General features: G+C 38.6%; 6 protein-coding genes across 17 annotated transcripts in view; 5 read left to right on the forward strand and 1 right to left on the reverse strand.

Annotated features, from left to right (window-relative positions):
* Window positions 1-20,319: 20,319 nt before the first annotated feature.
* On the forward strand, window positions 20,320-26,335 carry alkbh2 (alkB homolog 2, alpha-ketoglutarate dependent dioxygenase). Of its 4 annotated transcripts, none has more exons than XM_067438362.1 (9): window positions 20,320-20,649; window positions 20,866-21,004; window positions 21,120-21,158; window positions 21,292-21,324; window positions 21,487-21,522; window positions 21,613-23,192; window positions 23,404-23,661; window positions 25,418-25,616; window positions 25,745-26,335. In XM_067438362.1, exons 7-9 carry the CDS (start codon window positions 23,415-23,417, stop codon window positions 26,070-26,072), a joined length of 774 nt encoding a protein of 257 aa, XP_067294463.1. In that variant the 5' UTR covers window positions 20,320-20,649; window positions 20,866-21,004; window positions 21,120-21,158; window positions 21,292-21,324; window positions 21,487-21,522; window positions 21,613-23,192; window positions 23,404-23,414; the 3' UTR covers window positions 26,073-26,335. The 4 variants fall into 4 exon arrangements, with proteins under 4 accessions (XP_067294463.1, XP_067294464.1, XP_067294466.1 ...); XM_067438363.1 differs by having other exon boundaries at window positions 23,407-23,661; XM_067438365.1 differs by having other exon boundaries at window positions 21,613-23,095.
* Window positions 26,336-26,381: 46 nt separating this feature from the next.
* Window positions 26,382-44,527, reverse strand: cfap251 (cilia and flagella associated protein 251). The gene is made up of 25 exons (XM_067438360.1): window positions 44,042-44,527; window positions 43,620-43,760; window positions 43,397-43,506; window positions 42,768-42,876; window positions 42,341-42,421; window positions 42,092-42,169; window positions 41,964-42,008; window positions 41,655-41,857; window positions 41,227-41,415; window positions 40,174-40,424; window positions 39,798-39,949; window positions 39,359-39,532; window positions 39,082-39,266; window positions 35,735-35,849; window positions 35,379-35,542; window positions 34,720-34,810; window positions 34,109-34,252; window positions 33,768-33,996; window positions 33,049-33,129; window positions 32,525-32,609; window positions 30,908-30,989; window positions 29,225-29,321; window positions 28,659-28,829; window positions 28,468-28,562; window positions 26,382-27,758 (listed from the first exon to the last, which is right to left on the reverse strand). Exons 1-25 carry the CDS (start codon window positions 44,291-44,293, stop codon window positions 27,693-27,695), a joined length of 3,390 nt encoding a protein of 1,129 aa, XP_067294461.1. The 5' UTR covers window positions 44,294-44,527; the 3' UTR covers window positions 26,382-27,692.
* A 4,800-nt stretch (window positions 44,528-49,327) lies between these two features.
* atxn2 (ataxin 2) lies at window positions 49,328-72,565 on the forward strand. 7 transcript variants are annotated; one of them, XM_067438366.1, is made up of 24 exons: window positions 49,328-49,363; window positions 49,623-49,682; window positions 49,834-49,905; window positions 50,325-50,475; window positions 53,443-53,457; window positions 56,805-56,929; window positions 57,121-57,212; window positions 57,322-57,510; window positions 58,006-58,172; window positions 58,994-59,209; window positions 60,359-60,541; window positions 60,631-60,810; window positions 60,934-61,041; window positions 63,551-63,621; window positions 63,695-64,035; window positions 64,225-64,291; window positions 64,526-64,666; window positions 65,442-65,459; window positions 67,173-67,245; window positions 67,524-67,717; window positions 69,848-69,974; window positions 70,349-70,719; window positions 70,803-70,977; window positions 71,835-72,565. In XM_067438366.1, the coding sequence occupies exons 2-24, from the start codon at window positions 49,650-49,652 to the stop codon at window positions 71,861-71,863; spliced, it is 3,138 nt and encodes a 1,045-aa protein (XP_067294467.1). In that variant the 5' UTR covers window positions 49,328-49,363; window positions 49,623-49,649; the 3' UTR covers window positions 71,864-72,565. The 7 variants fall into 7 exon arrangements, with proteins under 7 accessions (XP_067294467.1, XP_067294471.1, XP_067294468.1 ...); XM_067438370.1 differs by having other exon boundaries at window positions 69,848-69,950; XM_067438367.1 differs by having other exon boundaries at window positions 67,173-67,239.
* Window positions 72,566-72,762: 197 nt separating this feature from the next.
* Window positions 72,763-82,093, forward strand: riok2 (RIO kinase 2 (yeast)). Its single transcript, XM_067438373.1, has 10 exons — window positions 72,763-72,945; window positions 74,208-74,346; window positions 74,437-74,553; window positions 74,698-74,873; window positions 75,293-75,381; window positions 76,718-76,909; window positions 77,003-77,095; window positions 77,173-77,607; window positions 80,031-80,121; window positions 81,649-82,093. The coding sequence occupies exons 1-10, from the start codon at window positions 72,880-72,882 to the stop codon at window positions 81,808-81,810; spliced, it is 1,560 nt and encodes a 519-aa protein (XP_067294474.1). The 5' UTR covers window positions 72,763-72,879; the 3' UTR covers window positions 81,811-82,093.
* A 133-nt stretch (window positions 82,094-82,226) lies between these two features.
* On the forward strand, window positions 82,227-117,138 carry epg5 (ectopic P-granules autophagy protein 5 homolog (C. elegans)). The gene is made up of 45 exons (XM_067438374.1): window positions 82,227-82,370; window positions 82,975-83,083; window positions 83,189-84,058; window positions 84,422-84,665; window positions 85,025-85,155; window positions 85,453-85,560; window positions 85,729-85,802; window positions 87,092-87,203; window positions 87,456-87,570; window positions 87,922-88,072; window positions 88,277-88,438; window positions 88,654-88,811; window positions 90,787-90,941; window positions 91,050-91,190; window positions 91,425-91,586; window positions 91,844-91,966; window positions 92,297-92,562; window positions 92,705-92,845; window positions 92,999-93,140; window positions 95,937-96,134; window positions 96,245-96,355; window positions 98,475-98,597; window positions 99,051-99,217; window positions 99,933-100,160; window positions 100,413-100,536; window positions 100,864-101,011; window positions 101,321-101,492; window positions 101,569-101,731; window positions 104,179-104,321; window positions 104,395-104,551; window positions 104,665-104,859; window positions 105,360-105,573; window positions 105,996-106,117; window positions 106,249-106,456; window positions 107,012-107,087; window positions 107,174-107,277; window positions 107,389-107,564; window positions 108,623-108,802; window positions 108,882-109,091; window positions 109,185-109,329; window positions 113,027-113,269; window positions 113,511-113,730; window positions 114,903-115,118; window positions 116,000-116,114; window positions 116,401-117,138. Exons 2-45 carry the CDS (start codon window positions 83,030-83,032, stop codon window positions 116,581-116,583), a joined length of 7,650 nt encoding a protein of 2,549 aa, XP_067294475.1. The 5' UTR covers window positions 82,227-82,370; window positions 82,975-83,029; the 3' UTR covers window positions 116,584-117,138.
* An 8,416-nt stretch (window positions 117,139-125,554) lies between these two features.
* Window positions 125,555-144,179, forward strand: part of dnajb5 (DnaJ heat shock protein family (Hsp40) member B5) — a 23,493-nt gene continuing 4,868 nt past the window's right edge. Inside the window, exons 1-3 of one of the 3 annotated variants that reach the window (XM_067438377.1) lie at window positions 125,555-125,607; window positions 127,053-127,316; window positions 133,846-134,483. In XM_067438377.1, coding sequence (XP_067294478.1) covers window positions 127,106-127,316; window positions 133,846-134,483 — 849 coding nt within the window. In that variant the 5' untranslated portion in view covers window positions 125,555-125,607; window positions 127,053-127,105. The other 2 variants (XM_067438378.1, XM_067438376.1) reach the window with 2 other exon arrangements.

A 144,179-nucleotide genomic window follows, 5' to 3' on the forward strand; every position in this document is an offset into this window, starting at 1 on the left:
TTGCCTCCTGCATGGTGCTGCAGCGATCCCCTCCATCTGGTCTTCAGCTGCGCGTATCGTGCCTCGGCGACGTCATCAGGACACTGCCGAATTGGGAAGATGAGGCAAGAGCCATTGGTATCCTTCATGCGGTGGAGCCACTGCAGCGGGGCATGGTCCGAACAGAGGGTAAACTCCCGCCCCAGGAGATAATAGCGGAGGGTGAGAATGGCCCACCTGATCGCCAGTCACTCCTTTTCAATGGTGCTGTACTTAGCCTCTCTCTTTGAGTGCTTGCGGCTAATGTACAGCACCGGCCGCTCCCCCCCCCCTCTATCTCCTGGGACAGGACAGCGCCCAACCCCCTGTCCGACGCGTCAGTCTGCAACAGAAAAGGGAGAGAAAAGTCAGGAGAGTGTAATAGCGGCCCGCCACATAGAGCAGCCTTTACCTGAGTGAAGGCCTGCTGACCGTCCATTGGACCGTATCTGGCACCTCCTTTTTAGTAAGGTCAGTCAGAGGGCTGGTGAGGTCCGAATAATTGGGAATAAACCGTCTGTAATATCCCGCCAGCCCCAAGAACTGCCTTACCTCCTTTTTGGTCTTGGGGCACGGGCAGGTCGCAATCGCAGCGGTCTTATCAATTTGGGGACGCACCTGTCCATGCCCCAAGTGGAAGCCCAGATACCTCACTTCCACACGCCCAATCGCACACTTCTTTGGATTGGCCGTGAGCCCCGCCCTCCTCAGCGATCTCAGGACGGCCCTCAAATGCTGCATATGCCACTGCCAATCATGACTAAAAATAATAATATCATCTAGATAGGCAGCCGCATATGCCACATGGGGCCGGAGAATCCAGTCCATGAGACGCTGATAAGTCGCGGGTGCCCCGAACAATCCAAACGGAAGGGTGACAAATTGGTGTAAACCGAACGGCGTCGTGAAAGCCGTCTTTTCTTTGGACAATGGAGACAAGGGGATCTGCCAATAGCCCTTTGTTAAGTCCAATGTCGAATAAAAACGAGCCGTGCCTAGCCGATCTAACAGCCTGTCAACCCGTGGCATTGGATACGCGTCAAATTTCGACACAGCATTCACCTTGCGATAATCTACGCAGAACCGGACGGAGCCGTCGGTTTTCTGGACTAAAACTATCGGGCTGGCCCAGTCACTGTTAGATTCCTCGATTACTCCCATGTCTAACATTGCGCTCAATTCATCCTGAACCACATTTTTCTTATGTTCAGGTAAGCGATACGGCCGGCTGCGAACTACCACACCCGGCTCGGTCTCAATGTGGTGCTGAATGAGGTTTGTACGGCCCGGTAGAGGCGAGAACACGTCGGCGAAATCCGCCTGTAACATTGTTAAATCAGTGAGTTGGGACGGTGAGAGGTGATCTCCCCCCGGGGCCAGAGCGAAAGATTGTCGTTTGATGTTCGCCTCTGGGCTGAGATCCTCCTCTCCCCCGACCACCGACACCAACATCACTGATTCGGCCTCATTCCATTTTTTGAGGAGATTGAGGTGATATACCTGACGCGCCCCTCCCCTATCGGACTGTATAACCTCATAATCAAGATCCCCGACTTGTCGTGCGACCTCAAACGGCCCCTGCCACTTAGCCATTAATTTAGAGCTAGAGGTTGGGAGTAATACGAGTACTTTCTCTCCCGGTGAAAATTTGCGTAGTCTCGTTCCGCTGTTATACAGCCGGCTCCGGCGGTCCTGGGCTTGTAACAAATTCTCCCTTGATAGCCGCCCCAAAGTGTGGAGTTTTGTTCTCAAGTCCAGCACGTATTGAATTTCGTTTTTGCCTTGAGAAGGTCCCTCCTCCCAAGCCTCTCGCAGGACATCCAGTACCCCTCGGGGCTGGCGTCCATAGAGGAGCTCAAAGGGGGAAAACCCAGTGGAGGCTTGTGGGACCTCCCGCACAGCGAATAAGAGGGGTTCTAACCACTTGTCCCAATTTTTGGCGTCATCCTGTACGAACTTTCGGATCATGGATTTAAGCGTGCGATTAAACCGTTCGACCAGTCCGTCTGTTTGTGGGTGATAGACGATAGTTCGAATCGATTTAACGCCCAATACCCCGTACAGCTCGCGTAACGTACGTGACATAAACGCCGTGCCTTGATCGGTGAGGATTTCTTTCGGAACCCCCACCTGGGAGATAAGACGAAACAGCGTGTCCGCAACACTTTTCGCGGAAATGTTGCGGAGGGCTACTGCCTCCGGATAGCGCGTTGCATAATCCACTATGACTAGTGCAAAGCGGTGTCCATGTGCGTATCGCTCTAATGGCCCGATGAGGTCCATCGCAATTCTCTTGAAGGGGACCTGCATGGAAGGGGGCGCAAAGGCGCTTTTGGGGCGGCCAGTGGATTCACCAACTGACATTCCGGACACGCCGCGCACCACCTGCGCACGTTGTCATGAATGCCTGGCCAGAAAAATCGGGTCATGAGACGATTCAGTGTAGCCGCCTATCCCAAATGTCCCGCCATAGGATTCGTATGAGCCGCGTGGAAAAGCATTTCCCTGCGGCTCTTTGGAACTAATAACTGGGTTGTATCTATTTTTGTCCGAGCGTCTTGGGTCACTCGATACAACCGATCTTTTATAATGGCAAAATACGGATAGGAGAGCGGAAGAGCAGGTCGGAGAGACTGGCCATCGATGGCACGGACCTGCTGAAACGCGTGTTTTAATGTCTCATCCTGGGACTGCTCCAGAGGAAAGTCATCCCGGTCCATGAGAATTAGTCTCTTGATCCCGGTCGGTTCCTCTGAGGCAGCCGCCCGAGGTTGCGGCCATGTTGATGGCCTCGCGAAAGTAAACATACAGCAAGTCGAATGAGGAGAAGCAGAGTTGGGAGAAAGAAAAAACATGTTAAAATCCCGAAAGGGATGTGGAATTTACCGGGATACGTTAAATGGGGAAGGCAGGGACCGCTATAGAGACAAAATCGGAATGTTTTGGATCCACATTAATTTCCAAAGAAAGAGCGGAGCACCGACGACGACGAAAACTTTATTTTGTTGGTCCCCAACAGACATTCTACTGACTATAAGTAACTTTGCAACTACAATTCAACTTATTCTACTAACCCGAACCCCAACACATAACCATAACCTACCAGTCTACTAATACTCTAATTAGTGTTAGTTGACATGCTGTTGAAAACGTACATAGTTAGTAGAATGTTTAAAGTGGACTATCGAAATAAAGTCTAACCGAAACGTATATATTATTATTATTATTATTATTATTATTATTATTATTATTATTATTATATAAAAAAAATTGCACTGCCTCCGTTTTTATTTGTTATTGCAATGTTGTTTACTATATTTATAATTTGCATTTCCTCCATTTTCTGTATTTTGTTGTTATTTTATAGATACCTATTTATTTGCTTATATAGTATTGCAAGAATTTTTTTTAAAGTGTATTTATTATTGTTATATAAAGTGCACTCCGTTATATAAAGTGCAACAACTTGCACTCCGTTTTCTGTGTTCATTTTTTATTTGTAACCTTTTACCTTGAAGCATTCCACATTTCTGTGTTCTCAGGTTGCACTACTTGCAAATAAACACTAAAAAACATCTGATTGTGTGACAATTCTTGCTTTTTGCACATCGTACTGTTATTACTTCTTGTCCATGGTTGCGCCTCCAAGCATGAAAGCAGTGGAAAGTTAATCCATTTTCGACATTTCCCATGGTGATTATGTGTTGCGCTGTTACACCCCAAAATGCAGCAACGGTTTACCATAGTTGAAATAAAGCCAAAATAATAAAATTAAGACACACGACTGAGAGGGAGTACGTCTATAAACAGTGCGCAGTAGTCCGAGTAGCAGTAAAGGATGCCATCAACATGGCCGCCATGCCAAGTAATGACGTCATGACGCCCAAGCCCTATTGAATTGACCAATACTAACCTCTTGATCTCTGGATCATCTGCAGATATCACTGCTATCATTTGGTCCATGTTCTTTGGCCACTTATCTGTGAATTGGTGTAGAAATTTTGGGCCTGAGATCCATGTTTCATTTTGCAAGAAAGTGTTAACCTTCTGCCCTGTTAAAGCACAATCTGCTGGATTAGAGGCAGAATCAATATGGTTCCATTGTTCAATCTTTGACCCTCAATTTCTGTTTGATACGAATTTTCTGAATCTTGTGCTCTCATTTCTGAGATATTTAAGCACAGTTGTGCTGTCTGTCCAGTAGACTGAAGGTTCAAGTTTCAGCTGTAATTCTCTTTGTAACAACAGATCCATCTTTGTGGCAACTGTCGCAGCTGTCAGTTCCATTCGTGGAATGGTAGGCCTTTTTAGAGGAGCAACTCTGGCTTTCCCCATCATCAATGCACAGTGCACCTGACCCTTTTGATTACGTAACAGAAGATAGCTTGCTGTACATATGCATCCTCACTCACATCTGCAAAGTGATGAAGCTGTGCCACTACAGCTTTTCCAAACCCAGCTGGTCTAATGCATCTGCTCACCTTGAAGTCTTCAAGTTGATGAAGTCTATTGAGCCAGTCTGTCAACCTTTGCTTTACTTGCTCTGGAAGATCATCATCCCATTCCATCCATCTTCAGCCTACATAAATCCTGCAGGATTATTTTTGCTGGTAAAACTACAGGTGCAAGAAAGCCCAATGGGTCATGGATAGAACTGACAATCGAGAGCAGCCCTTTTCAAGGGAGTGGACGATCTTTAATGACTTTTTTTAATTTAAATGTGTCTGACACAACATTCCAATGGATGCCCAATGCTCTTTCCATTGGCAGTGTTTCTTGATCTAAGCTTTTCACTCCATCAGCCCGTTCATTCTCAGGGATAGCTGCTAAAACAGCACGACTGTTGCTTGTCCACTTAACCAGACGAAAACCTCCTTTGGAACATATTGCTCGTAAACCATGATACAGCTCTATGGCATGTGTCTTAGTGGCTGTGGACTTTAAACAGTCATCTACATAAAAGTTTCGATGAACCGCATCAACAATGTCAGCACTGAATAATGTGCTATGATCGTCAGCACATTTCCTCAAAGCAAAGCAGGCACAGCTGGGTGAAGAAGTAGCACCAAACAAGTGAATGGCCATTTTGTGTTTCACCAAGTCGCCATTATAATCGCCAACAGGAACCTTAGAAGATCTGAATCCTCTTCATGGATGCGAACCTGGTGAAACATAGCTTCCACATCTGCCATAACAGCAAAACTTTCCTGTCGGAATCTTGCAACAACACCAATGAGATTACTTGTGAGGTTAGGGCCTTGTAGAAGTTGTTGGTTCAATGACACCCCTTGATAAGATGCCCCACAATCGAAAACAACTCTCAGCTTTTGTTTGACGGGATGGTGCACCCCATGATGAGGTATGTACCATATCTTGTCATCTGTTTGCTTGTGATTTTCTTCTATCAGCTTAACAGCATAGTCATTTCGAACGAGGCTGTTCATGAAAGATGTGTACTCAGCGTGAAACTCAGGATTTCTGATTAATTTTCTTTTCAAATTAAGAGCCCGTTGTTCAGCCACCACACGATTATTTGGCATCTGAATATCCTTGTTCTTCAAAGGCAGACACAAGCTGTAATGGCCATTTACACGTTTAGCAGACTCAGACATCATTTTCATAAATTGGTGGTCTTCCTTGGACATTTCCACTTGATCATCCTTTCCTGTTTCAGGAAAATCTTGTTTGAATTGCTGTTGCCACAATTCATCTAACCTGGCTACTGATGCGATTCACAGACACTTGACATTGTTGACTTGTGACATTGTTACTGTTCCTGAGACGTCCATTAACTGTCCAGCCCAACTTGGTTTTTACAGCAAAATGTCCATTTTCTTTACTACTAATAACGTGGCACGGCTCCATGACTTCACGCACATTAGCTCCTATTAGCAATCCGATTTCTGCTTTGATGCTAGGGAGACAAACCTCTTTAAGATGCAGCCATCTTTCCAAATCCTTTTACTGTGAAATGTTGCCCTTGTGAACCGAAATTGTTCTCTTTTTGAAAGCATCAGGAAGTTGAATGAATTCATCACCTTACTAATCTCCAGCCCAGAAACAATGTGAGTTTTGATTTGTTTTTCATCCCCCATTGTTCTCAGAAATATATCGGTCTTTCTTCCATTCACATTTAGTTCAGACATCAAAGCTTCTATATAGAAAGTGTCAGAACTCCCTGGGTCGAGAAAAGCATACGTTTTGACCAGATGAGTACCTTTCGTAGTTTTGACATGTACACGAACAATTGACAAAGTATAGTCATTTTCACAGGAATCTGCGACTCCACTGTTGTCCTTTTCTGCATAGACTAAAGCACTTGTAACAGACTGTCTATCACCGTTATCCATTTTGTCTTCCTGAAGACGTGCAGCTTCCTTTGGTTTCATATGCAGTATGGTTGGATGAGGCAAAGAACATTCACTGCAGCTTAGTCTTTCTTTGCATTGTTTACTCATATGGCAATGCTTCAAACAGCCAAAACAAAACCCCTTGCTTCGCAAAAAAGTCAATTTTCTCCTGATGTGTCTTCTCAAACTTTTACAGAACTCCAGGTTGTGATGCAGTCCTTTACAAAAGAGACATGATTTCTTCTGGGTGGCTGTATGGTTTATGTTGTGATCTCTGAACTGAACGTTTCTCATTTTCAAACCTTCTGTCTTCTGGTACAGAACTAGTCGTGAAGACCATTTTAGTTACAGCCCGTTTGTAAGCACTTGCTTCTGAATGTAACTTAGCTTGTCCTTTAGTTGTTGAACTATCTTTTATGTCTCCAAACACTGGATGAAGAGAAATCTTTGCTTGCTTGTTAATGAAATCAACTAAATCTTTGAACTTCACTCTTTTTTGCTTCTCTTGAATTTCACATGCAACAGCACCATTTTTCTCTTAATTTGTATGGAAGCTTCACCACAATGGTTCTCAAATTTGCTGCATTATCCATCTCTTCCATTTAACTTATATCTGACATAGCATTGCAGCATCCTGACAGAAACAATGAAAAGGAGTGAAGTTCTTCTCCATCTTCAGCTTTGATAGAAAGCCAATATAGAGCTTTGTTCATATAGGCGACTGCAATCTGATACTCATTTCCAAAATGCTCTCTCAGAAGCTGCTTTGCCTTAAGATAGCCTTCAGCTGGGTTCATATGTAGACAGCTACGAATCAGTTCCTTAGGCTTTCCAGTTGTGTACTGTTCCATGAAGTACAAACGGTCCTTGTCATTATCAATACGATCTTCAACTCCATGTTCGAAGGCCCGAATGAACAGCTTATAATCAAGAGGATCTCCTTTGAAAATGGGTATGCCAATTGAAGGAAGCATGGACATTTTTTGATGCATCATTAAGCACTCACTGAGACTGGCTTGCCGTTGCATAATGTATCTACTACGTCTACCTCTCTTCCTGAAGACGGCTCTGTATGAATGGTGTTATTAGTTGACTGTGGCCATAGAGGTTGAAACATATTATCCAGCAGACTTTCCTGTATCGGTTCATCTTCATGAGCCATTATACCTGACTCTAGGTTTATTTCTTTGTGACCTACTGACGAAGACTGATTGCTTTCATATTGCTTAATAACTTGAATCTTTGCATCTGATGCTGCAAGATCAATTTCCAGCTCACATTCCTCTCTTTTTGCCTTTAGTTCAGCTTCTTGTCGTTCAATAGCTTGTTTCTTCTTCATTGCAGCCTTAACAAGTAGTGCAGCTCTTTCAACTTCAGCAGATATACGTGCAGAAGAAGTAGAAGCTGTAGATCTGTTATCTACTGATCCATGTTTCTTACGCTTCTTACTTGAAGTCACTGACACAGATGAAATGCTGTCTTCAGGATTCACTTCTCACACTGTGCTTGCTCGCCATTTTCTGCAACCTGTCTCATCCATTTGTTGACTGTAGTAATGAATCTTTCACATGAGGAGGATCTTGGTTCAAACCATGTATGTTGGTCCTTTGCATAATCTTCATTACGCATAAATTCCTTTGCTTTCTCAGTAATTTTTACTGTCCTTTTAGTACTATTGTAATCCTCTTTTTTTTTCATTATATCATCTTCTTTAAACTCCAGCATCCACAAGTAATTGTCTTGTATTATTTGTTTTTACCTCAGAAATCTTTGCGCTGTTTGACCGCATGTTGATCGTGTAAGTTACATTTGAGGTAATCCTGGAACATCCTTTTCCAACGAAACTCCATCTGTCATTCACTTCAAGATCTATTAATCCTTATAACATCCAAATATCTTCGTGTCAAACACGTCTTTATCCATATGGAGATAGTTTTCTTTACTAATGTATGTGCGCATCCCATTTGTTTCCATTCAACTCGCTCCATGTCCAATAAAAACAATCCACAATCCGTTTCTCCATGAACATCTTCCTTTAATTTTGAAACGTCAATAAATCATGCAAATAGAATAAAAGAAACAAATATGATCTAACATTCTTAGGGTGCTTTCACACCTGCCTCATTTAGTTCGGTTGAATCGCACTAGAGTTCGTTTCCCTCTTTGGTGCGGTTTCCTCTCTCAAGACCCATAAAAGCACTAAAGATGTCGTTACAAAGCCCATCTCACTACAGTGGCTCTGCAATCATTTTATGAAGACACGAGAATAGTTTTTGTGCACAAAAACCCCCGAAATAATGACTTCTAGTGATGACTGATTTCAAAGCACAGCTTCCTGAAGCTTCAGAGCTTCATGAATGAGTGTGATACATGAACTGAATCGATACATGCGTAATAGTGATTTAAAGCTATGAAATTACATTGGTGTCAATGAAGGCCTTTCTGAGCCATCTGGAAAACCCTATAGGGGTCTTTCCTTTCTGGAAAACCCTATAGGTTTTTTTTTTTTTTAAACCTTTATTGTTGGGACCGCTCCGTCAAAAACACACTTCTTGTTGATTTGGTGAAGTCCTGTGACAGCAGTGACCGTGGAGATCCACTATTGCGACATGACTGAAGCGATGTTGTGACACTTCTCGTCATTTCTGCGTTCAAATCGGTTCAAATGCAGCGCTGTCTTCCTGGAATGCTGTGCGGGTGCGTTATTTGACGTCACCCATAGAAATAAAGAAGAGCGTGGCGCATTAGAAATGTTGCACGGACGAGTGGATCTGCAGCTGAGCGAGTGTTTATGGGGCGTGCATTTGCTCTTTCGCTCTAGTCACGCGAGCGAGCATCCTTCCGGGAGAACAGCCTGTACGTCACATACAAGGACCTTCTGCTCTATCGACGTCTAGCCAACCCATACTCGAAAAAAACTCTCCGAAACTTGTGAGAAACCGGAAGGAGTATTTTTGACACAGAAATACTCCATCAAACGTCCAACTTAGAGTTTGAAACTTTGTCTATGTTTAGGATGGGAATCCAAGTCTTTAACAGTGTAAAAAGCTCAGTATGCATGAAACAGCATTTCACCCCCCCTTTAATTCCTCATGTCGTTGGACACCTGTAAGACCTTTTGTTGAAATCCGATGGCTCAGAAAGGCCTTCATTGACACCAATGTAATTTCATAGCTTTAAATCACTATTACGCATGTATCGATTCAGTTCATGTATCACACTCATTCATGAAGCTCTGAAGCTTCAGGAAGCTGTGCTTTGAAATCAGTCATCACTAGAAGTCATTATTTCGGGGGGTTTTGTGCACAAAAACTATTCTCGTGTCTTCATAAAATGATTGTAGAGCCACTGTAGTGAGATGGGCTTTGTAACGACATCTTTAGTGCTTTTATGGGTCTTGAGAGAGGAAATGACATTGGTGTCAATGAAGGCCTTTCTGAGCCATCGGATTTCAACTAACAGAGGTCTCACGAGTGTCGAACGACATGAGGATAAGTGATTGATGACAGAATTTTCATTTTTGGGTGAACTAACCCTTTAAGTAGAGCAGAAACTGATGCAGTGTTCACTGTTCACTGTCTGAGGAGCAGTTCCAGGATTTGTCTCAGGTGTTAAGCTGGAAGAGACTGTTCATCATCATATACATTTATAAACATGAGATACATTTGTATCTTAACATTTTAATTGTATTTAGGATGTTTTATGGTGAAATGTGTTGTCTGGACTACCATTCCTAATTTAATATAACTACTAATGTGATGTCATCTAGTGGTGATTTGATTAATTGTAACACATTTGTAGTTTTGTGTGAAGCAGACTGTTAATCTTCATGCATGTGAAACATGTTTATTGAACAATAAATATAAATGTCTTCTAAAGAAAAGTGTTATGATAGTCATTGATCAAAATGTTTTAAAAGCTTTTTTTTGATTATACATTTTAAATAATGACTACTTAATTTGAGACAACTTAAAATAATTAATTTACTCTATAAATATTACTTTGCTTTAATTAAAATAATTAGTTTATTCCAACATAAAATAATGATTTGTTAGTTTGATCCAATTTAAAATAATTAGTTTGTTCCAACCAAAAATCATTTGTTGGATCAACCTTTTAAAAGTGGTTGCATGGATTTAAACATTTCAAATTCAACTAAATTAAATTATTTACTTGAGTCAATGTAAAATATTTTGTGTGATCAATTACTTCAATTTTTTTGAGTTGATCCAAGGTTTTTTTTTTTCAGTGAAGACAGTGAACAAAGCATATCAAGAACCACAAATAAAGGATTTTTCAGCCTTTGACAGCATGCTAAGGTATGTTCAGACATGCACACATGATCAAACCGATCTGTAAAAATGCAATACTATCACATATAAAAAAAACAGTTCCCTTTCGAAAGGGAACTCGCGCTGCGTCAGCTGACGCTACGGGGAACGCCTTCAGCGTGACAGGTGTCTGAAATCGCTATCAAATCACAATCCTACTGACCGTCGGCAGCTGGTGATGTCATCACCGTGCGACCAGGAAGTATAAAAAGGCACCGTGCCAACATGACAACATCCTTTCGTCTTCAGGGACTGTTTTGTCTGGTTCGCTGGAAAGTCAGAATGAAGTGCACACGCAAAGTGAAGGGAGCGTACAGGAAGTGCGCTGATCCGTGTCCCAGGTTTCTTACGCCTGAGGACACACACACCCTTTGTGTGCTCTGCCTGGGGGAAGAGCACGCGCGGGAGGTTCTCGAGGGGGCCTCCTGCGCGAACTGCGAGCGTTTTCGGTTGAGGACGCTCCGCTCTCGCCTGGCCTTCTTCTCGAGGGAAGAAGAGCCAGCATCTGGGAGCGGTCCCGCTCAAGCTGAGGCTGAGCGGCACCGTCTGTCCTGGGGCTCCCAGATGGACCTGGCTCATCGTCTGGAGAGTACAGTTCTCGCGGATGATCAGCCAGGTCGCGAGAGCAGGCTGACGGAGGTGGAGTCGGATGGAGACTCCTCCTCGTCGTCATCCCATGCTCTTCCGGTCGATCAGAGGATGGCTGTGGATGAGGGGGAAAATGAAGCTGAGGCTGAATCCTCCCAGCCATCCTGCCCCGTGTATGGGGAGCTGTACGATGTGATGGGGCGCGCGGCGCTGAGACTTCAGCTGCCGTGGCAGAGAGCCAGGGGAGAGGCCGCCCGCCCTGACAGATTGGGCGATCGGTTTCTCCCCGATCATAGCCGCCCAGCTCCCGGGAGCCTTCCATTCCTCCCCGACCTTCACGAGCAGGTCGTGGGGGCATGGAAGAAACCCTACTCGGCGCGAATCCATCGGCATCAGCGGTTTAACTTCGCTGATGTCGAGGCTCGAGGGATTGGCCGAGGCAGGGTATGTGTCGATGCCGCCCATCGATGAGACGTTTGCGAACTATCTCGCGTCCGGGCGGCCATCGACACTAAGAGCTCCAGCCCTGCCGTCTAAACCATTAAAGACGACCTCGCGTCTTAACGGCAGGGCATACACGTCGGCGGGTCAGGCGGCGGCGGCCTTGCACACAATGGCAGTGTTGCAGGCCTATCAGGCCGATCTGCTGAGGGACCTCGATCAGGGGGAGGGCCTACCCCCTGATGCGATGGCTGAGTTGCGCCGCACCACGGATCTCTCTCTCCGGGCGGCCAAACACACAGCAGTCGCCATCGGACGGTCGATGGCGGCTATGGTTGCCACGGAGAGGCATCTGTGGCTGAACCTGGCGGACATCGGGGGGAAAGAAAAGGCTTTTCTCCTTGATGCCCCGGTCTCGCCCTCTGAGCTTTTCGGCACCTCCGTCAAGGCGGTGGTGGGAAAGTTCAGAGAGGCGAGGGCGCGCTCAGCGGCATATAGAACGTGTATTCCGCTGAGGTCCGGGGCGGCGCCCAGGCAGGAGGGTGTCCCTGGCCCTTCGAGGTCCGAGGATCATCGATTGGGCCAACGCAGCAACGTAGCCTCTCGGGCGCCCCCTCCGTGGAGGAGTAGGACGCAGAAGAGGCGGGACACCCGCAACAGGAGGAGGGACATCGGAGAGAAGAGCCGCTTCCAGCGCCGGAAGCGGGGTGGTGAGTCTCCGCCCCCGAGGGCGCGGAAGTGATGTAAATGTGTCCCCTCCTTTGTTTTTCTGTTATGTTCTTTTCTCTCCCCGGGCGCGCTTCACACCAGGCCGCGCGGGCCGATGATGAGCGGATGTGAGACTCTGACGGCCTGCCAGGCCGGTGTGTGCTCTGCCCGCACACAGTGCATCGTCTCTGGGAATAGCGGGATTTCGCAGCCGCCTCCAAAATCGGCCTTGTTTGAGAATGAAGCGCCCCACCCTCAGGTTAGTGCGCCGAAGCATGCATGTTACATGAAGCGATGAGGCACTGAAGACAGCGGGTGAGTCCCCTTTTAGGGCAAACATTCTTCTTTTTAATGCCGTATGTTTGGACTCTATGCTTCCCTGAGGGATATTTTGTCTACAAAAGATGAAGAAAAGTGTAACAGTGGGCCTGTAGTTCCCCGGTAAAGGTGGCTAGAACGATGTTTTGTATAAACACAGTGTGTTTATGTAGGCTGTATGTTTGCTAGTGTAGCAACAGTAGTTTATAAGGCTGTTTCTCTTCTGGATATGTGTAATATGAGCAGTTGGGGCCACCGCACATGCCGCGGGCATGTAGCGGCGATATAAACTGACGTATGTTCTCCTGGCGAACGTTTTTAGCTGTAGCCACCTCTGGGTAGCATTGGCACCTCTGCTAGTGAAATATCTAGATGAATTTGTGAGGTTAGGCTAGCGCATGAACTACAGTAAGGTCTGTCCCAGCCCTGTTTAGGGCCGTTGTGTGTGGGATTATCAGACCGATGCTAGTGCATCAAGTTGGCCTAGGCTGTTGATGGGATGACGGTGGCGTCTCGCGGTGGCATATCGCCCTGGCAGTTGCCCCGGGCTCCTGTCGGTAGTCCCGCAGGAGCTTTATATCCCTACCCGGCCTCCCCGCAGTAGGGTCGTCCGGCCAATGCCCACCCCCCCTTCTGCATTTGGGGGTTATTATTAATGCATAAAGGTGTGTAGCAGAATGAATCGCGACTCAGCCAGTGGTCGTGGGGACGGGGTAGGCGTCTCTTCGCGGTGCGCAGTTAGACTGGTTTTGCTAGCCCCGCCCCCCAGAGCTAGTGCGGCCGCCACTTCTGGGCGGCCCCCCCGCTTGGTTCAGGAAATGGCCGGTTATGTGTGTGTGTGTTCAATATCTTTCACTTTTTGCTCTGTGTCTTCTGCTTCACCTTTTAGGCTCGGGTCGAGCTGTACTTCGCAACCATCTGAAAGCATCGGTTGGTAGGATGCTCCCCTGGAGTCGAAACACTGTCACGGCTGATGCCCTTGCGCGGACGGCGGACCGCTGGCCGACCAGACGGCCGCCCTGGAGGCAGGTGGCGTAAGTTGTACTCCCCTCGCTTTAGAGGGTTCAAGGCGCTTTATGCTGAGTGCACTGCTGTGGGCATTGTGTTTTAGGTCCACGCTGGTAGGCGCTGCCTGAGAGACTGCGCCGTCGCAGAAGGCTGCTATGGGCCGCTGGGGCGGACCGACTATAGAAGGCTGGCTGGCGGGAGACGCCAGCCGAGGCACTCCGGGCAGTTAACTCTGGGTCAGGTGGTAGGCCTCAGTAGGCCTCCCTGCGGGTGAGTTCGGACGTCGTGGCCCATGTGAGCGGGGAGGGTCCTCCCCAACGATGTCGGTTGCAGTAGAAACCTCGTCATAAGTAGGCCCCTAACGGCCTCCCTGGGGATGAGTCCCCAGGTAGTGACTGGATACCCAGTCCCCATCAGCCAGCAGACAGCCACTGTCAGTCCGACTTTAAGGGCTCGCTGAGTTTCAGCACGCCTCACATGGCGTCCCCTGAGGGGGTGACCTAGGGTTCCGACCATTGGTTGACAGGATCTAGGCCGCTTGAGGCCGCCTGTAGGGTGAGCCCCGGTTCCCAGGTCTTGCAACAGTGTGCACGGGTGCTAGCCAGGCGGCTAGCATAGTCTGCTATCAGGGACGGGCCGCTTCAGGCCGTCCTATGGTCGTTTCCCGGCCCTGCGGGGTTTCCGGTGGGATTTGCCATCGGATAAGCACCGTATGTCACCAATCTAATAGGGAACTGCCATTCGGCAATAGGCCTCTCCGGGCCGCCCTAAAAAGACCGGACTGTACGTAGGCATCAAACAGGCCTCCCTGGAGGCGAGCCCCAGGAACACAACAGCTCCCAACAGTTTGCACGTTGGCTGACAGGAAGTAGGCCGCTCTAGGCCGCCTGAGGGTGAGCCCCCGAGCTGGGACGCTCGGTAGGCCAGTGTATTATGCTGTCAGGCCTCTTTTGGCCTTTTTGGGAGGGATTCCCGGACCAGGTCTCGGTGACAAGCTAGCTATTAGTATGGGTGGCTTCTGGCGCTATAGCCTCATGAGCCCCCTGAGGAACCAGTAAAGCCACCTGCCTGCAGGCCGCCTGAGGGTGAGCCCCGAGCTGGGACGCTCGTTAGGCCAGTGTATTATGCTGTCAGGCCTCTTTGGGCCTTTTTGGGAGAGGATTCCCGGACCAAGGTCTCGGTGACACGCTAGCCATTAGCGTGGGTGGCTTCTGGCGTTATAGCCTCATGAGCCCCCTGAGGAACCAGGAAAGCCACCTTCCTGCGGCTTTTAACAGCAAACAGCTAACACTAACGGTGCTGGGTGGAGGCGCCCCATGGCCTCCCTGGAGGGGAAACGGTTCCTTGGAACAGGAACGTATAACTGGCTTTGGGCTGACAGCTAGCGGCTGCCCGCCGGTGGGTCCCGGCTTGCGCCGGTATAACTCAAGGGCGGGCTTATGCCCTAGCACAACGAGACTCCGTTTCTGCTGCGCAGTCCCTTCAGGACAGGGACTGGCTAGCCTACAGCATGGGTTACCTACCAAGCTGGCTTAAGAGCTCCCCTCTTTGAGGGTCGTCTGCGAGCTTACGGCCGCTTGAGTCTGATCAGACGGGCAGGCCCCCCTCGGGGCCTCCCGGGTAGATCAGTCCATAGGCCTTTTTTAGGCCTCCTGAGCACCCCTGTAATAAATGTGCTCAGTAGATCCTAGGATCGAGCAGAAGAGACTCCCCTCGATGGCAAGGGTAAGAAGCACTAAGCTGAGTACTGCTCTCCAGGATTCCCGTCTCCGAGTTCCGGTCTGAGGAGGACACTGCCACTTTGCAGTCCCTCAGTCTGGATGCTCATAAGTAGAGCGATGTCCGGAGGCTCTGTTTTGACAGACAGGGTTGGCCAAGCTGGGGTGTCCCACAGAAGTGATGCCAGGTGAGGCCTCCCTGGTGGCATTCGGTGAAGGGTTTCCCGAATTAGTGACGGCTGGTGGCGCCCTCGGGTCCCCTAGCCACATTCCCTTAAGGGACTCCTTCCTTCGAAAGTAGTAGGTCCCAGGCCCTCGAGCAAGCCGAGAGTAGGAAACCTCAGTTAAAACTTGTTTAGGTTCTCTCTTAGGCATATAGCTTGGGCTATGACCGTAGGGAATGATGTCACTGGCAGCCTGTGTGGCTAGAGGGGGAGTGGCTCAGACTTTCCGCGAACACTCGTCCAGGCAGTTCTCACTGCCAGTAAGGGGCGTGCACTCCCCTCAGCATGGCGGCGTGGGTATATCGTTCCCCGTAGCGTCAGCTGACGCAGCGCGAGTTCCCTTTCGAAAGGGAACGTCCCCGGTTACGTATGTAACCTTAGTTCCCTGAGAACAGGGAACGAGACGCTGCGTCACATGGCCATGCTTCAAGGTGTGCCTGCCCACAGTCCCTTCAGACGAAGCGGATGTTGTCATGTTGGCACGGTGCCTTTTTATACTTCCTGGTCGCACGGTGATGACATCACCAGCTGCCGACGGTCAGTAGGATTGTGATTTGATAGCGATTTCAGACACCTGTCACGCTGAAGGCGTTCCCCGTAGCGTCAGCTGACGCAGCGTCTCGTTCCCTGTTCTCAGGGAACTAAGGTTACATACGTAACCGGGGACGTTTTTCATCCATAGTGAAATGAAGGAATAAACGTGCAATGTCTTCCTATACGTGAGCTGGCTCTTCATTAAAAATAAAGTTCATCCATGCATTCATAATATTGGAATGCTTATTAAAGGCCCATCATACCATCATCAGGAGTTTACCATCATAATCTCCTCCATATCGCTTTGAAATGCAGCATTCTGTGAAGAATTCAAATGGGTCGATATGTTTGTCTTCAGCGCGGACTCGTGCATATGATCCGCGCTGCAGACCAGAGCCGTTGGAGTGTGTGCGCTGCTGCGGTGTGTGAAACTAACGTGAAAACAGACTTTATTCGCCTCAAATGAAAGCATATTTACACTGAATCATTTCCTATCACATATATAGTGTGCTATGTGCCTTTCGCCATGTAGAAATTAGTAAATGTGTGTAAACAACTCATGACCGATTTCAGCCGCAGCTTCAGCAGTGTAAGGGGGCGGGCTTTAGATTCAAGAGAGCATTTTGATTGGACAGAAGATTTGACGAGAAAGTGAAGTCTGCGATGATGTCACAAATCTGAGATTCGTTTTAACAGAAGTGGGAGACTGTAAATTTTGAATGCTTATATCTCCTAAATGCACATTTTGTCATAGTTTTGGAACATACCAGCTTATTCATAACTTTAAGGCTAACACAGTCATACTAAAAGCTAAAAAAATTTAAATTTTGATTTCAGTGGACCTTTAAGCTTATGCAGCTTGTTTGCTAAGAAGTTGGATCCGGTTTAGCTCTAGATCTTTGTCATGTCTGTGGCACGAGTCGGTGTGCGGGGCTACAGAATCAGGCATGGTTCTTCTGTTTAGGCGGTGTTTCGATTGACAGCAAATAACGTTACATCTGAGGCATTTAAATACTTAATTTGTCCATTGTTTATTTCTAAAGAAACACAGCAATGTATAAAAGGCTCCATTACCTTGTATCTTACACTATCACCCCGTAAAAGCTATTTTTTTAAAAACAGGCTAACGATTGTATCATAACCAACACGACTCTGTCGCACAGTTGAGAAATTACCGTATAGACAGGAGGAGACGCTCAGAAACAATCTTTTACTGTCTATGAGACAGTCGGGGGGACGTGGAGACATAAAGTCTGATAAAGTCAAGGGGGAAGAATGGGGAGAAGCCCATAGTGAGCCAAAAGCAACGGGACAAAACATTTAAACAACGTGATTCAGATTTCCCTTTCCACAACTACTAGAAGACTTACAACTGTCAGACAGGTTGCTCACCTCACATCTACGTTGTCAAGCTCAGTCTGAGCCTGCGCAGTACGCTCAGCCATCATGAAGCGTACTTCACTTTTCGTCGTTGAAGTCTATGGGGTTGCTGTGTCCATTTTTTTATTGGTCTATGGGTGTTTCGCCACTAGATGAAGTCAGGATGAAGCAAACGATTGTTTTCTGGGCCTAGTGTCTATAAAAGCTTTTCTTTGACTAACTAGGAAGTTTTCAGCTCTGAAATTTACAGGATAATTGTATATTACCATGACCTTACATATATCAAAAACTCAAGGGAAAGTTGATTTCTCAATTCACAACCCATCACCCCTTTAAAGGGATAATTCACCGCGTTTTCATGTTATTCCCTTAACTAAAACGAGTTGATACATACAGTGCCTTGCAAAAAATATCCGGCCCCCTTGAACTTTGCGACCTTTTGCCACATTTCAGGCTTCAAACATAATGATATGAAACTGTATTTTTTTGTGAACAATAAACAACAAGTGGGACACAATCATGAAGTGGAACGAAATTTATTGGATATTTCAAACTTTTTTTAACAAATCAAAAATTAAAAATTCGGCATGCAATATCATTCGCCCCTTTCCTTTCAGTGCAGCAAACTCTCTCCAGAAGTTCAGTGAGGATCTCTGAATGATCCAATGTTGACCTAAATGACTAATGATGATAAATAGAATCCACCTGTGTGTAATCAAGTCTCCGTATAAATGCACCTGCACTGTGATGGTCTCAGAGGACCGTTTAAAGCGCAGAGAGCATCATGAAGAACAAGGAACACACCAGGCAGGTCCGAGATATTGTTGTGGAGTTTAAAGCCGGATTTGGATACAAAAAGATTTCCCAAGCTTTAAACATCCCAAGGAGCACTGTGCAAGCGATAATATTGAAATGGAAAGAGTATCAGACCACTGCAAATCTACCAAGACCTGGCCGTCCCTCTAAACTTTCAGCTGATACAAGGAGAAAACTAATCAGAGATGCAGCCAAGAGACCCATGATCACTCTGGATGAACTGCAGAGATCTACAGCTGAGGTGGGAGACTCTGTCTATAGGACAACAATCAGTCGTATACTGCACAAATCTGGCCTTTATGGAAGAGTGGCAAGAAGAAAAAAAGTGTCATTTAAAGTTTACCACAAGCCACCTGGGAGACACACCAAACATGTGGACGAAGGTGCTCTGGTCAGATGAAACCAAAATTGAACTTTTTGGCAACAATGCAAAACGTTATGTTTGGCGTAAAAGCAACACACCTCATCACCCTGAACACACCATCCCCACTGTCAAACATGGTGGTGGCAGCATAATGGTTTGGGCCTGCTTTTCTTCAGCAGAGACAGGGAAGATGGTTAAAATTGATGGGAAGATGGATGGAGCCAAATACAGGACCATTCTGGAAGAAAAACTGATGGAGTCTGCAAAAGACCTGAGACTGGGACGGAGATTTGTCTTCCAACAAGACAATGATCCAAAACATAAAGCAAAATCTACAATAGAATGGTTCAAAAATAAACATATCCAGGTGTTAGAATGGCCAAGTCAAAGTCCAGACCTGAATCCAATCGAGAATCTGTGGAAAGAACTGAAAACTGCTGTTCACAAACACTCTCCACCCAACCTCACTGAGCTCGAGCTGTTCTGCAGGAGGGATGGGCAAAAATTTCAGTCTCTCGATGTGCAAAACTGATAGAGACATACCCCAAGAGACTTGCTGCGATTACAGCTGTAAAAGGTGGCGCGACAAAGTATTGACTTAAGGGGGCCGAATCATTTTGCACACCCAATTTTTAAGTTTTTGATTTGTTAAAAAGTTTGAAATATCTAATAAATTTCGTTCCACTTCATGATTGTGTCCCACTTGTTGTTGATTCTTCACAAAAAATTACAGTTTAATATTATTATGTTTGAATCCTGAAATGTGGGAAAATGTCGCAAAGTTCAAGGGGGCCGAATATTTTCGCAAGGCACTGTACCTCTCTTGTCTCAGAGCGTGGACTTAATCTTTTGGCTGAAACATCTATCTCACACCTCTCTTTTTCACATGAGTAGATTCCCTCATTTAAAATTATTTACCCCTAAAGAAAGTGAATTAAAGAAAAATAGCTAACTAAAAACTCAAATTAATGAATGAACGAACAAATTAATGAATGTTTCATCCTTTCTCAATGCATTTCCTTAAGCCTTGTAAAAAGCATAATATGGCTATAATTGTGCGTCTTTTAAAATTTGCGTTTAATTCAAAACTATGATGGCAGAAGACACTTGTCCTACATCCTCTTCACCTTCAATGTAAAGCAGAATTAAGAGGTTAAAAAGAGGTCAAAGCAGAGGTTTTCGAGGTTGTCAGCACTTGCTTCTGATGTTTATCTGAAAAAAATATACATCCTTTCTTTCTGTGTTGGACTGTGTGTATATTTATCTGCATGCTTCACCTCTAAACGGTAAGGTTTGTTTTTTATGGGTTTTAATTTGAAAAGTGTAACTGTAGAATTTAAGTAAGCACAAACAATAATTTGTGTCCATTATTAACAGTCATTCTGGAAAGTTACTACATAAACATAACCTAAACAATAATTATAGCCTACTAGAAGCATGTATTTCAAGTTTGCTAACATTTTAAAACAGCAGGAAGCTCAGCGAACATCATCACTGTGCAAAGTTTGATCACCTGTGATGTGCAGACGGAAAGTGGTGAACAGCTTCATTGTTTGTTACTGTGGTTTCTCAGGTTTGAGCAGAGATGTTCTCTCGTTTCTCTGAAACAGCCAACTTCAGGCCAGACTGCACGGCAGAGATGTTGCACCAATGCAACTCTGTCTAATTTTAGAAAACAATTTGAAAAGTGAACTTAAGGGTTAGGAAAACGGAAGAAGACCTCCAAATTTTACGAGACTGGAAAGTACTCCATCTTCCTCAATAATGTGGGTTTGTTCCATTGTGAACTATCTTAAGACTTATAGACTTATAACTATAGCATTAATCACCAGGACACTGGAATTCACACATGTGAGTAAAAAATTGTTTTTCAAGCTATTTTATTCACTAAAATAATGCAGCATGATCAAAAATATATAGTTTTGTATGAGTATATTTGATTGCGTCCCGACATTATTTATTACTTAAAATCATACTTTTTAAATGCTTTAAGACTATTTAAAGTTATACTGTCGGATATATTGTCTGTGTTTTCTTTTTATATGTTACAAATGGTCTGTATGAAAGGCAGAAGAATTTGAACAAGATGAATCAGAAAGCTCAAAGCACACAGTGATGTTCTTTTGGCCCTTCATAGCAGGAGGAGCAACAATTATTATTTTTCTTCTTGTGGTCACGGTGTGTTGCATTGTGCATAAACAAAAAAGTAAGTATCACATAAATTCTGAATAAATTCTAAAAATGCAACGATAACATGCTCAATAAAGTAAATATCTTTACTTATATAAACATATATATTATATAAACATAATATCTTTCAGAAACATCAGATCAACCATTTTATGCAAACAGCCAACAGGGTAAGCGATTCACTTATTTTTTCAGTTTTTGTCTACGCACAGCTATACATGTGACCTGGCATTTTCAGTAACACATGGTCTTCAAGTTCTAAAGGATGTTTCAAACATTGTTTTTCTCTCATTGTGATGATAGTCCGAGATGCCAGCAAAGATCAAACCATCTATGGTGGGTTTAATGAGTATTTCTTGTTTTACACCAATTCTAAAACTAATATTTAATAACATGTACAGAACAAATTATCGTGAAACAATTCTGTCAGTAAAAGGCATGCCCAGTTTTTTTTTATTTATTATCAGAGACATTATATTTATTTAATTTCTGCTGCAGAGAATGATCGAGAGTTCAGAAAAAATACCCCCAAAAGTAAGTAATAAATAATTAAAGAACCTAAATTACTTTTATCATGGAAATATTGACAATAAATTAAATTGTTTGTTTTTCTTTTCTTTTCAGGACGGTTTTCATCACTTTATATCAACAGGCCTGAAAATAAGGTTGCAATTTATGTGAACAGTGCAGCACAAGAAGAGGAGACGTATGCAAACTGCGCTGACAATGATTATGAAAATGTGGAGGAATTTGAGAGGACATGAATGCAGTACATCATTCTTCATTCTGTTTTCTTTTGTGCACACTACCAACTTGGATTTATTATATAAATAATGACATTTCAACATTTCAGGCTTATTCGGGTAAGAAACATAACTGAAAATGGAAAATCAATGAAAGATCTGTTACTATTTAGGGCGTCAAAACCATTGTGGGACAAAGTTATTCGTACTTCAGTGTATTTGACCACATCTTGTATTTATGTAAAATAACAGTCTTCTAAAAAAAAAATATTTTTGAAATTGGCCTCTTTGCAAATTTTGTAAACAGTGCTGAATTGTCATAACAATTTATTATCTGCATGTTACGTTTAATATGTAATTCCAAAGCAGACATAATTCTAAATAAATAAAGATGGGCAATATATCCAAAATTGTACTTTTTTCAGTTTGTTCAATTATGCATTTAATATCACCTTAACTGTATGTATGTAGGGTTACCACCTCTATGGTTACCAAATATACTCTTTATTCTGAACATGGCTGTAAAACAACATCTGGTTGGTATTTCTAAAATGTCTTGTTGGCACATACTTTGACATGGAAGCACATTAATTCACTAGAAGACATTATTCATTATTAATCACATTTAATGTCAAAATTGTAGAAATAAAAAAATGAATGTAAAAAAAATACAATTATACATAAATAAGTTATTTTTGCCTTTTTACATTTCTTTGTATATTTATTTATGTATTTTTGCTTTTTCATTCTTTTTTGTATGTGTTTATTTATTTATAATTGTCAGCTTTGGAATACCATAGGTTTAATAACTAACGAATAATACATTTCTGATTGTAGCCTTCATCACAAATCTATCAATAAATTAAAAATTGTGTATTATTTGGAAAAAACTTCAATTTTGGCCTAATTTTATTGAATTTATTTTTAAGAGCAATATGGGGTTTCTGAAAATATTTCCTATTTCGTAAATATAAATATTTCCTAAATATTTTTATCGTTATACAATTCCCCCCCCCCCAAAAAAAATTCCGTTTAGCCAAAATTCCGTTTAGCCAAAAATTATTTCCGTTCTGTTTTTGTTCAGTATTTCCACTCAGAGACGGTTCTTTTCATGTTTTTTTTTAATCACTGTACTAGGAACTGTGAGGTCGTGGCTAGACCAGATTGGTTTGTACCATAGATTGTAACCAGAGCCGTTGATTGTAACCATTGGAAAATAAAATAGCTGTTTATGACGTGTTGTCGGTGGTGACGCGGTCGTGGACTTCCGGGGGTGTGTCTGGAAGTTAAAATAAAATCGGGACAGAATTTGAATATCAAGCTATGTAATGTGGATGATTTAATAAAACATAAACGCAATCCAGGTAAGACACCCTACTGAATCCTTCCCCAAAGTTACAGTAAGATAATGCACGTGCTGTGCATTAGAAAGACCCGGACTGTGCTGTCGCTTCTTCTCACGTACGTATATCTATAACTTACTAACCACCAAAACATTGTTGACAAATCCCTCCCTTCATGCTTAACTGTCAACCACATTTTGCTTTCAAAATGTGCATGGCATATAGATTATTTTCTTTGATGTGGACCGCACATCTATAACTAATTCATATAAATTGTTGACTTTTAAAAGCGACTTTAAAAATAAAGTATTTTCTGTTTTGTTCTGCAGCAGGTGTTTGAATGGATAAGTTTGTAACTCGCCACCGAAAAAGATCAGTTGTTGAGGCCTCAGATGAATGGAAATCAGAGGAACCGACCAAGAAATGCAAAGAAGATGAGTGTAAGGTGGAAGAGGAGTTTTCTCAGCCTATTCCCTGGCAGAAGTTAGAGGCAGAGGGATTGGATTGTGACTACAGTTTGCTATTTGACAAAGATGAGGCTGATCACCTTTTTAACCAGCTAGAAGAAGAGGTGGTGTATTTTACAGGTATTGAATGTACTTTTGTATTATATACACTACCGTTAAAAAATTAAGTAAAAAAATATTTTTGAAAGAAACGTGCTTAGCAAGGCTGCATTTATTTGATTAAAAAATACAGTAATGTTGTTATTATTACCATTTAAAATAATTTTCTTTCCCATTTGAATATATTTTCAAATTTAATTTATTATTGTGATGGCAAAGCTGGATTTTCAGCATCATTATTTATTATTTGTTATTGATATAAATTTATATATAAAACAGTGTTGCTTAATGTCTTGCTTGTGTTGTTTTTCAGGATTCTTTGATTAATAGAAAATAAGTTGAGGAATCTGTTTAACATCTCTAACCCCTTAGCTCTGAGCTCTTAGCTCTATTTTGGGGATTTCCGCCTGAATTTGGACTACCCAAACGTTAAAGCTTCCAATACCCACATACAGTGGTCTAAATACATAATTTGGTGTCATTTGAAAGGAAACCATTTGAAGTTACATACAACACTGCTAAACGTGATAAACATTTAAGTACGTTATCTGAGCTGTAATGAATCCACTAGATGTGCACTAAGTCTGTATCATGTTGTATACAACATTGATTAAAATGGAGGAATATACAGCTCCAGACAAAATATACTTAAATGTGTATCACTTCTAGCAGTGTTTTGTGAAACTTCCAATTGGTTTCCTGTAAAATGACACCAAAATGATGTGGGTATGGGAAGCTTTTAAATTTGGGTAGGCCAAATCCAGGCGGAAACGTATTTGTGTAAAACAAATACAAAAGTGATGCATATCCCCAGAAAGTAGACATTCTAATCTTTCAAATAGTACCACATATGAAGTATATACTTGATATTATCCCGGACCCATACCCAGGTTCATGGATCCTTACTGAATACAAGTACTAGTTTAAAAAAGTTCTGTACTTAAGAACAGTAGTGTATATTGGCATTAAAGAGACATTTACATTTACATTTAATCATTTAGCAGACGCTTTTATCCAAAGCGACTTACAAAAAAGGGTAGAGCAATAGAAGCAACGAAACAAACAAGGCCAACAACCTGTAAGAGCTGTAAGAAATCTCAATTAATTAGCACAGTACACAATTTTTTTTTTTTTTTTTATAGCCAGCTACAACAAATACTCACGTACGGAAAATACAGAACACTGGATTTTGATAGCTATGATGACAACCCATTAGGACTAAGGCTGATGCCCCAACTGTTGTCGTTAATGCGGATTCAGTGGCCCAATGGGTTGGTTTTGTATGGCATTCTAGCTAAACGCGCAGCAATAGCCATCGACAGCAAAAACTCACGTACGCAAAATACAGAACACTGGATTTTGGTAGCTATGATAACTATGTAACATACCCGCCTGAAGGCACAAATCCGGATGAGAGACGTAGATATGATCAGTAAGTGCTATTCTGTATTGGTCAAGTGCAATAGGAAAAGTGCAATTGGAAAAGAAGTGTCTTAAGATGTTTTTTAAAAATGGCTACAGATTCGGCAGCACGAATTGAGATCGGCAGGTCATTCCACCAGGTGGGAACGGTCCAGGAAAATGTCCACAGGACAAGGAATCATAATACAGGATGTGATATCTAGAGATAAAAAATTTAAACTGCATTATTATATTTGTACCAAATGCTGTGTGTCCTATTAATATAGAAGTCCATCCTGTTGTTTTTTTAGATGGAGATTGTGTAAATGTCCAGTGTTTTAAATGGTTTGTATTTCCATTTTCTCATGTGACAAAGGTGACAAAGCTAAAGTACAAGTGTATGGAAAGTCATACAGTGTACCAAGGAAGCAAGCAACATACGGGGACGAGGGACTGATGTACTCTTTCTCTGGAGTCCATCTCCTGGCTAAACCGTGGACTCCCACTTTGGAACGCATTCGAGATGCTGTTACCAAGGCAACAGGCCATACATTCAACTTTGTTTTGATAAACAGGTAATTCAACTTTGTGCTGTTGACACATATACATCCCTGTCCTACCTATGAGTCTAAAGTGGTGCATTTCTTAACATAGAAGTCAAGTTCTTTCAAAATGAGGAAAGTATGTTTATGGTTTACACCAGGTATAAAGACGGTCATGATCACATTGGAGAGCATCGGGATGATGAACGGGAACTCGATCCTGCCTGTCCTATTGCCTCCGTATCGCTAGGGGCTGCCCGTGACTTCATTTTCCGACATAAGGATGCACGAACTGGTTCTAGCAAACATCAGATTGAGCCCGTGAAGCTGCAGCTGGCTCACGGGAGTCTTCTGCTCATGAACTTTCCCACAAACACATATTGGTATCACAGTCTTCCAGTTAGAAAAAAGGTCAAAACAGCACGCATCAACCTCACTTTCAGACGCATAGTGAAAAACAGACAGAAAACTGGCATTAAAATGGAATGATTGTTTTAACACAAGATGTTAGTGAGCACTTTTCACATTATCACAGAGTTCTGGGCATCTAATCTGCAGTGAACCTTTGCTGTGTTTTAGCACATTCAGACATTCTGAATTGCACTCTACATTATCAGTTTCTTTGAAGTATGTATCACTTTCTGTTAGTTTTCATGTTACAATTTATTAGTCTTTACACTATATCATGTGCAGTAAAATCTGGACTATGATCAAAGAAAATCTAGCTTCAAACTCATCTTTGCTATCCAGTACATATTCAGGATTGGTATTTGGCAACAAAATGAACGGTCAAGAGCATTCAAAGGAAATATTTTCTTTTATTTGTTTTTGTTTTTTTGTTTTTTAGAAAACCAATAAACTACATGTGGAATAAATAGGATAGACATAACCATACTTCTGTACAAGACATTTCTATTATAGACTGGGAAAGAAAAAAACAATATGGTCCCAATGAATACATTTTGCTAAAAGTTTCAAAGATTGAACTACAGAAGGCAATCGTTTGGCGAAATACTGTGGCAAAAACATAAGGGTAGCAAAAACGTAATCGTATAAATATATACATTTTATTTTTCAAGCATACGTAACAGAGTAATTTCGAGAAAGTCATACTTAGTGTTTACATTCCAGCACTGCTGGACTGAGTATGAGGTATTCGCACAGCTGTCTACCCATAACCTGTCTGTGGTACAATCTAACCAATGTCACGTTTTTCCTTGGACGACGACACATGCAGTCAGTACAGTTGCTGCTAAAAGAAACGGTAATTATTTTGTGAATTTGACGTATCAAAATTATGCAATTATTGTATCCCTTGTGTACGTTGGAAGGATGTAGTGCTGTTGAAATGGCAACCAGCATTTCAAAGCTTGGTTTGACTGGAGCATTAGTGAAAATGTACATTTTCGGCTTACCTGGATGTTTAAAAAACAAACAAATGAGAACCAAAATGTGGGCACTTTTGGAAAAGTGTTTAGACAGTCAAAAACAAGACGAGAAAAAAAATCCTCTTCTCAGTAACACAAATGCACTCAACCGAGCAGGGCCTATGCTACAAGCTATGGTCTTCACAGGAGAACATGAATAACTTGTGACTAGTACCATTTGCAGTGTTTTTTTATACTTAGCTACTTGTGGTGAAATCTCTAAACTACAGCAGCAGAAATCTACTTTCACCGTGATTAAAAGAAAAACAGTGTGTTGACCTTCCTGAGTGAACAAGAAAAGGTGATGATACAAATTTTTTAAAAATCACAAATGGCAGTTAATATCAATGCCAATTTAGAAACATTATGGCAGTTCCAGTGCCATTTCAATTGACAATACTGATCTTGGCAAAAGAAACAGCACGTAGTGATTGTAGGGTAGCATGAACTGTTTTAGGATCAGTACAATATCTCACAGCTTGATTCATTACCTTAACTCATTCAAAGATGATCCAGACATGCCCTCTACACTAAAATGATTGCAAAAGACAGCTTTCTGGCTAAAAGTGAATAGATGTAAGTAGGGAAGTGTGTAGAACTGAAGAAAAACCTCCTTTATGTTGTGATGCGTTTCGGGATAAGAGACTGGAATTGCAAATGCATGACAGCTGGCAGAAGATAGTTAACTTTCTTCAGAGGAAGAATCCATTTTCCCTTTTTTGCTTGGGGGAGTACCATCTTCCAATTCCTTAAAAAAAACAAAAAAAACATAATCAATTAAAAGAAAACAGTTTCGTTGTGACGTTTAGACACACATTAGCATATTGCCTGTCCACTCATTGTGTAGGTCTCTGGCTAACTCACGTCATTACTGTTTTACTGAAATACTGCTGAATATCAGCTGTGGGCCACCATTATCTAAAACTGTGTCCATTCATACAGATTGTCTGTAATTCTTACTACTTTGAGTAAAGATAAAGGATGGAGCAAGATTTGTTTTGCAAGCTGTTATTGATACAGTTCCCCCGTGTGCGATACAGTAAATTAGAATCACACACGGGTTTGTTGATGGACGGACATTCAGACTTGCACTGGGATTGATGTTAAATTGACGTCATCATTACTGTCTTTACAGTGTGTACAATTGCTGAGCTTCAGGAAGCTACCCTGTAGCTTATAGTAATGGATGTTTAGCTTCTAAAATACATGCTATATGCGGTAGACCAATCACAACAGAATGAGCCAATAAGAGCAGTTGGCTCACGGAAAGGAAGGATTTAGAGAGACTTATATATATTAAGTTGTTTGAGAAACATTTAACATTGTGGTGATGTGCAATGTATATTATGAGAAACTTAAACTGTTTATTGACCTTTGATCCATGTAAACCTGTTGTTGGTTAAAATTTCATAATAGGGTCACTTTAATGCAAGTGAAGTGATACTGTTAGCATGTACCTGGGCCGATTTGGAAGAGTCTAAAAAGTGCTCCGAATCCTCTTGTGACTTGCTGTCCCTTTTGGTTGTCCTAGACTCTGAGCAGTGGTTTTGTTCTGAAGGAAAAAATAGTGAATTTAAAATAAACTTTAAAGGATGGAGAAGAGAGGATAGAAAGCTCGTAGACTAGAGGATTCATTGCAGTGACTTACCACTCTTATGATCCTGACCAGAAGTGTGTTTGGAAGGATATTGGTCACTTTTCATGTCATTGCTGTCACTCTGAGAAGCTGCCATGGGTTCAGGTGCAGGACTAGTGTTGTTGCTGTTCTCCTGCTTCAATGGGGAGGAGTCTGCAATGGAGCTCTGGTTACTGTTATCATCTGTAGGTGAAAAACAGAAATATAATTAAAAAGGTGTGACAAGGATTTGATAAATGCTTAGAAAAGATTTCAAACTGTATATGATGTTAATGGGTGGTTGTATCATGACAGAATAGCAAATTACATCTATTCAATTGGAGTGTTGCCCATTCAAAGCCAAATAATACAAAAAAAAAAATAAAAAAAAATGGATGACTGGTGTTAAATTATAGGTTATGCCTGTCATACTTCATACATATTGTGTACATGCTTAGAAGACCAACTGATTATGAATCACAAAGATCAAAATTTGGTGATTAAAAACACTAATATTTATAACAATTGGCAAATAACAGAGCCTAAAAAGCTGTATGAGCAATATTTTGAGATGTGATAACTCAGTCCTGCAGCATTACCATGCATATCCATCATTCCAGGAGAGGAGCTGTTCTCAGGGGTCGTGACCTCAGAGCCATACTTGTCATCTTTGCCTTTCTTCTTGTTTTTGTTCTTCTGTGTGACAATTATAAATAGAAAGAGATTATATATATATATATATATATATATATATATATATATATATATATATATATATATATATATATATATATATATATATATATATATATATATATATATATATATATATATATATATATATATATTAGTTCTATGCTAAAGTGTTAGGCATATTAGTATTTTCACTCCCCAAAAAAGTTAAGCCAGTTATTTTTATCTTTTATAGCGTGTCAATAGGAAATGTCAGTTTACATTTCCAAACATTCCTTTTGCATTAATTAATTGTAATAATCCAATGAATTTTTTGTATGCAAAAGGAGTCTGACAGCAGGCAGTATGATCTGATCTCACCACCAGAGTCTATCTGTGATTACATGAAGTAACAAAAAACAAACAGACAATGGATAAACGCTCAGTAAGGCAGTAAGACCATAGACAGTAAAAGAAATGGACGGAGCGATCCCATTGCCTTCTACGGCGTTAAGTGATGTCAGTATAGGAGCACTCACTTCCTGATGGCTGAGCGAACTGCGCAGGCTCAGACTGAGCTTGACGACGTAGATGTGACGTGAGCCTCCTGTCTGACAGCTGTGAGTCTTCTAGTAGTTGTGGAAAGTGAAAGCTGAATCACGTTGTTTAAATATTTCCCCCCGTTGCTTTTGGGTCACTATCGGCTTCTCCCCATTCTTCCCCCTTGACTTTATCGGACTTTATGTTTCCATGTCCCCCCGACTGTCTCATAGACAGTAAAAGATTGTTTCTGAGCGTCTCCTCCTGTCTATACGGTAATTTCTCCACTGTGCGACAGAGTCGTGTTGGTTATGACGCAATCGTTAGCCTATTTTTACAAAAACAGCTTCTACAGGGCGATAGTGTAAGATACAAGGTAATGGAGCCTTTTATGCATTGTCGTGTTTCTTTATAAATAAACAATGGACAAATGAAGTCTTTAAACGCCTCAGATGTAAAGGAATTCACTGTCAAAGTGACTCAAAAATGAATGGGAGTCAATGGGATGCTAACAGCAGGTGATGGCTTGGTTAGCAATGGCAGCCCCTATGGGTGGAATGCTTTCCGAGCGCAAGATTACCCCCTTGTTTAGTCTGTGTGGATCGGTGTGGATCATGCTGACTGATGTCAGACTCCTTGTACATACAAAAATCTCACTGGATTATTACAAAAATATCAGAAAATATAAATAACTAGCTCAAAGCCTTTTTTGTGTAAAATTTCAATGTGCCTAAGATATATATTTTTTGCATTAAAACCATGTGAAAATTGCATATCTAAAAGATGATTTCAAAATAAATGTTGGCTTTGTGTGTTATGCTACAACGAAAACATGTAAGGATCTGGGCCACCAGCAACAAAAACAATTTTTTGGCACTAGTGACCTCAATCCCACTACGAATTTACCTTTTCTAATTTTAAAAATAGATAATTCATATAAACATTAAGAAAAAAAATATTTTGAGGGAAAAGAGACTGAAAAAGATCTGTATCAGTTATATCAGCAATAGTATGACAATATTTCATCTGTTTGTTGGTATTGACTAGAATTGCATTATGATGTCACTTACATCATCTGACTTGGGCTCTGTCACTGGTACCCACTTGTAGATTCGCAGTGACGTGTCACCAACAGTCACCCATTTCTTCTCCCTGGAGATATCACAGATAAATGACACCGCAAGCAAGTTTAACAGAGGATCAACTATTTAAACACATTAACAGGCATGATAAATATCTGCAGAGGTGTTGTTTGTGTAAAGTACTTCCAGAATATGCAATGCAAATGATTACATTTTTACCATAAAACATACACGAGGATAACTGCAATAGTGTAAGTGGCGATAACTGAAGAACAATACTTATTTAAATAATTAAATTTTATTGATGCTTTTAAAATCACTTATTTACTAACTCGCAGATTAGGATAATTCAATCGCAGTTTTATCACAAAACTACGATTTTTCTAATTTAACTCTGGGGAAGTTTATAAGTATAACGTTACGGTTGTTGTGGTTATTGTTAATCTCATAACCATTTTGCTGGTTTAAAAAAAAGAAGTAGGATTGAAGTTTAAGCACAACCCTCAGCAGTTTTAGGTACGTTAAAAGCTCCGGGCTGAGTTTAAACCCCCGCGCGCGGATAAAACTCTCCTCACGCTCCGTCGCTCAGAAGCGCGAGTCACTCACTCTCAGATGAGATGGACGAGTCAAAAGCCCGTTCACCGGCACTTTTGGTTTGGTACGGACGTTTGGCTTTAGTTCTTCAAGTCAGCCCGTTTGGTTACTATTCAGCCGGCATTACAGGCTCAAACAGCAAAGCCTTCATGTGACTGCAACGAAATGGCTTCTAGGTTCAACCCACATAAAAATTTAATGGAAGAAAAATGCGATGTACATTTCCTAACTATTTTTTTAAAAGCCGACAAAAACACCAGCCGCGCGAAGAAACGCCGAAAAACGCATCTGACTGAAATTGGAGTGGAATAAACGCTCTCTTTCCTTTCATTTCATTGTTTCTCGTTGTCTCTCCTCCCCCACAAGCTGTCTGTACTGTTCGTTAACGGGCAGACACTCTCCCTTACCATTTCCGCACTTTTTCAATTGCAGCCATAACCCGCTTGATGTCATCTTTCGCCCTGCTCCGCGTCTCCGCTCGAACCGACCTGCCCGACATTACTGCTGTTGGTAAAATATATTTTTGCTCGCTGCTGCCTGTTTAGACACAATGCGAATGCACACAGCACAGGAGAGAGGCGGGGTTTGTGCGCCTGCGCTGAAGCCAAATGCCCTCGAAGCATGAGAGACACGGTCAATGCGGGTACGCGTTTCTCTCCTTTGTTGGCGAACAGAGAAAAGAAAACGATATTTTAACAGATTGCTGAAAAAGTCGATCAAATCGAAACGATGTCTACGACATCCACACACGTTTTACATGTATCTGGGAAAAAATGGAGACTGAATCGACAGTATTATTTTAAAACAACGTTTATTTCCGTATGATTTTTATCTGCATATCAGAAGTATCAAACTCGAATATGAAAATACACCACAATAACAGCTCAGTAATAATAGAAAAAAAACTACAGTTCCGCTAGACAGGCTACATTTATTAAATTGGATAGATTATGTTTCAGAATGGTTTTGGACACTTAATATATTATAGATTGTCTGTGCTCTTGAAGTTACTGTGTGGCCGCAGAAAACCCCAAGATATCTGTGGCAAGTGTCCCCATGGTGATTTTAATGGGTAGCAAGCTCTCCAACAGAGACTCTGAAAGGGACACACACAGTAGTTGAGATTAAAACATTGGTACACTTTGAAACGCACTACTATTTCACTCAAATTGTTCTTATACTTTATCAAATTCTGTTTCTAGGGCCAAGCCTCTACTCCGTTTCAAATGAGAATACCATCTCAACAGCTGTTTATGAGCACTATTTACAGCGCCCTTAAGTTAAGCTTTTTAAAAGTCAAGGTGTACTCTGTGTCTCCTGGACACTGATATTTTAACAATTCAGAAAAATCTCTGTCTGGCCAAGTGATATTTGAGCATATAGATAAAGGTTGGAAAGAATGATTTTTTTTTTTATCTCCCAGCAGTATTACAGCACACTGAGTGTATATTAGCACTGTTTGTTGCTTTTGGACCCAGAAACATGTCCACCGAAATTTGGCCATTTGTATGGCTATTTGCAGGACTTCTACATACCTGTGCAACTGCCTCCCTCTGCACTAATACCTAAAAGAGTTGTAAAGCATTCAGCCAAGTCATCCTCTGTCATATGTTCACCTGAAATTAATATATAAGTAATTACTAATTATTAATCACTTGTTCAAAATTATGCAGTTTTAAAAAAAAAGGTCTATGGCCAGGTTTCAAGGACAAGTTTTAGATTAAGCCAGCATTAGGCTTAATAGGGTCAATTAGGGCATTTAGGTAACCTTTCATAAACATGCCTTAGAAAAAAACATTACATTTCTCATATCTTGTGAAAAAAACAATGGCACTGACATTTTAATTTTCAGTTAAAAAATTAAAACAAATTCAAACATGCATTTTAGTCTGGAACTAGCTTAAGTCTTGTCTGTAAAACCGGGGTAGATGTCTTCATCAAAATCTCCTGAATTAGCATTGTATTTGTAAATGCATATATATACATTAGTAGAAACAGCATAGAATGACTTGATGAATGTTTGTTTATCAGGTGTTTGTTCTTACTGAGTATATTGGAGCATTGACAATTAAACATACATTTGACAGCTTGCATTGAGTGCCATGAGATACACAAAAATAAAATATTATCATGCAGGTCCTGTGAGACATTTGTGAGTTTTGTTTCTCCTATAATGTTTTTTTTTTTTTTTTTTTTACTGAAATAGTATCTCATCAAGTTACCAAACGTACTGGTAAAACTCATGAAAATGTACCTCTAGCCTGCAGCAACTCCAGTAGTTCGTCTCTGTCAATAGTATATCTGCCCTCCTCATCTACCTTTCCAAGCACCTGGAAGGCATTGCACAGCTCCTGTCTGGAAATGCCAGAGGCAGGTCTGTGGTTGATATACAGCTTAATGAACTCCTCCAAATCGATGTCCGTCACATAATTTCTGGTCTCAGCATAGCGACTGAACTTCACCTCATTTTGCATGTCTTCCAGCTTCAACAAAACAAAACACAACCATGTGCTGACAAAAGATTGAGTGCTAGTCCACCTAACGATGACAGTTTTGTATGGTAGAGTGAATTGGTGATTGCAACAACCCTTATACCTCTTGCTCTGTTGGATAGAAGCCAAGCGCTCTCATTAAGAAGGGCACATCAGCTAGAGGGATGCGCGTTGACACAAGCCGTGTTTCCATGGTGTTGAGGTCCTGATTCTGGAGTTGACAATAGTAAAAATATTCCTCCATTTCCTAAAGGACAAAATCATAATATATACTGTCAACTGGTAGGCCAGGTAACACGTTAAGCAAGCATTATGAAACCTTTTTATGTGTTTTTTTTAATTATTATTAAGTTTTAAATTGCTACAGTAAAAACCTGTTAAGTGGTTCACGGTAATTTCCCTTACTAAAAGTAATTCCCTTACTTTTTTTATTACATACAACTGTTTCATGTAATTTTAAAGTAAAATACTGTTAAACATAAAATTTTTGGAAGTTAAAAAATATGATTTGGAGTTAAAAATTCCCTGTGTGACGCTTCATTTTTTATGGTATTTTCTTTAAATAATTACCGTTATGTATATTAGTGTTTTACAGATTGTTATGTAAATATGTTTACATTTTATTAGATTTTTTTACAGTGTAGTACTAAGCAATTTTTGACCTACATGCAGGACAATAAGAAAAAAGAAAGCATTAAAATAGAAATCTCAAACCCTGAAGAGCTGTCCATCTCTCCCTCCCTCCAGAAGATTGTAGAAGGGCAGCATGTCTTTCCCTCCAAGAGCAGCTGATGCCTCCAATGATCTGCATGTTTGCAAATGAGTGAAAAGCAAAAGCAAATTATGTCCCCGCATTTTGTGAGGTGCCAGACACTATAAGCTGTATATAGTTGAAATTTCAATCCTAAGCAGGTTTTTAATTTGAATGTACAATTATTATTATTATTATACACATATATTTTATGAACTCATATTAAAGGGTTAGTTCACCCAGAAATGAAAATGATCCCATAATGTACTCACCTTAAAGCCATGCTAGGATATTTTTTCTTACAAACACCCAGCATTTTTTAACCCTCTGATTTCTTATTGGTTACTTTTATCAAGGATGGATGCGCTTTTTTTGGAACTTCAAAAACTTGGGCACTATTCAATGCAATTTCAAAGCTGGGAAGAGCCAGGATAATGTTGTATAACTCCTATTGTGTTTGGCTAGAAGAAGAAAGTGATATACACCAAGGATGGCTTGAGGGTAAGTAAATTATGGGATAATTTTTATTTTTGGGTGAATATTATATTTTGGATATTATGACAGTCAATGATTGAACTTGAAAAAACAGTTAAAATGTACATAGGGTGTAGTTCAAACTTACAACAAATTGAGCTCCCATGAAAAGACAGTGCGGTCTTGTCCTCCAGCAGTGAAAGCATATCTACCATCATATGAGCAAGCCAGAGTTGAGACGCCTGTTGAGTGACAGATCATTGCAAAGGACTTGTAAGGGTTCCCATCCAGTGGCAGAATCTGAATGCCAACCTACATCAAGGAGAGAAAACAGGAATAAAAACGAGACTTAAATCATAGTAAAGGAAATAAAATGGGCATAATGGCTTATAGTGACACCAAAAGATCTTAGTAAGTGATTAAAGAGATCAATTTTTATATTTGTAATACAGAAACGTGGTTATTAAATGCACCGTTTGTTTATGAGGCCTGAAACACTTATACCTTATCTTGTGTTATATATGCCATGTAACGAGAATTGGGGACGCCATCCTTAGATGCAGGTAGGATGGCCATCTTTTTCACTGGAGAACCATAAGAGGGTCCAAAGAGTGTTTTTCTGTTAAAGCAAAGCACACCATAACCACCATATTTACAAAATAAAAAATATCAGAAATTGGTTTATTTATCTTATTTTAATTTTTTGGATCTTAAATTTTTTAAAGATTAGAATATTAGAAAAAGGAACTCAGAACTTAGCTCGACAGAGCAACTGTGAAAACTGCTTAAAAGGATAGTTCATCCAAAAATGAAAAATCTGTCATCATTTACTCAAGTTGTTCCAAACCTGTATGAATTTCTTTCCTCTGTGTGTTAGTCAATGGCTGCTGAGATCCACTTTATTACAAACATTCTTCCAAATATCTTCCTGTGGTTCAGCAGAAGAAAGGAATTCATGCAGGTTTGGAACAACTTGACCATGACAGAGTTAAAATTTTTGGGTGAACTATAATTTTACACTATTGTAGAGTGAATAAAATATTTAATTTAAAATTCAGTGCTGGTCATACACTTCGACGCAACCTCGAATTTGATTGGTCGAGCAGTATTACAATAGCGCTGTAACAGTTCAGCTCAATACAGCACTGATCATTTTTACCGTTAGTATACAATACAGCAGTAGGTAGCAGGTTGCTAATGAGTGAGTTATTGAATCATTCACTCTGGGGGTGTTTACACAACATCTTTTTCTAATAAAAACAAAACTTTTTATGCATTTTGGCTGTTCATTTATACAACAAAGGCGTTTTGGGGGCCTGGCTTTTGAAAACGGATTTCAAAGTGCAAAGTTGTTGAAAAAAATGTATTTACAGTCTCCATGTAAACAACAAAAATGTGAATTTGTGAAAACGGTGACATCATGCACATAATATGTTCACCCATGCGCATTACATGTTTGCAGGGTGTTTCTTGACAAAGTGGCCTGGCATGCATAATACAGCCTATTGAGTCGTCTTCGCAGATCCGTGTGAACAGGGATAGTTTTTGCCAACTTTGTCATCTGTTTTTAGTACACCGTTGTCATGAAGTGATTCATTCACACACACAAAGAATTTAAAATTTCCAAAATTCAATGATTTTTCCCCACGACTGATTAGTTCAAAATGCAGATTCATTTGAGGATGAAAACTGCTGAGGCTTTGTTTGGAAATATTTGCATATAGGCAAAGCAAAAACAGACAAATTAGCTAGCACTCAACATCAACTAATTACTCAACATTAACTGTTTATTGAACTGTCGTATAAAAGCAAAAAATCATGTTGCATTTAGTGCTGTGATTATTTGGGGCACTCAAATAATTATAACTAATCCTGGCTTAAAACTTCAGAAATACACTACTAATGGTAGACGAAGAAACAAAGACGCCTACATGTTGGTTGCACTAAACATCAGGTAAGCAGATAAAGATCAAATTTTCATTTTTGGGTGAACTAACCCTTTAACAATCAACCTTTAACAAACAATCCAATTAATAATAATATTAATATTATGTAATATTATTATTAATTATTGGATTTATTGTGTCAGGATAACAGATCTGTAAATCAGTTTATGCTCTCTGTGAGATAAAAATAAAAATTGTTAAAGGGTTAGTTCACCCAAAAATGAAAATTTGATGTTTATCTGCTTACCTGATGTTTAGTGCATCCAACATGTGGGCGTCTTTGTTTCTTCAGTAGAACACAAATTAAGATTTTTAACTCCAACTGTTGTTGTGTGCCAGTCATATAATGATGTGAATAGGCAGGGGCGTGGGACTGGGGGGATAAAGGGTATGAGTAACCAGGGCCCGAGGCAGGGAAGTCCGTTTTCTATACATAGACATACATGGTACGGGGGCCCAGCAAGATGGTTTGTACCCAGGGCCCAAAATTTGGTGCTACGCCACTGTGAATAGGTAACAATTCTATGAGAGCAAAACAAAAAAACATGCTTAGACAACATGCACAAAAACCTTGCTGCTCCAGACGACACATTGATGTCTTAAGACATGAACCAATCGGTTTCTGTGAGAGACCGAACAGTATTTATGTTATTTTTTTTACCTCATATCCCGACAAGTCTTATCAAGTTTTCCCATCTGCTATTACTTCCATTCTATTTGACTGATCCGCGCAGGCACTGGAATCTTTATATATATCTATGATCGCGCCAGTTTAACCTAATCAGATGGAAGTAATAGCTGATGGGAAAACATGATGAGATTCGTTGGAATAAGAGGTAAAAAAAATAACATATATACTGTTCGGTCTCTCACAGAAACCAATTGGTTCATGTCTTAAGACATCAATGTGTCATCGGGAGCAGCAGGGTTTTTGTGCACGTTGTCTAAGCATTTTTTTTGTTTGTTTGTTTTGCTCTCATAGAATTGTTACCTATTCACATCATTATATGACTGGCACACAGCAATGCTTGGAGTTAAAAATCTTAATTTGTGTTCTACTGAAGAAACAAAGACGCCTACATGTTGGATGCACTGGGGGTAAGCAGATACACATCTAATTTTCATTTTTGGGTGAACTATCCCTTTAAGAGTTAGAATGCTGGATCATTTCATTGTATAACCTGTTTTATAGCTATGCATACAATTGTAATATATTATTTGTATTACTGTAGTGTATATTACTTCAAAAATCCAAGTATATTATTTTTCTCCCTTTTGGTCCATTTGGTTGACAGCCTATTCAATTATTTAGAATTCAGGAGACCTGTAAATCCATTTACCTTTATTTGTATTACCTCACTTCAAGTCATTTCTCGTCACGTAAGATGATGCCAAATGTACTTCAGATAAATCTTCTGTTTCTTTGTTCATAGTCATTATAGAGATGTTTATTTGAAACACAATTATTTACTTATTTTTCATTTCGATCATAAGAAGCCCATATTACTAAAGTATCCTTGGAATCCAATTCTAACATTACAATTAAGGTTTGAGTAATCACTGTCTCCATTGTAGTGTTAACCTCTAAAAGTTTTGATTATGAAGTTATTTAGGATATATGTACTATATACAGGTATATTGAAGCGGCAGTGGATTTCAGAATCCCCCTTTCAGTAGTTTCTCTACAATTCACAATTAGATAAAATGGTTTGGCTTTTGCTTCAAAATTTTGCAATAAACTAATCAACCAGGGCTGTGCTTCCCAAAAAGCATTGTCAGCTAAGTTGACTGTAGAGCTCACTGGCAATGGTCTCCACAATCAACTTGGATTCACACTGTTTTTCGGAAACGCAGCCCAGATTGACAGATTTCAGAGACATTTCTTTGTTTGAAAACATTGCAAACCTGCACATTTTGGAGGTAGCATTGAAGAGCTTCATCTTATACAGGTTGGAAGCTGTAAGGAGGAAGTTTTCAGGCGTCAGAGGAGGATACCACACCATGCAAGTGGGCACAGCACTCTGTTCAATCCGATCAGAACTCAAAATCAACAACTCATTTTCCCCACTGTTCTGCAGATCATATTCCACCTGTATACAGACAGGAAGATGTGATATATTTAACACAGTTCAACAAGTTAATCACATAGGGAGCAAGATTATACAGGTAAACAGAGACTCACCAGCCTGCGATCCATGCCAAGAGAGAGCAGGCGAGGCTGACTGCTGTCTAAATCCACTCCAAACAACAGGTCTTGAATGGGTTTATAGTGCGAGTGGTGCCTGCCCTGGTACTTCCAAATCTCCTGGGTCCCCTCTCTACACAGGCGGAGCAACGTCACACTTTTTCCAGTGTCCTGACATAAGAGAAATACAAATGCAAGATCTTCAGAAAAAAAAGTGCCCTCATATTAATGTTACAGTAAAAAAAAATTATAGTAAAAAGTAAACAATTTAAAGAGATTATTTGTCATCTGTATTTATTTCCACTTAGTGAAATATTTGTGCCAGACACATTAATCTTTTAGTTTTTCATTTCACAATGTGACGCGTTCACAAAACAATCTATGCTAAAATGTGCTGTACAAACTGAACTAAAACAAAAATGCAACTCCTACTAACTGCAGCAGCCAGGTAGCATGAGTCCTGAGAGAAAGTGAGATGGGTAATGCTGTCCTGAGTGTACTGGAAACACTCTTTACCATCACTTTGAAGTGTACAGACATCAACAATCTGCAAAGCCCCACTGGCAAAGCCCACTGCCAGATAAAAACCTAGAACAGGAAATTTACACAGATGGTATATCTATAATCACATTTTGTGACATCCTTCATAAACAATAGTTGTATAGGTGAAATGAATGCAATTTCAATTGCTTCAAGTATGAACAGGTCAAAACTCTTGAATCAGATAATGCACCAATAAAGCTGAGCTAAAACATATATTATATATGAACGGTATTATAATAATATGAGTGAGATCTTGTTTTGGAGTTCACCTTGTGGATCATAGGTAATACACTGGATCTGTTTGTGGGACTGGAACACCCTGCTGCAGATCATTTCTTTACGCTCATAATCCCAAACCTTAATTGTGCCACTGTGGCTGCCCATAGCTACTAGCGGTTGTTTAGGATGGCAGGCAACTGCTTCAAGAGGCTCTGCATGTTCCTTCAGAAGGATCTGTGGAACATTTCTCTGTGCATTTACATGCACTACTGTTGCACAAGTAGTAGAGACAACAACATTTCTGTAATTGGAAGGAAGTTGAAAAATATTTTAGAGTTAGAATTAAATAATGTTGCCTCCATATGTCTGTCTGCAATTATGATATAAACAGATGCAAAGGAATTGCAGGGATAGTAAGTACCCTACTTTAAAGGGATAGTTGGCCCAGAAATGAAAATTCTGTCAACATTTACCTACCCTCATTTTGTTCCAAACCTGTATTACTTCTGTCTTCTGTAGAACACAAAATAAGTTATTTTGAGAAATGTCTAAGTATTTTTGTTCATACAAATGCAAGTCAACCGTCACCAAACTGTTTGGTTAACAGGATTCTTCAAAATATCTTCTTTTATGTTCAGGAGAAGAAACAAGCCAAAAGAAGTTTAGAACGACATGAGGGTGAATAAATGATGACAGAATTTTCATTCTTGAGACAAATATCCATTTAAGCATATACTCACATTGATTAAATGTACTGTCTAATATGGTCTAATTTCATAGACAGGGTTTAGATTAAGCCAGGATTAGGCCTTAGTTAAATTAGGACATTTAAGTAGCTTTTATAAACATGCCTTAGAAAGAAAAACATTACATATGTGCATCCTGTGAGACAAAACATTGGCACTGACATATTTTAAGAAATGCCAGTGCAAGTTGATTTCAGTTTAAACAGCTCAAACATGCATTTTAGTCTAGGAGTAGGTTTAAGCCTTGTCTGTGAAACCAAAGATAAATTCATAATCCTGACTTGCTCATAATATATACATTTTAAAAATACTTTTTTATGACACATTTATCATAATAAATATTTCTAAATTTCTCACCTAATGACAAATGGTTTGGCATCAAGTGTACAGTCTTTTGAATATCCCAGGCTGTTAGTGGAGGGCTTTTCTTTGGAAAAGGAGATGGATCTGATAGGATCCAAGCTAAACTCATTGTACAAGTTGATGAGCTTGAGATTTCCATCATAGAATTTAATGTGGCCGTTCACGTCTCCTGTTACTATGAAACTTGACAGAGAGCAAATGTAAACACGTGTACAAATATTGTAATTGTGTAAAATAATGTCAGACAAATATATAGCAAAAGCAAAGTGTAACATTCAACATGTGTAGGCCTAAATGTAATAGGCACAACCTTGCAATCGCAGGGAGGCTGATAATGTGGATCTTGTTTACCTAATTAGGATTTATTTCAAAAATCTTAATGCATCAATTTGTCATATACTGTATATGCGTGTCATATATACCTGTCAATCAGAGTCAATACAGTGATCGCTTCCTTTTGGAGAGGCACAAGTTTTACAGCTTTCCTCACTATGGGCTGACAAGAGTCAGACTCAGTGTGTTTGTCCCAGAGGACTATATTCCCAGCTGAGGTGGCTGTAAGAGCCTGCACACTGTCATAATGGAAGATGGACTGGCTCAGGGAACCTAGCACCATATTGAAGGTCTGATTGGGGGCAGATTTGCAAAAGGTCAATGCTAAAAGCAGAGCAGAGTACAATCACAACCGCACACAAAGATATTGAACTTGATTGGTTGGTTCTTCTACCAACCTTGTCAGTAATTTCAGGATCAGAGTATTCCAGATGTCCCTTTTCCTGAGCAACAGAATTCATTGTTACTGTATATATACAAAGCCAACTAAAATAGTAAATCAGTAACACAAATAAAGAATTCCTACCCAGTTGTAGAAGAGAACCCGAGTGCTACTGTTGCTAACCAACTGTGTGCTGTCAGAGGGATTGAAAAGTATTTGATTCTGGGAAAACATGGAGAATATTTATATGATGTTAGATGCATTTGAAGCTGACTGATAACCAGCATTGATAAAGAGAGAAAAACATTTTAAAATGAAGACAGCTGATTTTTAGCTTTTGTATATGTGTTGCCTCAGTGTAATAATCACATCAATGCACAGTTTTGCATATACCTGACAACCATATTTTGGGCTGAGGTCAACTTGACATTGTGGCCTGTCGCTTTCATCTGTCCAGTCCCAAATACACACTCGCTGGTGCATAAAAAAAAAGTACATACGTCAGTGTATTTGTAACCAATAACCATTGATAATATTCTGTGATTAAATTTGTATATGTGTTGCCTCAGTGTAATAATCACATCAATGCACAGTTTTGCGGGCTGTAATTTAAAAAAAAATTAATTAAATTTTTTTTTATTTAAAATTAAATTTGACATTTTTATGTTTATCATCATTTCAGTTAAAAAAAAAAAATCTCTCCCTAGAATCAATAGAGTCCTTAGAGTCTCTAGCAAGTTTTGATAGATTATGTAAAATCACAGCTTCCTGGTGGATTATGTAAAATATGATAGATAGTATAAAACGTTATGTTTTAAACCTGTACTGTTCCAGCTCCAATAGTCGCCAGATATTTTGAATCCTTTGATAGTGCCAAGGCAGAAACTCCACCCTCTGGATGACAGTCAAACAATGTCAGCACAGGAATCCTACAACATATGTTATCGGCATGAAATGGAAAATATTTAGCAGATGCATGTTCTAGATCTTATTGTGTTTGATTTATCCATGTTTAGGTTTCTTTTAATGTCATAACACAATCTTCTGTTGAAACAACACACTTCTCTCTGGTGATGTATGCCGAATTTCTCCAATAATTTAGTCTGCTTAATCAACAACCAATGGATAGAAACAAGTTCTGCTCTACCTCTATTTATTTTTCACTAATCCATTTCACTTCAATATACAGTACTGTGCAAAAGTCTTAGGCATATTAATATTTCCAGCTGTTGTCAGACTCATACAAAAATCTCACTGTGAATATTACAATTAATGGTAAAAGTAAAAGGAATGTTTGTAAATGTAAACTGAAATTTCCTACTGACGCTGTAGAAAAATATATAAATAACTGGCTTAAAACCATTTTGGGGGTGAAAATACTAACATGCAAAAGATTTTTGCACATTGTATATCACTCACAACACATATGAATATTTAGATCAGAGTTACCCTGTATAAGCATCCCATATGATAACAAGACTCTCTCTGCCCATGTCAGCTGTCACAAGCCAACGCCTGTCTTCACTGGCACACAAACAGGTGATTGGACTGCAGTGGCCCTGTAGACACCAAGCAGCACAAAAGCAACATGTTTTCAATAAAATATTAGGCTTTGGATTACGTTATATCTTATTATTTACTTTCTTAGATTGTAGACAAATGAGCCTCCTACTTGTAATAGATGCTGAGCATTAGAAGTGTGATCATACATGACGGCAACATGAGCACAAACATACAAGATGACAAGCCTATCTTCATCCTGCAGACTGAAAACAGGTAGGGTTTGGTTGATCCCATAAGCCCAGTCAAGGACCTGTAATTGCAAAGATCAAAGTTTTAGATACAAGGTTTTAATAAAGAAATGAAGTATTAATACTTTTAAAATAATATGATTTTTACTTCACAAGATCATTATCGTTTCTAGTGCTTAGTATTGTTAGCTCTCAAAGAAACGTAACTTATAGCAATTATATTAAACTCATGCATAACACAATAGGTTTTATGACTTCTTGTCCTTGTGAAATATTCCACATATGTAGTTTCATAAGATACTAATATCTGGACTAATTAAAGCAAATAAAATGGTAAGTTTACCAGTGGGTGAGTTTTGGTTCTGGTTTCCTTGGGAATTACAGACACTGATGTGGCTGTATACACTTGTGAATCCGCAATATTCTCTCTAATACTGGATTGTTCACTTCCTCCTTTTGCAGCTTCTCGTTCTCCTTCATGTTCATCATGTAATGTTAGTTTGTTCTTCATATGATTATCTTCTGTGCTTTTCTGCTCCCTCGCGCTTTCAGTTTCTGCGTATGTCTTATCAGCCGTCTCGTTTGCCGTCGACATTGCTTATATTGTAGGAGGAAAGCTGGAGAATCTGATCACAACCAGAATCACGATGTTACAGATGTGTCGGTTAGACAGGCTAATTTCTGTTGACTTAAACAGTTACCTATGCTAAAAGGTTTGTTTTAAAAAGTTTGCATTGAGCAATGCGTGCAATAATACTCGTAATCTCGCAAATACGATGAAGTTGTTTTGCACTTATTCAGTCTATTTACCCACGCATCACGTTGCTAAGATACGGTCACGTGGGAGGGCAACTGACAGCTTTGCTGATACAGAGGCCTTTTTTATGCAGAGGACTTTTCAGCAAAAAAGTTAAAAGTAGCCTAACAACGCAGCTCAAGCCTACTTGCCATAACCTGAATGTATGCCAACGTGGCTTTATTTTATTCTCTTGATTACCAAATAACTTAAAAATACTGTATATGGATGTAGTCCAATTTTAATGTGCAGTTATACAATTATGTCAGTTTTGAGCCACACGTCTGAAAACAACATACAAAGCCGTTGCTAGCGTTGTAGGCCTACTGCAAGCACGTGTGTAAGTGGACTTTTTAATTAAAAATATTTACTGAGATGCAGCTATAAGTTTGTTTTATTATGCAAGTGAAATTAGTATGCAAGTGAATTTTATAAGTGTTTTATTCTGCAAGTGTCATATCAGTAGGATTTCAATAAAAAATAAAATAAAAAACCCTTTAGATTTTAGTTTTTCAAGTGTTTGTTTTGTTTCTTGTATCTTTTTAGATAATTGGTATCAGTCTCAGACAGGTTTGTAAAATAGTTTGCGAGTCTTAGGTAAATGGAAAACTTACTTAAAGAGGTCGTTCCATGTTATTAAGAAATGTAATATTATTTGCATTAGGCCTATTTCTACTGATACAAAGCCATATGCTAATCGCTGAAGTAACCCTTTAAATATAAAAACGAAATTTATAATAATAATAATAATTAAATGATAAAATAATTTATGTAAATCAAATAACAATATGAATAAATTATAAATCAAATTACAACTAGGCCTACATAAATGACTAATGATTATAAATGATTATGCATCTATTATATTATATATGCAATTTTTAATTTTAAAAGCTCTTCAACCCTTCAGTAAAGAGGTTATTGAGACTCCAGAGACACTAGCGCTTTCAAATACTTGTTTGCTGCATGCTCAACATTTTTATAGCTGCCCGTTTTATACAGTTAATTTGTTTGACAGAAAACTAACCAAGTTCTTCTGTGCTCTAAGTTACTAAGTAATCTTTTAAAAGTTCGATACTTTCTATTCAGGTTTCATAAAATATTAGTTGTTTTAATGCCTTTGGCAGGACATTGCACCATTTAATGCTTTTCATCTTCAGAAAGATCTTTCTTCCTCCCCATAATGCATGAGAACTGTGTCTTGCTTAATAATGAACAACCTTTTATAATTCCATTTACCTAAGAAGACTGGCAAACGTTTTTACAAACCTGTCTGCGATTGATACCAGTCTAAAAATAAGAAACATAAGAAAACAAACAAACACTTTGAAAATATAAAATATGATAGTTTTTAAAAATTAAATCCTACTGATATTCTACCGATAATTTTGTTCCTTTAAAGGTACACAATTGGTCTTTAGGGTACAATTATACCATTGTTTTCCTCAGTTCGGTCCTGTGAGCCGCTGTCCTGCAGAGTTTGGTTCCAACCCTAAAAGACTTCTATAGAAGCTCTAATTGAGTATTAACAGGTGTAGATGTTGATGTTTCATTGAAAATGTTTGGTCACCATTATGGAAATCAGTTTGAGTCTTGGCTTGTTTTTTTTTTGTTTTTTTGACAGTGTAGTTATCTTTAATAGTTAGTCAACTAGTCCTGGTTTCCCACATCTATTGAAAAGCCATATTTATTATGAGTGTGCTTCTTGCCAATCAAATTATACCATTAATCACAATTATTAGATTCTTCTAAATTTTTTGGGGTCTGGTTCTTCACAAAATGTTGAAAAGGGAACTCAGTTTACCCTGCTGCCAACCATGAGGAATACAACCAACTTGCAACATAATAGCCTAAGTGAATAAATATCTTTTAAACTATTTTTTCTACAAGAGAGACAAACCAGTAGGGCTACATGAAAAAAGGACGAAACTTTTGTCCATATAGGCCTAAATCAGGGGTTAAACGAGGATATCATTTTTTTATTCATTACTTTGACTGTCTAATCGACAGACATTTAAAATATAGACATGTAAAATAAAATTCAAACAAACAATCAAACAAGAATATCTGCATAATTTAACAATAGGCTATATTACACCAGTCACCTGGCCTACTAGTGTCAAAGCGCAAACGCTCAAAATGATCGCTGCATTTGCTGAAAGTAGTGCGCCCTCTATAAGAACATTGTTCCTCAAAAATAACATTCATTTATTTCCAAAATCAACTAAATAACGTATCATGTTCCAATTACATATACAGTAAATACGGGTAATCGTTTCTCTGTAGAACAAACAAAACTGACAAAAGGAGTAACGTTACACACATTCCTGGGATGTGTGTATGTATATATGTATATATCCTTCCGCCACTTTTTGTGGCTTTTCAGACTGTTTAGGTCTATCGGTCAGTACTGAAGCCCCGCGTGAACTGTGTATATCACAGAAAACATCGCACTTAAAAGAACAAAAAAGCGAAATTACCGGGTTGGTATTTTTGTTGACATCTAAAACATATGGATCGTCCTCGCTTTGCTTTTAAAACGGACTAAATTGTCTCTGTTTAGAAGGGGAAAAATCAGCAGAGCTAGCTGAAGTAGCAGGCAGCATTAGTGGATACTTGAATAACTGGAGGAGTAGCTTTACACGTTGGCTGTCACTAGATCAACTGTCAGCTGAGCTAACACGTCAAATAGCATATTCTGCCCTCTTCCGCGGTGTAAAACGTTTTTTTCAAACAGTCTGAAAACTCTGCTCAAGCTGTCGTTTATGGGATCACCATGTCCATGAAGCCGCAGGCCGGTGGTAATCGCAAACCCGGCGGAAGCAACAGCGGAGCCGCTGCGGCCTCCGGTACCGGGGGAGCAGGAGGAGGCGTCGGACGCCAGAACATAGGCAGGTGGGTTCCGAATCTGCAACATAACGGGAGTTTTAATTTGGAGGACGGATGAGCGTTAACCTACAGGGGGATGCGGCATTCCTGCACTTGTGTCGTAGTTTAAAAACGCAGGTTGTGAATTTGCAGTGGTCGGGATAGAGCGCAAGTAGGCCGATATAGGCCGAGTTATCAGGACAGGGATTCATTCACACACACGATAATGTGCACAAACCGATTGCGGTTATAAAATAACAGTTGATAGCGGACAATACGTTCGTGAATATTTGAGAGGGGCGTGTTGTCTGCTGTGGTGAATACGTTCAGGATGAATTGGCTTTTTGGCCGGTGTAACGTTAATATGGCTGTGCCAGCTTTGCCCCACAAGACAGATGCATTTGATCGGTTTGGAATGTGTTGAAATGTGATTGAACGTGCTTGACATTTGAATAACGTTTATAGAAATGTTTTGAGTCATGCAATTAAAATACCAGCAAAAATACAACAGCATAGTAACGTTAACGTTGTTAGCCAGCTAATCCAACATTTATTTGGGTAACGTTACATTGTCATCGATTTTATCCGCACGACAGTTTAGTTGGTTGATAAATGTAATTTAGGAATAGCTTAAAATACTATCAAGAAAATATCCTTAATAGCTGATGATTAGATTATTTCTACACCGTTTTAGCATTTCCATTTGACTTAGATCCCAATAAAATGGGTGGCTACGATTTTTTATTTATCTTATCTATCTAACGACACAGTTCTGTCAGGTCTGATTTTTAAACCGTTCTGAAGGCCAGTGAATCGACGTTATGGGAATTCATCCATCCCATATGAGAAGTCACATGTTAGCTCTCTGTGTCACTATTGAGAATGACAGTAACCCAGCTTCCGTTCTAGTTTTCTTGTATTCGGTTTACTTGAGGACACCAGGGTAGAATTGCTTCTTTCCATTTAATGTTAATTTGAGAAACGAACGTTTTGCCGTTGGAACTATTTGTCAGTCGGGTGCATTTCCGATGAGTGGCGGCGCGCGCTCACACGCACGAGCACTAGAGGGGAAAGTCAGATCACTGTCTCAACCTTGACGTTTACAAGAGGTTGTATGTATAATTTCGTCCTTCCTAGATGACATTTGTGTAAGTAGGGTATGTTACGGTTGAGCATGTTGTGATACACGAAAAATATTGTTACGGGTTTTATTTTGCTGTAAATGTACTTGGAAACGTGTATTCCTGCAGCCAATAGCAGAGAGCGTGCCTTATTGGCATCACATAGTCGACTCGCGCTGCATGATGAAAATGTCATTCTTGTTTAAACGGAACAACAAGAGTATTATGACTGGTAGAAACTCTGGGAATAGTGAGTGGTGCAGTGAAGCCTTACACCGCCTGTGATGCAGCATTTGATTTGTAGTCTGGCTGCTGAAAAAGGAGGACTGTCATTCACAGCTTTTATTCTCTAATTTATTTTAATGGACTGGAAGCGCTTGCTAGTTTGTATTCAGATCATGTGCACTGAACTCATTCTTGCTGCACATTAGAGACCTCATTGGTATTTTGTCCTACATGTGTAGATGAACACCTTTTAATTTAGGATCTCTCATACTTACATGTTTAAGGTATTATGTTGTCAGTGGCTATGAATCACACCCTCTCTGTAAAATGCTATTTTTTCCTAAAGCTTGTTGTTTCGAAACTTCACAAGCACTTCTTTGCACAATGAAATGCATGAAGCATATGATTATCTGTCACCCCCTTGTCATTGTAGCTCTGGATGTATGTCAGTCCATGTGCAATCAATAGCTCCACCGGTATCGCATGAATTGTTCCTGGGAGAGTGTAACTGTTTTTTGGCTCTGCAAACTGTATGCAGCGTGTGTCAAACATTTCCTTGTGTCCATTTGATTATAGTTATCTATCTATTCTCAATCTTGTTGTTTTCTCTCTTCCCTACAGAGGCCGCAACAATGCCAAAGGACCTTCCACTGCAGTGAGTTGTAACTTTTCTTTCATTTTCTTTCATTTATTCATAACATTGATTTTCTAAATCGACTCCAATTTTAAAAATGTGCTCCCTGCTCCGCAAGCATTAAAAAGTCCTCAGTTGATCTTCATAACAGAACATTAAACACTGCTCGGACAATTAAGTTTGAGAAACAGAACTAACTCTAATACAATTTTAATATAATTATTTTCTGTATGACTCCTTACCTCTGCTAAAAATGATAGTTTTGTCAATTATCTTTAAGGTGGCATTCAGTGGAGTTTATGCAAACATGAGAATGGTTCATGTTTTGACCTCAGTTGTGGTGAGTCCAAATGTACAGTTATACATTGTTATAAAAAAAAATGCTTGTTTGTGCGGCTGTTATTATTTTTGTTTTTTTTATCAGTCTCATTACCAAAATGAAACTAATGCAATCATACTAAAATTTGTTTTGTTGCTTCAACACTCAACAGGGAAACAAATGTGAACTCAAGGTCAAAAATGGCCTTATCTATGAAGGAGTTTTTAAAACCTATGGCCCAGAGGTGAGGAGAACACTGTCTGTGGTTCTGAACTCAACTGTTTAAATCACTACTTCAGCTCTGCAGTTTTTTAGAGAATTAGGAATATCTGAATTTAAAAGAGCGCCCTACCCACATACATTGGAGTAAATTTACGGGGGGGTCGAATTCAGACCGTATTATTTTCTTCTATGTAATATAGATGCAGAAGTTATTGGGTTATTAAGAAAGCTGAGGTTCTAATCTTTCAAATGATACCATATATGTCTAGTTTTGTGGTGCACGAGTTATAGATTTAAAAAAAAAGATGCAATTTTGGACCCAGGGGTGGGTGGGGGTTGTGGGTATGTGTACAGAGCTGAAGTGGTTAAAAAAGTACTGTATTTTTATGCATATTTGGCATTTGTCTCTCTTTTATACTGTGATGTTCTCTTCATCTGCAGTGTGATATTGTCCTGGATGCTGCACACAGGAAGAGTGTAGAACCTAATGTGGGCCCTCGCCGTGAGGATATTGTGGAGAGCATAATCTTCAAATCCTCAGATGTAGTGGTAGTTCATTTCAAAGATGTGGACCTCAACTATGCCAAGAAAGGTGAGAACTATGTCAAATAAATATTTATACCTGCTTGCTTAGTAGGGCTGCACAGTTGATCAAATTCCTAATCGGGATTACAATTAAGGATGCCACGATTAAGTATTCGTTAAAAGCTGAGATAACAAAAACAGAGAGGTGTGTTTAGAGCATGAATCATTGACAGTAGTATGCTGACTAGTCGAATGCACATGAAATAGCACCCGCCATTTTTATAAAGCAGTGCACACAGCCTATATAAACTAATGATATGATTCATGATGGATATGTTTTATCCAAGACTCAGCTTACTGTATTTATAAGGTATAGTTCACCCAAAAATGTAAACTCACCCTCATGTTGTTTCGTTTAACTTCTAAACACAAATGAAGATTTCTGTCCCTTCATTTAAAATCCATTCCTCTAAAACACAAAAGATCAAATAAATATCTTAAAGGCATTGTAAAAATAACTAATCGAGGTCTAATCCAAATCAAAGTCTTCTGAAGAGACACGGGGGCTTTATACGATGAACAGGTTTACCACGACGCGCATATACTGTAGTAAACACGGACTTTCACATTTTTGAGACGTGCGTAAACGACATGAGAGTGAGTACATGAGATAAACATTTACAGTTTAGGAATCGTCATTTTGACAAGCTTTCTTGCGATCAGAACTGATTACATTGATCATCTGAAGAGCATGCCCGATTGACACTCCTCAATGTCAGAGCGCAAACATTTAAATCACAAGATCACATTTGGTTTTAGTAGTATATTATTATTTAAAGCATTTTAGATGGTTTATTCTTATATATAGTGCATTAATAGAATGCTGCCTGCATTGAAAGTGCGAGTAATGCGTGAAAGGAAAAAATGAAAGTTTATGAAGTTTTAGTGACATTGCTACATTAAAAGACAATTATATAATGTTGAATATAATGTATAATGATGCAATAGGTGAATATTTTTTGGGTCCTGATAATAATACAATAATATTTTAATAATAATAATCAAATTAATTATTAAAAAGCCTCTTTATTTTGGCTTAATATATCACGATACCCATCATATCGTGAGTTCAGTATTGTGATTTATATTGAATCGTGGCAAGAGTGTATCGTTACACCCCCTGTATAAAGCTATTCAAAACATCGTTCAATTTAATTTGTGGTGATTGTTTTTAATAATCACAATGACAATTTCAAAACATCTAATTGATGATTATGATTTTGTCATAATCGTGCAGCCCTATTCTTTAGTGGTTACTTTATATGTGTAATATAGATGCTGTGTAGGTAAAAAAAAACAACAATGTTTTGTTCTAACTGCAATTCATCTATGAACACAAATAGCAGGACAACTGAGAAGTTTACTGACATCACAACAAATATCTTTATTTAGACGGAGTCAAACATCAAAAAAGATTTTAAGATGTTATTTATTACTGAAACTAGAGCCATCATCCATTGTGTTTTCTGCAGAATGGGTGATGCATGTTTTGGACTACCGTATATTCATCACATAGAGGACTGATATGATTAGATTGTGTTGAGAAATTAAAAAACTATTTGACTTGCACCATGAATTTTATTAGCCAGTGGATAAGTACAACGAACAGAATAAATGTGATTGTGCAGCGACATTATTACAGCAATTTGGATAATAATCCTGTAATGTACAATCCACTAGTTATAACCCATGATTGCTAAAGTTTTTTTCACGGAATTTTCTCATGGTTGACATAGTTCAATTCCAGTTCATTGACAGCATTCAGTTTTATATATTTTTTGTCATGGGCATCACGAGTATTCAGACACATTGTCTCATGATTGGCTACTGTTAGATTAATTGTTATAATTGAGTTTTGCTGTTTGTTTGCTTTAAGCGTGAGCCAAATCAGTGTAATATCCAATGAAACAGTTTACACTAAATATAAAGCAACAATGTCTGTATTTGCAGTTCAGTTTTTTATATTAACAGTATCAACTGCAGATCTTATATCGTTACACACGTGTAAACAAACATATTGAATCGGATATCAGATATTCGTGTTTGACTTGGGTAACTTTTGGTTCTTAATCTGACACATATTCAATATTTGGTCATCATATCTGTGGGGAGAGGCCGGTGGCGTGATTAGTAATGAACACCACTTGCGTGCCACACCGGTCTTGAGTTTCTCACGTAGGAGCTTCAGAAGCATAAAAGAAGAAGCGACGACTGACGGATGAGAGAGGACCAGACCTGGACTAAGTATTTGTGTTATATTTTGGTTATGTGTGTGCGGCAGTCATCCATGAGGGGCTGTCGCTTTTACTTTCGTTTTGTGTTTGTTTATATATTAAAGTGTGTAAACATACGTGGTTCGTCCTTCATTGTCGTTGCTCTTCCTTTTATGCTGCTGAAGCTCCTCCGTGAGAAGCCTCCGTATTTTTTTCCTGGAAATTACCATGCAGATAAGAAAAAGACCGTCTTGGCTTTTATATCAGAACCATCAACTTAATCTGTGATGTGGTCAGTGTTACACAATTAGATCAGTGAGCTTTGCAGTGTAAATGCAGACCATCAGAAACATTATGGACAATTCCTTTTGGAGACCTGCAATTATGTTTTGTTTACCGAGTTCAAAGGATCAAAGATATTGCAAACCACCCATTATACATACATACTGCTATCAGCAATACAAAACACACACTTATGAAATTATCATTCCAGGCATACTTGACACATTTGATATAGAACAACCTCAACAAGACATGAAATCAATTCCTTTTTATCCTTTTGGTGACAACAGCATTTGCAGTTAGCATTAAATTTGAAGTATGTTTATTTATTGTCTCCACTGCTGCTTTTATACAATCCAACCCCTGTCAGACTGTCTCTTACATTGTAGCTGCTGTAAATGCATTAGTTAAATCTGTTCAATGACTTCCACAAACTGACCTCTTCTTTATTCTCTCTGTTTCCTCTTAAATGGGCGTAGTCTCATCAGATGCAGGTAATGCAACCTTTTCTTTTACCAGTGTATTTTTTTTTGTTGCAAAAAAAGCTTTTTTTATTTGCTTGCTGCATTCTTTGAGTGGTTGTGCATGACGTGCAGGCTTTTTTGATAAAGAGATGCATTTGTTATTTGTTTTTATAATCTTGCTTGGCATGGTGGGTCAAACTGCTAATTAGTTTACTAAATAATAACACAGTACTGATGCAGCCTTGAAGTCAGATGAAGTTGTTTTTGCATTATGCTGACAAAAGCAGCAAATGGCATCAGCTTTCTAGTTTTAAATATATATTTTTAAAGCCAGCTAATGTTTGATTTGACTGCATTAACACTTTCACCAAGAAAGCTCCTTTTTAAGGTGGCTTAAATGTTTTGGAGTCTCAGCCAAACATTCATCCTGATTAAGTACGTAAAAGCCACATTTAGCCGTTCAATTAGAGGTAGCTTCTAATGAAGATTTGTGTTCTACAGTACTTCACTCCAGAAAGCACAAGGGAAATTGTGCAATTTTGCTACTTAAGCAACAAGATTTCGATTCTGGTACAAAAATGATCAGCCAGTTCGGGTGAACATAAAATGACATTCACCATCACCATACCCAAAGCCAAACAAGCAGCCCACAATTACACTCGAAGTTGGCTGCAAGTAGCTACTGTAACATTTACTGTCATTGTATCATGAAACTGGTGATGTGATATTAGAGGCCTGTTTCTTTTCAATATCATCATTATTGTTTCATCTAAATAAATCTTGGTGTGAGATCATAGTTTTTCAGCTTCTGATTTAGTTTTGATTCTTTGCATGCTTTTTCTAATTGAACAAATTCATTTAAAATCAACATGAATATAGTTAAATTCAACGCAAGACTAGTTTAACAGCGATTAGGACAAATCATGCTGGCATGAAAACTACTTTTTCATACAACAGCATTCAAAATCAATGAGATGAAATGTTAATTGAAACTACTGATTGAAATGGGTCTGTGTATGTTTAAATCATTTCATTTCCTATTTGCGATGGAATTATGAGAACTTTTTACAGTGTAAATTAATAAGATGGCACATTTTAAATTGGTTGTTAGTTTCTTTCAATGTATTATTTATTCCCACTACTTTATGCATTTAATGTTTGTCCAGCAAAGACCTGATTAGTATTTTCTAACTACTAAAGTTATTTATTGTACTTTTTAATTTATGAACTCTATATAAGATGCATTAGATGTACAACTATTGAGAAATCAAATTTAATTCATATAAAAGTTCTATATCAGGGGTGTCTAGCTACTGAAGGTTCAATGTCCTGGAAAGTGTAGCTCCAACTCTATATACACCTGAACCAGCTAAGCAAGTCTTCATTATTACTAGAAATATCCAGGCTACACTCTCAGGAAAAAAATGGTGCAAAAGGTGTCACTGGGATTTTACCCTTTAAAAAGGTTTTAATATGTACAATTTAGGTATTAATATCTACATCTTTGGAACAAAAAATGTACCTTTAAAATACTCTACGCAGGTATAAACCCTTTTGACAGCTTTTGTACCTTTTTTCTGAGAATGCATATTGTTGGAATATAGGCTAGAGCTAAACTGCAGGACATTGGCCCTCCAAAAGCAGGATTGGACACCCTTGGCTTATGTTAATATTGTTAAATAAATCTGCACAGCTGGATGTCTGCAGGCAGGCGTGTAGGTCAGTCAATACAGTGCAAAGTGCAAAATCATAGAAATATAAGAACAGAAAATATAAAAATACAACACACAGTGGTTAGTGCTGTTGCCTCAGCATGAAGGTCCTTTCTGCATGTGTGTTGTTCCTCCCACAGTCCAAAGACATGCAGGTTAGGTGATTGGACAGTCAAAATTGCCTGTGTGTGCATGTGTGAGAGAGCCCTGTGATGGACTGACCATCTATCCAGGGTGATTTCCCCTGCCTTTGGCCTAAGAAACTGGGATAGGCTCATGCCCTGTGACTTATAAGGTCGTATAAGGAATAAAGATTGTTACATATTCTGTTAAATGACAATATTGTCTACAATGTAGAACACACACTGAAATGACGAGGTGTCTACATAACACATCCACTATGGAGAACATATACAAACACACATAACACCATGTTCAGATTTGACTGTAATATTTTGACAATTGCAAAAAGTTGCAAATTTTCTGTTTGTTAAAAGAAACTAAACGTCTTTTCGTTTTTTGTTATTCCATTCCAAATAGGAAATGAAATGATAAAAATGTATACAGGTGAGGGGTGATGCCACGGTTTGTTTAATAAACCTACACATATTGATTCATTCCTAATTCTGTTTTACTGTGTTAGGAGTTCTCTGCGACCCTTAACTCCTGACTTACTGCAGTGAAGGTCATGTTCTCAAATTAGTGTTTCCCTTTCAATATATCAAGGTTATTTTGTAGTTTTAAGGTGCAGTCTCATTCGCTTTCTGTTGGTCAAGGCAGCTAATCTACATACCCAACAGGGAAAATTTTTTTGCCCTCATGCAAAATGTCCTATTGTTTGGATTCCTTGAAATGACAGTATTTTGACTTTGAAACTCTGCACACGATGGAAAATGTGACTGCATCTTTAGTTTAATCGTTTGAATTTAATAAACTATTAGCAATCACTTGACTCTACGGGGGAAAAAAAACTTTCTGCTTTGACAGTGGAATACTTAATGATTATTGGTACAAGAGTTCAATAATAAACTGAACAGGATGTCAGAAGACTAAATATAGCTCCACTTTTTCTGAGAACATGGCCTTTAAAATATTTTGCAATGCAGTGTGCTCAGATACAATATTATTGTATAATTCTTTTTTTATATTTGAGATCCTCACTCCTGCACCAACATTTGTGTCCATTTATGCCGGGTTCAGACTTCCTGACCAGTTATCGCTTGCCGTCTTTAACGGCATGCATAATGTCATCGAGAAGGTGGAACTAGCAACTGACTTCCAGAAACAAGAGCATAAAGTGTTGTGTTAGCATCACAAACATCATAAAAGCAGGAGTACTGTTGTCATAGCTCCACAAACTTTGTTTCAGGATTTTTGAAAACTATGACACACTATATGAGAACATTTATTGCATCCTGACACCCATTGTCATTTATGAATCACCACAACACCCTATGTCTAATGGATTGTGCCCAAATCTGGCTGATATTGTGCAGTCTGGACCCGGCATTAGAAATCATCACCTGTTTTTTCCCCACTTCATTATGTTTGCCCATATTGCACATTTTCATGTCTTTTTCATAATCATTTGTGTGCTTTTGCATCACCATGACACAAGTTATAACTTTACATGAATGCTGTTGCTTGTTTTATGTGTTGGTGAAGATAACTTCACAGACAGTGCAGTAAGTGCCCGTCTAAATGGAGAGCACAAAGAGAAGGATCTGGAACCCTGGGATGGAGGGGAGCAGCACATCTCAGGCAGCATGGAATCTCTTGACACTGATCTGGTGAGATGTCAAACAAATCCGGCTTTAAATAATGTAAACTGCAGTTCTATTATTGTAGAAGTATCATAAGCATTAACGTTTATATTTTTAAAGAAATAATCCACTTGACGTCACGGTTTACCTTGGTTTTTGTTTACGAGAGGTATGGCACAAAGCCACAATCACATTTTTTTTAACTGTCTCCCTCTCAGTCAAATGGTTGGGATCCTGATGAGATGTTTAAATACAATGAGGAGACATACGGTGTGAAGTCCACATATGACAGCAGCTTGTCATCGTACACGTAAGTCCTCTCATATATGCTTTAATTGACCTCTGATGAATATCTCCGTTTGTTTAAATACTGGGTATGTGCTGTCTGACTTAGACTGTTTTTTCCTCTTTTTTTTCAGGGTTCCCTTGGAGCGAGACAACTCTGAGGAGTTCCTCAAGCGCGAGGCTCGTGCTTCACAGCTGGCGGAGGAGATTGAAGCCAGTGCCACCTACAAGGCCCGTGTGGCCCTGGAGAATGATGACCGCTCAGAGGAAGAGAAATACACTGCTGTGGTTCGTGGAGAGAGGGAGCTTCATAGCCTCAACAGGTGAAGCTTGAACTCGCTACAATTGCTGCATGTATGAGCAGAGCAGGAGATGGTTGTGCTCCAGTGTATTTCTGTAGATGAACAAATAAAATAATATAAATAAATAAAAAAGAGATTCATAATAGGGTTTTTTTCATGCTTGTCATGCTCTAAATTGTACTAAGATCAAGAAATGGCAATTTCATAAGTGTATAAAGGCATATCCTCTTACATTACTGTTCACTCATATTACTATGAATTACTATGAAGGAAAAAAAGTGCAACACAAAATATGGCAAAGTAAGTCCTGCCTTCTAATTAAAATAACCACTCGCCAAAGTTTTCCCAACATGCACATTTTGCAATAAGTGAATGGACAGTGGACCATTTTGCCTACAAAATTATGCTGAAATTCCACATGTCTGCACCTTTACAACTATTTTCAGTCATTATTAGTTTTTGTCAGATGTGAATTCAATTTGAAAAGTATTGCTCACTTTTTGTTTACTTCAACAGGGAGAACAAATACATTCCCCCTAGTCAGAGGAACAGAGAGCCAGGCATGTCATGGGGAGCTGGTCGTCAGAATTCACCCAGACTGGTTCAGTGTAGCCCTGGGCCACCCACACCCAGATCTGGACCTCATGACTACAACACAATGGATCAGCGTGTTGTCAATGGAGGTACAAGATGATTTGTGAACTTTTTGTGCCTTGGCTTATTTTGGATCATGTTGGGCCAAAATAGCTAGTAACTAGTGTTAAGATGCTTCAAACGATCAAATTTGGTAATGTATGTAAATAAACTACATTTAGTTATGCAGCTTTGAATCCGTGAAATATATTCAGTGGATTTAATAGCACAGCAAGCGATTTGCTGATATTTTCTGGCTGGATTTTTAATGGTCTCAAAAGTTTCGCCTTGGTGTCACTTTCAACAGGATCATTCTTTATTAGTCCATTAAACTACTCAATTTCCACTTAAAGTACTAGAAATTATAATGAGCAAAAAATCTATTTCTTTGGCTTTCTACTGTATCTATTAATCCATTGTTCACTCACTAACAGTCAATCTTTCAAATCATCTCTCTGGCTTTCAGTCCTTTCATGATAAAAGGATTCAGGCGAGGGAGTACTGCAGGCCAAGACTGCTGCTGTTCCAAGAGAATCTTATTGATATTTCCAAATGTTCCTTCTTTGAAGTCCTGTTTCCTTGTTGTCTCATAATTAACCATATAAATCTCATAATGTGATTTGTTACATTTCGTCCTTGTTTTTTTGGTGTCTTGTCATTCTGTCTTAAACTCATTTCTTCCCAATTCTTTTTCTCAATACTCATCATCATCATCTCTCTCTACTAGTTTCAGTCTTTGTATCTAAAATTCTCAATCCATAAGGCCTTCAGACTTTTCTGTTTTCCTATTCATTTTACATGCTTGTTTGTTTCCCCCCAGTCAAATGTAGTTTTTCTTTCCTCTTATTTCGACTCATTTCATCTCTATCAGGTGCACACCCTTGGCCCTCACGCTGCCCATCTCCCTCCTCTCGCCCTCCATCCCGTTACCAGTCAGGCCCCACCAACTCTCTCCCGCCCCGGGCGGCCACGCCCACTCGGCCTCCCTCCAGACCCCCATCCAGGCCCTCTCGGCCCCTGTCTCACCCCTCTGCTCATGGCTCTTCAGGGCCCCTGTCCACCATGCCCAAACGCCTGTCCTCAGAAGGTACCAGAAATTCCAGTCTGAGCAGCCATTTTGTTTTGGCACCACTGCTCAGGTTTACGTTTTGCAATCCAAATGCCTGAATTTAGGCTGCCACTAACAGCTGCGGGACTTTCCTGGTGTTTAATAAAACAACTCACTTCTCTTGTTCCATTTTCTTTTGCTCTTCCTCTTTCTATGCATGATTGAAGTAATTTTGCGGCATGTTTCACTCACTTTTTCTGCGGTGTGTTTAAGGATTGGCATTGTATTTTGGCCATGGGGACACCACTGGCAATGCTGTTTCTGTCAATGTCTGACATTGGCTTGACATTGTATTCTCGTATATCAAACAAGAAACTGTCACAGCCTCTTCCGTTCAAATACATGTCAGGTAGATTGACTAGAATTAATATTCTTATCCAGTAACATTTCAAGAGTACAGAGCCCCGCACATGATATGCGGAAGAAAAAAAATAGATGTTGTGGCCGCAAATTACGAATTTAGGTGGAGGATCATTTTTAGCCTTTTCTCACAGCAGCTGGAATAATTCAATTTATCATTTTGATGGGGGATTTAGAAAGGTCCAAACGACAGTCACCAGTGACAACTGAAGATTCATCCACAGTCAAAAGCAAAATATTAAATTGTACAGAAATTGAAATCTACTAGTAAGGCTGATACATACTAAATACACGTAGTCATGCAATGCTAATTAACAATTTGAGAACAAAGAATAATAATAATAATTTGCACGTTTGATGTGATATGAGCTAAGCAAATGTTAGATTTTGTTCTAATCTTTTCTTTCATTTTAGTTCAGTTGTGGGAATGAATTCTTAATATTTGGTTACAATATCTTTTTTTTCTTCTGTATGTCATGTGCAGGGCTCCATTCTTACTGAAGTAAGTTACTAAAGCGAAAAACTCAATAACATATTTGGTAAAAACGACAATATTTTCTGGTACCATGTGTCGTAGTAGTGTATCCAGTATATATTAAAACCACAAACTGCTAGCATACTTATTTTCCCCTTAATCTTTGTTTCATATTTTGAATGTCACACAGCATCTGCTTTTGGAGAGAGCTACATGATACACATTGATCAGAGATGCCATAACGGTGTTCGTTTCTTCGCTCAGAACTCACTCATCTCTGTTTGTGAATGCAGGTCCTCCAAGAATGTCTCCCAAGTCACAGCGAACTCCGAGACCTCATAGAGTGACCTCTTGTCGGGGCGGTGGGCCGCCTCCACCCGATTATATGTCTCCAGGTGCATCGGTGGAGGTCTCTGCTCCCCCTCTTGCTCGCAACAGCTCTTCTGGGGGAACCTGGTCATCTGTTGTCAGTGGTGGTAAGCTTAGATTCTAAATCTGTACCCAGATTTTAGTTTCAGTCGGAAGCACTCCATTTGCTCACAAATATTTTCCCACTTCCTCTTAGCACACAGACCTCGTTCACCTCGACAGAATAGCATTGGCGGAGGTGCTCCGAGCTCCTCCTGCTTGTCTTCCCCTCAGGCTGGTACAGTGCCAGTAGACTCTGTGACGACTTCCACAACGGCTACTTCACCTACAGCAGCTAACCCGGCCACCAACCTGGAAGCATCTCCAATAGAAGAGGGTTAGGATGTCCCTTGCAAAATATTTGGCATTTTAAGGCCTTTTTATTAATTTGTGTCATTAATTTCCTCTGTACCAGATCTTACAACAGCCTTTTTTTTTTTCTTTTTTTTTTCTTCTATAGCCAAAGAATCAAGAGTGCTAGAGACAAGACAGAATTCTCCCAATGCCAACAAAGAGAATGTGAAGCCTATTGAAACTTCTGCAAGCATCGCTCGATCAATCGTCAAGGGTGTGTACCTTTGGAGATGTCAGTTTTTATTCTGGGTTGGGAAGCTTTTGCTAAAGCTGATTTTTGCTGCATGCGCTTTTGCTGTGTTGACATAAAGCACGTAGAAAGCAGAAATTAGTTGTCATTATGAATTAAGGACTTGGCTTCTAAGAATTCATTTTCTTCTGCAAAATTGCTGATACTTTAAATATAGATAGATTTAGAAATTACTTTTTCAGTTCATCTTATAAATCAAACAAAATGCAATTCAATTATAGGTATGGCATATTCATTAAAATAGAGCTGTCACAATATCAGATTTTCACCACACAAATTCACAATATTAATATTATTGTGGCGTCTATAGAAATGATGAAAAATAAGTAATGCTATCAGTCACATTGCTCTAACTTTATTTTGTGCTTTATTTGTTTGGCCAGTGAATTACACTTGAAACCATAAGTGTACAAAAGCATACAAAAATAATTTACTGTTGAGCACCCAATGAAGACTAGGGTCTCTAACACTTACCCCAGTTTCTCAGACAAGGCTTAAGCAAGTCATAGACTAAAATGCATGTTTGAGCTGCTTTAACTGAAAGCAACTTCCAGTGACATACCTTAAAATATGTCAGTGCCATTGTTTTTTTTCCAAGGGCACATTTATAAAAAGCTACTTAAATGTCCTAAACTAAAGCCTAATCCTAGCTTAGGCTACACCCTGTCTGTATACATACACCAGGCCATATTATTTTTCTATTTTGTGATTTGTGTCAACCAGCATTAATTAAGGTGTAATACTGCCACCTACTATGTTGAAGTGTCAACTAGATAGTTACTGCAACGGTATTATTTATGATATTATTATACCGTAATACCTCAAATAAAAAACCGGGGCCTTTATTTACCTGAACTGCGGAAGGAAACCGGCTTTTATTTGAAGCAGGCTTTTATTAGGGGCAGGCCTGTATTTTTAATTCCATCTGTTTGAAGAATAATTGCTTTAAATAAACTGTTTTAAGTGAATAGCGAATAAAAGCAATAGTGTTCCAGTGGACAGATATCATTGATTTTTTTTAATGCCAATATCACCATTTACAACAACAGCAAGAAAGGCGACAAAGCAATTTCGGTCAGAATTACTGTAGCCTAATCGTAACCACCATTGAGACATTGAAAAATGTAAAATGGTTATTCCGCGCTTATTTTTTACATAGGTTGCACGTGAGGTTATTTTAGACTACTAACCCGACTCGGTGCTTTCTATATTGGTTGCACGTGAGAGAAAAAAGCTTCCTTCCACTTAAGAGTTGTGTACTTTTAAACACTTTTTATTTTAATATAGATCTTTATATAAATATTAGTTTCTACTTTAAAAAAACTACGATTTCATTATTTTTCTAACCCAGCTAATGATGCATCTGCGCTTCCTATATTGCGCGGGGAAAAAAGCTAACTTCCACTTAAGGATAGTTGTGCACTTTTAAACACTTCTTATTTTACTGTATCTTTTTACGTAAATATTTTTTGTACTATAATTTCGTTATTTTTCTACCTCAAATAGTGCTTTCTATAGCCTACCTCGTTGTACGTGAGGGGAAAAAGCTTCATTTCACTTAAGAGAAGTTGTGTACTTTTAAGCACTTTTTATTTTAAAAGCCTATGTTGCTTTACACCATTTTTTTATACTTAAAAACTATAATTTAGTTATTTTTCTGACCCAACTAATTACTACTTCCAAAAGGTTGCACACACTTCTCTGAGATATTCAATTTTGAATTTTCATAGGCTATAGTTTTCTAAACTGTCTTTCGTGTAGCCTAGTTGATATGACCACTTTACAATATTTCTTCAACATAGTTTATTTTGAAGCATATTTTGTTTTAAGTTAAATGCAGAGTAAGGCGTATAAAAAAGACAACAGGTGAAGATCAATATTTGTGTAAGCCTGTCTGACATGGTATTTTCACATATGTTGCATCTCTCATAGACTACAGTAGCCTATTTAAAATGGCACAAATGCATCAGGTATAGTCTCTATTTAATTTACAGAGCAATCCCTGCATAGGTTAACTATAAAAGATAGTTGAGTGTGTGTCACACTCACAAGAACGGGCGCGTGGCATCAGGATGGTTGCGTGAGGTTGGTCAGCCGTCATGGCACAACCCTACTGTACAGTGCGATGAACTTGAATGCACATGAAATGAAAGGCATTTAGGAGATTATCCACACATTTCCCCCCGCCTTTATTTTAGACCGGCCTTTATTTGTTTCGTACTGACCACGCCCCCAGCCACTATCAGAGGCCCGGTGTTTAATTGACTTCAGGCTTTTATTACGGTGTTTTATGAGGACTTATGGTATGTGTAGTATTAACATAATATCAATTAATTTTTTTAATATCTCAGACATCGTTGATACCAGTATAACACTACATCAAAACAGATCCTAGTGAAAAATCAAATGTATGTGAATTATTTTTAGTAAATGTGCTTTCTAAAATGATTCTTTCACTTTTCGATCTTCCTAGGGCCTACCAACATGGCTCCAGATCACAGGAAACAACTAGATAATTTAAAGAAATTCAGTGTAGATTTTAGGGTAAGTTGTATTTCCCTCCCTTTGTATGTGTTTCAGCAACTGTACTTAAATTTAATCCCTTCATCATTTATAGTTGCAGTCTAGCTCAAATACAGATTCAGTTTTTGAGTCCAAGACTTCAAGGGACCTTGGAGAAAAGCCAAAGGATCAAGCAGCTGAGAAGAGCACAGTAGATTCAACAGGACCCAAAGTCTCCATGGAGTCCGGTGTTAATGAAGAAACCTCCCCTTCTGCCAGCATCGCCCTAGCAGGAAGTAAATCTGGTACCCCTTCACTCTCTCCTTCCTCTGCTGTACCAGAGCAGAAACGAGGACCTGATGTGACATCTCAGGGAGTCCAGACCACTTCGCCTCTGGCCAACACTGCTGCAAAAGATAAGGATGAGAAGGAGGAGAAGAACGACCCTGTAGCAGAGTGAGTCAGCAGAAGAACATAAAAAAGCTGTAGCATTGGCAGTGTGAATCAGAATTCATTGTAAAAACAATAATTTTTCTCTAAAAGTGGCTTAAAAGTTTCTTTCTTAGCAACATGATTTATGATTCAACATGTTCTTGTTGTATAGTAAATAAAACAATGTTGATCTAATGTTTATGCACTTTTCAGGAGTGTTAGAAAATCTACTCTCAATCCCAATGCCAAGGAGTTCAACCCAAGGATTTTCTGCTCCCCCGTAAGTTAATCTTTTTTTTCCATTTTTTTTCCCATTAAATTAATTGTAATCAACATAACGGCAAAAATTAAATAAAATAGGCCTATATATTTTCTTTTTTTCCCTTTTTTTAAATGTATTGTATCTTAAAGTCAGGTAATTATGTTTTACCATTAGGGTAATCTGGAAGTGGACAAACAAACATAACATAGAAATATACATGTTCATACATTTTCATTTTAACTCTTTCCTCAGCCCAAACCAGCAACAACCCCCACTCTGACTCGGCCTCAGGGTCAGCCCAGTCCTTCCATTGTAGTACAGCAGCCCCCTGCCGTCTATGGCCAGACCATGTTCCAGATGTACCCTCTGACCCCAGTCAGCCCTGGTGTTCAGGTGAGCATCATTATATGAGCCTCTCTGTCAGTGAAATCCCGTTTATTCTGTGCATGGAAGCCCATGCATATACTTAAAACATCAAAAAGACATTTGTTTTTATTTTCCTTCATGTGTCAAAGTCATTGATGTTCTTATTGTGTTCGTACTTCAGCCATCCCTCCTTTACTTTCATTTGTCAGTTGCATTTGCAAAGTATCTGCATGTATAACCCATCACATGATTGCTCAATTGATATTTATGACATGATTGCAATTTCAAAGTAATTCAATGAGAAGGGCCAATAAAGGCCTGTTCATGCTAAGCTTGGTTTTAAATAAATGGCATGAATGTTTTAGAACTCTGTGCAAATGGTTCATAAGTGTTGGCTCTGTTTTATTTTACAATATTGTGCAAAAAATTGGACTTGGTGTGATAAACATGGTACAGATGGTTTGAATGGTAGCATGCTGTCAACCTTTGAAAGGAGCTCATGGTTCATCATCAGCCCACAAGGATGTTTGATAATATATTTACTAATGTACATTTTTTTTTCCCTAATGACCAAAATAAAAGCTTTATGTTTTGCATATGTTGTGGTATAGAGTGGAAAGAAAACCCAAAAGCAATATTTCAGCCTTTCATTTTCCTTCGTTTCTTAAAAATACTTTGATTCATCTTTAATTACTCACATGTTCTAGAAAACAAATCTTATTATACTGCAAAAAGCAAATGATAATCACACTAAAGACTCGTTCTTTTTGTTTCTTTTCCCTCTTTCCTCTCTCTCCATTAGAAAAGCATTATCTGGAAGGTTTGTGCAATTCTAAGCTTTTTTTTTCCTACTGAAACCGTGTATGAGATTTTTGCCTGCATAACTGACCAGCAGCTGTTGATTTGCAAATTTCTTACTGCTGATCAGTTTTTTTTATTTTTTTATTATTATTATTATTATTATTATTATTATTATTATTATTATTATTATTATTATTATACCATGGTCTGTCTGAAAACTATATTCTGATTGGATGGAAGATGTGCATTAAAACCATTTAATGCACAGGTAGTTCCACAGCAGTTTAATCATTGTTCTGTATAAATGTGCTGTTTTCATTTGCGTTTTTTCATTGAACCACACAAGCATGCATTACTCTGAGGTCAGGCTGCACACACAAAATCATTGGAGCACAGAAGCCTGCAACTTTTTTTATTAAAATGGATTTGCTACAGTATCGCTACATTATATTTCTCATCTCTGAGAGGGTAATCGCTGGTTTTGAAGTAATTAAACTCACAGCTTCGTTGTTAATAGAGCGAGACGCAGAATTGACTCAAGTAATTAACACTCGCATCTCTCATCTAGCACTCACTCTGCTCTCTATAATGAATTCAAATAAATGCTGTCAACCTTCAAATAAATATAATTCATTCAATAAAATAAATCAGATCTTACACAGTACTTTATCACTGTCTGATTCAAAGCAGGCAATGTCAGATCTAACAAAAACACCTGTAATTTTTACCCTTCTGGTGTAATATTGCATGCAAACAACAATAACAGATTTAAGTTGTCAATGCTGGCAAATGACCATGGTATAAGCGGGATAATCCACGGCAATCAATGCATTAAACAATTTGATTTGATTTGGTTATTTGCTTCCACAGCGTGTATTACAATTGTTTAATGCATAGCTAGCCGTAGATTATCCCTTATATTTCAATACTGCTGTAAATTTTCTAAAGTCTGTTTATTAGTTTACCATATCAACTAGGATTTTTCAGTACTCTGAATGAGCAGGGATGGTTTTTTGCCTCAAAATTGGTAATGAATTTTTGTTTTAATATTTTTCCTTCATCTGTTAGATCTTTGTTTGCATGAACCCTTGACTAGAACAGGCTGACAAATCCACACAACATTCTGGATTTTTCCTTTTTTCAAAAGCATTGATGTGTGAATCTCTCGTTGTATTTAACAACCTATCAGCTGTAGAGGACACAATTTTTCTGGGTTACACTCTTGGCACATCTGAAAAATCCAGCTTTTGAGAAACAGAGAATGCAGGGTTCAACACTGATCTAAAACACTGAAAATTTGTACAAATAGCCTTTTCCTGTACACACTTTCAGACTAGAAAAGGGAGTGCTAAAAGTAAATTACAAGTGTGATCAACAGAATATGATGCATGATAGTCTTAAGATGCCTTAAGCAAGTGTTCAAGACTGTGAACTAAGGCCTCATTTACACTGCATGGTTCAAGTGACCCAATTCTGATTTTTTCCTCTCATGTGGCACAGATCGGATATGACATGTGAACATGTAAGCAGGAAAAAAACACATGAATTGTACTTAAACAAATATCGGATACAGGTCGCTTTTGAAAAGATAATGTAAGCGGGTCGTCAAAAAAATCGGATATAGTCACCAAATCAGAATTGTGCATCAAGACCTGCAGTGTAAATGCAGCCTAAGTGAAAACAAGAACATGTATGTAATTCTGCATCTCAAGTTCTGCTCCTCATTCTTTAGCCTCCAGCCATGTACCATGTTCAGGTTCCTCATATGACCATGAGCCAGACCAAGCCCTACAGACCAGGTAAAGGTGAGAATGCTTCTCTCTCAGTGTGGAACTGTGCGTGCTTTTTAAAGCTGCCTTTAAATATTGATTAAGGCTATTTTGCATCTACTCTAGTCATAAGCTTTTTTTAATTTGACTATATATTCTTGTGTAGTGATTTTGTATATTGCTTGTTGGTCTGTGCATTTAGGAAATACAATCTGTGTAAAATAGTTTATTTTTCATGCTGTTCTCTCAATCTGTAATAATTTAAGGCAATATGCCCTTTTCATTCTCTCTTCTTTTTCTGTGTCTGCTTGCAGTGCCGAACATGCCACAGCAAAGGCCAGACCAGCATCACCCACCTGGCACATCTACAATGATGCATCCAGCTACAGCTGCTGGGCCGCCCATCGTGGCACAAAACCCAGCCTACTCCACCCAATACTTCACTTGTAGCCCCCAGCAGTTTGCTAGTCAGCCTCTGGTACAACAGATGCCCCATTACCAGTCCCAGGTACAGTAACTTTAGAGATCTAATTTCTAACAAGGAATTACTAAAGCAGAGAAATAACAGATGATCAAAACCAATAATAGGTTTAAAAAAGAAAAGAAAAAAAGACTGACTTTGTGCTCAGCTATGCTTTCTTCCCTACCTACCTCCCTACTAGTAGGCAGTACATGGAATTAGTATGTCTAAATTGGTACTATAAAACAGTGAGTGAAAGGTTATGAACGGGCTGAATACCCCCATTGAGATTCTGAAGTTTGCATCCAATGGACACTTTACAATTCCATGAGGCAACAGAATAGTTTTGAATGACAGTGATAGCTGTAGGTCACAGGACAAAGCCAACATGAAGGATGTTGTACACCCGGACTTCAAGCATACTATATAGACTGTACTATTTTAGTTTACTTTTTTTATTTTTAAGAATGTACTCAAATGTAGTACTTGTACAATATGTGATTTTTGGCCACAACTTGGGCCTTTTTAAAGGGGGGATAAAATGCTGTTTCATGCATACTGAGCTTTTTACACTGTTAAAGACTTGGATTCCCATCCTAAACATAGACAAAGTTTCAAAAACTAATGTTGGACGTTTGATAGAGTATTTCTGTGTCAAAAATACTCCTTCCGGTTTCTCACAAGTTTCGGCGAGTTTTTTTCGAGTATGGGTCGGCTTGACGTCGATAGAGCGGAAGGTCCTTGTATGGGCCGTACGGGCTCTTCTCCCGGTAGGGTGCGCGCCCGCGTGACTAGAGCGAGAGAGGAAATGCACGCCCATAAACACTCGCTCAGCTGCAGATCCACTCGTCCGTGAACACTTATGTTGTTATAGTCCGCGCTGCGCTCCACTTTTATTCCTATGGGTGACGTCGAGCGACTTCAAAGCTTCAGCACAGCATTCCGGGAAGGCAGCGCTGCATTTGAACCGATTTGAACGCAGAAATGACGGGAAGCTTCACAACATCGATTCAGTTGCGTCGCAAAGTGGATCTCCACGGTCACTGCTGTCACAGGACTTCACCAAATCATACCAAAGAAGTGTGTTTTTGATGGAGCGGTCCCAGCGATAATGATTTTTGGTCGGTGAGTTAAAATTCCTTCAAATGTCTGTGCTGTTGGCTATCGTCACGTGAGTGAACATCAGTAAACGACACCATCGCGTGCTTCGTCATTCAAATGCGCTAACGGTTACTCCATTGTTGTTCTATGTATAACGTTACACTAGTCTGACGTGCAAAACCATTTTGCTTGCTATTGCTAATGTTTAGTCACATACAATAGTCCATAAACCGAATCATGTCCTCATAAACTGCGAGTAAACAAGCGCAAATGTTGACAGGCCACTAAATACAGTACATACCACAGAGACGGACTTCCTGCTGTTGCTGTTTCTCCTCTTCATTTTATTTCAGCCTCCGAATCGGATTCTGGAACGATAGCTATGGGTTTCTCCACGCTTGAGGACGTCACCATTTTGTGTGCGATCATCATTCTTTAGCTCCGCCCACACGATTCGCCTCCAGGCGCTCTGTTTTTTCCGGAAAGTTTCGGTACAGCCTATATTTCTTTTATAAATATAATGAAACTAAAGACTTTTCGGAGATATGAAGGATGCAATATTACTCTATAGGTACTCAAGATTGACATGAGATTGACTGAAACTGACCCCCCCTTTAAATGTGGTGTCTTTGGAAATCTTCAGCTGAAACATTGTATTCACCTTTCTAAGATCAGAACTGAAAGGCTGAAAAGATACCAACAAACAATGGTGGGAAGTTTAAGAATCATTACGATTCTTTGGCTTAAAACGTTATGGTTTGTTTGGATACTTTGAATGCTATTAAAAGCTGTTTTATGGGCGACTGATATCCGTGAATTGAATGGATAACATTTGTACAGATTTTTGCCCCCATTATACAAGATTTTTTTCTTAAAGGTACTACCTTGGAGACCATTTTCTGTTCAATACAATTCTTGTTGTAGGGGTTTAATTTATTGAGTCAATTTTCACCAAATTAAAAATAAATCCTGTATTTGGTTTTTAAAGAAAAAATAAGTATTTTGGACAGATAATACTTATAAATGATGTCTTAAACAAGAAAAGTGAAAGTCATTTATATGATGTTTGTGTTTCAGGCCCAACATGTGTTCAGTCCAATGATTCAGGGCAGTGCGAGGATGATCACCCCTCCTGGCCACGCTCAGCCCAGCCTGGTCTCTTCCTCCACCAATCAGTATGGTGAGCAGACGCATACTATGTATGGTAAGAGCTCCCCCCAGCACTAAGACTAAGCCTTGCCAGCCCACTTTACCCTTTTATTGTCATGCTATGCTAAATTGAGTCACTTTTTGTTGCCTCTAAATAGCATGATGCTGCAGAAATTAATGTTGGTCTTTGTAATGAGCCACAAAATAAGGATTTGAGGAATAAAGGAAAAATACAATGCTTTTTTTATGTAAACCTATTTTAGTGATATTCTGCTCTTCCTCCTGTCCTTTATTGTTGTTGTAATTGTATAATTATTATATAATTGTATAATGTTTCTTTTTGTTTTTATTTAACATTTGGATTCACTGGATTTACTTTATCAAACATTATAACTGCTTGTACGTGCTTGTACTTTTTCTGTGTTTCAGTGTCACCTACCCCCATTCCACAGCAGTTTCCCCATCCAAGCTCCACCCTGCACCCTCATCCGCAGCACCCTCAGCCCTCTGCCACCCCGACAGGACAGCCGCAGCAGGGTAACCAGCATGGAGGCAGCCACCCGGCCCCCAGCCCCGTTCAGCATCCTCAGCACCAGGCTGCAGCCCAGGCCATGCATCTGGGCAACCCACAACAGCAGCAGATGTACTCTGCCCTGGCACCCACCCCGCCCTCCATGACCCCTGGTCCCAACCCTCAGTCCCCTCAAGCCAGCTTCCCCTCTGCTCAGCAGACCGTCTACATCCACCCCCAGCAGGTGCAGCATGGGTACAACCCTAACCATATGGCTCATGTGCAACAGGTGAGTGCTAGTGAGTCAGACACAAGAATTATGTAAATGCAAATAAATTATATTATTAAAATATTAATTCACTGTCTCTAAAGGCCCACATGCAGTCAGGGATGGTGCCTCAACATCATGGCACTCCTTCCCACCCCCCGACTATGATGTTGATGGCTACACAGGCTCCTACTGGCCCCCAACCTGCACTGCCCCAGGGCACACTCAACCCCATCCCAGTGTCATCAGCCACACACTACTCCTACACTCTCACCCCTGGTAAGGGCCTATCTCAGCTCAACAGAACACGTGGAGAATTAAATTGAAAAGTCACATTATTACTACTACTATCATTATTATTACTATTTATTATTATTATTATTATTATTATTTTGTATAATCTACAAAAATATATATTGTTTAACTATGTTTGTTTTATATAATTATTAATAGTATTATTATTAAGATTTTTTTTGACTTAACAAAATAATAAAATACTTTTTTTCCCCTTTTTTTATTGAAAACAAAGATCTAAGGTTCATCATGGGTGTTACAATGTCAGGTCACAGTACGTTTTCAACATACATCTTGATATACAATATAACACTTCTAATTGTATATACATAATTCATTTTCCCCAAAAAAAAATTTCAATTGATTAATTAAATGTCTCTCGATGCAGTATTTTTCAGTTAATTATAGCTTTCCTACTACTATACTACTAGTATTTATCCTTGTCTAAAAGTTTTTGGTACTTTCCGAAGTGCAATGTAATGAATGAATAGTCATACTTTTCTCCCATTATTTTTTTCCCCTTAAATTTAAACTACCACCTATTGCCAATAAGGTTCTATTTTCAGACAGGCCTGAAAAATGACTGAAAATGGCTAATGACCCCCTCAAAAAATTACCTTGATTTTTAAATTATCAGCTGTTAAAGTTTTACATTCCATATAATCGTCAAACCAACTTTTTGTTGTCTGCATTTGAATATATAGTGATCTTACATTTTTGTTTCGCCTGTAACGTTAGTTGCATAATGTATGACAAGTGATGTTAATTGTTGTAAATGTGTATTTAGGTTTCTCAGATCATTTTGCTATCATGTGTGTAAAATAAATCTTTGTGTGTTTCAGTGCAAGCTCATCATCAGCAGCAGATGTAGAGGATAAAGATCAGAGAACAGCAGTCGAGTTGAGTGGCTCTTGGTCCTCGCAGAGCCATCTGACCCCACCCACCACATAACGGCCAACCAATCCTTACTTTTCTCTAAACACCCCCTAAATGGCCACGAGAACCTCCATCATGCTGCTCTACTGCTACACACCACCAGTGATTTAAGAAACGTTAACAGGCAAAGATGTGGTGAACTGTGGCTTTTTTTTTTAAAGAAAAGAAAAACAAGAGTTTTAACGAGGAATCATTTTTCACATGTTTCAGTGACACTAGAACTCTTGCAGTGGGGCCTAACAATAACAAAAAAGCCCAGATGAGTGAGAAAACTGTGCATAAATAACTGGAACATTTTGTCTGCACCTTCTAAGTTAAAGATAATTCTTCCGTATATTGACAGTATTAACATTACTGTTAAATGCTGCTGCTATAGCTGTGCTCAAGACCTTGGGGTAAATCAACACCAACAAAACAAAATGGTCGTAACCAAACTAAACACAAGAAACTTCCATTAATGAAGATGTTCGGCAAAAAAAAAAATGCAGATAAATTATTTATTAATTTAATCTGATGACAAAACCCCATTTGACTTGACCGTTATAAAACTGTTAAGTTAAAATAACTTTTACTTTGTAGATAATATAAATGAATTAAAAAAAAAATTAAAAACATTAAAAAAAGTTTTAAAAACTTTTACATGCCTTGGCTGTTTTATTTTGTGTCATCTGTTATTTCACTTGACAAGATTCAAGATACTCCTTATATATATATAATCTCATGATTTGCTCGTTTTGTGGATATGGTTCGAGAACGCTGCGAAGCATCACATGCAGTTCTACTCCAGGACACCAGGAGAAGTATTGAACACGAAAACTTCAGGGATGTGAACGAACGTCAATATTGTGCTCTTCCGGTTTAAACATGTGGAATGGCTGGTTGATCTAAACACGCATTACAAACACATCTCTAGAAACCTTTATAAAATTAGGTGGAGACGGGTTTCCAATCATGGGCAAATTAAACGTCGTTATCCTGAGGTATCTGTCCAGAGATGATTTTAGAGTCCTGACTGCGGTATGTAACCAATTTAAATAAGCTTTTTTTTAAACAGCCATTTGTGCTAAATACGTCTGTGTCAATCAAAACAATGATTCTCCCTTTAGCTAAATGAATATTGCATACTGTCAGCTGTATCATGGCATATAACATACAGGAGTTGGACAGTGAAACACAGGCCAGTATGTTATGGTTTCACGTCTATGTGCGTGTTCTGGTGGTGACCAATCTTCACTTCGCTGGCTCATCTGTGACCAGGACAGCAAATCGAGAGCGATGATATTCAAAGTAATGTCAGCATAACAGCAACTGTCGACGCAAAAGAAAGCTGGCTGAAAGGGATTTCCAGGTATTACGTTAACCCGGGTTGTATCAAAAACGCACACCTCAACTCCTGTTCCCAGTTCCCGTCAACTCCACACAGGTTCAGTATTTATGGTCGGGCTGTTCTAGACAAACATTTGGTCACTCGTTCCAATGCCAAATGGCAGTCAAATTTTGTTGAACAGTGTAATTCTTAGGCTGTGAACAAGGTTAAACATGTACTACTGAAAGCAACCTGCTCGGATATTCTTGAAATATGTCTGTTATCTCGAGATATGTTTATAAAAGCTTAAATGTCGAACTAAATCCTAATCCTGGCTTAATCTAAGACCTGTCTATGAAACCTGACTGTATAATTCTATGATGAGTCCACCTTCACTATCTTTCCCACATCCGTGGGAGTTACAATGTGGAGAAGAGGCATAGCACCTGGACTGTTGTGTGCCCAGAATGAAGCATGGGGATGGATCAGTGAGTGTTTGGACTGCAATACTGCATTCCTACTGTGCTTGATAGGAACATCACTGCCAAGGACTACCAAACAATGCAGCATTTTGAACCAAAATCCCTCTGGCGACTGTAAAGGACTTCTATCTGTTATTCCCAAGACAAATTGATGCTCTACTGGCTGCAGAATGAGGCCCTATATTAAACCAGGTGTTTCAGTTTCATGGTTCAACTCCTGTAGTTCACATAATGTGTATTAAAATTAGTGAATTTTGTTAAAGTAATGTTGTCAACTATTTCAGAGAATGTAATTAGACCGATATAAATTATTAACAATTATATGACATTTCAGTTTGCTTAATGGGAAGAGATTGATATTTGCTGCTTGATATTTTATTCATTACAGGTTTGCATAGATTGCTGCACAATCTAAAACGTCAAATTATTATTGAGTAATCAAGTTTCCATTATGCCATTTTTTTTTTTTAATTTTTTTTTTTGTGGCACAGGTGGAAATGGGCATGAAGAATCACGAAATCGTCCCAGTGAGCCTGATTGCGTCCATTGCCAGTCTCAAACATGGAGGATGCAACAAGGTTTTGCGCGAGCTGGTCAAACACAAACTGCTGGCCTATGAACGTAGCAAAAGTAAATATGTTGGGCTTGATATCATCCTTCAGTTTCGTTCAGTAATGTTTTTATGGAAAGTGCAGCTTTGACCGCGTTTCCTCACTGTAGCTGTGCAGGGGTATCGGCTGAATTACGGTGGCTATGATTACCTGGCATTGAAGACACTTTCATCCAGGGATGTTGTTTTGTCTGTTGGAAACCAGATGGGAGTCGGCAAAGAGTCAGGTCAGGATCATTTTAATTAGAATTTATTTGTAGGCATTAAGAAGTCACACATTTTTATTGATTTATTGTTTTGTGTTCTCCCTTAATCCTCAAGTAGTTTCACTTATCGTAAAGGAGACTAATAATACTTGTTTTATGTTTCAGACATTTACATTGTTGCAAATGCGGAGGGGGAGCAGTTTGCTCTGAAACTTCACAGACTGGGTAGGACATCCTTCAGAAACTTGAAGAATAAGAGAGATTACCACAAGCACAGACACAGTATATCATGGCTGTACCTGTCCCGGCTCTCTGCAATGAAAGAGTATGCTTATATGAAGGTAATATCCAAATATTCCAAGAGGAAATTTTCTGTACTTTATCCATACTTTTTTTTTGACGTTAATGTCTATGCAGATTTTTGGTTGCTTCATCTGTTTCCAATATTACAATAATCATATTTATTCTCATACAATGTACTAGATTCAAATCTTCTCTTCTGAAATAATTTGAATGTAAAACAATATTTTACAATAATCTATTTATTTGGTATTTGAGCTGCTTTGATATATAAAAACAAAATGTAACATGGAATATGTATATGTATATGTGTGTATGTATGTATGTATGTGTATACATATATGTGTGTGTATATATATATATATATATATATATATATATATTTATACATACATATATATATATTTATATATATATATATATATATATATTTTTTTTTTACAACCTGATTTTTCAACAGGCATTATATGATCGAGGGTTTCCTGTTCCAAAGCCAGTGGACTACAACAGACATGCAGTGGTTATGGGGCTCATTAATGGTTACCCCCTGTGAGTTTACCTGAACTTTGCTTTAGATGAACACACTCCTTACTCACTACTTTTCTTAGATTAAATATTTACTTGTATATCATGGTCATTTAAAACTGTACAGTGGTGTGCTTTATTAAAGGGGTGATGAACTGAGAAATCAACTTTCCCTTGAGCTTTTGATATATATAAAAGGTCATGGAAATATAAGAATATCCTCTAAGTTTCAGAGCTGAAAACTTCCTTGTTAGTCAAAGAAAAGCTTTTATAGACATCAGGCCCAGAAAACGGTCTTGCGCTTCATACTGACGTCATTGCACGATGTGAGACACCTCTACAACACGTCTAATCCATTAGCCTCACCCACAGACTCATGTGGCTAGCTCGTGCGAGTTAGCCAACAACAATAAACATGCCGAGGAAGATAGCAAGATATTGCGCTATTCCTGGTTGTGGAAGAACACAGTCGCTGCATAAGCTTCCTTCAGATCCTAATATTAGGAATGTGTGGTTGAACTTCCCCAGCTCACGTGGAGAAGACGTATATTCATTTCACTACGGGATCATTTGTAAACAAATCTCAGGTTGATGCTGGATTTGGATCCAACAGGAATGGTGCAACACACTTATGTTAGTAAATAGTATTGCATTGTTATAGATCGTTTTGCTAATGTGTACGTGTCTAACAGAACATACTTTTAGCATGCTGGACTCAGACACATATGGGTCAGGGCTCGCAAAGCCCAGCAGGTCGATGAATCTCATAAAATTCGGTTCTTAAACTGTGTTGTCTCAAGTCTCGACTTTTGAAGGACGTGTGTGTGCGCGTGGTTTGCGCTTATATCGTCCGATCTTGCGGGCTATTTGTAATATAAAAATAATAGTCCAATCAATCGCGGATGGATGACAAATAAATCATTGTGTTTGTTTGATAAAGACGTTTACGAGCTCTGTGATCGAAAAAATCATTCTGGTTGACGCTTCTTCCTCAATCTCTCCTCTCCCTCGTGAACTCACAGGGGAGCTTAAGCGTTTACTTCCAAGTCTCCAGTGCAGTACGCCCATCAAAACCTAGTGTTTTGGAGAGAGGCTCAAAACCAGGGTAGAAAATAATAATTTATTTTAATAATAAATTTTAATAATAAATTTTGTAAGAAAAATTAGTTATGATGTTTTGGAAAGTAAAACCTACATGAACATATTTAGTTGACCTCAGACAACAGTATAAAAAAAAATAAAAAAGCCAGTTCATGACACCTTTAATTGATCTTGTATGGTACTTTATTTAAAAGGACATAGAAACACCCTTTTTGGTTTATTTATTAATTTTTTATTGACTGTTGTTTTCTTTACGTAGTTGTCAGATTCGAGAGGTTCAAGACCCTTCTACACTGTACAGTGAAATCATGGAGCTAATAGTCAAACTTGCCAATCATGGCCTAATCCACGGAGACTTCAATGAATTTAACCTCATGCTCGATGACAACGACCGCGTGACAATGATTGACTTTCCTCAGATGGTCTCCACCTCACATACAAATGCAGAATGGTGACTAAGCTGATTACAAACAGATAATTATTTAATAATAAGAACTCACACTGTGATTTTTTTTTTTTAAAGTTTTTAATTGTTTCCCAAAAGGTACTTTGATCGAGACGTCAAGTGTATTCGAGATTTTTTCATCCGGAGATTCAACTACGAAAGTGAACTCTATCCAACATTCAAAGATATCAGGTATTTTTCTAATAGCTTTCTTTATTGGATAGTCTAGACTTTAGAGACCAAACTAATTTACACATTGCTCTACGTAGAAGAGCATGTTCGCTGGACGTGGAGATCTCAGCTAGTGGCTACACCAAGGAGCTGCAGCAGGATGACAGTTTGCTCCACCCTGAAGGTCCAGAGGGTGAAGGACTCAGTGAAGATGAAGATGATGACACATCAGAGTCAGCGGATGACCCGGATCAGGCAGCCTCAGAGGACTTTATCAGCATGGAGGAGTATAAACATGCCATGCTTGAGCTGGAAGGGCTAAAAATCAGTAAGGAGACTCCATCAGAAGAGAACGACACCGAGGAACACGAGGGAGCTCAATGTCAAGAGGAGATCGCCACAGAGGGCATTCAGAAAGAAACTGTTTCTGACATTTCCAAAGACTTGGGAAGGGATGAGGAGGGTGAGGTGGAGGATGAGTGTCCTGATTTGGTTGACCTTTCTGCATGCAACAAAGAATTCAGACCTTTCAGGTAAGGAGAACTTTATAAATAATTTATTTGATGTGATGTGACTTTATATATCTAAAAATATGATTTTCAATATCATAACTTGATTGCACACATGCAACCTTTTCACACTGCTATTTAGCTATTGTTCATAATGTGGCTTATATCCTAAAAGGGTTATTTCACCCAAAAAAGAACATTCTGTAATTTACCCGAATCAAGTACAGTTGAGCTTCAGTTTATCATATTTGATGTGCTCTATGGATGTTTTGATCATTGTTTAAATGTGACTAAAAGCCTTAATTCTGTTCATCTTTATTCTGTATTTAAACTGGTCATCAATGTAGTAGAAATGTGAAATTATTTTTGAATTTGGTGCCTTCTAGACCGAGAAGACAGAAATAATTTTTTTCTCATGGGGATAAAAGACTACAATTCCCAGAATGTTTTGCTGCCCTGTGAGGCCATTCCCAAAGCCAGCTACTGGATTACTGTGACTGAGTTGGAGAAGACACTACAATTAAAAACTAAAAGTGTCTGTTCAATATAACGAGTGAGCACTAACTGCAGGAGTGAGATAAATGAGCTGAATGAGCTCTCATGATGAGAGCTGAGGTTATCGCGACTACACTCGCGGCATAGGCGCCGATTTATGTTTTCCTCCGTGGGTGCTCATTGGCACGCGTCCTTTAAAAATAGACGTAAAAAAAAGTAATCAAATTTTTTGCATTTCAGAACATTAGGAAATGGATAGCGGCCGACACAAACAAACACACCTATTGATTGATAATAAAGCAGTAAAGTAGCATATCTTTCAAATCAGGACAGCGCCACTTCTCACAAATACAGACAAATATATCATGTAATCATGCACAAACTTGACTTGACCATCTCTGAGGAAAGCTAGGTGAGATTTTGATACAGCTAGAGAGAAGACATTGATGACATGCCTTTATTTGTCAAAAATGGAGAATGTGTATCTCTACAGGAACTTATTGGCCTTTTTAGCACACAAACATTGAACTGAAGAGTTAATTTGCATTTATCAAACTGTCAACATCAGTGTAGGTTTGCCTTGTTATACTGTCCTGTTATATATGCGTCTGCATGAGCTCGAGGGTGTGCGAGACCCCGTTTCGCTTGGCGGTGTCCCCGTCAAATTTTTTAACTTTGCCTGCGGCTCTGCAACCGACGAAGCAGGAGTTCCAGATGAATCTGGCCGAGCCTGACGTCTCATTACGCCGCACCCAGTATGCGTATTGAGCTTAAACATCTCCCCAAACGGACGAGGCGCGCTCTCCGTCAGCGAGAGAAACATGGAAAACAAACAAGCATGCAAATGGAAATTATCGCGGCCGGAAAAATTATCGAGCTCATTATTTTATTATCATTGACTATCGCAACAGTTATTATACTTTTTTTTTTTTTGGCCGGCGGCCAGGCGACGGCCCTCGGTGTGACGGCCGTTCTGGACTCTTTTTTTTTTTCTGAACGCACAGATTGCCAATCCGTCCCTGACTGGCAGTCTGGCACACGTGGGTGCTCGTTATTTTCTGTGGGTGCTCGAGCCCCGGAACACCCACGGTATCGGCGCCTATGAATCGTGGCATGCATTCACAACGCTTGTTCAGTCTGGAGCAGTTCAGTTCATGCCTTTGCAAGCTAAACTTTCATAGAAATTAATTTGAGATGTTAGGACTTACATTGCTCACCATAGCCCTGTTTAAATGAGTGCCTGTAGCTGTGACCTGAGCTCTGAGTGTGATCTCCCATCCCCCATGCGCGGGTTGAAAACATGCGGAAATGGCTCCCTCTGCTGGCTGTAGTCTTTAGCCTTTGGCCAAACATTCCTCCTATGATGCAAATATCGTCAATTTGCGTCATAGGAGGAATTTTTTCTTTTATATCCACTTTTGAAAGTCTCAGGGGGATATGAGGGGGGAAAGCACAATCATTTGAATATACTCCAGGGTTTGCATATGCTAATCGCTGAAGTAACTCTTTAAGAAAACTTGGATTAAACCGGTTAATTCATATGGGTTATATTTACAATGTCTTTATGAACTTTTTGAAGCTTGAAAAAATGGTTGTGTGGACTTTCAATGCATGGACAAAAATACAAATACTGTTTAAAATGTGTAAAAATGGAAAGTGTAATGGGTTTGGAATGACATGAGAAATCCCTTATCCCTTTAAGAAATATTTGCTACCTGTAAAAAATGTTAGGTTTCCTAATGTAAGTGTTCTTCAAGCTGACACAACCTGGCATATTTGGTTGGAGAGCTGCAGTGGAAACAAAGATTATCTGTGAATTATGATCTTATTACTTTTTATTGTGCTTTTTTTACCCTTTTGATGCTTGACAGCCTGTGATTGCTGTGTGAAGGATTTCTTTATATAAAACCCTTATTCTTACATATAATGAAACAATGCATGTGATCCCACAGAGACCAATTGAGCCTTGAGAACGAGCACAGGAGGAGAACAACCAGTGAAATGAGCATTGGAAGTGTTGGCAGTTGTTCAACAATTCCACCAGTGAGTATAACCCTTTGAAATGTATTCTAAATTTAAAATTGTACTTCCTTGTTCACAAAGCTTAATGCAGTGAATGGTTTAGGTTTGCATATATAAATGGAAAAGTCCTAGGGAAAGCTATTTGAGTGCAACTATAGATAGATACTATGCTAAGTGAAAATAGCAGTATTTTTAACTAATTGTAAATAGTTATGCTATTTATACTTGGTGCTATTTGCATCTAGAGTATTATAAGTATACAACAAAACAATATGGAACAATAAATTCAGTGTATATGTTTACATTTATTAAATAAATGCTGCCTTTTTGAGACATTACTTAACTTGTCCCTATCCCTAAATCCCTCTCCTACATTTACCCCTAACCATTTTAAACCTGCTAATAAGTATGTATCCTCAAATGTCCCCCCTATTGACAGAAATGAGAGAGGGAGATGTGAGGGAGGATTTTTCAGCCGGGACCTTTTACTGCGTTGAGTCAAAGTACTCTCAGAAGTGCTATTCTGCCATACATTATAGTTCTCCTTTTTAATCCACTTAGAAAAGCGCCACGTTTTATTTTATGTCACCATACTAGGTCGTTCAACTATTCGTGTAACTGTATTTAAAGCTACACTGTGTAACTTTTTTAGTTTATTCTTAACTAAAACACTTAGATCTTTCAAAAATATGTGCTCATTAATGTATATTTACTTCTTTCAAGTAATAAAGTATTCTCGTAAGTTTATAATATGCGATTGAAAATACATACGGGTGAGGGATTCGAATGCTGGCCGCCATGTTGCCCCTCCATCTTGAAAGTACATTAGCCAAAGAGGGACATACCCATAAATTCAAGCTTCGCCTTTCGCGTTTTAACACTCGATGGCACTGTGTGGAATGTGAAGAGGGGGATTGCCATGTTAATCTTGGACTAAATCGGCCACCGTAGGAGTTAAAACGAAATCAGAATTGAGAGGAACAGAAACTATTATTCCCTGGATGGTCATATACCTTTTCACCGCTAGATGGGGGAAAATATCACACAGTGTAGCTTTAAATAGAGAAAACGTGGAGGTGTTTGTTCGCTTCTAACTTGATCTCTGTTTGGTACCATAATGAATGAACTGGGCTTAGTGGGCTAAGCTAAATGCTATCAGATCGTCACTGTGCGTCAGAGAGATTAAGTGCACGCACTGAGACGAGAGAGGTATGTATCAACTTGTTTTAGTTAAGGGAATAACATAGTTTAATATGAAAAGCGGTGAAGTATCCCTTTAAATAACACTACTCCAAGCTGATATGCAATAGTAGAAGAATAAGTTCAGAAAAGTCGGCATTCGGCAACCCTCTTTACTCTCCGCCATTGCACTCATCTTGACTTTTGTGGGTGGAGTTAGTGTAAATGACAAGGCAGGCTATTTGCACTTGCTATAAAAAATGTTTTTAAATGTAAAAAACATTTATTTAACTATTGCTTTCAGGATGCTAGTTAGATTTGTTGTTGTATGAGTTGAATAAATATAATGAGTTGGATGTGCCCCTACAGGAGGTCATCAGGCAGAAAGTGAAGAGGCAGCTCACCAAACAGCAGAAGGCTGCTCAGAGAAGACGTCTGCAGAAGGGTGAGGCCAACCTGGTAACCAAGGAGAGGAGAGAGAATCAGAACAACATCAAGGGCAGTTTGGATGCAGCTAGCTTCTGGGGCTGAGGATGGAAGAAATTACCTCAGGACTTCACTGTTTTCATTATGAATTGTGTATGAAATTAATTAATAAAACATCTACAAATGGAAGCTGAGTTGTGGTTAACCTTGTTTATTTTTTAAATATACCACGTAAAAGTTTGACTTGGTTTTATTTCAAATAATGGAGAATGTATTGTATGCAGGTCTCTTAACTAATCAAATGAAATATAAACAGACACACCTCATCTGTTCTTTGCAAACATGGTATTGTAATTAAAATACAAATAAATTATCGGCTTTGAGACAATTTTATTGTATTTGTTTGTTTTGCAGCAACTTTGCAGAGTACTGATACTGCAACAAAATTGTAGAAACGGCAAAACTACGGCTGCACTAAAAAATGACCCAAGTTTCGAACCGTGACTCATAATTTCTTCGCGTTTGTCCCTTCCCGCTCACCATTGGAGGGGCACGTGATCCATGTATTGCGATAACGTCCAGGAACAAAACAAACCGAGAGAACTGACAGCTCCGCTAAATCTTTATGACTGACAGCTGCTGTTTATAAAAGTAATATCACTTAGGTGAGTTATAATAATCTCCCTTTCACGCGAGATGATATTGGCGTGTTTTGAAGAGGGAATCAGTCATGTTAGCAGGGTTTATGTTGGTCGTTCCGTATCTCCCTTCAATCCTGTGACTGTGTTTTGTTTTGGTTTACTTTTTTGACTAGGAATAGTGTCTTTGTTCCTGAAATATTACAACTCAATTATTCACTGCTAGTGTTAAGAATAGAAATAGCGTTGAATCAGCTAAATGTGGTTGTACAACTGTACGTTACGGGTTTAACAATATTTTGTCGCTGGCAGTTGACTTCAGTTGGTTCAGATGTTAATAAAGTAGAAAGTGGAAACTCTTTACGCTATAATTTCCTCTCTTACATTTTTATTCGATTTCTGTTGTAGTTTAATTGTTTTCTGTGATCACACAACCATCCTCATCATGTTGTTACAACCAATGTGACTTCCTTCAGTGAATCGTGATGTATCTTGTCTTTCTGTCGATCCTTCTGTCATAGGCGCATGTTGTAAATTTTAGATAATGTAGAACACATGTTTAAATATGTAATAATAATAAAAGTTTTCATTTTTATCCAAGCTGTCTCTTTACATGGAATCTCTCTGGTAGGGTCCTGTGGAGGAATGGAGTAATTTTATAACGATCATGTGATACCTGTTCGGAGATGGAGGCTGTAAGACCCAAAAAATCCAAGTCCAAATCCAGTGGGAAACCACAGGTGAAAACCCGCCTATAATATTTATCTTACTAATCTTTGGGTTGATACTTATAAATCTTGTTTGAGTTTCTCATAACTCTAAAAATAGTTATTATTCATTAACAGGTCAAAAAGGAGAGACAGTTAGAGAATGTTAGACAGCCCTCTGAACCTTCTAAAGAACTTAATGAGCCACCTCCAGCTCCTGAGTTCACTGATGTCCCTCTCAGCCTTCCTCCTGTGCCTCCTGCCCGGGATCTGAACCCACCCTCCACACAGACCTTACAAGACCATAATGACAAAGCTGAAAAGAACCAAGTTATCTTGCCTGATACAACTGAAATAGTGAAGAAACCATTCTGCCATGAAGACAAAGAGCATAAATCACCATTACAAGACATGGCACCTTGTGTGGACCAAGTTTTAGCACCCACTCAGTACAGCCAAAGTGATCCCAAACCTCTGAGTGTTAAACTTGAGCCATTTAGCGTCCCTTCTATATATCCATCTATCCCAGCTTCTTGCTCTGAGCCTCAGCTCTCGGAGGACTCATACTCTATCGCATATGGACTGTTAGATACTTCCTTTATGCCATTGGCTTCTGAAGGACAGGTAGCCCCAGCTGTTCTGCCTCTGGCCAACCAGGAATCCTCCCCGCCCAGCTTGGTGCCTGTGAAGGTCGCTGACATAGCGAAGCCCAGGGAGAGGCTTTATCCAGAACTGCCCAGAACCTGTGAGTCTGTTAAGCCCTTCACTAGCGAGCAGCTACGGACATGGGAACCTGGTTCCTGGCTGGAAAACGTGGAGCTCCATGAAGCTGAGTTCCAGAGTCTGGCCCACCAAGAGGGACATGAACTGTACGAGCTGCTGCTGAGCTACTGGAGGTGCCGTAAACAGCTGACGCAGGCCCAGACTGAACTGCAGGCTGCTAATTCAGACTGCAAAAATGTTCAGAATCGCATGTGGAGCTTCAAGGATGAAAGGCTTTCATTACAGGTGTGTCATTATCTATCAATCAATCAATCAATGGCCGACTGTCTATCGTATCTAAATATAGTTGTATATTAAAGCCTATAAACCTTCAAACTTCAAAACGAACTTTAAAAAATAAATTAAATTATATCATCTTTGCTGCCTCAATTCTATTTTAACTCAAATTCAGGAATGGATTCAGCAATTCTGAATAAATGCGCACAACCCTGATCAGCAGCATGATCACTAGTCTAATTAAGTTTTATAGTGTTTCCTTATTATAACTGTAAACCCAGCTGTTTGTTTAAGTCACAGCCATGCCTAACCATAACAATACACTGCAATACTCTATTTTATTGATCACAAACACACCTGTTTGCTTTACAGGGTGTATGTGCGGACCAGACCAAGGTGTTTGCCTACCACTGCTATCAGCAGGTGACTCTGAATGAGACGGCATTAGCTGAGCTGAAACATCTGTTTTCTGCAAAAGCAGAAATACTCCATCAGACAGTAGCCCTGCACTCATACACCTCCATCCTGTCCCGTCTGCAAGTGGAGTCTTATCTCTACCGCTTGCTTAGCAGTAACCCCACCACCAAGAGTGTGGCTGTACAAGATACAAGCACAGGCAAGTTCACACTGATAAGTGTTGACTGTACATTAGTTGGTTAAACTAAATAATTGGTTACACTGTTTGATAAGTACCATAAGTACCAAACTTTCAGTTATACTGGAGTTGACAAAACGTCAATCGTTGCCAAATGATTAATAATTTTGAGGCATATTAAGTTGGATTTTGCTTGTTCCCTGTTTGTTTATTACAGGCAATTTATCCAAAGGTTGGATGACCTGAACTGACAACATTCTTACTTGTTTATTATGTCTGGTCATACTGAGTATTGAAAAAAGCATAGGATTACTGCTGAAAGTAGTTCTATTCATTTTAAATGTCATGCTGGCTATTGATTTTTGTGTTGAACTTCTTAGTGAGTCCAAAGTCTCAGCCCTCCTCTTTGCAACCGCTGAAGGAGAGCATCAGTGTGCTGTTCATCTTCACCCGACGGGTCCTAGATGATTCTCAGTTTCAGGCTGACATACATCTCTGGCTTCAGAGGCTGGTAAAGACCCTCAATCACTAGCTAATGAACTAAAAAATGTCAGATATTACTATTTTCATATGAGAAACACTATGAAAAACCAGCTACAAAATTTTTTTAATATTACATTCATATAAGCTATTAGTAGCTATAAATGTATAGGAAATATTTGTATTCTGATGTCCTTCCATTGATTAAATTCAAGCTTAGCTGATAATACTAATACCCTTATATTACTCTAAAGCTAAAAGGGTCTGGCTTATAAGATCTGCTTTTCACTACCTATGATGAAACATAAACACTTTTTTTTCCATCCAGGTGTCTGTGCTGGATCAGGTCGGTTCAAGAGGAGATCATCTCTTCATCCTAAACCACCTGCTCTGCTGCCCGGCAGGTGTGGGAAAATGGGCTGTGCCATTCCTACAGGTACTGAAGCAGAGCATTGATTTGTGACTCAGAACTGCTGTAACCAAATGACTGAGTAAATGTTAACAGTGAAATTTTAAATAAATACAGTATATTTATTTAATCAATAAAAATCTCAAATATCTGCTTGTCTTATAATAGTCATTGCATCCACTTTTCCTTCAATAGATCAAAGTATTGGATAACCCATCTGGAGTGTATCATTTCATGCAGGCTCTGGCCATCCTCATGTCTCCAGCGAGGTAACGATTAGCTTTACTGGAAATTGGAATTTTGTTTTTTATATCATCTGTATTGCCTGTATTAGTGCAATTTTTACAGTTTGATTTGATAAGATGCTTCTTTTGTTTAAAGGTGTTATGAATTGACTTTTTTGCCTGTTTTTATACTGTTGTCTGAGGTCAACTAATGACGTTTGTGTGGTTTTTACATTCAATGATATTGGGATTGGGGGGCTTCTATGATATTAGACTGCATAGCATTACTAGCCTATAATAAAAGATATTGAATTTCAAACCTGAACCAAACAGATTTTTATTCAAAGATCAACAGTGTGTTAGTCTTTAGTCTGCCACAAAAAACATTACATTAAAATCATGAACTTAAATGTTATTGTGAAAAGAAAAAAAAAATAGCACAATGACTGTTGTAAGTAACAGTGCGTGAATCAATTACTCCTTTACGCGTGCATCACATCACAGTCCTCCTCACGGCTGCAGCAACTTGCGCTCTCTTCATCAAGGATTAAAACATAATGGGACAAAAAGGTCATATTATCTTTGTGCATATAGATTAATAAGATACATGTATAGAAACAATAAACTTTAAATTCACAGCTATAGCCTACCTAGGTTGTGAAGGCCTGACGTCAGCACATACCGCCTACAGTATTTTTTTAAGAACTTAGAGCAGCCAGTGTGTGGTGGTTGCAGGATGTCTCAACCTCTGCAGATGGTTTTTAATGTTTATCGGACGATAACTACTCGAAGTTTTTGCTTTAGTATAATTTTCGGAACAATTAGGGCCACATTCAGGTTTCGGGACAACAGTGTATATTTCGGGTCTGTCCCGAATTTTTCGGAACATCTGGTCACCCTAGATCCGAAGGAAGCTTATGCAGCGACTGTGTTCTTCCACAATATATTGCTATCTTCTTCCACATTGTTATTGCTGCTGGCTAGTGATCCAAACAGCTTCATGTGGACGGGGCTACTGAATTACAAATTCTGTAGAGGCGTGTTTCGTCGCGGAATGACGTAAAGATGAAGCGCACCATCGTTTTCTGGGCCTGGTGTCTAGTAAAGCTTTTCTTTGACTAAAAAGGAAGTTTTCAGCTCTGAAACTTGATACGATGATCTTATATTACCATGACCTTTTATATATCAAAAGCTCAATTTTTTAATTCATCACCCCTTTAAAACAGTTATACTAAAAGCACAAACTGGAGACAGATAATTTGGCTTTGCATTATTTATTTAATTGAATATGAAGAAGGTGTGTGTGTGTGTGCGTGTGTGTGTGTGACATGCAGGCACCGTGCAGACTTCCTTGGACACATGAAGCCCAGTGATGTGAAGGGCAACAACAGTATTATAGGACCTGCTTCTGGTAACTGGACTCTAGTGGATGAGGGTGGAGAGGAGGTGAGGAGGTCCATCAGCCCCTGTCAGTGCTTTATAAGAGAATGTCTGAACTCGTATTGTTATGCTGATTTGTATTAAATAATTACAATAAAAAAACAGATTATATTGTATTAACTTCTGACTAGAGTTTTGACTTCTGTCAGCACAAACTGAAAGTGTCTCTTATCTAAGGACCATCAAAATCTTTGTTGTGCTTGTAATGACCATGCTACCATGTGATGTATACTGTTACAATCTTGTGAACTCTCTCAGGATGAAGACCCAGAAACCAGCTGGATGCTGCTGTCTGAGGATGATCTGGTTTCACTGTTCTCCCAGTTTCCCTTTGATGAGCTCTTCAAACGCTTACTGGGGATCTGCTCTAAAGGTGAAACTGTCATTATATCCCATAAATGAGCTGAGACAGCCATGCAATATTAAGTGTATGTCTGGTTCTCCTCATTATATAAGGATATTTCACACAGAAATACAAATTATGTCGTCATTTATTCACCCTCATGTGATTTCAAACATGTATGACTTTCCATAAACACAAATTGAGAAATATAAATTTTTGTCTATATATTGAAAGAGAATGGGGATCTGAAATGGGAAAAGCTTATGGCATGTATTTCCCTTCAGATTTAGAAATCCTTAGACTGTTATATGTAAATTAAACTTGCCTTTTTTCATACCGATTCTAAAAAGCTGACCTGTTAAATCTCTCTCTTGCCAATAGGGGACTATCAGCCTCAAGCCACTACCAGTCAAAAGATGATGAAGATATTTGCATTTGCCTCCTCGCTGGTCGAACTGCTTGCTGTTGGCTTGCAGACCTACAACAGAGCACGCTATCGCCAATTTGTGAAGAGGATTGGTTACATGATTCGGTTCATAAGTTTTATTAATTAAATTCAGTTTTTCATTTCATAATATATAATGCAATTTTATACTTTAGTAATTCTGACAAACTTGTTGTTATTATTATATGTATTAATTGTTATTAGAAATGGTTTAGCAGGTTTTCAGTCAGGTATTTTTCATTTTTATATATTTGACTTAAAGAATACTGACTTGCTCTTTCCTTATTCTAGGATGACACTCTGTTATGTTAGTGACCACTGGGCACAGTACATCAGCCTGACGGGTGTGAGTAGAACCACAATGCAGGAACAATCGTTTTCAATGGAAAAGCTGCAGGTTGAGTTTGACCATCTCTTCCTGAGAGCAGTGCTTCATGTGCTCAAGGCCAAGAGGTATAGACTAATGCCGGAGTCCGATTATTAGTGCGCATGCTACAGACATTAAGCTTTTGGCCTACGTTTTGCCCTGAACCCACTATTCTCCCCTCTTGCCTCTTATTTCGTCTTTGATTACTGTCAAAAAAAATAAATTAACTGAAGCAATCTGTCACCGTGTGCATTACTTCCTAAAGCAGTGTCTAATTAACTAACTCTTTATCGGTTTACAGACTTGGCATATGGCTGTTCATGTCTGAGATGCCATATGGCACGTTATCCAGCTCCATGCTGTGGAAGATCTTCTACATTATGCAATGTGCAGAAATGGATGGTCTGGAGAAGCTTAGCTGTAGCCTGAGTGCCGAGGACTGTATCCGGGGACTCAGAGGTGAGATGCCAAGCTCATCTGATGCTAGAAAAACACAAGAAAATAGTTTAGAGCAGTGGTTGGCAACCTTTATGGTTCTAAGGCCTTCCATTGTCAAAGACAGTGTTCCCACCTCCCCTCTGCTGTATTGAAGTGGTAGTAAAACATGATTTCACTTTTCTTAATTTAGCTAGTGTGTAATGTTGCTGTTTGAGCATTAACAACACCTGCAAAGTTACAGCGTTCAAAGTTTAAAGCAAAAAGAGATATGTGTTTTTAAAGAAATCAATCTCTAAGGACTACAGCAAATGGCCAGTAGGGAACTACAGCCTTTTCCTCCAGACTTGCTGACATCAGCCACTACAGTAGAGCTCGCTAAGATGTGCACACAGCTCGTGATAACTTGTCGTTCATCAAACACGTGCACTAGGCGGTTAGCGAATCAGAACACAGCTGGGGCAGCTAACCAATCTGAGCCTTTGCGTATTTTTGAGGGACCGGCTTCATAGAACCAGGAAACCATCAGACCGTTTTGACAAGGAGAGGAGTGTAGAATAAAGGTAAAATATATGAAATATAATGCAATTTTTTAAAAACCAAGCATGAACATGTTACAGTGCACCCCACAAACACAATCAGGCCTTCGAATGTGTTTTACCACTCCTTTAATAAAGCGGATCACTTTATTTCAGTAAAGTAAATTTTAGCAGCATCTAGCAGTGAGGTTGCGAAAAATAGAAACGAATGTAGAAACGCTACGGTGGCCAACACAGGACAAGAATGTTGTCATCAGAGAGAGCAGAGAGTTACTAGCGGTCTATAGAGCAGTTTGTCCATTTAGGGCTACTGTAGAAACATGATGGTGCAAAAGGGCGAGGTCCTGTGGTGTATGGAGATAGAAATGGCTTATTCTAAGTTATTAAACATAACAGTTCTTTATGTAAGGTCTTTATACACCACTGTATATTATATATAACTTGGATATTTATATTATATATGTATATTATATTGCATTTCTGTTAATAGATCTTCAATACTACCCACTGACTGCACCTTTAAAGGGTTAGTTCACCCAAAAATGTAAATTCTGTCATTAATTACTTACCCTCATGTCGTTGGACACCCGTAAGACCTCTGTTCTTCTTCAGAACACAAATGAAGATATTTTTGTTGAAATCCGATGGCTCAGAAAGGCCTTCATTGACACCAATGTCATTTTCTCTCTCAAGATCCATAAAAGCCACTAAAGACGTTGCTACAGAGCCCAACTCACTACAGTTGTTCTACAATCATTTTATGAAGAGATGAGAACGATTTTGTGTGCAAAAAAAAAAAACTAAATAAAGACTTATATAGTTATAGGCCGATTTCAAAGCAAAGCTTTGAACCGTTATAACCGTTGTAACTGTAACGTGTATTGATTCATGATTCGGATCGCCAAAGTCACGTGATTGCAGCAGTTTGACACGCGATCCGAATCATGAATCGATACGTTGATTCATAACCGTTCAAAGATTTGTTTTGAAATCGTCCCATCACTATATAAGTCATTATTTAGTTTTTTTACGCACAAAAACTATTCTCATCGATTCATAAAAAGATGGTAGAATCACTGTAGTGAGATGGGCTCTGTAACAACGTCTTTAGTGGCTTTTATGAGTCTTGAGATAGGAAATGACATTGGTGTCAATGGAGGCCTTTCTGAGCCATCTGATTTCAACAAAAATATCTTCATCTTTCATGGATTTCACACTTTTAAATTGTTGTCCTATATCTGTTTTCCAAAACTGCTGACCATGGTTCTTATATTAAATAGTAGCCATGGGAAAAAATTCAAATGAAAAATACGTCGGCTTACATTTTTTTAGCGTTTATATCTTATTTGCTGTGACCCCCTCCCCGGAAGTGTGCTAGTGCCTCCTAGAGGGTCACGGTGCCCTGGTTGAGGACTGCTCGTTTAGAGCAAAAACACTTGTTGTGTGTTATGTATGTCCAGAACCAAGCCATCAGGAAAAGTTTCAGCACTGGCTGTCAGAGATAAATAGCTCGGATGGAATCTGCCTGTTGACAACGTTTGCACACATGGCCCAGCCCAGACGCACCGACGTAGACCCTGAGTTTGTCAGGAACATTGTGCTAGAGATCTACGAGGTGATTTGACTCCCCACACACAATTTTTACTGAATGCACACAAAAAAACTGATCATGACACCATAGATGTTATTAATGCAATAAATGTGTGATTACTCTTTGCTCAAGGTGTCCTATGTTAGTATCGCCACCCGTGAGATCTTCTCTAAAGTTGGGCGGGAGTTGTTGTCGGCTGTGGCAACTGCCCACCCTCACATCATCTCTGTGTTGTTGGAGAGACTGAGAGAGACCATAGAGAAAGTGGGAATGGTGAGTGATAGACAGCTTCATTCAGAGACATCATTCAAAGAACTTAATTTCTAATTTCTGTAGTAACTTGATGATCAGGACAATTTGGAACAGCTCCTATAGAAAGAACAGGGCAAAATACAGGGTCTCAAAATACATTTACACATGTTTTACACAACTTCCACAAAAATGTATTTTATATCAGCAAATTCTGATTTATGCTGTTATTTGCCCTGATTATGATTATCTGTCCAGGTGTCACTCTACCTGTTCAAAGAGTTGCCCCTGCACTTGTGGATGCCAGCTCAAGCTGAGGTGGGGTTGATCCGAGATTGGCTGTTGAACTTCAGTCTCACTGCTGTGGAGAACCGATTATCCTGCATCATATTAGAGGGCCTCAACTGGGGATTTCAGCCTGTAAGTCTCAGCTATAATTGTTAAAATATAGGTGGTGATTTATCATCATAAAATCTTTCCAGTTTCTCAGTTTCACTGAAAGGAACATAATACACACAACAAAGATTGTACTTTTGTACTAAATTTTCATATTCCCTGGTAGGCCTGAGATCAGTTAATTTGTCATGAGGTTGATCTTTTCGTTAATTGTTCTTATTTGTGTTTTTTTATTAAGTTTTGTACGTATTCACAGTAAACACTTTCTGTCTGGTCCACAGAATGGTTGCCTCATTCTACCAGCATCTTTGCACAGTGAAGTCGCCCTGTTGGTGATTGAGGCATATCAAAAATATCTCACAGACAAGCCATATGGTGGCATATTATCAGAAGGCATCAAACAGGTATGAAATAAGGTGGCTACATATCCTGTCTATTAATCAAAACTGATTGTCATTCATTGACTACTGCAGATTTATAAGCTTCCTCAACATTTTTAAAGGACAATGTTGTACATCTTATGGCTTTGTTTTTGGGAACTAGTACAACCCATGTAAGAGGTGTAGTTTGCAGTGGTTATAATAGCCAAAATAGCAGAAATAATAGCCAAAAGTTGAATCAGCTACTTGTAGTTGATAGTTAACAATTTCCCTCCAAGAATGAACATTTACCTCCTTGTGCCAAACATTTGAACTGTTACCAGCTCACATTTGCTTCATTATAATTTTCTGCAGGTGTCTTACCTGGCTAACGTGGTGCGGCTTGGCCAGACACCAGAGTCCTCCTTTAACCAGTGGGCCTGGGACCTTGTTCTGAGGCTAAAGCTCCATGCCAATGAAAAAAGTCCTCAGGATGCCTGGTGCCCGCTTCCCTCCTCCAGTGCCCCCAGTGTGCCTGAGATCACAGACTCTCCCACCATGCACCCAGTGTTCAAAGCAGTCAAAGCGGGCATCCCTATTGGCTGTTTTCTGGCTATCGACATGACAACCATTGGGCACAGGTTTGGAAGGAATATTATAAATCTTGTTTCAAACAGATGAAGTGAAGTGACCACTGACCGACTGATTCATCAGTAGCATTTCAGGCTGGATGAAAATCCAAATCTAGTAACGTGAATTCATTTTAAATGTTTTGCATCTTAGTTTGGAGAAGTTTTGCAGTGATGGAATATCTCTTCTGAAGACTCTGGTTCAGTCCCGTCATCTCAAAGCTGCAGTTCATATACTGGAAAACATCCTTCCTCTGGTCTATCACTGCCAGTTCTACCTGCTCAAGAATGAACAGTTAAGAACATTTATGCTTATATTGTGAAATATTTTTCAGTTGCTGTCAGGCTTTGCTGCAGCCTTGGAAATTGACTTGACAGCATAAATAATAAATGAATAATGCTGTAGTTATGTAAGAAATACCAATGCTTTTCTCTTTATATTTCTCAGGTTTCTGAGCTGTATCCAGCTCTTCTTGCAGATTGATAGTGGGACTCAGGGTGTAACCCAGCAGGTCACACAGAAGGTGGCCCAGCATCTGATTGGCACCTCTACATGTGAGAACATCAAACTCCTCAACAGTGTGATCCAGGTAGGATTTTGTGTTGGTTTTTCATGTATATCACTGGACACTTGTTACTCCTTTTCCTTCATTACCCGATCCAACTCGCCCATTAAAGATATACACTGCCATTTGTGTTGTGTCAGTAAGATTGTTAAATGCTTCTGAAAGAAGTCTCTTATGCTAACCAAGGCTGCATTTAATTGATTAAAACAGAAACATTGTGAAATAATATTACAATTTAAAGTAAATGTTAAAGGGGTACTTCAGCGCTGGGAAGATGAATCTGTATTTAAACTGGGTCATCAATGTAGTAGAAATGTTAAATTATTTTTGAATTTGGTGCCTTCTAGATTGAGAAAAGACAGAAAATTTATTTTTGTCTCATGGGGATGAAAGACTACAATTCCCAGAATGCTTCGCTGCCCTGTGAGACCATTCCCTAAGCCACCAACTATATTACTATGACTGAGTTGGAGAAGACACTACAATTAAAAACTGAACGTGTCTGTTCAATATAATGAGTGAGTCACCGCGCGAGTATCACAGCACTGAGCACTAACTGCAGGAGTCAGATAAATGAGCTGAATGATCGAATGGATCGGGTAATGAGCTCTCGGGATGAGAGCTGAGGTAATCGTGACTACACTCGTGGCATACGTTTCAGTTTCAGCTCATGCCTTTGCAAGCTTAACTTTAATAGAAATTAATTTGAGAGGTTAAAAGACTTACATTGCTCACCATAGCTCCGTTTAAATGAGTGCCTGTAGCTGTGAGCTGAGCTCTGAGTGTGATCTCCATCCTCCATGCGCGAGTTCAAAACATGCGGAAATGGCTCCCTCTGCTGTAGTCTTTAGCCTTTGGCCAAACATTCCTCCTATGATGCAAATATTGTCAATTTGCATCAAATCGACTTTTTCCAGAAATAAAATGCATAAATCTCTAATCTCAGGGGGATATGAGAGGGGAAAGCACATTTATTTGAATATACTCCAGGGTTTCTACTGATAAAAAGCCATATGCTAATCGCTGAAGTAACCCTTTCATTTTTAATATATTTTAAATTTTGTTCTTGTAAAGAAAGAATTTTCAGGATTCTTTGATGAATAGAAATTTTAAAATAACTGTATATATACACACAGTGTACATATACAGTGTGTATGTATGTATGTATATATATATATATATATATATATATAACAACAAAAAATGAATAACAAGTAAAAATATAGAATACTACAAACAATCAACCAACACAGAAAACAGAACAGAAACAGAGCTGATGGTGAACAGAAACAGAGCTGATGGTGAACAGAAAACAGAGCTGATGGTGAACAGAAACAGAGCTGATGGTGAACAGAAAACAGAGCTGATGGTGAACAGAAACAGAGCTGATGGTGAACAGAAACAGAGCTGATGGAGAACAGAAAACAGAGCTGATGGTGAACAGAAAACAGAGCTGATGGAGAACAGAAAACAGAGCTGATGGTGAACAGAAACAGAGCTGATGGTGAACAGAAACAGAGCTGATGGTGAACAGAAACAGAGCTGATGGAGAACAGAAAACAGAGCTGATGGTGAACAGAAAACAGAGCTGATGGTGAACAGAAAACAGAGCTGATGGTGAACAGAAACAGAGCTGATGGTGAACAGAAACAGAGCTGATGGTGAACAGAAAACAGCTGATGGTGAACAGAAACAGAGCTGATGGTGAACAGAAACAGAGCTGATGGTGAACAGAAAACAGAGCTGATGGTGAACAGAAAACAGCTGATGGTGAACAGAAACAGAGCTGATGGTGAACAGAAACAGAGCTGATGGTGAACAGAAACAGAGCTGATGGTGAACAGAAAACAGCTGATGGTGAACAGAAACAGAGCTGATGGTGAACAGAAACAGAGCTGATGGTAAACAGAAACCAGCTGATGGTGAACAGAAAACAGCTGATGGTGAACAGAAACAGAGCTGATGGTGAACAGAAAACAGCTGATGGTGGAAGTCTCTGTTAGCTCCGCAGCACACTGTGGTCCACTCCATGTTTCAGATTTCTCCCAGCGGCAGTGTCCCGATGACATCGCTGAGGCACGACAGCTGAAGACCAGATGATGGGTTTTCATGACGATTCAAACGAAGGGGATCGCTGCAGCACCATGCAGGAGGCAGAACATTTTTCAGGTCATTTCTTTGGACACACCGGGGTCGGCGCAGAAGTCCAAGCCGCTCCACGGCCGCAATGCAGGACGGAACAGCGGCGCAGCCGAGAAGCGGAACATCCCAACATCATGCCGGACGCCGATGACGATGGCCCGGATGATGCTAGCCCGGTGCAAACTTCAGCCACCATGCAGCTTAAGCCCAAGGGAGACCACCAGTGAGCAGTCGCGGCGAGAAACATCAAATGTCCTCCAAACCAGAACCAACCGCAGCAATTCAAACATAAACATTAGAGAAGCGGTGGAAAACGGCGAAAGTACGAACAACGTCCTCTCAGTGGCTGCCAGCAATCAGCAACAGCCCCAATTGTAGCTCTGACTGTTAGACTAGTCACAAACATAAGGAAATAAAATAAAATCTAAATCTAATAGTACATTAACATGATTTGTGGGGGGAGAAGCGGCGAACAGACAACGCCAGCGTCCTCTCCCCCACGTTCATATATATATATAAATACTTTTTTTAATCTCTTGCTGTCACTTTTAATCATCTTGATCCATTTAATTGCTGAATAAAAATATGAATTGATTTAAAAAACTTACTGACACCAAACTTTAAAACTGTAGTATATACACTTTTTTACGATCATAAGAAGATCTTATTGTCTCACAGGCTCATATTCTGGACGGCTCCAGGCCTGGGCGTGTTGGTGCAGTAGCTGTTCTTGAGTTTTGGCTTCAGGTTTTGACCGAACAGAACCTCTGGCATCGAGACAGATCTGTTCTCTACCTTCTGGACCACCTGTGCCGTGCTGCATTTCTTCACCAACAAGAGGAATGTCTCCAGAAACTTCTGTACCAACAACACAAGGTTTTTCAATATTGGCTGAAGTTCAAACAGCCACCTTATAACAAATGATTAAAATAAAGCAAATTACTTACAAATGGTTTTGTATGTTTTTTTTTCCTTCTCCCTTTTAGAGTGCCCTAGGTTACTATGGAGACAAAGGGTTGCTGTCATCTCTAATGGGCTGGATAGTGGCAGGAAATGTTTCTCCATCATTCATTGAGGGCAATTCTCTCACAGGAGAGGTATGTGCAGGTTATTACTTATACAATCTAATTACTCTAGGGTGCTTTCACACTAGCACTTTTAGTGCGCACTCGGGTTCAGTTAATTTGGATGATGTTACCACTATTTTTTTATCTCATGTGTGTACCGGCAAACCATACCTGGGTCTGCATAAAGAGCCAAGTCTGGGATATGGTTCATGTGAACTATAGTACGGTTTGCTCCTGATATGAACACAATTGTACTAAATCTCTGAAGTGAACCGCTGTTGATGGCGTATGACTCAATAAAACTTTGTGTTTGTGTGCGTCTCACTTACTTCCCTGCGACTGACACACTGCAAGCAGAGAGAATGTATATCTCAGTTCTGCTGGACTCCCGCCGCCTTTAGAACATTAGGAGTAAATTCACGGCAGATAGACGCAAGTGATGTTATGTGCTGATGCTTTAAATAAAAAAAAAAAAAAAAAAAAAAATATATATATATATATATATATATATATATATATATATATATATATATATATATATATATATATATATATATATATATATATATATATATATATATATATATATATATATATATATATATATATATATATATATATATATATATATATATATATATATATATATATATATAGTGCCTTGCGAAAGTATTCGGCCCCCTTGAACTTTGCGACCTTTTGCCACATTTCAGGCTTCAAACATAATGATATGAAACTGTAATTTCTTGTGAAGAATAAACAACAAGTGGCACACAATCCTGAAGTGGATCGAAATTTATTGGATATTTCAAACTTTTTTAACAAATCAAAAACTGAAAAATTGTGCGTGCAAAATTATTCGGCCCCCTTAAGTCAATACTTTGTAGCGCCACCTTTTGCTGCGATTACAGCTGTAAGTGGCTTGGGGTATGTCTCTGTCAGTTTTGCACATCGGGAGACTGAAATTTTTGCCCATTCCTCCTTGCAGAACAGCTCGAGCTCAGTGAGGTTGGGTGGAGAGCGTTTGTGAACAGCAGTTTTCAGTTCTTTCCACAGATTCTCGATTGGATTCAGGTCTGGACTTTGACTTGGCCATTCTAACACCTGGATTTGTTTATTTTTGAACCATTCTATTGTAGATTTTGCTTTATGTTTTGGATCATTGTCTTGTTGGAAGACAAATCTCCGTCCCAGTCTCAGGTCTTTTGCAGACTCCATCAGGTTTTCTTCCAGAATGGTCCTGTGTTTGGCTCCATCCATCTTCCCATCAATTTTAACCATCTTCCCTGTTCCTGCTGAGGAAAAGCAGGCCAAAACCATGATGCTGCCATCACTATGTTTGGCAGTGGGTATGGTGTGTTCAAGGTGATGAGGTGTGTTGCTTTTACGCCAAACATAACGTTTTGCATTGACCAGAGCACCTTCTTCCACATGTTTGGTGTGTCTCCCAGGTGGCTTGTGGCAAACTTTAAACAACACTTTTTATGGATATCTTTAAGAAATGCCTTTCTTATTGCCACTCTTCCATAAAGGCCAGATTTGTGCAGTATACGACTGATTGTTGTCCTATGGACAGAGTCTCCCACCTCAGCTGTAGATCTCTGCAGTTCATCCAGAGTGATCATGGGCCTCTTGGCTGCATCGCTGATCAGTCTTCTCCTTGTATCAGCTGAAAGTTTAGAGGGATGGCCATGTCTTGGTAGATTTGCAGTGGTCTGATACTCTTTTCATTTCAGTATTATCACTTGCACAGTGCTCCTTGGGATGTTTAAAGCTTGGGAAATCTTTTTGCATCCAAATCCGGCTTTAAACTTCTCCACAGCAGTATCTCGGACCTGCCTGGTGTGTTCCTTGTTCTGCATGATGCTCTCTGCGCTTTAAACGGTCCTCTGAGACTATCAAAGTGCACATCATTAGTCATTTAGGTCAACATTGGATCATTCAGAAATCCTCACTGAACTTCTGGAGAGAGTTTGCTGCACTGAAAGTAAAGGGGCCGAATAATTTTGCACGCCCAATTGTTCAGTTTTTGATTTGTTAAAAAAAAAAATTTTTTCACTTGAACTCTGGTTCGGACCAGGCAATCAAACCAAGTGTGAAAGCACCCTTAGTCATCATGTCCCACTCTGTGTTTTTACTTTGTCTTAAGGTCTGGTTTGCTTGGTTGGTCCTAAACATGGAGTCAATGTTCGAGGAAGACTCTCAGCTGCGACGTTGTGTGGAGCATGAGCTCCTCTCGAACTCAGCTTGCACACCAGATCAGGCTCTGAAGGTACACTTTTGTTCTGCTCCTACCTTCTCATCTCCAGTACAGTTTACATGTGCAGTCACATCAAAGAGAGTCATTTGATCAGGGAATGGTAAAATTGTTTAAAAATCTCCAGTTTTTTTTAACTTTGCATGTGGTCTTTAGACTAAAACCTGTTTTGGACCATCATTCCTTTTGTTACAAAGCCCCTAACATGGAAATTATGCTTTTTTGATCATTTCTGGGGTGAATGTAAAATAATTTGAAATGTACTTCCCCTACATATTTTGAGTGTCTTATTGGTGACATTTTTAAACAAGCAATTTCAAAGAGTATAAAAAAGTATCCTTTAATCATTGATTACTGAAAAGATTATATATTTATTTAATGGTTAATAGGTTTGAGATCCCTGTAAACATTTTTATACATGAAAAAAATATTACAGTTAGATTAGCCCATTTGTTTTCGGTTTGTCAGAAATCCCAGGTGCGCCTCAAGCTTCAAGTCGTCCCGTCCCTGCAGAGGTTGATGATCTATCGCTGGGCTCAACAAGCTTTAGCTACCCCTGCAGATCATCCACTCCTGCCTTTAGTGTGGCAGAAATTCTTCCAACTTTACCTCCGTCAACCTGGACCAGAGTTTGGGTGAGTTAAACATGGACACTTCCTATCCTTTTTAGATAACTTTTAGTTTTATTTATGTACCCCTGTTCCTATTGTTTTGTTCAGCTTACAATTACAACTTATCTGGCTCCTTAAAGTGAAGACTTCGAAATTTGACATCATCATGCTTTTTCAGTTCACTAAAGTCTAGTTGTTACATAATGCATGTTGGATTCAAAGTACATGCTGAAACTGTTCACACTGTTCCTCTTTTCTTATTTTCCTCCTCCCTCCCCCTCTCTTTTTTTTGCACTCCTTTCTTATTGTTGATTTTACGTTTCACCAGATTTTACTTTAAGCTTTGTGTAGCAGCACTGACTCATATGATGTTCCAACTTTTTGACTAACATAACTCTTTTTTTAGTCTATTATGTACTGAACATAAATGCCACAGATGCATTTCACTTCCTGTGTTTGTCAATATAAAATAATTATTTTGTACCTGAAAATACACATTTTTATTATATGGCTCTCTGAAATACTTACACTTTACAGTCTTTCCTTTAACATGATGAAATAATTTCTGCTTCTCTTGGGTTTTTATTTTGCTGTAATGTCCAGACAATACTTTGCATATTAGTTCAAGTAATGTATAATATTTTTGTGAGTTGTGAACTGCATATATGTGGTGCAGTGTTTTGTATGGTTATGAGTATTTCTGAATCCTTGTCTCTGTTGTTTTATTTGGCACCATCAGGCTGGAGGTGAAAGGTTGCATTGGGAGGCGCTATTTCCACAGTGCGGCCCATCTCTCCTTGCTGAAAAGCCTCAGACAGCGGCTGGTTGAGGTGTCTGACTTCCACCATGCTGCTAGCAAGGCTCTGAAAGTGCACTGCTCAAGAGGTGAATCCAGTGATGATTTGCTTACCCCCGGGACGCCCATCACCCAGTACACCTCTCCTGAGCTGCACACTGAGCTTGTGCGGTAATGTCCAGTGTTTCCTTCAATGTCCTACTGCGTGTTAAGTGATTCACATAATTCACAGATTCACAGAAATAAACGTGTTATTGTTTCCAAGCTGTAAGTCCTGCTACATTGTTTCTTTGTATTACTCAGAAGTTACAAAATAAAATGTGACCATTTTAGATTTCATTATTTGTAAACAGAACCCATATCATTCAACCATAATATAAGAATAACAGCATATTTTTTAAATGTCAAATTCTTATTGTTCAGGCTCTTCACTGTGTTCACATTGTGGTTGGATGATGAAAACCTTCAGAAGCAGGAAATTTACTTGCCTTCTTTGCCAAAGCAGTATGATACCCATCGCTTAGCCAAAATCATGCAGCGCCAGCAGGTGAGGGTTTGTTCAATCCAGCAGAGTCAATTCTTTGTGTTTTTGTCTTTTAAGAGGACTGTGAGCCATCAAAAGGATTTAGTAGATTGTTTTGAATGAAAATGTAATTTAAAAAATCCCTTCCCATTTAAATCTAAAATCTCAAGCTGTATTTTCAACATATCTATATGTTCAAATTTTGGGGTTGTTAAGATTTTTGTAATGTTTCTTATGCTCACCAAGGTTACATTTATTTGAACAAATATACAGGAAAAAATGAAGAAGATAAACACAAAACATTATGAAAAATAAATTTAATGAAAGGTCTGTGTGTCATTTTATCTTAAGGAGGTGTGGATGGAGCATGTGGACATTGAGCGAGTCCAGCATGAACTGCAGGAAGTGCTCAGTCTGTGGTCAAAGGTCAAGAGTGAACCTGCACTTTCCCAGAACACCAACTCCTCAAATTTTACTGACTTCATCAATCCTCTGGCTGGTACTGAGCACACTTTTCACTGATAATCATACTGCAATATCTGGACTGTCTCATTTATAACAGTCGAAATATAAGGGAATGCTACAGTTGTTTGCTTCAGGCACATTTAAATAAAAAAATAAAAAAGTAATTTATGCTGATATGTCATTAAGCCCTTATACACCAGTCAATTCAAGTATAATCAAAAATGTTAATGTCTTTTCTGCTTTAGATATTTAGATGTTAGGTCACAGTTTTCTTTACAGATTTTTAAACAGCATTTTGTATATTTTGCACTAAATAATATATTCCCTAACTATTCTTTTACAGCAAGGGAAAGGATTCTCACTCACCTGAGAAAGCATGTTGCCCCCCAGGGGGCGCTGTTGCTCGTGCCTATGAAAGCTCCAGTGCCTGACATTCCCACTGAGAGTCTGTCTGATGAGAAAATCTCCACTGCCTTAATTCAGGAAGACCTTGCTAAGCTCCAACATCAAGCCAAGTAAGACTCAGTACATGTGCACTTACATTGTAGTTTTTGCTGAACGATGTAAATCATGACTGTATCCTCTTCTCAGGTTGGCAACTGTCCGGGAGACACAGCAGGTCGCTCTAGACAATGATCTGTTGGAGGTGTTGCCGCAGCTCTACATAAACCGAGAAGACCAGCTTTCAATGCAGTTAGAGTGCCGTGGCAAAGGTGGACAGCCCTGCCAGGGACCCGCACATATCACTGTTAAGGTGATAACAAGCCTACCATTTCTGTCCTATTCATAAGGTGTACTATATAGTATTTATTTTCCTTGTTAAAAGGTTTTACATATAAAGAAATGAGTAGTACATGTGAAACCGTATTTAAAATCATATACACATACATGAGATGAAGACTTAAGTCATATTCATGAGCCAAATTAAAGTTGTTTTATTGTATATGGGCTGTATCTTAATTCTTAGGCTGCATCCATTTCTGTATATGATAAAGAGTATAAACTACATGCATCTTAGTAAGATAAAGTCCCTAAAAGTCGACGTGTTCCTTTAAAATTTTGGTGATTCCAATAATACTTCGAGTCTCGCACCATCTGAATTACAATCTCTTAATCACAAACTCATCAGTCTTGGTTACTAGGCAGAGGTGTTTAACTCATATCCTATTTGCCCACGTTAATCATTCTAGAATATGTTTTCTTTAGTCTCTTTAGATCTAAACCCACTTAATTAATGCAAGACTGTATTACCATCACCAATACCGTTACCATAGAACCAAGCGACCAACTTAACTTCCTCTATACTAATGGTAACTTTACATAATCATGGCGTAGTTTCCCATGTAATTAGAATAATATAACAATAACCAGGATTTGAGGTTAGATTGGTCTAAAAACTTTTTGTTGCTCTAAATAGAAGACCCATTTGGTCTACTAAGCTCCACAGTCTTAGCCTACTACAGTCTAAATATACATAACTAATGCCAATGCATTAGTCGGAGCGCTAAAACATCAGTCTGGTGCGCCCCTCTGCTTCACTCAGAACTGTGCTCTAGTCCACTACTAACCTGAGATTTGTGATGTTATTGATTTAACGTAATCTACTAGAGTTAGTAATTCCAGAGTAAGTCAGAATAAATCAATGTAACAATTTATTACTTGTCAGTTAAATTTATCATACCAATTACATAATAAATTAAAAGACAATCCATTCATCAAATGCTCTGAAGTAAAGAGTAAGAAATGTATACCTGACCTCAAGGAAATAGGATACATAATGTATAGCATTACGGGCTGATTTGGCTACAGAATTGCTCCCTGATCCTTCTGCAACATCCCTTAAATACACCGACCAAGACAGAAACCTATTTCAAATGTAAACATGAGTTCACAATGGGAATTTGCATTAATCAAGTCCTGTAGACCTGTAATTTCAGTTTGCTTACCACTGTTATGCCGACGACACCCAGGTTTATCTTCCTATTAAAAAGAACAACTGCTCTGTGTGTACTTTGTTTGACTGTCTGCGGGACATAAAATGTTGGATGGACATGGATTTCTTACAGCTGATATCATTATTTTTGCCCCATGAACTTCTGTAATTCGCTTTACCTTGCTCTGCCTAATTCAACTGTCATTCATCTTCGAATGGTACAGAACACAGCAGCTAGACTACTGACTGGCACCAAAAAATCATCAGCACATTACTCCTGTGCTAGCATCTCTCCACTGGTTGCCGTTTAGGTCCCGGATTGATTTAAAAATGTTGCTTTTTGCCTCAATGCCTCAAGATCACTACGCTCTTCTAACCAACTTCTTTCGATTCCCTGGTCGCATTATAAAACTAAAGACACTGAAGACCGGCTCCTCGACTCTGGAAAAGTGTCCCTTTTAAAATTAGATCTCCCCCCTCTGTTGCCACTTTTAAATCATCTTTAAAATGTTCTAATCATGTTGTAATAATGATGTAAATCATCTCATGTTTTGAGTGATTGTGTATGTTTTATCATGTTACATCAATTGGTAATGTAATTCTGTTTTGTTTTAATTTTTCTTGTACAGCATGTTGGTTACAACCTCTGTTGTTTTAAAATGTGCTTTATAAATCAATAAACTAAACTAATTTACACCTTATTGAGGATAGGAGGTAAATACCAATTGTCAGAGGATACACCCACCACAATAAGCTAAATTTCTCTAAACTTTTATATACCTTTGGCTTTACTTCTGTGGGAACGAGATCTTTGTACCAGTGGCATTTCAAATGATTTCCAAAAATGTATAATACTGTATAGTACTTGTTATCAATAAACCATTTAGATTTGGGGTGAATTATGGAGGAGATATGGGGGAAGAGGCAGTGAAGGGAAAGACATTTAAGGCAGTATTTAGGTGATCAACTCAGTGTGACGTCATCTCTTTCAGATGTTAATTTCCTTTGTTTTCTCAGAGTCACCATTTCTTGTAGTTCTTCCACTTTCTCTAGTCTTACACAGCCATGGCCTAGCAGTTTGCACAAGCATGTTTCAGACACACTGAGCTGTGATGTTCAAATCTGTGCCTGTGTATAAATCCCATTCCTATTATCTCTCCCTAAATAATCCTATTTTCTCTCTGTATTAATATTGGGAAAAAAAATCCCAGCTGCCCAAAAATCCTACATTTTCATGAGCTCTCTCCCCCTTTCGTTGTGTGTTGCAGTACTCAAGAATGCACAAACTGGATCCAGTACAGAATCAGATCCAGTGCCTCAAGAGTGATATTAAACAGCTACAGGCTGATGGAATCAAAGCTCCTCCTCAAAGTCTGGCCGAGGCGGCCGTGCACACAGAAAACTTCATCACGTCAGTAGCCACTCATTTTCAATGCTTTCTAAATCTGTGTCACTAAAATTAAACATCACTTTTTTTTGTTTAGGGCTTTGGTTAATGTTTACAAACTAAATGCATCCCCTGGCATACTGAAGGTTGGCATCGCTGCATTCTATCAGATAGTGTCCTTTGTGTGTGAGGACACACAGAGACATCCCCCCACTCGCCAGTTCTTCACGTCCTGTATTGAGATCCTTGGTCAGGTATTGTTTTCAACTCAATATTCAGTAAAACTTTATTATGCTGCTACAATTTTCAGCTATGGTTTTCCTGTTTCATGTAATACAGACTATATAAAGTGTGTCTTTTATTATAGGTCTTCATCCGGGATGTCCGATCAGAATGTAAACATATGTTGAAGACCATCTTGCTCAACAGACACCTATGTAACCTGCTCTCACCGTACTTCACCCCAAACGCCTCCCCTTCAGAGTTGGTCTCTCTGTACGAGGAAGTGGTCAGCACCCTTCACATAGACAGCGGTGATGTCATATTCATGCTCCTCACAAAAGTAATTTGCCTTCATTGAATAATGCTGTCAATGTTTGTTAAATAGATCGCATTTGAAACTATAGCCCCAATTCTGCCAAAAGTACCCGGAACAATTTGTCCTAGGACATAATTGGCTGTTTTTTTTAAACTTCATTGTTGATTTGAATAGCAAATGACTTACTGCATTCACCTGACAGACTTGTAGGTTGAAATAAAATGCTGCGTGAGCTCAACCAATCATAATATTCAGCACCCAAATCCCACCCCAAAAGTTTCTGAACTCGCAAGTAGGGCCTAGTTAGCAATAGCATATTCCCATATCAAAACCCTCAAAGTAGTTTATGAAAATTTAAATAAATAGCGGGTGCATCAAAATAATCTAATTTAAATGTATTTGTTTTATGCTGGATCCTTCCTGTGGCCCTCTGAGACTTTGATTGCTCTAGTTTTTGCTCTTGCTCATGTTTGCACCTTTTCCCTTTTGAAAGTTTAATTGAATAATCTGTTCTGTACTCCTAGTTTGACTTGACTCAGTGGCTGTTGGCGACGCCGCCTCCATTCTCTGAGCGTAGCCGGCTGATGGCAATCATCCATCAGGCTCTGTGCACCTGCGGGCTGGAACCTGAGGCAGAAGTCCTCATGCCCTTCAACATCTTCTGCAAGCACTGGACTGAACTGCTGCTTTACCAGTTTCCAGACCACTACAGCGACTTCCTTCGTCTGATCATGCAGAGTATGACTTTCCTTTTATAGACAGATTTGTTTTTTGTATTTTGTTGGGTCCATGTTGAATTATCCAAATGAAACTCATTTATTCACCTCAGACAAACTACAGATACTTGCAAACCTCAGATTTTAGGTTACAATCAGATTTTTTTGTTGATTATATTTGTATGACACATTATCCTTGGTATCAAATCTTAGTTGCAAATAAAGTAGACTTGGTCTATATCTGTCCAGACCTGTGTTTGTAGATTATCTATGAAATTCTGTCATAGAAGTTTTTCATCTGTCTAAGCATATTCTTTCACCTTGTTTTAGTAGTTCACTATGATGTTTTTATTCATAAATCATAAACATTACAATGTAAACGTCAAAGATTACATATTTTTTTTAAAAATCTGTTTATCCTTTATATTGTTCACTTTTCTGCAGGCTCTTCTGAGCAGCTTATCAGTCCAGACTGTTGGAGAACGTCACTAAGAGCGCTAGGCTGTTCTCCTCATCCTAAGATTAAGACAAGCAAATCCCGCTCCATCCTTCTTTCTCCTCAACAGGTAACACAAAGCACTCTTATTTGAACTTATTTCTTTGACATGCAAAATGGGCATATTTATATGATATGCTCTATTAGTGTTAAATGCTTCTAACAAGAGCAGAGCATTACATTTCTACAATGTTTTTCTAGGTGGATGAAACAATTGAATGGCTCTCAAAGTTCTTTCTAAAGCTCCGTCTGTCTAATGGGGACTTCAGGAGCTTTGGTCTCCTCTCAAAATGGATGCCGTACATTGAGGAAGTCAAGGTGTTTTGGGAAGATTTGATTACCTACGTCATTCAACTGGAATTAAACAACTGCAACAAAGAACCAGTAGGAAGTCCTAGACTGGTCAAAGGTACAAATTTATATTTCTCTTATATGCATTACTACTATCCTTCAAAAGTTTGGGGTCAAATTAAATTAATACTTTAATTCACCAAGGACATTAAATTGTTAAAAGTAACAGCAAAGACATTTTTACTCATTATTATTATTATTATTATTATTATTATTATTTATAATGTTATACAATATTTTTTATTTCAAATAAATTATGTTCCTTTGTACTTTCTATTCATCAAAGAAAAAAATAAAAGTATCACTGTTTTCACAAAAAAATAAAAAGCGGCACAACTTTTTTCAACATTGATTAGAAATAAGATCAATCAGATCAGCATATTAGACTGATTTCTGAAGGATCATGTGACACTGAAGACTTTAGTAATGACTGCCGAAAATTCAACTTTTCCATCACAGGTTTTTTTAAAAAATTGTAATGACATTTTACTATATTATTGTTTTGCTGATACTGTAATCAAATACATGCAGAAAAAAGAAAAAAAATATATGTTGTGCATAGTAACTATTTCTCCAATCAAGTTTTTAATATATATTTTTCTCCTTAATGTAGCTCTTGAGAACCTGCATGCAAAAATGGCCAAACTCTTTAAACCATGGATTCTGGTCCTTGAAACTGACAACACTAGGTATGCTTTTATGTGGCACAGTGGTTTGGTTACTATAACCCTGATGACAGAAGTGATGAGTAACAACTCTCTTGCGTATGTCACAGTCATCCCCGCTGTTCTCCATGGCTTGAATCAGATGCTGCAGCTGCAGCGAGCTTAGTGAATTTATATGCCTGCTTGGTGGAGACGGTACATGAGAAATTTAAAGGTAAACATCATCAGAGAACAGGGCAACTAGTAAATCATAAATAATTCAGCCATTCATTTTCATGTTCAGTTCAAAAATAATGCGAACATAATTAATCTTTTTTTGCTGCAGATCGCTTGTTGCCAGGACAAAGAGGAGCTCTGTGGCTTCACCTCATGCATTACTGTGAGACCTGCACATCTCCCAAGATGCCAGAGTACCTGCTGTACACTTATCACACTGAGTACAGCCGCTTGCCATGGAAGGACCTGCATCCAGATCAGACTCTAATGAACCAGTTTTTCAATGTGAGAGACTTTAAAGGCCCACTGAAGTGCCTTGAAATCATTTCCTATCACATATATAGTGTGCTATGTGCCTTTCACCATGTAGAAATTAGTAAATGTGTGTTAACAACTAACCGATTTCAGCCGCAGCTTCGGCAGTGATTTGACGAGAAAGAAGTCTGCGATGATATCACAAATCTGAGATTCGTTTTAACAGAAGTGGGAGACTGTAAATTTTTAATGCTTATATCTCCTAAATGCACATTTTGTCATAGTTTTGGAACATACCAGCTTATTCATAACTTTAAGGCTAACACAGTCATACTAAAAGCTAAACAACTTAAATGTTGATTTCAATGGACCTTTAAAATCTCATGTATTACTTGTGTTTGGTTGGGTCTCTAGAATGTTGAGGAGTGTTAAGTGATGTTTCGAAACCATCTGAACTCATACACACTGCCAATCAGACGTTTGGAGACTCTTATGTCATAAGTCACTTATGATCAACAAGGTTACATGTATTTGATAAAAAAATACAGTAATATTTGATATATTATTGTAATTTAAAATTGCATATATTGCAAAATTCCATAAAATTGCAAAATATTGTAATTTTTTCTATTTGAATACATTTTAAAATGTAATTTATTTTTTTGATGACGCAGCTGAATTTTTAGCATATTATTTTGCTGTTCAAGAAACATTTATTATTATTATCAATATTTAAAACCGTTATGCAAAAGGTTTTTATTTGAAATGGTAAAATTAAAGTAAAATTTGAATTTTATAACATTATCATGGTATTTACAGTTGCTTTTGATCAATTTAAAGCATTATTGCTGACTAAAAGTATTCATTTCTTTCTTTTAAAAAATTGTTCTGACCCCAAACTTCTGAATGGTAGTCTGTATACATTTGGTATGGTAGTTTGACAAATAATTTGGTCACGCTGGTGGGTCTTAATCCTTCTAAAATTTAAACAGACTCACTTATACAAACTATAAGAAAATACTGATAGCCGATACCTATCAGCATACTTTAGAAGATTGTTGTCAATCATTTAATTTCATGATGTTCAGGTGGAGCGGGGAAGTCCAAAGAGTTGTTTCCTGTTTATGGGAGAGCTGTTGTGTGAAGTGAACTGGGTCAGTGTATTGAGTGACTCTCTCAGCCCCCAGCTGAGCCCCTCAGCTCAGATGATGGTGGTCTCTGTCCTCTACCTGATGGTGTTTCTGGCCAAAGAGGATCTCAGCAAACCTGTGAGTGGTTACCTGTTTACCTTAACCATCTTTAAAAGGTGCCTGTTAGTGGTTAATCTATTGTTGTTTACTTCTACAGGAGTCTTCTGTCCTCACTCTACTGGACCAATCAGCTTTTCTGCCTTGGCACCTAGTAGATTTTCCTTCTTATCAAAATGTTACGCACTATGTTAGCACACATTACCCAGCATCCCTTGTTGTCAGTAATGACAATTCTTCTCAACAAGTCATCAGATTGCTTAGAACGGCTGCTGGATTTGGGCCGACCACACAAGTGTTACATCACAAGGTTAGATGGCATATTATTGTCAAATCCATGTTTGCACACTGTAAATGAGTGAAACTCATGATTTGCTGCTGATTTTTGTTTCTTGTATGTTAGGACATGACTTTAAAGTGCCAAGCCTTCCTTCATCTCATGGTGCAGTTTCTGACCTCTCTGGATCAAAATGGGCACATCAGTCTTGCACCTCTGGAGACCGAAATGGAGAAATTACTGGAGTACATTGTCATTTTCAACCCTCCAGGTGAGCAGTTTCATTGCTATATCGCATTTATTTTCTTGTCACATCCCTCAGCAGGTGACTCAAGAATATTACATAAGCATAATTTGTAGTTCTGTGTACCACTGGATCGTATAGGAATAAAAGCAGTTGTTTGCCACTGAAGCAGTTGTTGCCACTGAACAAGGGGCAAACAAAAGCAGTTGTTTGCATCTTGTTCACACTGCACACAATTCTGGTTTGTTTTTCACATCCAGTCTTTAAGATTGATTGTTTGTACTGTTATTTAGAAGGTGACAAAATCAGATCAGTTTGTTAATTCATTACCCAGAACATTGGTTGCCATAGTGAATAGCAAAGGCATTTTCACAATGCCCAGAATGGGAAAAAAATAAGATATTAGTGAATTTAAACAGATATAGGCACTACTGGTAATTTTATATATAAAAAATTACCAGTAGTGCCTATATCTGTTGAAGACTGGAAAAATGTTGCCTATTTTGATGAGTCTCGATTTCTGTTGAGACATTCAGATGGTAGAGTCAGAATTTGGCGTAAACAGAATGAGAACATGGATCCATCATGCCTTCTTACCACTTTGCAGGCTGGTGGTGGTGGTGTAATGGTGTGGGGATGTTTTCTTGGCACACTTTAGGCCCCTTAGTGCCAATTGGGCATCATTTAAATGCCAATGCCTACTTGAGCATTGTTTCTTACCATGTCCATCCCTTTATGACCACCATCTACCCATCCTCTGATGGCTACTTCCAGCAGGATAATGCACCATGTCACAAAACTATATATAAATATATATATATATATATATATATATATATATATATTTTATCATATTTATATATATATTTTTATCATATATATATATATATATATATATATATATATATATATATATATATATATATATATATATATTTATATATATTAGGGGTGTCAACAATAATCGATTCGGCGATGCATCGCGATGCGGGGCATGAACAATTCAGCATCGATGCGGCAAAGTGCCATAATCGATTATGTCACTGTTTATTTTCTGGCGGACGATAAAGTTGTGAAGTTTCAAATACATCCGGTTCCGGGAGAATAACAACAACAACAAGGAAGATGGCTGAGGCGGAGGGAGATGACCGCAATAGACGGGTTATTAAAAACGCTCTATCGACCCGAGGTGTGTAGGATTGTACGTATATATTTTTTGCACCATAATAAATGAATCTATAATGACGAAATACGGCGCAATTCACCTTTATTCCACAAGTTGGCAATGTCTGATACCCAATGATGAAGTGACGTTTCACTCATAGTTACCTCTGACAGAAAACGAAACAATAACAATTATAATCTGCAAAACTTGAAATGGGTTAGTGATTTACTTCAGAGAGCAAGTACTAAACACAATCAAATATTAGTGTCACTGTCTCTTGATGATGGATGTGGTCAAGAAGCTGTCAGTGATCAAAATATTGATTTTGAAGACATTGAAAATGAGTTTGGAGAATATGCTGGAGATCGCGAATATGAGCCAGATGCTGAATATACTGGTAAACTGGCTCTGACGAGGTCATATGATGATGGTATTAAACATCTGCTCAAACTGAATCCTTCCAAGCTCCAAAAGGTAACGAAATAGGTTTTATTTTATTCTTCTGTAGCTGTTACTCTAAAATCAGGAGTTTTATATATTATTACGACAGGTAGAGGTCTATCCATGTTAAATATAGATCTGGGTCGCTAACGACCTGAATATGTAAGAATGAAACAGTCATGCATTTAAGGGCTAATTGCATTTTATTTAATTTTATTTAATTACATTTTATTTTATTTAATAAGTTTTATGTCAAAGATACAGGAGACACATAGCAGCCAATACAATCTGTTGTTTAATATCTGCTTGTATTGCCTCATGACTGATGAAAAATTTGCTTTGTATATATATATATATATATATATATATATATATATATATATATATATATATATATATATTTGTATATATATATATATATTTATCATATGATAAATCAGCCCAGAACTACACAGAAGGAGCTGGTCAATGACCTGACAAGAGCTGGGACCACCGTTTCCAAGGTTACTGTTGGTAATACACTAAGAGTATAATGCTTTGGGGTGTTTTTCTGCACATAGGACAGGGCGACTGCACTGCATTAAAGGGTTTCTTCAGTGATTAGCATATGGCTTTCTATCAGCAGAAACCCTGGAGTATATTCGAATGATTGTGCTTTTTTTAAAATATTGTGATATATTATTACCATTTAAAATATTTGGTTTTCCATTTATTATACTTTAACTTGTCATTTATTTCTGTGATGCAAAGCTGAATTTTCAAAATCGTTATTCCAGTCTTCAGTGTCACATGTGACATCCACTCTATCACATGATCCTTCAGAAATCATTCTAATATTCTGATTTATTATGAGTGTTGGAAACAGTTCTGCTGCCTAATATATTTGATGAATAAAAGGTTCAAAAGAACGGAATTTATTCAAAATAAAAATAAAAATATTTTATATAAATCTCCTTTACTATGAATTTTTATCAATTTAACACATCCTTGCTGGATAAAATTATTGATTTATTTATTTATTTTTAAAGAAAGAAAAAAAAACACTGACCCCAATTTACTGACCAGTAGTGTATATTGTTGTTACAAAAGATTTCTATTTTTAAAACATTTGTTTCTTTTTTTTGTTTTGTTTGCTTTTTATTCATCAAAGTATTATAAAAAGTATCACAGGTTATGAAAAAATATTAGGCAGCAGAACTGTTTCCAGCTTTGTAAAAGTATCATCATGTTAGAATGATTTCTGAAGGATCATGTGACACTGAAGACTGATGATACTGAAAATTCATCTTTGCATTACAGAAATCAATAATAATTTAAAATGTAATAAATTGAAAACCAATTATTTTAAATTGTAATAATATATCACAATATTTTTTTCTGTATTTTTGATCAAATAAATGCAGGCTTTATGAGCATTAGAAATTTCTTTCAAAAACATTACAAATAGTAATGTGTCCAAACTTTTGGCCTGTACTGTGTGTATATATATATATATATATATATATATATATATATATATATATATATATATATATATATATATATATATATATATATATATATATATAATATTGTATTTGCTCCCTGTCTGAAGCCTGAGAGTTTAAGTATATATAAAATAGGGGCTATAAAATGGAGAATCCTTGGCCAAATTTGACAATGATTTATATTAATTTAGTGTGTCAAATGTGATTTCTGGCATTTATTCGGCTGATCTTAACTTTGAACAAGAGACCCAACATTAAGACATCTGGTATCATTACAAGTTACTTATGCTCACCAAAGCTGTATTTTTTTTTGTGCTCAAAAACAGTTAGATTGTAAAATATCATTACAGTTTTAAATAACTTTTTTTTAAACAATATTTCAATATTTTAAAAAGTAATTTATTTCTGTGATGGTGAATTTTCAGCATAATTACTCCCATCTGTCACATGATCAGTCAGAAATCATATCTGTTATGCTGATTTGCTACACAAGAAACAGTTCTTATTATTGCCCATGCTGAAAACAGAGGATGTGCTTATTTCTGTGGAAAGCTGGACATCATTACAGGCTGCTCCAATATCTCTTTATTTTGAATGAACTGATCTTAATGTGTCTCATCCTCACATTTAGAGACAGACCTTCAGCAGCGGCACATGGCCACCTGCAGTCTGTTTGCTGAGATGCTGACTCTTCTGAATGAAGCTGGCATGTCTACAGCAGAGGGACTTGGGACTAAACTCCACTCCTGGGTGGAAAAGCGAGCTCGGGGTCCTTTGGTTCTCCCCCTGCTAACCGCTGCGTGTAGATGTCTGGCTTCTGTGCGTCATATGGCACGCACCACTGAGGCCTGTATTCTCTCCTACTTCACTGATGGTAATAATAGCTCATACTTGTTCTGGGCTTAGTCACAGAATTTAAACGGTCTGTCTGTGTAAGCCTTCAGGAATTATTCCTCTCCATAATCGTAATGTTAAAACCAGAAAAGCAAACATCTGAATCAAAACATTTGCATGTTGTCCCATTAAAGTACCATTTAAGCGTACAGTGAGATTTAGTTTCTTATAAAACTTTCTGCAATGTCCTCATCTAGTAGTATCTTGTGTGTCTATCTCAGGTGGATGTGCCGATCAGTACTCTGGTTGGGGGCCCATCCTGGTCTCTCTTCAGGTTCCTGAGCTGACTGTTGAGGACTTCATCCAGGAAAGTCTGAGCCTGTGCAGTTACCTCACACTGTATGTCTACATCCTCCAGAGGCTCAACCTTGAGCAAACCCTCCTGAATGAGAAGAAGACCTTAGTGCTCCTCAACACGTGGATCAGTCAGGTCTTCCCTAGGTAACATGCACTTTTTCACATATAGTGGCATTGTGTTCTTTCACATGTTGAAGGACACACGCAGACAACTTAACTGGAAGCAGTGTAGGATTGCAGAGTTTTGGGACTATTAAGAGGGGACCATGGAATAGTCCCAAAACTCTGCAATCCTACACTGCTTCCAGTTAAGTTGTCTGCGTGTGTCCTTCAACATGTGAAAGAACACAATGCCAGATTTTTTATTAAATTTAAGGTCAACACACAGTTTTGTAAATGTTAACAGGTGGATCGATAAGAAGCTAATGTGCATTAAAAAAATTAAATAATATATTAACACTTACCACACCATTGACGGAAATTTCTGTAGTTTATGAGACAACACTTCCCCGACCGCCATTGCCAGAACTTTCCGGCTTTCCGTGTTTTCACTGTTATACTGTAGGGGTCGCTATGACACATCTTCTGAAAGAGTGCAGATTCTCTTGATCAAAAGACATGCGAAAAAGAAGCAGAAACAAGCAATAGCATATGTAAGAAGATGCATAAGTAAAATAAATGCAATCATCAACATAAAAAAGATAGAGTCTATCTACTCCATCTGTGTTTTGATCATTATTCCGAATTTGATCCAGACATAGTCTTTGACAAAAACGCGATCTTCTCAGCTTTTGGCCCAAAATGTTCCTTTCTTAATGAAACTTTAACTTCAAGGGATGATAACAAAAAAGAATCCATGAAGCTAGAATAAAACAGGTTTTTTTTGTTTAAAAGTAGAGGCTCTGTTCTTTTTTTAGATATTCATACATCAAAAACCGTTTTGGTTGCCGTGAAAATTATAAAAAATGCTGGGGGTTGGCTGGCAACTAAATAAAATTTTAAAAAGCTGACGGGGAAAGATTATAATCATAAATCATAATTTAAATGAATATATATAATCATAAAACACATATATTTTTTATAAAACTTGTTTTTGTTTTATAAAACTTGCATTATTTTAACTATAAAGTTTAAACCATTGTTTTTGCAGTTATTTTATGGTTTAGGATGTTACCATAAACATTGACCAACATCCCCCCCTAATACAATATTAATTTTGTGCAGGTCTTAAAAATGGGTTTAAAAAGCCTTAAATTCTATTTTAAGAACCCTGCAGATAACCCTTTATTCATGACCTGTATTGTGTGTTCCTGCAGTGGTCCAGCTGATGAGGCAAAGCTGTTTTTATGGTGGCATAAATTCTTGGAACTTCTGCTGATCCAGGTGGATCAAGAGGACACCTGCACACCTGACACTCTGATTCTCACCTTAATGGCATTCCAGAACCGTTTGGCCCAGCTCAGTGAAGAAAGACTGAACTCAGGCATTCTGGGAGCCATCGGCCTTGGGAGGAAATCCCCACTTTCTAGCAGGTGTGTTTGAGAGTTGTTGAAGAATTGCTCAAAGTAGAATTTTGGTTTGATACCCAGATAACTGCTGTACTCCATTAAAGCTAATGAAATTTGAATTGTGTGAATTACTAGCCTGACGTGGTCATACTCAATTCTAGTCAGAATATGAGTCTGATAACGATCCATTGGGCTGTGATTATGGGGCGTGTTTCAACTGAACCAGGAAAGACATCAATTGGATAGGCCTACAACCAATCAGAGCAACGAAGCAACGCATAACGGTAGTTGTCAAATGTCAACAGAACTAAAATGCACTGTGTTGCCAAATCTGCGTTTTTTTTCCGCCGGTTGAAGCGACCAAAGTTGCCTGCTAAAATTCGCATTCCTGGGTCTATATATCACAGTATAGACCCAGGAATGCAAATTTTAGCAGGCAACCATGCCGAAATAACACAACTCACATTTGTTTTGGGCTAGTAGTTGGCTGGTTTTGTCGTAAAAACTTGGCAACCCTGTCTGCACGCATGCTGGAATAAACAATATTTACCGGTGTTGTAAAAAAAAGAGTTTAAGGATACACAGAGTACTTGCCAACATGATCATTTCAGAGAGAAACAGTGAAGGTGAATGCATATACGAACAAGACCTCCGTGTAGGATTTGAATAAAGTCAACCAAGCGCCTTTGATGACGTGGAAGATTACATTACTGTTTATTTTCGGTCCGTCATCGTCTAAAACCCGCCCTGATAATTTGATTGGTCAGTTTCTGTTCAGGACTCCTCTATGGATCAAGTCCAGGCCGAACTGCCTGAGCTCAAATGTTGTGGGCGGGGCTAAGTTTGGCTGGCATCCAGGCTAGTGAACTACGTGCCTCACAATTGAATTTCTTACTGTATTTCAGGTTTCGGGTTGTGGCTCGCAGCATGTCAGCATTTCTCCTGGTCCAGGTGCCCTCAGAGAATCAGCTGCGTCTTAATTCGGGAACAGAGCTGCAGATCTCAGCTAAAGCTCAACAAGTAAGAGTTTCTAGGGGATGGGATAAAAGTTAATGATGTATTGGTGTATCATGATGGCGTAAAAATGTGTTCATCAGGTTGATTTCTGGATAATATATAATGTAATATAATATAATATACATATTTTCTATTTTTAGGGAAATTTAAGAAGTTTCTATGTTTTGAAATTAGCAATGGTATTACTGGTTTTGTTGTGTGGCTTTCTGATGGTTAGAAGGGGATATGTTTTAATGATGATTATTTGTTATAGTACAAGCAAATGGTATTGTTCTGTATCTGTCTTCAGGCCTTATCTGTATTGGAGGCGATGCTGAGTAATAAGCAGTATTCGGAGCTGCATGTGTCTGTGAACCAGGCCTGTCAGTTCATCAAGTTCCCAGGTCACTGTCTGCGTGACAGCAACCGTCTTTTGATCCTGCTGGTCAATTCGCTCTACACTGACCTGCATTACCTGGACATCATCCGTTAGCTAAAACCTCAAAACGAGATTCAACTCCTTCAAGCTCTGTGAAACCCACCAAAACAGATGAGACAGAATCAATGCAATGAGCATCTAAAATTAAACCACCATAGGTACTTTCTAGAAAAGGACACAATAGGGAGGAACAGATTAAAATCATGATTTTAGATACTAAGACAGTGGTCTTTTTTTTTACTCTGGTACAGTAATTTTCTTTCGTTCTAAAATTAATATCATTCTTGTCCCCCTTTTTTCTTTTCTTAAAATGGCATCCTTTAAGGCAGTGTTTCTTAACTCCAGTCTTCCGGACTCATCTACCAGAATGTTTTAGCTAATTAAAACACCTGAATTAACTCATCATGTTTATTTTGTTAAATAGGGAGACACCTTATACTGAAGGACTGAATTTGAGAAACACTTCTTTAAAGTATCCAAAGCGTCAGCGTTTCAGACCAGAAATAACACATAAGCAAATGTCTCTCAAGTTAATGGTCTCATAATAATATTGTAGTATTTATTTTGAATTGGTGAGGATTTTATGAAGCATGTATGAGAATGTTTTAGACCTGGGGGAGTTTTGGTAATATCTGATGATAATCGACTGAATCAAAGTCAAAGTATCTATACCTCATTCAGCATTTTTCTCCTATTTGATTTGCACAACAAATATGCTGGTGAATTTACAAAATATTATATTTTATTTCAGTTTCATTTTCATTTTCATTTTCTTTAAATATGTTTTTGTAATGTGCTTTTTAAAAAGCACTTTCCTTATGAGCTCATGCAAATAAATTAATAATGGTTGGACATTACATTTTGATGTGAAGAAGTGAATGTTTTGCGAGTCTTTGTGTTGTTTGTATAGAGTGTTGGTCTGGCCAACAGTGTCCAAATAAGGTGAACTGCTCCAGCATGTGATCTGCCTGATAAGTGCACTTAATTTTTAGATACAAAAATGCTCCCTTTCCATTCTGACATCACACATTCCTTTCCCCGTTCAAATACTTTCAAGATGGCTGTTATTAGACCATATAGGTATATGAGATTTAATGAACGTGCTTACTGCTGTATTTGTTTAGGTGTATAGAAATTATTTTAGAACTAATATTAATTTAAATTGGAGAAAATCTCTTTCTTTGATACTATTGCCAGCATGTCGGTATTTCCTATGGTTGCAGTTTTTATTGACTAAAGAGTATAAGTCAGCACTTCTGGGGATTCACTGCATGCTTTTATTACACAGTCAGAGGTCCTTTTCTATACTTTCTCATACCACAGAATTCACTGGTTTCAGTAATACTGCGGCATAAACACGTACATCGGGTTCATAGTTATAAATGTTTTGATCGTCCTTAAACAAACAGATGCTCAAAGTATAAAATGAAATTAACATGGTGTACGTATTGTCATTGTTATGCTGTTGAGCATAATGTGCATATTGTTTAGAAAATCGCTTATAACAACAAGCCGAACAATTGTTGAAATAACCTGGATGCTTGTATGAATGTACAATGAAAAGAAAGCATAAAGTTGCATAGAACATGGCTTTCTGATTTTGTGATTTCCTTCAAATGTTTTCAATGTGATTGTGTTCCTCTTGTGCCATGATTGACATCAGTTAACAAAATGCTGTCACATTATTTGTCATGTACATGGAAATGATAATCAAGGTCAATAATACCTAAAATCAAAGAAACCATGTGCAACTCCTTCCCTTCCTTTCAAATCATAATTTTTTTAGGAGAATATATAATATATAAATACATTTCTGAATATCTCAGTACTGACCTGAAAGCATTTATCCACACAGTATACATGTCCCTAAAAACCACATGCCCACATATAAGATGAAGCCATATTTATGTGACAAAATGGTATCGGTCAGATTTACCCTTTTGAGTCAGTGTAAGTAAGAAATTCACATCCCAGGATATGGCGGTTGCCATGGTGATCTCCTCCGCTTTAATAGATGCTACAGAGGGAGTGTTATCAGGGTACCCAGACAGCAGATGGGAGACTGAGATGTGGCATGCCAGTGTCTTTTCTTCTGTTTAGTTGTTAATACATTCTTTCACATCTGAGCCAGAGTGACACGCTGGAGTATCCGTGAATAGTAGCAGTGCAGCAGCATGTATGTACATATTAAAAAAGTAAACAAAAGAGAATAGAAAATGCATATGCTGTGAGTTCTGCTTTAAATCCCTACATCTTGGCTCTAGTTAATATTTATGATCTGAAGTTTGCTGTAACACAGTGTTGTTTTTGTCCCTTTAAAATCATGATACAAACGGATAGCAGCTTATGGTGATCTGACCATATGCCATAAACTTGTGAAGCTTGTATCTAGTGCAGTGCCAGCTGGATTTCGGTCACTTCTCCCACAGTCTACCACATTTAATTACATGTCTCAATCCATTTATTAATAATTTATTAGCGGCCCTGTAGCTATGCAGCCTTATACCAAAACAACCTTTTTTATGAATGATACCTTAAATAATGACTCTTTCTAGGTCTAGTAAGGGAAGCACCACAGGTCAACTACAGTGCAACATATTTCTAGGGACCAAACTTACATTACAAAACAATAAATGAATATTCAGAAATCATTCTAACGTGCAGTTTTGCTGCTCAAGAACAGAAAACAATCTTTGAATTAATACATTTCTTTGGAGAAGTGTAAAAGAACAGCATTTATTTGAAATTTGGTAACTACATTTTGGTAACACTACAATATTTCATTAGTTAACATTATATAATATAAGAATGAAAATAGTTCTAAAGCATTTATTAATCTAAAATCAAAAGTTGTGTTTGTTAACCTTAGTTAATGCACTGTAAACTAACAATGAACAACTATTTTTATAAACTAACATTAACATTAAATACTTTAACAAATGTATTCCTCATTTTTATTTCATGTTAGTTTATACATCAATGTTAAATAAGTGTGTTCCTTACATTTCTTTACAGTAACTTTTGATCAATTTAATGTTTCCTTGTTTATTTTTAAATTACCCAAACAGTATAACCACATAAAAAGTATTAAATTACTAAACTGTGAAATGAGCATTATTAGAAGTTACGTAAAATGTTTTCTAATGTTTTAGGATATACATTTGAGCTTAAACCTTCGTAGATGGAGTTTCTGTCTATATATGAATGGACATATATATTCAAAGCTGCAGTTTTAAATATGTAATATTTATAGCTTTAATGTAGCTCAAATATTCATCTCAGGATACTGTTGATTTAGATTAATGCACATGGAAATGCAAATGAGCCATGGTAAAGAGATTTAAACATAACCATGCTCTATACAAACCAGTAAAGGACAAAAACACAGAGGGCCAGATTACTTAAGTACAACTAGTTTTTCCTGGCTATGCTCTTCAGTGTTTGTAATATACCAGAGCGTGTTAGAGGTGGAGGCAACAGCAGCAGTTGAAGCCCTGTAAGTGTGTGTGGCTGCTATATAAGCAACTGAGACTTTAGTAAGTGTAACTCCAGTATACTCCTATTCTGTGCTGTAGTTTAATCATCCACTCTGTTATAGTTACCTTGTTTCAACCTTCTTTCATCACATTTTAGATGAAGACATTGAAAGATTTCTGACACAGTGGAGGTGTTTGGCCTCTGTATAAACAACCATTCGCTTCTTTTGGGCTTAGGATGGAATAGATTATATGGATATGGACATTTGAGATTGCTTGTATACTTGTTAAAGCCACAGAGGTTATTCTGACAAATGCACAGAATTACAGTGATGTGAAAAGAGAGTATAAGTCTGTATGACATCATAAAAAAATAAAACAAATCTGGTAAATACAACCTCAGATGAACAACAACACATGACATATTGCACCATTTCATGGTTTATTTAAAATAATAATAACAATAATTGTTAATAATAACAATAATAGGCTAAACTGGAGAAGCCAAGTACACCCTTACTGTTTCCGAAGGAATTAAGAGGATAAGTAGCAGTCATGCACTGTTAATCAAATCTCTTTGATTAATTGATGATCAGCAAGCATTACCACATACAAGTAGAAGTTTAGCCAGTTTGCTAGTTCAGGTGTGTGTTACACACAGTTGTGTTACACAATTCCAAGGCAAAGACTTGAGCAATTATCCTATAGTGGCTGCCTATCAATACAATGCCATTTCCAAACCATTTGAATTCCATCATTCTAGGAAGATTATTTACAAGTGGAAAATATTGCTTAGAGAAACTGCAAAGAAACAAAGAGCTACACTTTAGACTCTACAGGCCTCAGTTAACATGTTAAGGTTCATGACAGTAAAAAGACGGGATGAGTATGGCATGTTTGAAAGGGTTGCCAGGAGAAAGCTTTTGCTCTCTAAAAAGAACATGGCAGGATGGCTTAAGATTGCAAAGTTACAAACCAAAAGACTTCTGGAACAATGTCCTATGGATAGGCAAGACCAAAGTGGAGATGTTTGGTCATATGCACAGCACTGAGTTTGGTGAGAACTATCAGCACAAACCCATCATACCAACTGTGAAGCATGGTGGTGGAGGGGTGATGATTTGGGCTTGTTCTGCTGTCACAAAACTTGGGCACCTTGCAGTCATTTAGTTAACCATCCACACCTCTGTATACCCAAGTATTCAAGAGTCATATATAAGGCCATCTGTCGGACAGCTTGCTTGCTTAAGACCCAGTCAATGTCCAGACGTCAGCCCGACTGAAATGCTGTGGCGGCCCCTTCAGAGGCTGTACAGATGCCTGCAAACCTCAATGAACTGAAGCAACAATGTAAAGAAGAAATAAATTCTCCAAAATTCATTCACAATTATGTGAGAGACTACTTCAGGTTAATGCTGCTAGAGTTGGTTTTCAAGCTGTTAAATCATAGGGTGTACTTAGTTTGTCACACATGGCTTCTCCATTTTGGCTTTATCATAGAAAAACCCCCAACACCGTGTAAATGTGTTTTTGTTCATTTAAGGTTGTACCTAATTTAAGACATGCTTAGGATTGTATTATGCCCTGATATGTAAAACCAGACATTTCAAAAGGGTGTACTTTCTTTTCTCATGAAAGGCTTCAAAGATTATTGCTTTTTGAATGGTAAATATCCCATTATATTATAGGAACAATAAATATTGTGCTGAAAACTGAGACTGCATTGCACTTACACGGGAGATCCTATCTGCAATACAGCACTAATGAAACACATGACTTATGAGGATTAACTGCCAGTTGTTAGTGATGGATCTCTTTTAATATATCAGCCAACTTTAGTTGCCACATTTCCATTATTAAATCTGACAAGCCCTATTAAGATAATTATTCCTTCACAACCCTCTTTGTAGACTTGTTTCTGACTGGTTGGCTTATGGGTGTATTGAACAAAAGTTTTACAGTGTTGGAAAAGCAGTGCAGCAGTGAGCCTGAGTCATCATGCTGTTTTAGCAGAGGGACAGCGAGCGCCAGGAGTGAGAACGAGATCATGGCTCAGAATTTCCACTTGCATTTATGGGATATCGACTCTACTATGTCACCTTAAACTGATGCACTCCATAATGTCACAGTATAGCCTATATATTATTATATATATTAAATGTTCTTGTCTAAGAACTTACATTATAACCTGGTGTTAAGTGTCAGTGAAATGATTTAAGTGACTTTTTAACATGGTAATAACACACTGTCAGTCTTGATTTAATTTAAAAACATCAATGTGTTATACGAGCAGACATTCACCTCATAGAAACAGAATGTACTTCTATAAAAGTTTTTTGAAACGGATATTCCTCTGCCCACATATATAGCTGGAAGATAGTATCAGAAATAGAAGTGTCATCAACTTGTTTCTGAAGTTCTGATGCAAACAGATTTCAGTTGCCAAGAAGGATTTTGTATTTGTGTGCATTTCTCATATTTGATAACATCAGGGATAAGAATCTCGTTGTCTTCCTGCTAAGAGATGTAACGCTAACCTTTGGGTCTGCGACGCACAGCATTTTTTGAGTGATGATGAATACTTCAGGAATTTTGCAAACAAATCTTTCTCTGAAAATATTTAATGAAACAGTAATTTCTCTGTGTAAATGTTACATATGTTTAAATGTTACTTAAAAATATATATATTTACCTCCATTGAAATCATTTCTCTTTTCAATATTTTTTACTAAACAATATTTCTTGAAAATGCAAATGTTTTCTGTGATGGGTCGGGTTAGGGCTAGGGTTAGGGGATGGAATATAAAGTTCATACAGTACAAAAATCATCATGTCTATGGAAAGTCCCCAATGGAAACCCAATGTGCGTGCATATGTGTGTGTGTGTTGGACACACAATTCACCTTTGTAGTATCGAAAAAGAGCAGCTTAGGCATTCTTTGATAACTAATTGTGTGCTCCACAGTATGAAGAAAGTCACTTTGGAACAAAATGAGAGTGAGAAAATTCTAACAGATTTTTGTTTTTAGTGGACTGTCCCTTTAAGAGTTGATGAAATGAGTTAAACTACAGCAAAGAATATCATCAATGAAACTAAACTGTCTAATGAAATACACCTCAGTTTTGTATCATTCTGTATTGACAGATGACATTGGTATCAGTAGACAGTGACAGACACGTACTGTATGGACTGTCTAGCGCTGGGTCCAGTTGTCATGGCTACCATTATGCTGTCTGGTGCTAAAGTACATTTTGTGTGGGAAATTTGTTCTGTTACCTGGTGTTCAAACCCAGTGTGCTCTCTTTCCCTCCCTCTCTCTTCTCTCCATGTGTCATTCTTGCTTCTGTGACCATTACATGACCTGTATCATACAGATGCTCCAGAAAGAAACAGGTTTTAGGGGGGAAAAAAGCCTCCACTTGTATATGCCACCCCTGCACTGCAAGCAATCAGCTAGTTAGACATGTGAGTGGGAGTTTATTTATTTATTTGTTTATTAAGTCATTCAATCGTTTAGTCACATAGAGAGCTGAAGAGGTGGATGGACAGTGGAGGTACAGTCTGTAGAGCCGGTTGCCATGGAGACACTTATCTAGCTGTGGGTTGGGGGTATTTCTAGATGGAGCGGCACCAATAAAGGAATCCCGGACTGAATGGGACAGAAAACTTGCTTGTGACCATCAAACTGCCCTCTGGTTAAATATTGAGAGTTCCAATTTTACTGTCTGTCATTGCAACTTACAATTAATAAAAAATAGTTCTTTAACTTAGATCTTTCTTCTTCCACTGCATGTAAGGGGTTAAATGACTATCAGTAATATGGCAGAGTCACTGGACTTAAGTTGTCGCCTGTGGGAGGTTCTGAGTCACTCAATCATTTACATTTCTCCTCCACACTCAAGTACTCTGATGATTCAGGTGCACTTATTCCCAACAGTCCACCTCTTTGCGCCGCTCTACATTTCTGTCTATTTAAAGATGTGAGCTACCTTTATACAAATAAGAAGACAAGGGGTTTTGTAATGACATTACTCAAATAATACAATAAATGGAATACAGCACGATGCAATATTTATTATGACTTGTTTATGATGTCTACAAAGTAATTACATTTTTTTCATATTTATCATTATTTGAATACAGACTTAATTATTTTTGTTGCAGATATCACATATATAATATATAAATAATTGTAATATATAACATTATGACCACCTTTCTAATATTGTGTTGATCCGCCTTTTGCTGCCAAAACAGCCCTGACCCATCGAGGCATGGACTCCACAAGACCCTTGAAGGTGTGCTGTGGTATCTGGCACCAAGATGTAAGCAGCAGATCCTTTAAGTCCTGTAAATTGCAAGGTGATGCCTAGATCGGACTTGTTTGTTCAGCACATCCTCGATTGGATAGATCTGGGACATGTTGTAGGCCAAGTCAACACCTCAAACTCGCTGTGCTCCTCAAACCATTCCTGAACAATTTTTGCTTTGTGGCAGGGCACAGCATCCTGCTGAAAGAGGCCACAAACACCAGGGAATACTGTTTGCATTCAAGGGTGTGCATGATCTGCAACAATGCTTAGGTGGTACGTGTCAAAGTAACATCCATATCAATGGCAGGACCCAAGGAGAGGCATGCAGAACATTGCCCAAAGCATCACACTGCACAACCTGTATGACCATATTTCTTCTATATGATCTGGTTTGCATAAACACACTAACCTCTTTATGACTAATATCTGTCTGCCTTCAAAACATACAAATCCTTGCCCGACTCTCAGAGCATTGCATAACATGGATTGACCTCAGTGTACTTTTAGAAATATCCGGAAACTGCTAAACAAGCAGCTAATAGATTTAAACAGTTCAAAAGGTAAAGAAGAAACTCCAAAGGTGCCTTGGATGTATCGAGCCCACTTATTAGCGACTACATGGGCCAGTTGCATAGGTGTCTTAAGACTAGCAGTTTGTCAATGGGCAGTCAGTACTTTTCAGTATTAAATAGACCAATCTATGTTTTTATGTAACTGACTTAAAATGTTATGAAGAGTCTTAAAGAAAAAAAAGTGATGATTAACTTGTAAGACTAGTCTTAATGGTTTTTGCAACCACCCGCTGCAGGCAACTTTGGATTTTCTTCTTTACCTTTTGAACTTGAATGAAGAGCATGCTTGAGGTGGAGAGCGGCATAAGCAGTAAAACACTGTGGGTAAGGCATCCTCTTCTCTAGCTCTAGCCAATTTTCTCATTTGTCAAATACACAATGTTACTCTTAAAAACATACACTCCAGACATATGACTGTACATTTATAGAAGAAAAATAATGATTTAGAATTACATTTGTAAAAGTTGGTAATATTTCAAACAAATGCATTTGGTGACTATTAGTCCATACGAACCTTTTTGTAATTCCCTTCATTGTAAGCACACTTAGTCAGAAATCTACAATACACGTCACGGAGGCAGATGATTCTGGAGATGGTCTTGCTTAAAGTGGGGTGTGCGGGGCGGGGCGTATTTAAATAAGGGGCGTGGTTAAATGAATGGAGTAGAATGTCATGAAGCTCTAACCGGCAGACAGCTAAAGGATATTTTCACACGGTAAGCTCTGTTTTCCTTTCTTTAGTCCTTTACAAATACAAGTTAAATAAATCAAGGATGTGATTGTCAGTCTTTATAATTTACTGTAATATTTTATTGTGAGATTTAGAAGGCTAGTTTGTTTTTAAAAGCTTTGTCTTGCCGGAGAGAATTTTACAACTTCAGCAGCTCATGGATAATTATTATAAAATAGCATTTTTAATTAATAGCAATGATTAATGTTGATACAATAACTGTAAATACGATACAATTACAGTTCAGACCAGTTAGCCTATATCAGCACAAGGCTTTTGAAATATTATGGTAGTCTACACTTTTATGAAAGTGCGTGTGTTTCAAAACATCGCTGCCTGCTCTTTAGAAAGCTCAGAAGGGTTTAAGACACAACCAGTATTGATTTCATCTTTGCTCGCATCTAATTTAAGGATGTTGTCTAATCGCGCTCAGTGTGTGCACACTGCAGACAGAGCCGTTATAGCTGTAGCCGGTGTGTGCTGGTGCAGTCGCGGGTAATCCAACATCTATTTTTATGCCAAAAATATATAAAGAGGTCAGGCTTGTCTAACTGACGTCAGTGAGATATCACTCAGTCACCAGTCGTCCGTTATTTTTTCATTGGCGGTCACCATGACATCATAAAATACCGGAGAGGAATACCGGGAGACCTCAGAGGTTTTGATTTAGCTATGAGGATTTCCTGTCGGATGCGGCAAACCGGCAACATTATTCTGCAGATATTGTAACTGGTGAGCTAATGAAATATTTCGTTATCTGTCGAACACAGTAGCGTATGGCTTTGTGTTTAGACAGAGCCGTTTTTTCCTGTGAAACGGAAAATAGATCAAAGAAGCAAATAGCCTAAATGCAACCTGACACTTTTTAAACACATGCGTGTTTATGTGTGTAAATCGAAACTGCTCTGTATAATATGCTGAACATAAAGTCTTTGTTAGTGTTTATCGAGCAGTGTTTCTCTTATGCAGTGCCGCCCAGACGACATGCTCAAATAATCAAGAGCTGCTCTTATTTGCGGTAACGTTATACATTTTAAAATATGTGTCTGTCTGTGTAGTCCACTGCATTCGGTCTTACAATAAAACCTTTCTTCGCCACTACATGACATATGTGATTGTAGAATTTTGCTGTATGATATTTATGTCTACTGCTTTTTACTGGCTGCAGCAGAAGCTCTAGGGGCACGAGTAATATCAAACGAGCAGAAGTGCTGCTGTTCTTCATATCAGCACGACTGAAAAATTCCAGACTGTGCGTTTGATATTACTCAACAGTTCGTTAAAAACGAATCAATATAAAACACAAATAATTTGTATTTCTTTCCTTTAGAAATGATTTTTTTTTAATGTTGACACCAAGAAGAGTTTTCTATATAACCTGATTGCATTTTTATTTCTTCATTGGTTAACATTTTCACCTTTGTGTTGCAGAGAGCTTGGGGTGGTTCTGGATCTGGAAGGACTCTTATCTGTAAATTAAAGCCATGGGAAAGGATTACTATAAGATCCTTGGCATACCTTCCGGATCTAATGAGGATGAAATCAAAAAAGCGTACAGGAAGATGGCCCTAAAGTTTCATCCAGACAAAAACAAGGATCCTAATGCTGAAGAGAAGTTTAAGGAGATAGCAGAGGCTTATGAAGTTCTGAGTGACCCAAAGAAGAGAGTGATCTATGACCAGTATGGCGAAGATGGTGAGTATGTTTGATGAACTACTGCCAAACATCTCAGTACCTTATCAGATTTTATGACTCATTCTTGTTGGAGCATAATCAGTTTTCTAGGAAGCCAGTTGATCAAATGGTCAAGGAAAACACAGCTGTGGTAAAAAAACAGTTTTACATTCATTCTTACATTTAAAGTCTGAAAGCCCATGTAGCAATTAAAAAGTAAATAAAAAATAGTACAATATATGATGACGTCCAAGAGCAAGACAACCCTTAATGTAAACAGGGTTCATCCAATCATTGACATGCAAATAAGCACATTAACCCAATGTTTAGGAATTTATAGTGTGAAACATAGGATTATGAATATTTATTAATTTTCAACCCCAGGTAAAGTATTTTTGCATGGTTTAGAATGACCAACAATTTTTATTTAGGACTGTTAGTGAGGCCAGCAGGGTGTGCTTCCCCTGTGGTCTGTGTAGGTCCTAATGCCCAGGTTTAGTGATGGAGACACTATACTGTCAAAAACCACCGAAAAGAGGGTCTCTTCTTCGCATTAGATGTTAAACCAATCCCAGGTTGTCCTTCGAAAAAGAGTAGGGGTGTAACCCCGGCATCTTGGCCAAATTTGCCACTGGCCTCAGTCCATCATCATGGCCTCCTAATAATCCCCATATACTGATTGGCTTCGCTTCATCAGGGCTGGACTGGGGCTAAAATTCGGCCCTGGCAAACTCAGCCCATCTGGCCCATGAGTTCCCCATGAATGTTTTTGCTGGAGTTAGGGCCTTAAATTTGAGTAAGTAAATAAAACTAGGACGGGGACAAATAATGATAGATATTATCGAATTTACGGCAAATGCAGATAAAAAACTTAATATTGCACTTTTGTCACACAGAAATGCACTTATGCAGTCAAGCACTGATGATTTTGAGCTGCAGTAAAGTAAATTTGCTGCTTTTAAATCCTGTGATCATTTACTCACTCTTGTGTCCTTTTAAACCTGTATGACTTCTGGAAAACACAAAAAAATATATTTTGAAGAATGTTGGCAACCAAGCCATTTTGGTTAGGCTTTACCATTTGAATATAGTATGAACAAAAAAAACAGACTCAATTTATTTTATTTTATGTTACACATAAATAAATTCATTTGGGTTTCGAATGACATTGGGGTGAATAAACGATCACATTTTTGGGTTGAACTACCCCTTTAAAAACAATCATATTTTTCGAGAATTAACATCTAATTTATGTAAGACACTAATATCTATCTGTCATGAGGTTCTCATTGAAATAACATTTAGCTAAATTTTATTAGATCTATTAAAAAGTTCATAAAACATTTTTAGAACAAAACAAATGTACGATAGTTACAGGTAAAACAATGCTCCTCATTACCATGGGTAGGCTATATGGTCTCTAAAATGTATAAAACCTATATAATACACTATTATATTTTTCATAAAAAAATGTAAACAGCTGTAGAAAATACGAAAATAGTCCCTATAAAAGATTTATATCTTGCAATATTAATTTAAGTAATAATAGCAACATTTTTAAAGGGGTACTTCAGCACTGAAAAGATGAATCTGTATTTAAACCAGGTCATTGATGTTGTAGAAATGTGAAATATTTTTTTAATTTGGTGCCTTCTAGACTGAGAAAAGACAGAAAATGTATTTTTGTCTCATGGGGATGAAAGACTGGCCATTCCCAAAGCCACCACTACTGGATTACAGTGACTGAGTTCAGAAAGTACAATTAAATACTGAGCGTGTCTGTTCAATATAACGATCGAGTTGCAGAGTGAGTCTCACAACTTCATTTAATGTCATAAATGAGCTGATGAGCTCTAGTGATGAGAGCTGAGGTAATCGCGACCACATTCGTGGCATACATTCACAACGCGAGTTCAGTCTGGCGCGTTTTCAGTTCATGTCTTTGGAAGCTTAACTTTCATAGAAATTAATTTGAGAAGTTAAAACACTTACATTGCTTAGCATCCGTTTAAATTAATGCCTGCAGCTGCAAGCTGTGCTGTGAGTGATCTCCATCCCCCATGTGCGGAAATGGCTCCCTCTGCTGGCTGTAGTCTTTAGCCTCTGGGCAAACATTCCAAAGATGACGCAAATATCGTCATCACGAGAGGAATTTTTCCAGAAATAAAATGCATAAATCTCTTGTCTCAGGGGGATATGAGGGGGGAAAGCACAATCATTTGAATATACTCCAGGGTTTCTACTGATACAAAGCCATATGCTAATCGCTGAAGTAACCCTTTAATAAATAGCCTACGTTTCTTCCAAAACGCCATATTTCTACACTTTTAGCTCTGCAAGGTAAACTGTGGGTGTGCTAAAGTGAAAAGATTGTAGTTGTGTATGCTGTTTTCCACTTTACCTCGTCATGAATACATGCTCGCGGCTGTAACCTGTAATGTTCCTATATCACACAATTGTAACAAAATCAGGATTTAAAGTGCCGTTCATAGAGAGCGGCAGAAACGCAGCGTACGTTCGCCTGCGGCTGCGCTGTGTGGATATTTGCCTTTTGCAGTTCCACGCACTCAATTAAAAATGAATAAATAAATTAAAAAGGGGCAAAAATTAAAAATTAAGGATTTCCAGTCCAGCCCTGGGCTTCATCACACAACAGGTGGATGCTGCACATGGGTGGTGGTTGAGGAGATCCCCATATGTACTTTCAGTACTGGGAAAAATATAAATAATATATAAATGTAACAAATTATTATTATCTTATTATTATAATCCAGCAGTCTGTTAGGCTTACTGCAGTCAGTGTTGGGGAAATTACTTATTACTTGCAAAAGTAATGCATTACAATATGGCGTTACTGCCTTAAAAAGTAAATATTTACGTGAGTAATTACTTTTTAAGAAAAGTAATGCATTACATTACTTTTGCGTTACTTTTTTTCACCTGGGCTGGGCTTTATATATATATATATATATATATATATATATATATATATATATATATATATATATATATATATATATATATATATATATATATATATATATATATATATATAAAATAAGTAATAAGTATATAAGTGCTGCTTCAAAATGCCAAAAGAAGAAACAGGAGCAAGAGACAAAAAATAGAGAGTAGGCAATTTATTGAAAACTGCATTTAAACTGAAACAGGCCGTTCATCAGCTGATCAAAAGTTTAAGACCATAGCCAACAGGCTTTCATGGCATTGTCCTTCAAGCAGTCATACTGTCAAGATCTCCTGATGGTAAAGGCAAAAAGGCTTTCTTTGAACGTGGCAGGATTGTTGAGCTTCACAAGCAAGGCCTTTCGCAACGCACCATCACTGCTGGGGTTCGACGCAGTAAGACAGTCATTTTACATTTCTTAAAAAATCCTGAGAGTTATGGGACAAAAAAGTCAAGTGGTAGTCCCAAAAAGATTAAATGCACTGAGTGGCAGGATCCGACGGGTTTTCCGTGAAGACACAGGTCAATCGTTTAGAATTTGCAAGGGAGCACCAAACATGGGACATTGAAAAGTGGAAGAAAGTTTTATTCTCTGACGAGAAAAAATTTAACCTGGACGGTCCTGATGGCTTCCAACATTACTGGGATGACAAGAAGATCCCACCTGAGATGTTTTCTACGCGGCACAGTGGAGGAGGCTCCATCATGATCTGGGGTGCTTTTTCCTGAAAATGGAGCTTCAGGTTGTGCAGGGTCAAACGGCGACTGGCTATGTGGATCTGTTGCAGTGGACATCCCTCTTGACCGAGGGCCCCGTCTGTGCGGTAATGACTGGGTCTTTCAAAAGGACAACGCTGCAATTCACATAGCCCGTCTGACGAAGGACTTCTTCCAGGAGAATAACTTTGCTCTTTTGGACCATCCTGCGTGTTCCCCTGATCTAAATGCCATTGAGAACATTTGGGGATGGATGGCAAGGGAAGTTTACAAAAATGGACGTCAATTCCAGACCGTGGATGCCCTTCGTGAAGCCATCTTCAGCCTCCTGGAAACAGTCGCATCAAGCATGCCGAAACGAGTTTTTGAAGTGATCAACAAGAACGGTGGGGCTACTCACTACTGAGTCCTTTTTTGACACTTTTAGTACTGTTGTGCATTTATTTTTGGGCTATGGTCTTAAACATTTGATCAGCAGATGAACGGCTTGTTTCAGTTTAAATGCAGTTTTCAATAAATTGCCTACTCTCTATTTTTTGTCTCTTGCTCCTGTTTGTTCTTTTGGCATTTTGAAGCAGCACTTACAACCCGGTTATGATCCACAAGTGCGAAATGTGTAAAACTTGCGTGTTAAGATTTTGTTCAGGAGTGTATAATAAGTAATAAGTAATAATAAGTGTTATTTTTGAGCAAATGTAATGACCCTTTCACACCAAAAGTGAAATAATAACACTTAACTTTCTTCACCAATAATAATAATAAAAAAATTATCTAAAGTAATTTTTGTGTATGGTTTAACTGAATCATCAGCAAGTACATTGGTCAATAAAGTGAGATTGAATGCATACAAGTATTTGATTTATTTAACATTTAATGATTGTAGGTTTGCATTTCATTTTTCGTTTGATTTTTTTAATTTTAAGGAATACTGAATCTTTTTCTTTTTTTTTGGAGCAAATGAGATAAAGTAAGAGTAAATGCACGCTCACATTTAGCCTAGAATTACAATAACCATCGTTTACACACAACGACTCCACACTTACAAATATTAGGATATTACAATATTGGGGCAAGAGAGATGTCATTCAAAAAACAAAATAACTTGTGTTACTTATTTGAAAAAGTAACTCGGATATTTTGTTGTAAATGTTAAAAGTAATGCATTACTTTACTAGTTAAAAAGTAATCTGATTATATACGCCCAACACTGACTGTGGTCTGAAATGTCCTATAGAAATAAAAAACATTTAGTTGACAAATATCTTATTTTGTAAAAGATACACAGATATGCATGAAGCATAAATTAGAAAGGGATTTCAATACCCAACATATTGATAGCTTTTCCCTGATGCCCACAAATTATCGGGACACAGAGTTTGCGTCATCGCGAAAGTAAAAAGCAGTGCTGTTCTTCAGACACTGTTAGTGCAACTCTACCACCTCTGCTTTTTCCAAACAATCAAAATAACTCCTTCACACTCCTGGATGATGCAGAAAAGTTCTCTTACTAATGCAGGACTATAATCATGGCACTATTCCAAAATAAGAAAAATGTCTGTGGAAACAAAGGAGGATTTCAAGGTATCCCACTCATGCCAACACCAGGCTAGATGCCAAACTAAGCATCTTTACACTGAGTACGCCTTTGCCAGTTCATCCTTCACTGAAATTACTTGTGAATTCTGACTTTAAAAAAAATAAAAAAATAGAATCTTCGCATAAATGCACCATGGCGTGGTGCCATATTGCTTGTAAAAAGAGCCAGTGGGTTCCCTCAAAAGGCTGTGGTAGCAGCAGCAAAAAGCTTATTTGTCTCTATTAACACACTGAAGTTTTTAAATCTGTATTTTAAGATATATGAATCTTTTATTCCCAAATGACCCACTTAATAATCATTAGCTGTTTTGGCCTGAGGAGTTCATTGAAGTTGCAAAGAATGAAGTGGAAACATGTTTTATAAGATTTCTGCATTTAGGATAAAGTTGAAGATGTGATGTTGCAAGATGAGTCAGCTTGTGTCCTGATAGTTAGAAGGAGTGCATTTGTTACAGGCCATCAATCACCTACCATAACACATGGATGTTAATGGTTTTTTAACAGAACTGAAAAACACAAAACAAATGATTGTTTGATCCTAACTGACCTGCTCTTTCAGTACTTCTAATTTTGTACAGGGGCGTGTTTTGCAGCAAACTTCAAAACACATTCACCATGCTATGGTCTTCCACTTCCACTGGCTCATTAGTTCCCCAGGATTAGTGCAACATGTTCTTTTCAGGATATTTTTTTTAGAACCAGACCACCAAATGAGGCCAGCTAGAAATTAAGAAGACTGTTCATTTTTCTGTGCTTTGCCCAGCTATTTGAATCTGTTCTTTTGTAACCAAACTGAGAGGAGGTGGAGAAAAAAGAGAAAGAAAAATAGACTTGGCAAGTGTTCTGTTGAGCTTTATACCTCAAAATGGTGACGTGTGAACAGTTGCAGACTAAATCAAATTCTAATCCATGCTAATTCATGGTGTAGGGCTAGTACTTGATAATTTTCCAACAGGACTTTAGAATTAACATCTCAGTTGCCAATTATAGTGTATGTGTAGGGTTGTCATCATAATTCATAAAACAAAAATTTGGTCAAAGAGGTTTTTTTGAAGGGGTGTTGGTTTCACTTTTATACTTAAGAGATGACAAAAAAAAATATTATTATTATTATTTTTTAACGATTCAGAAATATCATCACTGAAAGCTAGAGTGTTTGCTAACCTTGCAACGGTCACAGAAGAAACTGTGGAATTGGGAAGAACTTAAAATAACTTGAAGTAAATGCAGAAAACCCTGATACATTGTTCCCCCTTGTGTATTTCCTTTCAGGTTTGAAAACAGGTGGCACAGGCTCATCTAGTGGACAAGGGACTACATATCACTACACTTTCCATGGTGACCCACATGCCACCTTTGCTTCTTTCTTTGGAGGCTCCAACCCCTTCGATATATTCTTTGGCTCTGGACGGCAGCGAGGAACCACTAATGGCTTTGCAGACCATGGTGACCATGACATGGACATTGAAATGGATGGAGATGATGATCCTTTCAGTTCCTTCAGCCACTTTGGCTTCAATGGTATCAACGGTTTTCATCATGGTGGAGGTCGAAGACATCGTAATGAGCCCCTGCATGGTGGCCGAAGGAAAATGCAGGACCCTCCGGTGGTACATGAGCTTAAAGTGTCTCTAGAGGAGATCTTCCACGGATGTACCAAGCGGATGCGAATCACTCGCCGACGACTGAACCCAGATGGAAGGACGATGAGGACAGAGGACAAGATCCTTAACATTGTCATCAAGAGAGGCTGGAAGGAAGGGACCAAGATCACCTTCCCCAAAGAGGGTGATGAGACACCTGAGAACATTCCTGCTGATATTGCATTTGTACTCAAGGACAAAGGGCACCCACTCTTCAAAAGGGATGGCTCCAATATCATTTACACAGCCAAGATCGGTCTTAAGGAGGTATGTGTTTTAAAAACTAATATGTTTTGACACATCCAGTTTTCAATCCATTTTGTTTCCACCATTCCCCCCCCAAAAAAATATATTACAATGTTTTAAAAACCCTGTTCCTGGAGAACACCCTGTTCCTTTTTTGGCTCATTAAAGGGTTAGTTCACCCAAAAAACATTATGCATTTATGCATTTTGGCAGACGCTTTTATCCAAAGCAACCATTTTAAGGTACACATTTTATATTTTTGTCACTTTTTGCTTTCCCTGGGAATCGAATCCATGACCTTGGCGTTGCTAGCGCCACACTCTACTGTTGGAGCTACAGGAAAGCCACATAATTACTCACCCTCATGCCGTTGGACACCCGTAAGATGTTCGTTCATCTTCGGAACACAAATGAAAATATTTTTGTTGAAAGCTGATGGCTGAGAAAGGCTTCAGATAGGCCTCCATTGGCATTCAGTTTATTCTCACTGACCCACTCACAAGACCCATAAAGGCACTAAAGACATCATTACAAAGTCCATCTCACTACAGTGGCTGTACAATCATTTTACAATGCGACAAAAATAGTAATTGTGCACACAAAAATCAAAATAACGACTTTATCCACCAAGTTACTGACGTGAACTCGACGCATGTTCGAGAATATGATGCAGATCCGCCGTTTGGATACGTCACCCAGAAGTAAGAAGGAGCGCTGCTATCGCGTGAGTTCACGTCCGAGACCTACACGGAAGACAATAACTTGGTGGATAAAGTCATTATTTAGATTTTTTTAAGCACAAAAACTATTCTTGTCGCTTCGTTAAATTATTGTACAGCCACTGTAGTGAGATGGACTTTGTAACAACTTCTTTAGTGCCTTTTATGGGTCTTGTGAGTGGGTCAGTGGAAATGTACTGAATGCCAATGGAGGCCTTTCTGAAGCATTTCTCAGCCATCAGCTTTCAACAAAAATATTTTCATTTGTGTTCCGAAGATGAACGAAGATGTTACGGGTGTCTAAGATCATGAGGGTGAGTAATTAATGAAATAATTTTCATTTTTGGTTGAACTAACCCTTTAATTTTAGGTCTTGGAGTCTCTTCTATGAGCTGATGAGTCGCTTCAGGTGTATTTGAATAGGAATGCTTAAAGTGTTGGTTTGCCTATGTTTCCATTCAAAGTTATGAACTTATGAAAATTGGAATATCCCAACATTTTTAACATTTTTACTTTTGGTTGGTCATTATACCAAATCATTCTGACTTTGGCTCAGGCATTTTAGAATGATCAAACCAACATTTGGGATGCCGTGCAATGGAATTAGTCTGCTGGTTAGACCCGTAATTCATATCTATATGCGCATTGTGACCTATCCATCTAGCTTTTTATGTGATATCCCAAATGCAAATAGGTGGATGGAAACAAAGCTACTGTTATGGTTATTGGCCAGAAATTCAGTATTGTTCACCCCGTATTGACAGTTTTTTTGCACCTGTGGGCCTTTCCCCACTATTCCTTGACATTCCCTGTCTGGCCATCATAGCAGAGTGGGTTGTTTTATCAGTTGGCTTCTGTAGCCCAAGAATAGACAGACCCAGACTTAGATTAGACAGGTTTACACTGGACCACCCTTTGGCCTTTGTGCCCTCATTTATATGGACTTAAAGGGTAAACTAATGGGCTTCATTTGGTATCAACCCCACTCCAAAATAAGTGCTGAGTCTGACCTTGTTAATCTGCAATGCTTCTAAATTTGGCTGCATTATTCTCCCCATGCAAACAATTGGTAGCTTTATTGCCCTGCAATATTTTTGACGAGGGCTGTACAATATATTGGTTCAGGTTGTGAAATGTCACGTTAAGTAGGAATTATAGTTGTTCCGTGATTCGTATGGACTAGGCCCCGTGGTTTGGAGCGCATGTGAGTTGAGGATTAATAGCAACGTTCAATCTTCATAGAGTAAATGTTTATTATTTTCATGTGTTTTCAAGTCCTTTCAGTTTAAAAATGCAAACAAGTTTAAAGCATTTAAGCACAAGAAAATGCAAAAAAATAACTCATTTCAAAACTTGGGCACTGTTTTCTGTTCACGTACACAGAGCCGCCCATACAGCACGCAAACACTGAGTTCAGTTCTCTTTCTCATCTTTTTGTGATTGAATGGACACATGCATGCAAATTTATATCAAAGTGCCCATTTCGGCAAGTATCCTCAAAAACACAAGTGAACATAAACAGTTGAGAAGGAAAACAGATGTGCATCATTAGGCTATTTTGAATCTGTGCATTAGTCTTAATGTAATCTTAATCATTAGTGATTAATGGAGAAATCAACTTTCCCTTGAGCTTTTGATGGTAGTGGTAAAAGGTCATGGTAATACTGTATAAGAATACCCAGCAAACGATCGATCTCAGAATATGCCATACCTTGACGTCATCGTGTAGCAAAATACCACCTCTACAGAATAATAAGCACGCCTAATTCAGTAAGTAGGGTTGGGTACTGTTCACATTTTAAGTAATAAAAGCTTTCAAGTAATAAAAAAAAAAAAAAATCCAATCAATCACTGGTGGATGAGAGAGAAATCATTGTTTGTTTGATAAAGACGTTTTACGAGCCCTGTGAGAGAGCCCGGTTGCTGCTTCCAAAATAACCCCTCCCTCGTGGGAACTGACAGGTGAGCATAGGCTCATTAAATATGCTAATCTTATCCGATCCTAGCCGTGGGCATTTACTTCAAAAGTCTATGATGTGGCACGCCCATCAAAACCCAGTGTTCAGGAGAGAGCCTCAAAAACCAGTGTAGAAAATAGCCTGTTACTTATTCATTATGATGTTTTTGAATGTAAAAACCACACGAACGTCATAAGTTGACCTCAGACAAATAAATTAAAAAAGCCAATTCATGACACCTTTATACTGAAAGCAGCCTAATATACCTGCTGCCATCTATATCATGTTTCTGTACCTGAATACAGTTTGACTTATCTGAAAAATATTAAGCACGGTTTGTTTAATTTGTTTCTTTGTTCAGTTGTATTGATGTGCTTGTAATTAGTTTATTATTTTCTATTCACATGCACTTTCTTAGAATCCCTCCAATCATTCTATAATGATTCATTCTTTTCAAATAGAGCTATTTAAGTCATCTGGTGAAATTATTTTCATTTTGTAATATAAAAAAAGTATAAAAAACGAATCACTTCACAATGTCAGTTTTTTTCCCAATATCGTGCAGCCCTATCTATGACATTTCAGTATGAAACATTAACATTACTGTATAACATTATAATGTCTATATGGGTAAATGTTCTTGAGCATGACCAGTGTTGATCTACCATAGCTAGCCTATAGGACTCAATAGAACAAATCATGCTTGGTGTCTGTAGAGTCCTGGCTCAACATCATTGCTGATTTACTCTCTCTCTCCCACTTCAGTGTGAGAGCACTGGAATGTCATGGTGCAGTGTCATACGCCAAAGCAGAGTCCTCTCTTTGAAAAAGCGAGTTGAACTCGCCTTGATGAGTTGAACTGCACATATAAAATGTTCATGTGACTGAGCAAAGCGTGGTTTTTCGGGTTGCACATGGAACATTTAATGTTCACATCTGGAACCAAGACAGTATTGCTGATAATATAGTTAGTTCACAATAAACAAGTAGGTGAAAAATAATTTGAACTGTAATTAAAAAGTTAGATTTTTGTGAATTATATTTCTGTTGAAGTTGTGTTTTATCATGAAAGTTCAAGAGTTTACAGCTCAAGAATTTCACTGATGCAGTGCTAGCCTGTGGGGATTCAATAAGAACCTCAGAAATTTTTCCCCACAGTCATTAAATGCTGGAACATGATGCTTTTTTAATCAAAGCAATAATTCAAATATTATTTTGAGGTTGTCTAGATGTAATGGGATTTTCATGGGCTGACCCACTGAGGATAATAACCACTCCATATATTTAGTGACCTAGAAAACCACTGTCAGTTAATACTCTGTAGTGACATCAGCAGAAATAGCCTTAATGTCAGTCTTGAGTGACTGCGACTGTTTCAGAGAAGCCTGACAAGCCAGACCCATATCAAGATGTTTGGTCTGGAAACTCACCATAGACAGGGCTCAATCCGTGGGGCGGGATAAACGGTTGTGTTTTAAACTCCCTCCGCACGGCGTGCACATAATTGGATAGCGCTAAAACCAACCAGAGCAACGAAGGTGAAGCAGAGCTCGTTGACAGATTAAACTGACAAAACTCAGAACACATCTTCCCTTCTTAAGAATGACTTCAGTGCCGTTCTTTGTTATGATCTCAGAGAAAAGCTTAACTCCAAGTTGCGGTCAAAGCCGGTTCGAAAGACCACCATTGCCAGTTTCTGTGTTTACTAGAAGCACGCAAACGCAACTTGGCCGTCATTATGTTAAGCCCGCCCACCGACTCAATACACGATGTGATTGGCCCGACCAGAGTTTGGCGTTTACAGCTCAGAAGTGAATTGAGAGTTGGTAAAACACATATAGTGTTTTTTTAATTTAACATGAATAGTTAGTTTGCTACTACCTTGAAAGCAATACGTGATGTTTCTTTTGATATTTGACGATAATGGTACCTGGATATTTTTTTCATCCAGGTTATGATCTTTGTGAAGTAGCAGTGTGCTACCAAGTAGTCACCACATGATTGCTTCTATAACCAGTAGGCTGCTGTCTGTATGTTTTGGACTTCTTTGCAATATATTTGCGGGTTGTTTTGAATAAGCTGTAAATTGGGGAAATTTCCAATGACAGCTCCAGTCGAGGACAGAACAAAAAAAAATGGGAATGCTACTGGAAAACGAGGATGTCTGGTCACCTTAATCTACTCCTCTGGGCCAGCTATTTCAGTCATGCAAGTGCAGCATGACTGAAATATCTGGCTCTTTGAATGGGGAAACGAGAAATTCTCCAAAAGGGTTCGGCAAGCTTACCATTAAATTTCATATTTGAAATCACCAATGAAATCTGACAAGTACTGTTTTATAAATGTTGTTTCTAAACACTCGAATCATAACCAAAAAGAAGCATTTTTTATGTGCAGCCCTAAGCACTTGTCTAAGAACAATGACTGTTTCTATAGCAACCGGAGCTTCTAAGGGCAGCACTTTACCAATCAGCAATTGACTCTTTTATTTAGAAGGCAGGACTCATTCCGCAATATTACACATTCTTCCATTCATAGTAATACGAGTCTTTCTGTTTTTTGTCTTTGCTAGCTACTAATAGTTTCTGAGATGTTTTCAGAGCAGTGATTTACTTTTAAAGGTCTTGCTCATTAGATGTCCAGAATGAAACTTGATAAGTGCCAGTGAACATCACAAACTGTTTTGCCATCTGGTAGCATCTCATGCATACTGATGGCAACTTGCCACACAATTTTTCATCTGCCTGTTTATTGTAGATGCATTCATAGGGCAGATTTAGCATGGCTCTAGACTAGGCACATTAGCTACGTTTCCATCACCCTGTTTTAGTGCAAATTTTTAAGTATCTCATCACAAACTAGTTTTTGTGCTCACTTGAGGTGTTTTTTTAAGAAAAAGAGTTCATGTGAATAATGGGACATGGAAACGCATTTGCCGAATAAATTCAGGCGTAGCAGACATTAAACCCACGTGACTGATCGTTTGTTTTCCCTGATGGGGACATTCTTAAACGCTTAATGTAGGCCTACTAAGAAAGTGATATTAAAAGACCAAACTCAGTTAACAAAATAATAATAAAGCATACTATGTGCAGCAAAGCAGATGAGCCATGATATGACGAAAGAACAGAACTTGAATTGTTTTCAGGGTGAGAGCACTTATTGGAATAGGTCTCCCTCTGTGTTTATGACAATCTAAATGTGAGTACAGATTCGTTTTTTCAAAGATGATGTTTTAGTAATAATTTATAGCTTTTTTGTAACTGTTGGTCCATTAAGCCTCATAAGGGTTTTTTGGTTTTCTATGGAAGGAAAGCGCTTAACGTGTAATTAAATGCATTGCATTCATATTCTGGACTCATCTGATTTTCTGTACATATATGCTTTATTAGTTTGTGTAACGGGGTTCATAGATGGAAGGAAAGATGCGGGAACTGGCGAACGTTCATCAACTTGAATTCAAAACAATAAACTAAACAAAAGTAACGCGGGCAACCCCTCACGGAAGACTGCCTGCACACATATAACAAAACATAAAAAAACTCAACGTAAAGTCCAGGCCTGGTCCTCTTTCTCTTCCACTGTCTTTGCTCCTCCTTTTATACTCCCGTCACTCCCCCGTGGTGAGACGAGACTGGTGTGTCGCACAGCTGCCGCTCATTATCACTCGCCACTGGCCCGCTCTCACGGTCCCTCGCCTCGCTGCTTGCCACAGTTTGCTGTTTACCAAGTTTGGTCTTTTAATAGACTTTTCTTTTCTTAAGCCACTTTTTATTTACTGTTGGTTACTAGGTTACCAATGCCACTGCCATCCGCTCAAACAACTTGATGGAAACAAACCTAATTCGCATTTGTTTGTTTTTTGTTTTTTTGTGCAAACTTTTAAATGATTTGCTTCACATTTGGATGGAAACTCAGCTATTGTCTTCATTTCAATATGACTTTATTCATTTAGAGATGCGTTTATTGGAACCCCAAGGCACTGTTTTAATTTGAGCTCTGCTCTTTTTTAATTGCCTGCTGGTAATGACTGTGGGTTTGTACAGCAAGAGTAAGACAGCTATAAGGTCCTTGTCTTCTGGTAATTTCCATACCCAATTCATCTAGTAATTACTCATCAGCATTACTAAAGAGCCCTGTTAGCAGCGATGCCGAGGAAACGCAAGACCACATGATGATATCTGTAATGTATGATGATGCTGGATTATATAAGACAACTCTGAATGTGATTTTGCATCATTAAAGGGCTAGTTCACCCAAAAATGAAATTTATGTCATTAATGATTCTATTGATTCATGATTCGGATCGCCAATGTCACGTGATTTCAGCAGTTTGGCAGTTTGACACGCGATCCTGAATCATGAATCAGTAAGCTGATTCATGACCGTTTGAATCTTTATTTGAGGTTTGAAAACAGATGCGGAAGAGAAGACAATGCTGAATAAAGTCGTAGTTTTTGCTATTTCCGAGGCTTCAAGAGATTCTAATTAACCAACTGATGTCACATATTGACTACTTTGATTATGTTTTTATTCCCTTTCTGGACATGGACAGTAAAGTGTGCCTACACTTAGATACGGACTAAATATAAAATATCTTAAACTGTGTTCCGAGGATGAACAGAGGTCTTACGGGTGTGGAACGACAAGGGTGAGTCATTAATGACATCAATTTCATTTTTGGGTGAACTAACCCTTTAAGTTAATATGTTAATGGATCCTATAATGCCCTTTTCACAAGGTGTAATATAAGTCTCAGGTGTCCCCAGATTATGTCATAAATTTCAGTTCAAATTTCACCACAGATTATTTATTATAGGATGTTTTGGAACCCCTATTTGGATGGCAGCAAAAACACAAAAACATGTGACTCTTTAAATGCAAATGAGCTGCTGCTCCCTGCCCCCTTTTCAGAACAGGGCGGAGCCTTTACAGGCCGTGCTAGTTTGGATAAATGATGACACTAACGAGAAGTGGAAAACCTCATACTGTGAGTAGAATTCACAAAGACAGATGAAAACCAACTTTATGACAAACTTCATTTTCAGAACATGCAAGTACCGCACATTATATTTTTGTTAGGTACGCAAATCGCCTTTGTGAATGTGCTGGTTAGGATGCTAATGAATATGGTGGCTAGTTATCATTGTCTCTGTATTCATAGATCAGAGCTGTCATTAGTTTTATTTTTAAGAAGTAATAAAAGTGTGCTTCTGAATTTTTTTGCTTGCTCTTCTTTGTGTACTTTAAATACCAATACCTCAGTAATGTTAAGCCACTGCACTGTCAGTTTGCCACCTATCAACATGGATTAGCACAGGCATCTCTGACGTTTATGTACATTATCTGATACTAGTGGGTTTTAGAGAGAGTTCAGTGCTATGATTCATTCCTTTTTACCCGTTCAACAAAAACAGAAGCAGTTTGGGCATCACTACACAGGATTTTTTCTGTTATCAAATCGTTCCACCTTGTGCATGCCGTATCAATATTTAAGCTTGTTTTTGTCTTTATCTGCCTTTCTATCTTCTGGCTTCAGAGCTTACTGCTTCTTCAGCCATACATTAATTAATGCTCTCCTTGTCTCTGCTGCTAATAAGGCACGATAATAAGTGTATACATACAATATGTCTAATTTTTCCTCCTCGCATCATCAAACAACACTACACTACTAGCATATCTAAAGATACGGAAGCCAATGAGTGTGAGGATTCTTTGATGTTTAGTAAAATCGCAGGTCACATCATTTCACATACATTTAGGGGGTGATCCGCACCATACCTAAATAAAACACTTTTTATAGAAAATTTGTTGCACTTTATTTTACAGAACTGGGGTAATATCAGGTAACTAGATCTGTATCCGAAAGCTGAAAAAAATGCTGTTTTCGGAGGACACATTTCAAGGTAGAAAGACATGTCAGAATCTAAAGTTAGCATCACTTCCTGTCTCCTGAAATACCTTCACCTGACTGATTTATGAAGGCAGCACAGATGTATCCTTCGCTTCCTTTGATATCCCACAATCCTGTGCTTTCCATTCTGTGACAGTAGAGCTAAAAATTAAAGATGGCATCTAAAAGTTGATGTTGGTGGTCAGTTTGTGCAAATGTAAGTTTTTGACCAGTTTTCTACTTCTGATGTAATTTCCAGTGAGAAATTACTATTGTTATTATTACATATTTGCATATTTACCACTAAAGCTTCATTATTAAGCTGTAGATCATTAAAGTTTGTCTGAAATCAGTTTTGTGAGGTACCTTCGTGCACAAACGCTGTGTGCAAAGTCATTGCCTGACAGGGCAGTGAAGAAACAAGTTAGTTGCCTAAGTTTTTGGACAGAGCCTAAGGCTTGACATTAAAGGGATCATGAATTGAGAAATCAACTTTTTTCATTCAGCCTTTGATATATAAAAGTTAATTGTGATATAAGAATATCCTGTAAGTTTTCGAGCTAAACAACTTCCTTCTTAGTCAAAGAAAAGCTTATCTTGACACCAGGCGCCCAGCAAACAATCAATCTTAGAATGTGGCAGGCTGTGACGTCAGAGTGTGTGAAACACTGCCTCTGCGGAAGAAGATCAACTCCTACGTCATCACTGCCTGTTTAGCCTTGCCAAACCGATTCATGCGTGTAACATACGCCTAGTGTTAAACCAGATCGAGGCGCTACGAAGCAATAAACATGCTGTTGAGGATTACAAAATATTGTGCAGTGCCTGGGTACGACAGTAATGCAGCAAAGTAACTCTTCATTCTAATGCCTGATCTGAAATGTGATTTATGTACAGTCAGAAACCAGTGACTAAACGTCAACTTGCTTTGTTTCTCAATGAAAATAATCTGTTATTTAACGGTCATTAAATTCTATAAAGAAAGTGATTAAAGAAAGCTCCCTTTGCCATCGTTCAAGCAGCGTGAGCTGCAGCTGTCAATCAAACAACAAGAGTTAATCAGTGACCCCCGTTTTATTAAACAAATCTCTTAACTGTATTATGTTTGCACTGTTAGATGAACGCATTCGTTAGTGTTCAGGAGCTG

The sequence above is a fragment of the Pseudorasbora parva genome, chromosome 3 (assembly GCF_024679245.1).
Source record: "Pseudorasbora parva isolate DD20220531a chromosome 3, ASM2467924v1, whole genome shotgun sequence".
Classification (NCBI taxonomy): Eukaryota; Metazoa; Chordata; class Actinopteri; order Cypriniformes; family Gobionidae; genus Pseudorasbora; species Pseudorasbora parva.

Bases quoted from the DNA above. Each gene is read 5' to 3' on its own strand.
- riok2 (XM_067438373.1), top strand. From the start codon at position 72,880: ATGGGCAAATTAAACGTCGTTATCCTGAGGTATCTGTCCAGAGATGAT. The intron at 74,874-75,292 runs GTAATATCCAAA...ATTTTTCAACAG, and splicing joins AAGAGTATGCTTATATGAAG to GCATTATATGATCGAGGGTT. The intron at 75,382-76,717 runs GTGAGTTTACCT...TTCTTTACGTAG, and splicing joins CTCATTAATGGTTACCCCCT to TTGTCAGATTCGAGAGGTTC.
- epg5 (XM_067438374.1), top strand. From the start codon at position 83,030: ATGGAGGCTGTAAGACCCAAAAAATCCAAGTCCAAATCCAGTGGGAAA. The intron at 83,084-83,188 runs GTGAAAACCCGC...ATTCATTAACAG, and splicing joins AATCCAGTGGGAAACCACAG to GTCAAAAAGGAGAGACAGTT. The intron at 101,732-104,178 runs GTGATAACAAGC...TGTGTGTTGCAG, and splicing joins CCGCACATATCACTGTTAAG to TACTCAAGAATGCACAAACT.
- cfap251 (XM_067438360.1), bottom strand. From the start codon at position 44,293: ATGTCGACGGCAAACGAGACGGCTGATAAGACATACGCAGAAACTGAA. The intron at 35,850-39,081 runs GTTTGCAATGTT...TTGCTTTAACAG, and splicing joins GCTACCTCCAAAATGTGCAG to AAAAACACTCTTTGGACCCT. The intron at 28,563-28,658 runs GTAAGTCACTGC...TTTTTCCTTCAG, and splicing joins TGGTCAGGATCATAAGAGTG to AACAAAACCACTGCTCAGAG.
- atxn2 (XM_067438366.1), top strand. From the start codon at position 49,650: ATGAGAATGGTTCATGTTTTGACCTCAGTTGTG. The intron at 49,906-50,324 runs GTGAGGAGAACA...CTTCATCTGCAG, and splicing joins TTAAAACCTATGGCCCAGAG to TGTGATATTGTCCTGGATGC. The intron at 64,036-64,224 runs GTGAGTCAGCAG...TGCACTTTTCAG, and splicing joins AAGAACGACCCTGTAGCAGA to GAGTGTTAGAAAATCTACTC.
- alkbh2 (XM_067438362.1), top strand. From the start codon at position 23,415: ATGGATAAGTTTGTAACTCGCCACCGAAAAAGATCAGTTGTTGAGGCC. The intron at 23,662-25,417 runs GTATTGAATGTA...CATGTGACAAAG, and splicing joins AGAGGTGGTGTATTTTACAG to GTGACAAAGCTAAAGTACAA. The intron at 25,617-25,744 runs GTAATTCAACTT...GGTTTACACCAG, and splicing joins AACTTTGTTTTGATAAACAG to GTATAAAGACGGTCATGATC.